The 144,179-nt window shown below is 45.3% G+C and overlaps 3 protein-coding genes across 6 annotated transcripts in view; 1 reads left to right on the top strand and 2 right to left on the bottom strand.

Annotated features, from left to right (window-relative positions):
* SOGA1 (suppressor of glucose, autophagy associated 1) overlaps nt 1-67,065 on the bottom strand; it is an 84,497-nt gene extending 17,432 nt beyond the window's left edge. The window contains exons 1-11 of one of the 2 annotated variants that reach the window (XM_049869120.1): nt 66,040-67,065; nt 42,403-42,627; nt 34,227-34,385; nt 20,290-20,373; nt 18,298-19,479; nt 15,809-15,949; nt 12,075-12,200; nt 10,157-10,387; nt 4,102-4,206; nt 2,942-3,109; nt 1,384-1,635 (exon numbers count right to left, since the gene is read on the bottom strand). In XM_049869120.1, coding sequence (XP_049725077.1) covers nt 1,384-1,635; nt 2,942-3,109; nt 4,102-4,206; nt 10,157-10,387; nt 12,075-12,200; nt 15,809-15,949; nt 18,298-19,479; nt 20,290-20,373; nt 34,227-34,385; nt 42,403-42,627; nt 66,040-66,714 — 3,348 coding nt within the window. In that variant the 5' untranslated portion in view covers nt 66,715-67,065. The remainder of the gene's footprint in view (nt 1-1,383; nt 1,636-2,941; nt 3,110-4,101; nt 4,207-10,156; nt 10,388-12,074; nt 12,201-15,808; nt 15,950-18,297; nt 19,480-20,289; nt 20,374-34,226; nt 34,386-42,402; nt 42,628-66,039) is intronic. The other variant, XM_049869121.1, reaches the window with a different exon arrangement.
* Nucleotides 67,066-76,357: 9,292 nt separating this feature from the next.
* On the top strand, nt 76,358-91,001 carry TLDC2 (TBC/LysM-associated domain containing 2). Of its 2 annotated transcripts, XM_049869686.1 has the most exons (6): nt 76,358-76,390; nt 77,710-77,877; nt 78,531-78,683; nt 80,951-81,046; nt 89,795-89,868; nt 90,866-91,001. In XM_049869686.1, exons 1-6 carry the CDS (start codon nt 76,358-76,360, stop codon nt 90,999-91,001), a joined length of 660 nt encoding a protein of 219 aa, XP_049725643.1. The 2 variants fall into 2 exon arrangements, with proteins under 2 accessions (XP_049725643.1, XP_049725644.1); XM_049869687.1 differs by lacking the exon at nt 80,951-81,046.
* Nucleotides 91,002-92,051: 1,050 nt separating this feature from the next.
* SAMHD1 (SAM and HD domain containing deoxynucleoside triphosphate triphosphohydrolase 1) lies at nt 92,052-141,074 on the bottom strand. 2 transcript variants are annotated; one of them, XM_049869070.1, is made up of 16 exons: nt 140,649-141,073; nt 134,144-134,210; nt 130,950-131,022; nt 125,622-125,782; nt 124,475-124,590; nt 122,622-122,692; nt 120,473-120,625; nt 119,198-119,298; nt 118,977-119,085; nt 113,676-113,767; nt 112,228-112,343; nt 107,823-107,962; nt 106,173-106,271; nt 98,677-98,781; nt 97,974-98,111; nt 92,052-94,421 (listed from the first exon to the last, which is right to left on the bottom strand). In XM_049869070.1, the coding sequence occupies exons 1-16, from the start codon at nt 140,857-140,859 to the stop codon at nt 94,296-94,298; spliced, it is 1,878 nt and encodes a 625-aa protein (XP_049725027.1). In that variant the 5' UTR covers nt 140,860-141,073; the 3' UTR covers nt 92,052-94,295. The 2 variants fall into 2 exon arrangements, with proteins under 2 accessions (XP_049725027.1, XP_049725028.1); XM_049869071.1 differs by lacking the exon at nt 106,173-106,271 and having other exon boundaries at nt 140,649-141,074.
* Nucleotides 141,075-144,179: the final 3,105 nt, after the last annotated feature.

The raw sequence follows: 144,179 nt of genomic DNA, 5'->3' as shown, positions 1-144,179 counted from the left end.
AACTTCTGATTAAAAAAATATTGCTGTGGATATTAATTTAAATATCAAGAAAGGGAGGGAGTGGGTTAGAGTAAATTTTTATTAATGTTTGGGTCTTATATGAAGTTTTGATTTATGTAATTAAAAAGTAAAGCACCACTCCCAGAGTCTCCTTTCAGCCAAACAATAGATTGGCTTATAAAATAAACCATATCATCTGTGAGGAAGGTGCTCCCTTAATCAACTATATGAGACCAAAAGGTCAACATTTACCCAAAGCAAAGATGAGAAGGCAAAGAGGGGCAGGGAAGCTAGATAAAAGGGAAGCAGAATGGAAATAATGAGAATGCTGACACATTTTAAAAATATAACCAATGTCACAGAACAATTTGTACAAAAATTGTTAAATGGGAACCTAATTTGCTGTATAAACTTTCACCTAAAACACAATAAAATATTTTTAAAAAAAAAGTAAAGCAAAGAAAACAAAAGTAGGTTAGTGGTTACCAGGGGCTGAGGGTGGTGGTGATGGCAGGTTATTGGTTAAAGGGGCACTGAGTTTCTGTTGGGGTGATAAGAAAAAATTTGGAAATGGATAGTGGTGATGGTTCTACAACATGGTGAAAGTGATTAATGTAACTGAATTATACACTTAAAAATGGCTAAAGTGGCAATTATTTTGTTACATACTTTTTGCCAAAATAACAAAGAAATAAATAAAGGAAAAAGTCAAAATAAATAGAGTGGTATATAGCAGCTTGGTAAGTGGAGCTGGGTGCATGATGTGAACTCTAGTGTGGGTGTAGTGGTCAATGATTACTTTTTCTCTCTCCTCTCTTTTGGTTAGAGGACTCCAGTTTTCCCACAGGGAACCACCTTTGGTTCCTCCCTCTTGGTTCCTGGGTTTTGGTGGACTCCAGGGGTGGGAACATGACTCAAACCTGGCCAATCAGAGTCTCATGGAAAAGAGAAACTCTTCCCATTGCAATTACTAAGTTGTAAGATATAAGCACAAAATGAGCAGTGGCCATCTTGGGAGTAGCTTGCTTACAAAGAAAGCTAGCACAGAGGATAACAAGCCCAAAAGACTGAGACAAAGAGAAAGCCTTAGTCCCTTCTGCAGTCTCTGGACACCTGGATCCAGCTATACCTGAAGGAAATGCTACCCCTGTACCTCATTGCTTAAGCACCTGGATCCAGCTATAGCTGAAGGGATCATTACTCTGAACCTCATTGTCTGAGCACCTGGACCCAGCTACAGCTGAAGGAGATCCTGTTCCTGGCTGGACCTCATTGTCTGAACACCTACACCCAGCTATACCTGAGGGAGACACTACCTCTGGACTTTTGTTACAGTGACTTCTCCTTGTGACTTCAGTCAGTATGGGCTAGGGCAGGCCTCACCTGGCTCAGGCGGTTCTGCAGCTCCTTCACCTGCTGCTCCACCTGCTGCTTCTCACCCTGTAGCCGCTCCACAAGTTGCAGCTTCTCCTGGCTCCAGTTGCGCTCACTGATCTGCAGCTGCCGCGTCAGCTCCATGACAGCGCTGTAAGACTCAGCCAGCAGGTGCTGCTGCTCCTCACGCTCTCTCTGTAGGGCTGCCTTCCATTCGGGCCCTGACCGCTCCCCAGCCCCCTTCCCGGCTTTCAGCTCCATCTGCAAAAGAAGTGCAGACTGGGTGGCTGGCACCAGGAGGACCCTTCTCTCTCCCTTCCTCTTTCCTCCATCCTGGGTTTTAGCCTCATAAATCAATGTACCCCACAATCCTGTGCTGTGGCCTGAGATGTTAAGCCTTGGGGCCAGTCAGGTTCCCAGGGGTAATGGCATCTGGAATGGCTGGGTTTGAGGGGGTCAGATGGAGCAATGGACACTAGGAAATGCCCAGATGGACAGGAGCCATAAGATCTGTAGGGAGGGTTATGAGGAAAGAACTGTGACACCTAGAAGCCAGAATCTGTGGGAACTGGGAAGAAGGTAAGGATCATGGCTGTGCGCAACAAGGGGGTGCAGAGGTTTCAGGAATGAGGGTCAGGCCGCTTACTTGCTGGGTGACCTTAGAAAAGAAGCTAAACTGCTCTGGGCCTGTTTTGTCCCCTTCCTAGCAGAGATAATCAGATACCTATCTCCAAGGCGCCCGTGAGGCCTGGGAAGGCAGCCTGCAGCAGGGGCAAGTTGGAGGAACCTGGGCCCTGACCTTGCAGAGTTATGGGTCAGAGCATTGTCTCTGAATAGGAGGAAGCCTACTTTCTCACTTTTTCAGACCAGAGAGGGGCAGCAACTTGCCCCCAAGCACATAGCAGACACCAAACTCCCAGGACTCCTGGTTAAGGCTTGTTTGGTCATACTCAGTTGTTGGAGGGAGTCCCACAGTTGAATGGAGGGAACAAAGCAGAGCCAGGTAGCAGGGGGTAAAGGGATATACGGATGAGAAAACAAAAAACCAAACCCACTGCCGTCAAGTCGATTCCAACTCTTAACGACCCTGAAGGACAGAGTGGAACTGCTCCATAGGGTTTCCAAGGAGCGCCTGGTAGATTCGAACTGCTGACCTTGTGGTTAGCAGCCGTAGCTCTTAGCCATTACACCACCAGGGTTTCCCAAGAGGAAGAAGTAAATAAGGCCAGCAGGCAGCAGGAGTCTGGGCATGCGTGTGAAGGACATCGCCTGGTGTGAATAGGGCACTTAAGCATTTGGCCCCCACTGTGAACCTCAGGTTGGACAGAGGTGTCCCCATACCTTTTTGTCAATCCCCCATCTTATCTCCCTGGTCCAGTGACTCCTTGTCCCCACTATTTCTGGCACCCTTGCTGTGTGACTCTAGGCAAGTCTCTTGCCCTCTCTGGGCCACAAAATGAAGTGAAGGGGTTCCTATGTTTCCAGAAGCATAGTCTGGGCATCCTGCTCCCAGATCTGACAGTTGGGGGTATGGCTGAGATAGGAGCAAGTGGGGTGGGGGACTCACCTGGGCAGTGTGGCCCTTGAGTTCTGCCCGCTCGGTCTCCCAGGTGGCCTTGGCCTTGGCAAACTGCTGCTGAAGCTCGATCAGACCACGGCGCTCATCCCGGAGCAGCGAGCACAGCTCTTTCAGTGTCACCTTCATGTCAGCCAGTGTCTTGATGTACTCATTGGGCTGTGGACAGGGGCAAGGCTTGGGTCAGGAGCTTTTGGAGGGGCAGGGAAGGGAGGCTGGGTCTCAGAGCATTTACCAAGGAGTCTAGCCTGGGACTCTACCAGGCCTTGGGCAAGTCCCACGACCTATCTATGTCATCTCATCCATAAAAATGGGCATGACAAGCCTCGCTCTGACCACCTCCTAGGCCAGCATGCGTCCCAGCCTCACATAAACAAAAATATCTGCAGTTACGGTAATAATCCCTTAGCCTAACTCTGAGCTAAGCCCTGGCTTCTTCCAGGCTCCATGGCATCTAGGCCTTGGGTTGTTCTCCCTGCCCAGGATCTGCCTCTCTGACCCACTGCAGGCCAGATGGGGAGTCTGAACCAGGAAACTCCCCAACTGTGCCTGACTGAGTCCCAAATCTCTCCTGGGTCCCTAACCTTACTTCCCACCCGCACCCCTGGGTCACTGTGTGCCCCCTCAGAACCTAACCCCACTGCTCCCTCTGCCCCATAGCTTGATTTGAGAGATCCCGAATGCCAGACCACAAGGCACTTCTGCATATTATCCAGCCTCATGTCCTTACCCCTTCCACGTACATCCCAAGCTCCAGCCAATCCCAGAATACCTTGCCACACCTCTTTGCACACACAGTTCTCTTGGCCCAGAATGGCCTTCCCTACTCTCTATCAAGCAAGCTCCTATTTATCCTTAAAAATCCACCTCCTATGATGCTTTCCTTCTCTGTGATACTGTCCCCTACACTCCAAACAACTGCTTTCTCTCCTGGGATCCCACAGTCCCTCATCTGGCCCTCTGTCACTGTCCTGAGATGACTTATGTACCCCACACTACTGGGCATCTGAGGCCTGGTGACCACACAATAACCCTTGGCAGTTCCAGCTCCCAGACTAGGGCTGGGGTCAGAGAAGGCAGTAGGAAGTGACCACTAAATGGACAAAGGAACAAGTGGACAGGACAGGATGGGGAAGGGGCGGAGAATGTACCGTGTTCTGGGTCCAGCTGTCCCCCGTGCAGGTTTTGTTATCACCATGCTGGGCGTTTAACTCCTCCTCCTCCATCAGCAGGTATAGTTCCTTCATGCTATTTACCTATTTTGTAAAAAACCATACTCAACAGGCGGTGGGAGGGTATCGTGCTTGGGGCCCCAGTCCTTAGGGTGAGGGGCTTCTGGCTAGTGGCCCAGATAGGAAGGAGGCTCCCAGCACAGTCAGGCAGGAAGGAGGAATGGGAAGGCTTATGGTACAAGATGGACCAAGGACACCCCAGCTCCGCACAGGTTTCACAAATCTTAACTTTGACTTCCCAGCACCATCTAGGCCAAGGAGTGTAGCCGGACAGTCAGGGCGCCTGGCCTCCCACACCATCTCCTCTGCCCAGGGACCAGGAGGCGTCCCTGAGAGTTATTCAGAAATAGCCACACTGACAGGCTGGGACAAGTGGGCACTGTGGTTGGAACAAAAGGGCCACAGGTGCGCCCATGATTACAGACAAGGGCAACAAAGGTTTGGGTGGGCAGAGGGACTCTTCTTGGGAGGGCAATTTGTTGCTGACGGGTTCTGGGCAGTGTCCAGGGCTAGCCAAGGAGACAAAGGTATTAACTTGGGGTGGGAACAAAGTGGAAGGAAGCCACCTTCCAAAAGGGGTGTTCATTCACCACGTATTTATTGAAAACCTACCATGTGTCAGGCCCTGGGTCAGGAGCTGGGGATACATCAGTGAGCAAGATAGACAAAAATCCAGGCCCTCTTCAGCCTTACCTTCCAGTAGCAGGGAGACAAACAAATAAATAAGGGAAATGTATGACACGTCACTTAAATATAATGAATGTCATGCAGTGGTAGGTTATGGAGAGAAACAGAGCAGGGAAAGGAGCTAGGATGTGCTGGGTGTGGGTAGTCCAGGAAGGCTTTACAGAGAAGGTGATATTTGGGCAAAGTTCTGAAGGAGGTACGAGAATAAGCCATGTGAATACCTGGAGGAAGAGAGTTCCAGGAAGAGGGCACAGCAAAGGCAAAGGCCCTGAGGTAGGAACATGGCTGTTTGAGGAACAGCAGGAAGGAAGCGAGAGAGGTATAGGGAACAATGTCTGGTTGACTAGGACTTTGGCTTTTGCTCTGGGTAAAGTAGGAGCCAGGGAAGGACTGCGAACCCATGACACAATCTGACTTTATTTTTATAAGATCACTCTAGCTGCCACATTGAGACACATTACAGGGTAGCAACAGAGCCCTATAATGCATAACTCCACGTGTGTATCATTCACATGGTTCCCCTGCAGCTGTGTAACAAGCACTGCAAGAGCAGAAGCAGAGAGGCCACTTAGGCTATGACAATAACGCAGGCAAGAGGTGACAGTGACTTGTACCATGGGGCAGTGGAGGAAGTGGAGCCTGGTTAAATTCTGTATAGATTTTGGAAGTAGAGCTGTCAGGACCTGCTGACAAATTGGAAAGGTGTGAGGAGAGAGAGAAGAGCTGAAGAGGCCTCTAAGGTTTTTGGCCTGAGGCAAGGAGGAATTGCCATTAACTACAGGAAGACCAGGTTTGGAGGTAAGATCGGGAGTTTGGTTTTGGACATATTAAGTTCGAGAAGCTTACTAGACACCCAAGAGATCCCATCCAGTGGAGGGCTGGTTATACAAATCTGAGGTTCATGAGAGACATCTAGGCTGGAGGCATAAATTTGGAACTCAGTGTCCAATAAGGCCATTTGAAGCCATGAGGCTGGATGAGCTCCATAAGTGAGTAAATATAGGTAAAGAAGAGATGAGGCTGAGGGCTAGGTACCCTGATGTTAAGAGGTCAGGTCAGAGAGAAAAGGAGAAACTGTTAAAGGAGACTGAGAGAGTAACCAGCACGGTGGAAGGAAGCCAAGAAAGTGTGATGTCCTAGAAAACCAAATGAAGAAGGGCTTCAAATTCAAAGAATACACTGAGGCTGGGAAGCATGTAGTGGGGTTCAGGGTCTGTATGAATACACACCCCAATTCCATCACTGGTCACAAGCATCTAAACATTGTTTTTAATTGTCAATATATAGGTGCACAGTTCCTCTTCTGAAATCCTTGGGGATCAGGTGTGTTTGGAATTCAAAATTTTTCAGGATTCAGAAAGATAATATAATGCTGTGACGTTTAATGCTATGTGTCAACTTGGCTAGGCCATGATTCTCAGTGGTTTGGCAGATATTATGTCATCATCCTCCATTTTGTGATATGATGTGAGCAACCAATCAGTTGGAAGGGAGTTTCTTTGGGGGTGTGGCCTGCATCCAATACATATGGATGTTCTGGTAAAGCTCATGTTCTCTCTCCATCCTGCACTCATCTCATGGTTTGACCTCCGGTTCTTGGAGAAGCCTTCATTCAGGTGCCTGCCCTGCAGATTTTGAATTCACCAGCTCCCACAACACTGTTAGACAGCAGCCTGCAGCCTGACCAGCAGATTTTGGATTCACCATCCCCTGCTACCACGTGAATCAGGAGAAGCATTCAGCCTGCCACCTGAGCCACAGGTTTGGGACCTGCAAACCCCTACGATTGCGTTAGCCATTTCCTTGAAGTAAATATCTCTATATATATTTATACATACACTTCACTGGTCACTATGAGTTGGAATCGACTCAACAGCAGTGGGTTTGGTTTGGTTTTTGGTCTTGATCCTCTAAAGAACACAACCTAGAACAGGTGCCTGTGCTGCAGATTGTGTAACGGCCCCAGCAGAGACTAGGGAAACACCCCATGTTCAAGCACATTAATATTCCCCCACAAACTTACGAATATGAATATGAAGTGGGATAAAGGTTTTGCTGCCAAATGAATGTTAGGTCAAGTTTTGCCAACTGAGATACACACACACAAACACTGTCAGCTTTCAGAACTTCTGGATTTAAGAATTGAGGATTAAACCCAAAAAACCAAACCCACTGCCATCAAGTCGATTCTGACTCATAAAGACTGTATAGGACAGAGTAGAACTGCCCCATAGAGTTTCCAAGGAGTACCTGGCAGATTCGAACTGCCAGCCTCTTGGTTAGCAGTCGTAGCACTTAACCACTACACCACCAGGGTTTCCGAATTGAGGATTAGGAACCAAAAATCTGTATCTATAAAAAACGAAACCCAGTGCCACTGAGTCGATTCCGACTCATAGAGACCCTATAGAACAGAGTAGAACTGGCCCATAGAGTTTCCAAGGAGCGCCTGGCGGATTCGAACTGCCGACCCTTTGTTTAGCAGTCACAGCACTTAAGCACTAGGCCACCAGGGTTTCCATATCTATAGTAGAATGGGGATAATAATCGTATTCCTCTTGCAGGATATTCATAAAAGTGAAATGCAAAAATCCACTTAAAGCACTTAGCACAGTGCCCAGGACAAGATAAATACTTGATATATGAGAGTTATCATTCTCAAATATATACCTATGTATATCTTTAATTCTGCATATGTGAATATGCATATTCTTTATATACATACATACACATTTCTATTTTTATAATATATATGGTTATGTTTGTATCTTATGTCTATTTTGCTAAATATTTGCATTTCTATTAGTTATGGACACGTATATATACTATTTCATTTTCTATGCGTAACCCCTTTTTTCCCTAAAGTATGTGTGTCCACATGTCATATGTATACACTCACCTATACATAGCTCTATAAAGTAAGTTTCTCTCTCTGTTATTCCAGCACATAGAAATTGCTAAGAAGATTTTCACCAAATGTAGAGGGTTTGCCTGAGACAAACTGACTTAAAATATAGGCTGTGTGGCCTGGAGGCAATGCTGTTGGGGATTTAGGAGAGCATCTTCCCAAGCAGCCAAAATTAGGCTTCATCCAGAGGCCTGTGGGACTTCCAAACAGGAGAGGAGGGTCCTAGGTTTTCAAATGCCATGGAAAAGAAAGCAGACCAAGAAAGTCACAAAGGCTGATGCTCAGAGGGGTGCCCTTGCTGGGCTCTTGAGCTGCTTCTGACAATGGTACCTCAGTGTCAGGTGCTCCAGGACAGCAGAGAATGGGTCCATTTAATGATGGTTTTTTTTTTTTTTTTTAGTGATTCTCCCAAGTGGCCACGGGGAGGAGGTTGGCCTGTGAGAGGGACTGTGAGCCCCACTGGCGGGAGGAAGATGCACACTCTTGCTACAGGCTTAGGTCTAACCAGCATCCTGATTCTCTGGGGCACTTAGGCTACTCTGGGGGACTGGTGACAAAGGTACTGGCAACTTGAAAAGTGCTGCTGGCCCCACCACACTGGATCGGGAAAGGGGTTTGTAGAGAGAAGCCGGAGTCAGAGGGTGGCCTGAGGAACCTGTACCCAAAAGGTCCAGACCGAGGTGAGCAGTGCCAACTCAACTATGACATCCTTATCCTTAGAGAGCTGCTGAAAGGAGGCAGGGAATTTGAACAACAAAATCTCCTGCACAGGCTGAGGGATAAGTGGGCCACACGAGACTTTCCCAAGCTTCACACATTCCCAAAGCACCACTCTTCACAGCTTCTGCCACTTATAAGTACTTAAAATCTAATGTTTTTAAGTCAATCTATATTATGGATTGAATCATGCCCCCCACAAAGATATGCTGAAGTCCTAACCCCTGGTACCTGTGAACATGGCCTTGTTTGGAAATAAGGTCTTTAAAGACGTATCATTAACATGAGGAGTTAACTGCAGTAGTGTGGGTCTAATCTAAGCTGAGTGAAAGAGAGGATGAGGCACAGAGAGACAAAGGAAAGACAGTCGTACATTCCAAGAAACACCTGGGGCTGCCAGAAGCTGAGAGAGAAAAGAAAGCATCTTCCTCTAGAGCCATTAGAGAGAACATGGCCCTGCCAACACCCTGATTTCAGATTCCTAGCCTCCAGAATTATAAGGCAATAAATGTTTGCTATTATAAGCCACCCAATGTGTGGTACTCTGTTACTGCAGCCCTAGGAAACCAATACAGCCCACTTTTTCTGGCTAAATAAATATATTTTAAAAGGGAACTTGAGCCAGTATCCATTGCCATAAATCAAAGGTAACATTAAAAATAAATAATTACTCTAGAGCAAAGATGAGAAGATAAGGGGACAGGGAAACTACAATACTGGAAATGGAACAACTAGGACCCAATTAAAAAGAATGTTGACACATTGTGAAAAGTGTAACTAATGTCTGAACAATTTGTGTAGGAATTGTCAAACGGGAACTTATTTTAATGTGTAAACTTTCACCGAAAATGCAATAAAATATTATTAAAAAATAAATAAGTAAAATAGGTATATTTATACAATGGCATAATCTACACCAATAAAAAAAGAACCAACTTCTGCTACCTGTAAAATAAGGATAAATCAAAAAAAAAAAAAAAAAAATGCTGAGCAGAAGCAGCCAGACACAAAAGACAATATGCTGTAGCAATTCACGTATATCAAGTTCTAGAATAGGCAAAGCTAACCTACGGTGTAAGAAGTCAGAATAGCGGTTCCTGCAAGGGTGGGTACTTTGACTAGAAAAGGGTACAAGAGAGCCTTCTGGGGCCCTGGGAACACACTCTATTGTGATCTGAGTGGGGGTTATACGGCGTATGCTATAGAAATTCATCAGGCCGTACACTTAACATGTGTGCACTTCACATAAATTACACCTTAAAGGAGTAAAATAAGTACATATTATGACATAATATAATAACAACGAAGCTAGAGTATTAAATTCACCCAGTTAATATTGTCTGCTGAAGGCTCTGAGATCCATTAAAAAGGGCAACTAGCAAGTGTTTGGAAGGTGGTAAGGACCCACCAGCTCCCAGAGAGACCTGCGCCTACTGAGGCAGAGACCAAGCCTGTCTTCTGCACCATGAGGTCCCTGGCACCTGCCACAATGCCCAGTAAAGATCTGGTTCTCCACAAACAGATGGTGAATGAGCAAATGAATGTGGGGACGGAAGCCTGCCAGCGGCTGGTACATGACCTCAGGTCTGTGGCAATTCTATCGGGGTGGCCCTCTCATCCTACCTGGCACCCCTGCAGCGCTGGCCCCAGGCCCAACCATACCTCCAGGAAGTCATCTCCCTCGTTGGGCAAGACCTTGCCCTGCCGCCAGCGCTTCAGGAACCACCGGAGCTTCATGAAAAGCAGCAGGAAGTTGTGCTTGAACTGCTGGGACTCCTGCACCAGCATGTTTTTTTCCTGGCTCCAGAATTTCTGCTCCAGCCTCCGCTGAAGGCTCAGACTCTGCAGTTCAAACTCCCGCCTCAGGAGCGCCCTCTGCTGGTCCTCTTTCAGCTGAGAAGGGGGCAAAAGCGTGAGCAACCTCCGCAGTCTTAGGGGCACATTTTGTTGTTGTGTGACGTGTAGTAGATTCTGGTGCTTCCCCCCCCCAACCAACTCCAGGCTTCAAATAAGGGCAGAGAGGAAAATCTGAATAGCGCCTGTGGGTGATCCCTGCTAGAGACACCACCATTAGCAGCACATTCTATTAAGACAAGCATTGTCCTCTGCTACTCAAAAAAAAAAAAAAAAAAAATCCAGCCCGTTGTCATGCAGTTGATTCCAACTCATAGCTACCCCATGTATTACAGAGTAGAACTGCTCCATTGGGTTTTCTTGGCTACAAGCTTTATGCAAGCATATTGCCAGGCCTTTCTTCCATAGTACCAGTGGGAGGATTTGAACCACCACCCTTTCAGTTATCAGTTGAGCATAAGGCAGCAACAACCATAGTTACAAACCAGGGAAGGAGCTGAGATTAGAACCCAGCTGTCACACTAAAGAGCCATGACATCATATATTGAGCACCTACTGGGAGCCAAATGCTTCACATGAACTCTCCTGTTAATGAGGACCCTGAGAGGGTGAGTGATGATGGCAGGGAGGGGGTAACCCAAGTGTGGAGAGCAAACGACATGCTAGGAGTAAGGAAGGCTGCTCATCGCTGGTGCAAACAAATAGGCAATACCCCAGGAAGCAATGTGGTGTCAAGGCTAAGAAAGAGCCAGAGACCTGCATTAGAATCCCAGCCCCACCTCGCCCTGAATGTGCAACCCAGGGCAAAGCACATTAGCAATCTCAGCCTCAGTCTCCCCATCTGTAAGTGGGGACATCCCATAGAGGAGGATGTAAAGATTGACGGATACAATGTGTGGGAAGTGGTTTGGGCAGGTCTGACACACAGTAAGGGCTTAATAAGGGCTGGCTAACTGAAAGGTCAGCGGTTAGAACCCACCAGCCATTCCACAGGAGAAAGATGCCGCAGTCTGCTCCTGTAAAGACTACAGCCTTGGAAACCCCATGGGGCGGTTCTAGCCTGTCCTATGGGGGGCTATGAGTTGAAATCGACTCGAAGGAAATAGGTTTGGTTTGGTTTTTGGTTTATTATCAGGACTAAGAAGCACTAGTGGCAAGTGGTTAAGCACTCTGCTGATAACTGAAAGGTCAGCGGTTCAAATCCACCAGCTGCTCCATGGGAGAAAGGCATGGCAGTCTGCTCCCATAAAGATTTACAGCCTTGGAAACCCCATGGAGCAGTTCTACTCTGTCCTACAGGGTCGCTGTGTGCCAGAATTGGCTAAACGGCAACGGGTTTCGTTTTGGAATTATCGGGATAATGGTCTTGATTGCCTGCCAGGCCTGTGGCCTTTCTGCTATAGGCTTTTGCCTCTAATGGAAAACCAGCAACAGTGCTAACTGAAGCGATTTTGAGTATACTCTCCCATTTCTGGGAAACTGAGGCTCAGAGAGGGGACAGGACTGGTCTACAGTCACACAGGCAGCCAATGACCAGCCCAGGACTTCAGCCCAACACAGCTAATGCAGCCTCACAAGTGCAGTTAACACCCCAGCAGGGCAGCAGGGCTGAAAGACTTGTGTTTCTCTTGCCATTCTTGCCTTCTGAAGACTTCGAGGCCTCTGCCTTCAGTTCAGAGAGGAGAGGTTGGGCAAGTGCAGGGAGGAGGCACTGGGCACCACACACCTGGACCATTTTCTGATTAAAGTTGTCAGCTTCCTCCTTCCGCAGCTGCCGTTCCTGGGAGAGCTGCTCTTGCAGGCCCCGGAGGCTGTCATGGGCCTCAGCCAGCACCAGCTGCAGCTCCTTGATCTGAGATGGAGACGGGAGACACAGGTAATGAGGAGAGAGACAGAGCAGAAGGAAGGCAGAAGCTGTGGGCAAAGCATGAGAGTGGTAAGGAAGCAATGGCAGTTAGCAGGACCTGAGAATGTCCCAGCCAGCCACTGCCCTTCAGGTACAAATCAGGCACAGTGGTTGTCCCTAACTCAGAGGCTTATCATGAGGATTAAATGAAACAGTGCTTATCAAAAGCTAGCTATTGTCATAATCTTAACTTCATAATTTCACTCTGAAATTCATTTGAAGAAAAAAGTATATCGTAGACTAAATAACCACCACAGAGGGGGCACAATTACAGAGGCTTCCTAGACATATTCAAACAACTCACAGGATTGGTTGACTGGGTTAGAAGTCTTGGAGGACAACTTAGTCAATTGGCACAACGTAGTTCACAAAGATACTGTTCTATACCCTAGACTGGTCAGTAGTGCCCGGGGTCTTAAAAGCTTTTGAGTGGCCATCTGAGATACATCTATTCATCTCTACTCATATGCACCAAAAGAGAATGAAGGAAATCAAAGGCTCAAAGAAGAAACTAGTCCTAATAAATGGGACTAATAGCCCACACGAACCACAGTGTCCTCTAACTTGAGACCAGAAGAACTAGATTGGTGCCCAGCTACCACTACTGACCGTTCTGACCAGGGACACAATAGAAGGTCCCAGGTAGAATAGGAGAAAAATGTAGAACAAAATGCAAATTTCTAAAAAATGCCAGACCTACTGAAACCATTGAGACTAGAGGAACCCCTGAGACTATGGCCCCAAGATAAACTTTGAACTTGCAGGTCACCTTTCAGCCAAATAACAGATTGACTTATAAAATAAACAGTATCCCCAGTGAGTAATGTGCTCCCTTAAACAATTAAGTATATGAGACCAAACAGTCAACATTTACCCCAAAGCAAAGATGAGAGGGCAAGGAGGGGAAGGGAACTTAGATGAATGGAAACAGAAAAAACAGAATGGAAACAATGAAAATGCTGACACATTGTAAAAATTGCAACCAACAGCACAGAACAATCCATATAAAAATTGTTAAATGGAAACCTAATTTGCTATGTAAACTTCCACCTAAAACACAATAAAATATTATTTTAAAAAAATTGTGAAAACTAAGTTTGATTGATAAAGATGTTCACTGCTCTATTGTTTTATAATTAAAAAAACTTAGGAACAACTTAGATAATAAATAAATGATAGAGATTATTATGAGTTTAATGCATCTATATACATGTAAAAAAATCCATTCAACTATACACTTAAGAATGGTATCCTTTATGGAACATATAATGTTATACTTTAATAAAAAGTAAAAGACAAAATGTTTTCTTATATATATTCTACCACAATAAAAAAAAAAAAAGTATGCCTCAATAGAATAACGTATAAAAGACACAGACACACACACCCACACACACCCGAAAGGTAAGCAGTGGTTAACTGTGTGATGATCTTGTCTTTCTCTTTTTACCTTCATGCAATGCTGTTCAGGGATTTTGCTGTTGTTATTTCCTGTTTATAACAGCTATGAAATAAGTTCTTAAGAGAAAGACAATCAAACATTTTCAGGGGACATGGTGTTTGAAAGTATTTGTAGCTAAAACAGGCAAAACTAATCTGTTATAAAGTCAAATAGTGACTGGAAGAGGACACAAGGGCGGCTCTGGAGGGCAGGTCATGCTCTGTCTATGGATCTGGGTGCTGATTATATAACAATAGAGTCTGTGAACGTTGTTTCCATAACTGAGCTGTGTGCTTACAATATGAGCGCTTCTCTGTATGCATGCTATACTTCAATAAAAAAATTTTTGAAGTATTTCTGGTAACACAGGAAAATATTTATGCTGTCACATTAAGCAGGAAATAATAAGGAAATATCAGCCCCAACTTCTTTACAAAATCTTCCTAGGCGTGGCAAGATGTCCCTCCATAAAAAAAAAAATATACTTGTTGTTAGGTGCCACCGAGTCAATTCTGACTCATAGCGACCCCACATGACAGAGTAGAAATGTCCCATAGGGTTTTCTAAGCTGTAATCTTTACGGGAGCAGATCGCGAGGTCTTTCTCCCACGGACCCACTGGATAGGTTTGAACTGCCAACGTTTCGGTTAGCAACGAAGTGCTTAACAATTGTGCCACCAGCGCTCCTAAATACTTATTATGTGGCTAATAATGTGATAGTCTGGCAATTTGAGGGCCCACTGACTTGACGTATATCTTGTATACTGGTTTCGTATTAAAAATCCTTGCAGGGCCTAGGTACCATCTGCTATCTCTTGTATTCCCCTTGTACTCATTGCCTAACACCATACCAAAACTGAACCCACTGCCCTCAAGTCGATTCCAACTCATAGCAACCCTATAGGACAGGGTAGAACTGCCCCATAGAGTTTCCGAGGAGCACCTGGCAGATTTGAACTGCCTACCTCTTGGTTAGCAGCCACAGCACTTAACCACTATGCCACCAGGGTTTCCTTGCCTAACACAGGGCCCAACAAATTGTAAGCATTCAGTAAAGAGTGGGTGAATAAAACAACAACTGAATGTATGTAGGAAATTATTTTCTCTGCAGATGAGCTGGCCTATTTTCTTTTCTCAGAAAACGAGAACTAAGTATCTTTTTTTTTTCCTTTTTGCCATGGCTGCTAGGAAGCTCAGACCACTTCACTTAGTTTGATCTACCAACTCCAAGGGAACGTCTACCCCTGAACAGTTGCAGGTTGGTTTTCCCAGAAGCACAGAGTTGCCCACCCGGAGACACCCAGACAAAAAGGATGCTCAGGCTGGGGCACACACAGGGCTCTCCATGGTTCAGGAGTGCCAGGGAGGCCCCACCGAGCTCACTGGAGCTTTTTCATTATGAAGAGTTGAGGAGGGGCTTAGCAGAATTGTGAGGGGCTCAGAACCACTCAGAGTTCCTCAAGGACCAGAGAATCCTAATGAGTCTACAGCTATCAACCATCTTAACCCTTCTACATTACAGATAGGGAAGCTGTAATGTCTGGAAAGCAGAAACAAGCTCAAGGTCACACAGCCTTACTGGTAAAACCAAAACTTGAACTCAGGTTCCCTGAGTCCTAGTGGCATGTCATCATCACCACCCTCATCCTGACCTAACATGAGCCAGCCCTTAAACTAGGTTTTTTGTGTATTTAATCCTTTCAACAACCCTAGGAGTGATCACTTTCATTTTACAAGTGAGAAAACCGAGGCTCAGAGAGGTAAAATGGCTTATCCAAGTTCTCAGAGCCAGTAAATGGTGGATCCACAGTTTGAATCCAGACAGCCTGACATATAGATTGCTACCTTCTGTTACATAAATCAGTGATTCCATTAAGTGACATAAATTATAAAATTCCCAGAGGCATTTAGTGTAGAAAAAAAAGACTCAATTTCTTCAAGTGAGTTTATGAATTTCCTTTTTGCCCCGGCTGCCAGGCAGCTTGGAACCAAATGGATATTCATGATCATCACCAGCTGATCTATTCTCCATTGACCACACTTGCTTTTGGAAGGCCCCAGCCTCTCTTCTCCTCCCCACCCATCACCCCTGCTTGCTCAGGTCTAGGCCCACCTCAGAGGCGTAGGAGTCATTGTCTTCAGCTCGGTAAGGCCTGAAGTTCCGGCTAGGGTCGGGCTTGGAGTCCAAGTCGCCAGTGCGGAAGGCCTCTCGGATTCTGGGCTCCCATTCTGGCAAATCCCTGAAGTCAGGTGGCTGCACCCAGAGGCACAAGCAGAAGAGACCAGAGGTAACCATGGAGAGAGGTCCAAAGGATGCCAGAAATGTGCCCCCGTCCCAGACCTCTGTGTTCCTCAAGAGGCTGTGACCATCATCTGAGGGCTGGGACCCAGGAAGATCACCTCTGCAGTGCAGACCTGGCTCTGGTTGGGGGCACTGTAACCACTCAATGAATGTTGAAAGGATGAATGACTGGGTAAGTGGTTGGTGAAAACACTGATTTCACAAATATCCGTCTTGTGCACAAACATTCCAGCCAGCTCTAACTACCCTAGCACGTGCGGCCCCAGCTCACTCCTCCCGAAAGAAGAACCAAAAGAGTGACATGGAGCAATCTGCTTGATTAAGAAAGGAAGATCAAGCCAGATCAATAGGGCAGGGCTTAAAGAAATTACAGCACAGCTATACAGTGTAGTTGTCAAAAAGAAAGAGCTAAATCTCTCTGTACAGATGTGGGAAGACCCACGCATTGCTCTCAGGATGAAGACCAAATCTCCCTGATTCTCTCTGCAGGCCAACCTTGCTCCTCTCAGTTCCTTGGACATGCCATGCTCCCTCTGACCATGTCTTTGCATGGGCTATTCCCTCTGCTTAGAACACCCTTCCCCTGATAATCCATTCGTCTGATCTTGGCTTAAATTGGAGGCCTTCCCTGACTCTGGGGCCTAGATTAAGTTCCTTGTTCAGAAAACCATGCTTCGGGTCCCTTACCTCAGTTTCCATCTTTATATTCATTGGTGAGATATTTTAATTAACATCTTCCCCACTCAAAAAATAGATGAGCAAATAGATGCTTTACATGAGAAAAGTAAGTTGTATAATAATAGCAGGGATAACATAAAACAATTTGGAGAAAAAAAAAAAAAAAACCCAAGAAATACATGAGTGTATATGCAAAGACTGAGAGGGGCAAGCCATGATAATGAAAATGCTCTGTATCTGTGCAGTTCAAAACAGAAGCCACTAGACACATGTGGCTACTGCTACTGAGCGCTTGAAATGTGGCTGCTGCAACAATGAACTGAATTTTCAATTGTATTTAATTTTGATTAATTTAAACGTTAAGTAGCCACATGTACCTAGCAGCTGCCATATTGAACAGCACGGCGCCTCTAGGGAACAGGAAGCAGTGGGAAGAAGGCTTTCATCTTTTTATCTCAGGTACTACCGAAACTCTTTGAATGTTTACATATTACTTTTGTAATAATGCTTTTTTGCTTGTTTGTTTTTTGACAAGTATATTTGCCATTTTAATTTTCCAAGTCATATTTTATGAGCATCAAGACTGGAAATTCATTACCTTTAGAAGCCTGAGTTTCTTGCCTTTACACAAGGTCTGACCAAAACTTTTTTTTTAAATTATACTTGTTTTAAAATACAAAATTATAAAAAAAGAAGAAAAGGCACCTGGCAAAAAAGAGAGGGCCTCAGAATCAATGCCAAGATCTATCAATAGCAGAATTCATAAGTGAATTGGGGTATGCTCCCTCAGTGGGATCGGACACAGCAATGAGAAAAAAACAAACTATTCCTATATGCAACAAGCAACACAATGCTAGTGAAAGAAGTTTGTACTGTATGATTCAATTTATATAAAGTTCAAAAATGGAAAAAAAACTAAATCAATGGGGGTTTTCCTTGGGAACACGGTTAATGACTAGAAAGGGATATAAGGGGGCTTTCTGGGGTCACGGGAAGATTCATTAAGCTGCACACTTGTGATCTGTCCATCTCTCTGTACATATGTTACTGTTATAGATTGAATTGTGTCCTCCAAAAATGTGTGTCAATTTGACTAGGCCATGATTCCCAGTATTGTGTGGTTGTCCTCCATTTTGTGATCTGATGTAATTACCTATCTGTTGTAAATCTTAACCTCTAAGATGTTAATGAGGCAGGAGTAGAAGCAGTTATGTTAATGAGGCAGGACTCACTCTACAGGATTAGGTTGTGTCTTGAGTCAATTTTGAGACATAAAAAGAGAATTGAGCAGAGAGGAAAAGGACCTCAGTACTACCAAGCAAGAGGAGCCAGGAGCAGAGTACATCCTTTGGACCCAGAGTCCCTTCATTGAGAAGGTTCTAGACCAGGGGAAGACCGATGACAAGGACCTTCCCCTAGAGCAGACAAAGTCTTCCCCTGGAGCTGGCGCCCTGAATTCAGACTTCTTGACTCCTAAACTGTGAGAGAATAAATTTCTGTTTTTTAAAACCAGTCACTTATGGTATTTCTGTTATAGCAATACTAGATAACTAAGACAGTTACATAACAATAACAAGTTTACATAACAAAGAGTAACAGGGCCTGTGACTAGGACATCCTACCTGGAAGTCTGAGCTGAGGTCTTTGGCCAGAAGAATCTCCTTGGAAGGCCCCTGGGAGCCCAAGGCAGGCAGCGATGAGAAGGGTTCCAGCTGCTCCTTTCCAGAGCTCCCGAGGACAGTGTCCGCCTTCCGTGTGAAGGCATTGAGCTCCTGCTGAAGCATGCTCAGCCGCACCAAGATGGCATGGATGAGCTTAGTATCCCTGGGGCTTTCACTGTTGTCAGGGGCCTCATGCAGCCGAAAGTCAGCACATTCGTTGTCCAGGCACAGCCGGAGGCCAGCTGAGAAGCCATTGGCATCAGCCACCAGGACGTCGATGGCCTTGCTGACCAGGGCGGCCTGCTCCCTCAGCCCAGGCAGTGCCTCGGCCTCCCTGGCTCTGCAGAGCCGAGCAGCATGGGGCTCGTGTGCCTCACCAAGGGGAGCAGGCACACACTGGGCAGAGTCTCCAGCCTCAGCATCTGTCTCCAGCATCGGCAGCGTGCTCTGGCAGGAGGCAAGATCACAGCGCTGGAGGTTGGATAGGAGCACGCGGTTCTCATACTGCAGCTTCTTGACCTTGCCACTGAGCTCACCGATCTGCAGCTTAGCAGCTGCCAGCTCCTCCTGAGAGGGCTCACTGAGCACGGAGCAGCTGTCTTCTGATAGCGTCACGTCCAGTTCGTGCTCCGTGCGGTACTTGGCCAGCTCATTTAGCAGCAGCTTGTTCTGGTCCTCAAGCTCAGCTGAGGAGCGCCGCAGCAGTTCTGCCTCCTCCTCCACAAACTGCAGGTGCCGCCGCAGCTCCGCCAAGCTCTCCCCGCACTCACTGCCACCTAGCGCGGAGAAGGCCAGGCGTGCCTCTGGCCCCCCACAGCTGCTGCCGTGATCCTTCATGTCATCCATCTCAGCCCGCAGCCCTCGGTTCTCCACCTCCAGCTCCACGATGCGGCGGCTCAGCAGGTTGGCCTCCTCCTCCACCAGCTTCAGATGTACCTTCAACTCCGTCTCACGTGAGTGGGGGGCATCGGCCAGCTCCTCGGCAGACAGGGCGCTGTCCAGGTCGCCATAGAGCGAGCGGTACTTGAGCAGCTCCTCCTTCATGCTGTCGTTCTCCTTGGCTAGCTTAGTGAGCTTCTTGCACATGAGGGCCGACTCCTCCTTTGCAAAGTGCAGCTGGCACTTCAGGTCTGCGCTGTCCTCCTGGGGCCGGACAGGGACAGACACAACCCAGTCAAGTTAGTGTTGGGAAGCTCACTACCAGCCACAACATTTGGGGAACATTAACTATGTGCTGGGGGCACAGGGATGAACCAGACACAGCCCTGGCCACCAAGGGGTTGTGGGTCCCCAGAGGAAGCAGAGAAGGGGAAGTTGATATGGCTGCAAGGATGAAGCCCCACACATAGTCTGATGGCATCTAGGAGGGCTTTCTGGAGCAGGTGGCATTCTGCCAGTTTGATGTTACTACTGTTACTACTCTAGTTTCCTCATCTGTAAAATGGGCAGAAATACTCCTTCACGGAGCTGTAGACAGGACTAAATGAGATAGTGTATGGAAAGCTCCTGGCATCCTGACAACACAGGTGTTCAGTTGTTCTTATCAGTACCACTAGAAGTTAACATCACTGCGTGCCTGGCCTGTGCTACACACAGCACTTTATCTATTTCTTACAACAAACCCACAATATAGGAATCATGACCCCTTTTGACAAGTGAGGAAACTGAGGCCAGAAAGGTGAAGTGGCTTGCCCCAATCACATGGCAACCAAATGGCAGAGCCAATATTCAAACCCAGCTCCCCATCTCCAGACCTCTTGACTTAACCGCTGTGCTGTCCGGTAAGTCGGCTAGCTGCTATGGGAGGAGAACCATGGGCTCAGGGTGTGGCTCTGGGGAGTAAAGACGGCAGCAAGGCAAGGGGAGGACAGGGTAGAAGCTGGGTGAGGGGCACCTCTGGAGACCCACTGGGCCACTTGGAGTGAGGTCTTAGGCCTTCAGACAAAAACTTGCCTGGGGGGTGCTGGGAAGTACCTGCACCGAAGGCTTCTTGTCTGTCTTCCCCAGGGAGCGAGTTCCTCTTTTCTTCAAGGAATGCTGGAGGGAGATTAAAAAAAAAAAAAAAAGTTAAGAACTAAAAGCTTGCAAGGGCAACACAGCATCCAAAGAGCAGTCACAGTGCCAAGGGTGACACTTGGGGCCTCACTCCCCAGTCATGTCCTGGCCTTCACCAGCACCAACTGCTGAGGTGGAGGGGCCCTCGAGACCACCCAGGGGCGGCAACTGGGGGACAAGCCAGAAGCACTTGAGGAGATGGTTCTAACATACCTGCCCAGGGTTCCTCCCCTCCCCCTCCACCCTCATATTGTGATCCAGAGGACCTGGGCCAAGAACCAGAAACCTGGGTTTCTGTTTGTTATCTGTCTTTATTCATTCATCAGATATTTCCTGAGCACCTATTATGTGCCAGGCATAGTTAGTTTGGAGAATACAGCAGTGAACAAGACAAATAAGCACCTGTGAAGGATTCTTTGGTGGCCTGCCCAGACCCTTTCCTTCAGGGCTGAGGCACTCATTCCCCCAGGTAAGATCTCGCAGCTAAGTCCCTCTTCACAGCGATGGCCTTGGCTGGGGAAAGCCACTTTGTCTAAGGTCACGTGCCCTCCTCGGATGTAGCCCTCATCCAATGACTAGTCAATGCCACCTTGCTTCAGCTCAGGACAACTCTAAAGGGCCATCCCAGCTCCAGAGCTCCCCATGGAAACCACTGAGGCTACCGGTGTGACTGTGCTTCTGCCTCTGCCTCACCTCCTGACGGTGGTATTCCTAAGGGGACTCCTCTATGAACCTCTCCATGCAAGTCATCTCAGAGTCTGTTTCCCAGGAAATCCTGTCCTCATAAAACTGACAATTTGGTAGGAAATTTCATTCACAATGAATACTAATAAAATGAATATGGGTGCAACATCATAATTACACCAGAGGCCTAGAAAGGATTGTGAAGGACTGATCACAAATAACTAAACAGTAAAAGTTTCCAGGCAGATTGAAGCAAAATAAGGCTATAACAATAATCATGACTAAAATACTCAAAGCAATATGGAGAAAAAAAATCCATATATTTGATTATGTAAGTAAATTCCAATTAAAAAAAAAACTCTAAGTAAAAAGATAAATGAAAAACTGGGGGAAATATTTGTAATGTATAACACTGACAAAGGGTTAACATCCTAAATATGTAAAGAGTGTCACAAAATAGAGAATAGAAAGGCCAATAAACCTATAGAAAAATGGGTTAGAGATATGAAAAATGGTTTAAAAGAAAATGCAAATGGTTCTTGACCATACGAAAATGTTCAACCCCACTCAGAATAGAGAAATGCAAATTGAAACTATACTGAGATACCATCTCTCACCTCTCCGACTGGCAAAACTCCCAACATCTGACAGCATATTGTACTGGTCACAGGGTCACAGGGTAACAGGGACGCTTACATATAGCTGGCAAAAACTGTACAAGCCCTTATGGATTTGTAATTTGGCAATACCTAGCAAAATTATAAATGCATGGACCTTTTGACTCAGTAATCTCACTTCTAGGAATCTATTCCAAAGATACACTGGCAAAAATACAAATAGATGTACGCACAAGGCCATTCAATGCAGCACTATTTGCAGTAACAAAGGACTAGAAACAACCCAAAAGTTCATCAGTAGGGCAGTGGTGGAAAACACTACAATGTGTTCACAGAGTGGAGTACACTGCAGCAATAAGGGTCACAGAAAAGTAAAAATAAATATCTCTAGTTATACTATGGGGTGCTCCCAGGACATATTCAGTGAAAAAAAAGGCAAGGTGGGGAAAAACATGCATCTACCATTTATCTAAGTGGGGAATGGAAAATACAAAATTTTTGGTGTTTTTCAAATAATAAAGGAGCCCTGGTGGTACAACGGCTAAGTGCTTGGCTGCCAGCCAAAAAGTTGGTGGTTCTAACCTACTCAGCAGCTCTGAGGGAGAAAGACCTGGCAATCTACTTCTGTAAAGATTACAGCAAGGAAACCCTATGGAGCAGTTCTACATTGTCACATGGGGTTGACTTGAGAGCACCCGACAACATGGGGGAAGGAGGAAATAGGGTACAGGGGACAGGAACATGAGCTAGACCGCTTCGACCATATCTTCCTTTATCTATTTGATTCAAGAGTCATGAAATTTTTACAAAATTATAGAACAAAATCAAAATTATCTAAAAATCCATTCCTATAAATTGAAAATAAAATGAAGCAAATGACTAACTGAATATTCAGTTCATGGCATAACCACATTGAGAGGAATTATTTTAAGTGACTTTATAACCAATAATTTAACTATACATGCCTAATGAGATATAACCTAAAGATAAGAGACTAGCAAATTATCTTAAACCATTCTAAGTATATATACATACATATATATATACATATTTTAAGATAAAATACAATGTGGACATCCACGAAGTACTGGTATTTTTATTCTGAGAATGCTGTGAAGTCTGGGATAAATCAAATGACTAAATCATGTTGACAAGTGGGATGTTTCAGCTTAAAAGAAAGTGTACACATGATAGGTAAGGTTAAGTTAAAAACCCTGTAGGCCTGAATTTGAATTGGAAGTATCAGTGTGAATTCACGTTGTATTTTACCTTCAAAAAAAAAAAAAAATCCTAGTTCTCAGAATGGGAAAGACCTAGACAAAACCCAGTAGTAATGAGAACCCGTAGTACCTAGATTGCGGTTTCTAAATACCATTTCCTACTAGGAGGAACCAGGGCTCCTTGGAGAAACAGCTGATTTTCAGTCAGGGCGAGAAATATTCAGGATGACTATGGAATATTTTGTTATACCAGAAAGCGCAGAAGTTATCAAAGATTTGGCCAAAAATGGAATAATTTGAGGATAAAAAAGGAAAAAACACATAAAATTTTTAAATCCTTGAGCTTATGATACTTAAACAAACAAAGTATATCTATTGGTGTCCTTTGAAGGATGGTAGGGAACGGATTTTTTATTTTTAAAGCCATAAATGAAGGAAAAGAATTATTTATCCTCTTTTCCTATATGAATGCACCTGAGGGTACACAGTTAATGAGGGGGTATTTCAATTAATAAATGAAGAAGACATGACAGGACTGGAAGTCATCATCATATGGTGATCATCCATGGACGAAAATACAAGAAGACAACCAGACATTATATACCTCTAGCAAGAAGTATGTAACACCACCCATGATGTAGCCTTGACAAAAATTTTTTTTAATCTGAATTTAGTCAAGCTTCCAGATCTAACTACCAATTCACAGAAAATATGTTAAGTAACATCATGGAGATGCAAGCAGCTAAGCCCAGATTCAAAGATACTCTATAGAACAAAAGATCCCATTTCTTCTTCGGAAAAAAAAAAAAAAGAGAGAGAGAGAAGGGGAACATACAGATCCTAAGAGAATTAGGAAACACATTGATCAACTGTAACTATGAATCTTATTTGGATTCTTATTCAAACAAACTATAACAAAAAAAGATGCAACCAGGTAAATTTGAATACTGACTGGATATTTGACATCATGGAGAAATATTGTTCATTGTTTTTAGATGTGATAATAGTACTGCCATTGCATTTTTAAAAGAAGAATCCTTATCCTCTAGATACAAAGGTGTTTACTGATGAAATGATATGCCTGGCATTCGCATCTAAATAATTTGGGGGCAAAGGTTAATGGGTGGGGGTATAGATGAAACAAGATTGACCCAGAGCAGGTAGGTGTTGAAACTGGGTCATGGGTACAGAAAATTTATGTTATCAAGTGGAGTGCTTTAGATCAAGAGAGACAATTGTGCACATCTCTTCCCAATTCCGGAAACCCTAGTGGTGTAGTGGTTAAGTGCTATGGCTGCCAACCAAAAGGTCGGCAGTTTGAATTTACCAGGCACTCCTTGGAAACTCTACGGGGCAGTTCTACTCTGTCCTATAGTGTCGCTATGCGTCAGGATAGACTCGATGGCAATGGGTTTGGTTCCCCCTCCCCACAATTCTGAGTCTAGTGACTTCACATTATTAGCTTGATATCAGCAATGGTGGGAGTATTCACACCATGGAAATCAACAAACACTACAAAGCAGGGCTATTTTACCCAAGGACTGGCTGTTAAAAATGTACTGGCATATTACTGCTATTCCCTTTATCTTTACATGTTTAAAATTTTGCGTGATAAAATAATTAAAAATGGAACTATGAGAATTGGGTATACATCATCACTGGAAAGAATCACCTTCACAGGGAAAGGGCTCAACACTCTAACACTAGGGTATTTATTCTCTAACGCCAGACAGCTTTGAAGGCACCAGGCACTCCTCATCCGTATCCATTCTGGAATCCAATAAATGTTTGAAAACTCAGTCGCAATTTCCATTTGCCTTCCAAAATATAACAAACCAGGCAAAGAAATTTTACAATAATCATTACTGAAGTTTCTCTCACTGTTTTAGAATGTTAGTCAATTAAACGCACTTCTTCCCATGAGAGGGGTGTGGTGTTATATGAAATCACACTTATGCTGCTTTTGAATTTTCAAGTGTAGTCTTGAATATGCTCCCCAGGTGATCTGGATATATGCCCTTCCACACCCTCCACCTCTCTCACCCCATCCCTGAAGGGTAGAACCACTAATCTAATCCACTTCCCACCCCCCAACCCCACCCTCATTTCACTGAAGCAGAGACAGAGGCAGGGACTTGTCTAAGGTCCCATGGCAAATTCATGGCTGACTTGGGACCATTTCTTAACATAGTTCTTACCTAGTTCCAAAAACTTGGTGGGAGAAAATGTGAGGGCCAGAGTGCAGCTAGCACAGTGGTTCTCAACCTGGGGGCACAACAGAATTACCTGGGGAACTTAAAAAAAAAAAAAAACTGATGTCCAAGGCCCCACTCCCAGAGATTCTGATATAACTGGTCTGGGGTCGGGCCCAGGCATCTTTATTTTTAAATAGTTTCCTAGGTGATTCTAATGTGCAGCCAAGGTTGAGAAACACTGAGCCAGGGAGAGGAATATCAGACGGGCTCTTAATTATATCTTAAAGTCCCATCTAATCCTAAAGAGAACTTTTTGAAACACAAATGAGAGACAGGAAGGCAGAGGATGATATTTCAGATATTTATTGTGTACCAAGGGCAGGGAGACAACACTTGAAAAGGGTTGACATGGGGTCTTTCCAAAGCAAAAAGGAAGGAGAAGGAAAGGGAGGTAGGAGACTGTCATGGACTGAACTGTATCCCCCAAAAATATCTGTCAACTTGGCTAGGCCATGATTCCCCTGTATAATTGTATGATTGTCTACCATTTTATTTTCTGATGTGATTTTCCAATGTGTTGTAAATCCTATCACTATGATGTAATAAGACGGATTAGTGGCAGTTACATTGATGAGGTCTACAAGATTAGATAGTGCCTTAAGCCAATCTCTTTTGAGATATAAAAGAGAGAAGCAAGCAGAGAGACATGGGGACCTCATACCACCAAGAAATTTCATTTTATCCTATAAAGTAGGCAATGGATTAGGTGACAACAGCCCCTTCAGGCACTGCAATCCATGGTGCTAGGACTTCTTAGAGGAGATAAGGTGGGTGACAGACAGCAAGGGGGGCCAGGGGTCTCCAAAGGTACTGAGGGGTCCCAAGCATCACATATAAACAAATGAGACAATGTAAAGTCATAAAAAAGGATTGAGGGATAATGAGATTTGCTGACAGGGCAGGGCGGGGGGGGAGTCTCTAAAGCACTTTGTCAAGGGAAAGAACCTAGAAAACAAAACCTACAACCCAAATGTCCACAACTGACGAATGGATAAACAAAATATAGTATATCCACCAACGAATTATTATTGGCCGTAGGCAAGAAAGAAGTACTGATACGTGCTACAACATGGACGAACCCCTCCAAAAAAAAGTGAAAGAAGCCAGACACAAAAGGCCACACGTTGTATGATTTCATTTATACGAAGTGTCCAGAATAGGCAGAAAGCAGACTAGCAGCTGCCAGGGGTTGGGGTCAGGGGGTAATGGGGAATGAATTAATGGGTACAGGTTTTATTCTGGGGTGCTGAAAACATTCTGGAATTAGTGATGATGGTTGCAAAACTGTACACTTTAAAAGGGTGAACTTTATGATATGTGGATTATATCTCAATAAAGCATGTTATCATTTTTGTAAAAATATGGGGGTGCATATTAATATATATAAAAATATGGGCTATATATTAATACAGGGTCGCTATGAGTCAGAATCAATTCAACGCCAATGGGTTTGGTTTTGGTTTTATATTAATATATGCATAGAGGAAAATGTCTATATGAGAATACAGGAAACTTCCACCCTCCCCCTTTTTTTTGAGTAGGATCATAGGCCTCCAGATATTTTTTATTTTCATATTTGTTTAATTTCACCCCTTCTTATACCCTTACCTATCCTTCTATCCTTCTTAAAGACGGCCACTGCTGACATCTGCTGGAGCTCCTTCTAGTTTGGCTCTGCATTTAAAATACTGAAATAGAAGATGTGGTTTTAGACTGTCTTTCCTTCCCGTGTTTATTTAATTCTGAGAGTTTTGATTTTTATAATAAGCACCTTAACCTGTTGCCACTGAGTCAATTCCGATTTATAGTGAGTGATCCTATAGGACAGAGTAGAACTTCCCCATAGGGCTTACTAGGATGTAATTTTTTTTTTCCTGTATAAGAATGTTTATAGTATCTTTATTTATAATGGTCAAAAATTGGAAATGACCTGTTCTACCGGGAAATTAATAAACTGTGGTACACCTATACAATGGAGCTCATCAGTAAAAAGGAAGGAACTCCTGATACATGTAACACACGGATGAACTTCAAAAGCAGTAAACCGAGTTAAAGAAGCCAGTCAAAAGGCTACATGCTGTGTGATTTCATTTATATGACATTTTGGAAAAGGCAAAACTATAGGAACAGAAAACAGATCAGTGGTTGCCAAGGGCAGGCAGGGAGACTACAAATGGGCACCTGCGAATTTTGGGTGATGGAACTGTTCTGTATCTTGATTGTGGTAGTGGTGACACAACTATGTGTATCTGTCAAAACTCACAGAACTGTACACTAAAAAGGGGATATTTTACTGTGTGTAAATTATGGCAAGGCTGTAATCTTTCTGGAAGCAGGCTGCCACATCTTTCTCCCATGGAACAGCTGGTGGGTTTGAACCACTGACCTTTCAGTTAGCAGCCGGATGCTTAACCACTATGCTTTCAGGGCTCCTTATAAGCACCTTAACAAACAAAAACCAAACCTGTGTTACAGAGAAAAATCTGAATGCTATTTCAAGTTAAAATAGAGAGGTTTATTAAGGGTTTAAGTGAGACACCCGTGGCCATGAGTCAATTCCGACCCACGGTGACCCAGCATGACAAAGCAGAACTGCCCCATAGGGTTTCCAAGGCTGTAATCTTTAGGGATGCCAACTGCCACATCTTTCTCCCATGCAGTGGCTGGTGGGTTAGCAGCTAAGCGCTTAACCACCATGCCACCAAGGCTCCTTTATAAGCACCTTAAAAAAAACCAAACTTGTTGGCATTGGGTCGATTCTGATGCTTAGCGACCCTAACGGACAGAGTAGAACTCCCCCATAGGATTTCCAAGGAGCAGCTTGCTGGATTCAAACTGCCAACCTTTCGGTTAGCAGCCATAGCTCTTAACCACTGCGCCATCGGGGCTCCTTAAGCAGAAGAAAAACCAAAAAGATCCAGCATTTTTTAAAACTTCTATATTCCTGCTATATTACTCTCTGTACATTACAGAAACAGTATATACAATATAATGCCATCTTTATTTTTAAAAATAAAAAGATACATAGAAATATGTATTATATCAGCATAGAGAAAGAACTTGAAAAATACAAACCAAATTGCTAATCATGGATTGGAGCAGACATGAGGGAAGAGGTAGCAGTGTAGCTTTCATCATTTCTATTTAGTTTATTTATCTATTTATCGTGTTTTAGGTGAAAGTTTACAGCTCGTTAATTTCTCATACAAAAATTTATACACACATCTTTATGTGACCCTAATTGCAATCCCTATAATGTGACGGCACACTCCCCCTTTCCACCCTGGGTTTCCCATGTCCATTCAACCAGCTCCTATCCCTTTCTGCCTTCTTCTCTCGCCTCTGGAGGGAAGCTAGCTGCACATTTAGTCTCGTGTATCTACTTGAACTTAGAAGCATACTCTCTACGATATTATTTTCTGTTTTATAGTCCAGTCTAATCTTTGCCTGGAGAGTTGGCTTTGGAATGGTTTTAGTTCTGGGTTAACAGAGTCTGGGCGCCATGTCTTCGGGGGCTCCTCTAGTCTCAATCAGACCATTAAGTCTGGTCTTTTTACATGACTTTGAGCTCTGTACCCCACTTTTCTCCTGCTCTGTCAGGGACTGTCTTGTGTTCCCTGTCAGGGCATCTATTTAGTTTTTGAATGTCTCAAAATTCAAAGTATAAAAACGAATATAGTGAAAAATCTTTATCACCCAGTTGTCCTGCCAGAGGTGACCAGTGTAACCTGGTATATCTCTCCTCAAAGGGATACTAGGCATGGATTTATGTGCTTTTGTAGTAATATTTTTGATTCACTGAGCTTACCTTACTTTTAAAAAAACACATATTTTAATACATATATATGTAAAACCACGGAGCCCTGGTGGGGCAGTGGTTAAGCGCTCGGCTGCTAATCAAAAGGTCAGCAGTTGGAATCTACCAGCCGCTCCTTGGAAACCCTATGGGGCAGTTCTACTCCGTCCTACAGGGTCACTATGGGTCAGAATTGACTCAACGGCAACAGGTTTGTTTTTGGTTTCTTATATGTATAACCAGAAAAAAATACTGGAAGTATCTGCACATATGCCCACTTCCCCCCGTCACAAGTAGTAATTCTCTCTGGATGTAGGATTACAGGCGATTCTCTTTTTCTTATGCCTTATTTGTGTTTTCTAATCTTTCTCTTTCTCACTTGGGGTCCCATGAGTTGGAATTGACTTGAGGGCAAACAACAACCGTCTTTCTCTACTAAGCAGTACTACCTGGGGGGGCCGTGGGGAGAAGTCACAATAAAATGTTCTGAAAACATACTTTCCCCAAGAACAGTCGCTGAACATTTCCAATAGGCAGGGTACACGGCAGGCAGGTCAGGGTGAGCTCTGAGTGGGTTGAAATTCATCAGAAAGAGAGGGTGCTTAGCAGAAGAAAGGGGCCTGGGAGGCAAATCTTCTTAGGGCAAGAGGGGTTCCAGCCTTTTCTGACTGGACCTGACCAGTCTCTCTCCCTTTTAAGCCATTCTGGCTCCCGCACTGCTCTGTGGTCTGGAGGGAAAACAAGGAAGGCTCATACAGCACAAGACCTTCTTCCCTCTGCGGATAGCAGCTGGCCCTGCGGCCTGGGGGCTACAGCGGCCCTCACAGGGATGCGCAGGCTGTCAGAGCCCCTTTGTGGAGCCCCCAGGAGGAGAGCCAGTCCCTGCCCAAGAGGCAGATGCTCTGGCACTGGGCCTGGGGAAGGCGGGATGTGGTTGGGGCGGCACCAGGGCACCACCAGGAATGCCAGCCACAAGCCCAGGGAGGTGTCCCAGCCTCAAGGGCACACTCTGGCCCAGCCTGCAGCAGGGCCTTCCTCCCACCAGCTACTCACAAGGCTGCCTTTGAGCAGGAGCCTCTTTAAGCATCCTGGCCTAACAGCTCCCAGTAGGAACATGAACTATGTCCTCCCTTGTCCTTCTTCTCCAGGACTCTGTTAAATCCATGCCACTGCCTCCTCCAGCCTGAGCACAGCTCTGAAGGGGCCCTGTGCCCGCTAATACCTTCCATGCTTCCACGCTGCCGGTACACAAAGGCCAGCCCTCCCAGGAATAAAACACGCCTTCCACCAAAACAGCTGGGCAGATGTTTATCAAATGTGGAAGGGGTGTTTGGAAAGACCTGACAGGAAATACACACCTTGCTGTGCGCGTACACAATTACTTTAGGGGGCCTAGGCGAGGAGGGTCCACCTCAAAGACAGAAGCAGTCTTCCTCCAGATTAGCTGAAAAGGCTAGACAGGGAGGCTGTATGGCTCCTGGTCCGGTGAGACCACTTGGTGGGAGAAAACAAAGAGTGGTTTAGACATGAGCCCCAATCAAAAGTCACAGGGAGTGCCTCTGCCAACTGCAGGCGTTGATTTGCAACGTAGCTGCTCCTTCCAAGGGTGCCTGGCGGCTCTCTGGGAATGTTCCATGGGAGAGGCAGCAGAAACGCCATCTATTTCATTAAGGTAAATGCTTCTCCAGCCCCACTGCCATCTTAGCGGTTGCGATGGTAACGATAATGGCTATTTGCCAAATCCTTATTCCATGCTAAGCATTTTACCTGTTTGTCTCATTTAAACCTCCCAAACACTTCAGGAAAGTAGGGATTATTATTCTCATTTTTTAAATGAAGAAGCTGAGGACTGGCATTAGGTGATTTGCAAAGCCAAGATTCAAACCCAGGCCTGCCTTGTTTTCCCTCCAGACCGCAGAGCAGTGCCGAAGTTGGGGCTCCAAGTCCACACTTATCCTAGACCACACAAACCAGGGTTAGAACTCAGGCAGTCAGCACCCTTCCTACACCACCACTGGGCTTGCCAGGAAATCAGGACGAGAAACCTGTGCCTAGACGTGACTCATTCACGTCAGCAGCCTCTTCAGAGGTTCTGAAATACAAAAGGGTCTTAGCAAAGCTCCTGGCTCGGGCGAGGAGGCAGGGGCATCACCATAAAGGTTAACGTGGGTTTGGGAGACATACAGTCCTGGTTTGAATCCCATCTTTGTCTTACCCCAACCACGTGACCCTTAAACGTCCCATCTATACCCAGCAATTCTGCTCCCAGGTACCTACGCAAGAGAATGGAAAACATATATTCGCACAAAAACTTACAAATGGCTGTTCATAGCAGCATTATTCACAATAGCCAAAAAGCAAAAACAAACTAAGTGTTCATCAACTGACAAATGGATAAACAAAATGTGGTCTGGCCTTACAATGGAATATTATTCAGCCATAAAAAGGAACTAAGTATTGATACATGCATAACATGGATGAACCTTGAAAACATTACGCCGAGTAAAGATCACATATTGTATGATTCCATTAATACGAAATGTCCATAAATTACTCTATAATGAAACTTATAGAGACAGAAAGTAGAGGAGTGGTTGCCAGGGGCTGGAGGAGCAGGGCATGGGGAGTGTCTGCTAAGGGATTTTTCTTTGGAGTGATGAAAATATTTTGGAATTAGACAGCAGTGATGGTTGCACAACATTGTGAATATACTAAAAACCGCTGAATTGTACACTCTCAGATCATGAATTTTATGGCATGTGAGTTATATCTCAATAAAATAATTATCCCCCAAAAAGAGTTCTCTCTATAAAATGGGGACAATACTAAGCACACTGGGAGACTGCTGCAGGGTTCAACAGCACGATGACGCATGCGAGATGCCTGATGCAGTCCCTGGTACAGAGTAAGCACTCGGACACAGCAGCTGTATTACAATAAATCACGTCAACACTGATAAAAGCTTTCTGCCCAAAGTACAGGAAGGGGGAACGATACTGGATGAGGGGAGGCTGGTGTTACGTTCTTGAGCTCCAGCCCAGCTGGGCAACAGTGCCACAGCTGAGCATGACCAGGGCTTGCCACCCTCCCTTCTCTCTAGCTAAGAGTTATCTCCACGGCAACCACAGAGGCTCAGGCCAGGGACTCCTTTTCCCAGCCGGGTGACAACATCGCCACAGCAACCTGTCAGGATGGCAAAGACAGATCTAGATGATGGGACGTGAGCAGCTCTGGCAGAAGAATTGCTAAGGGACCCTTGTCTCCATGGAAACCATGTCAGGAAGGAGAGGGAGGAGGGAGAGAACAATCACAAATAAACACAGGGCTCACGCCTTCTTACCCGGGATCCTGAGACACCAAGGGGTACATCGGTGAGGGTTAGACCAGGCTTGCTGGCATCAGCCTCAAAGGAGAAGTGAACCAGTATTTCTTGAAGAACTACTGTGTGCCAGGCACCACAGGGGCTCTTCACGTGCTCGACTTCATTGTTTAAAATTTCACAAGCAATACCCAATACACCCTTATTATAAAAAAACCTAATTACAGCATTAATTAATCCCACCATTTCTAACTCTTCAGTTTAGTGGGTCTTCCTCCCGACTTTTGCTACGCATTTAAACACACACACACACACGCTGCAAAAACAGTTTGTTCTATATCACTTTTCAAAAAAACTACTGGGATTGCTCTATATGTATAGCTCTGTAGCTTTCTTTTCCTGCTAAATAATGAACCTTCGAGATCTTTCCATGCCAGTACATATATATCTCCCTTATTCTTTTTAACCTCTTCACGGTATTCTAGTGTTCTATGGTTACTCAATCTTACTAATGATCATGAACAACCTTGTATGCTGGGTACTGTTATTATCTTGATGTCACAGATGAAGAAACCCAGACTCAGAGAGAGGAAGCGGCTTCAGGGTTTCAGCACCATCTCTGTCAAGGAAAAGCTGGGTGAACCCAGGCAAGCTGTTCCTCTGTGGGCCTCAGTTTCCCCGTGTATACAACAGGGATAAGCTGATCGCTAAGGCACTTTCTGAAATTGTCTCCCCTTTTCACTATCAGGGGTGGCAGCGATAAGATGTATGAAGATGGTGGCTTCTATTACAGGCCAGCGCGTGCCTACTGAGCCCTGGAGCAGGGCAGGCTCCCCAGCAGCCCTTAACGGCAAAGGCCTCCTCTCTCCACACTGGGAGGCTGTTGGCACATACACCAGCATGCTGGGCAGGAAGGGTAGCTGAAGGACTGTTCTAGCCTCAGGGCTGTGGCCTCTGTTCTGGAACAGTGCATGCTCGCCCTCTGGGGAAGTGGACATGCGGAGCCTACGGCAAGGAGTGTGTCCCAGAGGGATGCAGGATCCAAGGATACCTGGGGAGCAGTCAGGCAGCTGAAGCCTGCTGTGCCTCTGGAGTCAGAAGCCACCTTGGGGCTGTCTGGGACACAGACCCCTGAAATCAAATGGATTCCAGCCCTTAAGGGTCACTTAAGCTGACAGTTTCCAAATGGCACTCTGCAGAGCCTGTTACGCATATACAACCTTTAAGATATCTTTCCTTCTCTCAGGGGCAGTTTTCTTATCCACGAAATGGGTATGATCACTAGATCATTGGGCTCTTATCAAAATTGTTGAGATAAAGTGTCTTGTACAGTGCCTATCATGCTGTACTCCTAACACACAGCAGAAGTTAGGAGAAGGCATGCCAGGTAGGAGAACTGGCATGAGCAAAGACAGAGAGGCTGCTGCCCGGGGGGCCACATTCAGGGAATGTTTAGTGTTCTGAGATCTGTGTCATTAGACGTTGGCCTGGGACCCAGCTCCAGCATGGACTTCCCACCAAGTGGTAGCACCTGGGAGTCCATAAAGCATCACCACGTTAGCCCAGTTAACCCTCACAATGACTCAGGGCATTATTGCCCCATTTTACAGATGAGGATACTGAGACACAGAGGGCCAGGCCCCATGCTAGGCATTTTGTTGTATTTTCTGTTAATCCTCCTAGCAGTTGTGATTCTTTGATGGGCGATTGTCTCCATCATTAGCCTGTGAATCTGTTGAGGACATGAACTGTTCACCACTGTATCCTTAGTGTCTAGCACAGTGCACAACAGGTGCTCAGGAAATGTGTGCTGGTGGAACCAGGGAATAAACACCTGGCAGGGAGGCCTGCCCGTGCCCATTTCCCACAAACAGAGACAGAAGTTCAGAGCCCCAGGCTAGGTGGAGCTTGCACACACCCTGCCCAGGATGGATGGGCCCTCACCTCTCGAGGTCGTTCCAGCTCCGTCTGCAGCACCTGCTTAGCCAGCTCAGTCTCAATGAGCCGCTGCCGAAGCTCCTCATTCTCCTCCTCCAGGCGCATCCGTTTCTTCTCCACCACCTCCAGCTCCTTGTGCAGCCTCACGGAGATGTCCTTAGAGACCTGGGCAAGGAGTGGTGAGAAGGATGTGAGCAGGCTGAGTGAGGCCAGCTCAGACGGCAGTGTCCACACAAGCGAGTCCCAAAGACCCCCATCTCAGCAGCAGAGCAGCCCTGAAGCAGGCATTATCCCCACTTACGAGATGAGGAAACGGAGGCACAGAGAGGACAAGTAACTCACCAAGAACCAAAACCAGGACCCAAATCCAAACCCAGGCACTCTACACCACAGTGCCACCCCAAGGACACCGTAAAGGCCTGCTTGTCTCTTAGGAATGCCTTTTCATTTACCTGGGGCTTTTAACTTTTCCAAAGCCTCTCCCAGCCACCCTCTTGCCCAATTCTCACAAAAGCCTGTGGCAGGAACAGGAGGTCATTTTAAAGAGGAGAGCAGAGTAGAAACCCAGAGCAAGATGGGCAGCTCTGGAGCCATTTGAATCCCATTTCTGCCAGTGACCAGTGTGTGATCCTGGGCGAATCATTTCCCCACTCTGTGCCTCAGTCTCCTCAATTATAAAATGGGTTCACTAATGATCGGACCAACCTCATGGGCCTGACAGGAGGATGAAATCAGCTATTGCACAAACATGCATGGCACAGTGCCTAACACACAGTGAGTGCATGCTGAGTGGTGGTAGCTGTCATGAGAAGCTGAAGCCCAACAGGGGCATGACTTTCTGGGATCTGTTTCCAGTTGTTGGAATACTGAACATGCCCCAGTGACAAAGCCTGGGCAGGTATCCAAAGCGTCCCTACAGGAAGGAGCTAACAGAGCTCATGGTTCTGGGACTCTGCAGCAACAAAACCCCTGTTCCTCAAGGACACCCTCTATCCCATCCCTCCCTGCCTGGGGCTGGGAGAGGTCACAAGAGGGGGCCTCTGCATGAGAGAAACAACTGGTTGCCACGGAGTTGATTCCAACTCATGGCAGCCCCATGTGTGTCATGGTAGAACTGTGCTCCATAGGGTTTTTTTAAATTGTGCTTTCGATGAATGTTTGCAGCTCAATTTCTCATTCAAAAATTTATATACATATTGTCTTGTGATATCCATAAGGTTTTCCGTGGCTGATTTTTTGGAAGCAAATCACCAGGTCTTTCTTTCGAGGAACCTCTGGGTGGGCTCAAGCCTCCAGCCTTTTGGTCAGCAGCCAAGTACATCAACTGTTTGTACCCCCAGTGACTCCAAGGATAAGGAAGGTCCTGGTAAACCACAAGACTCCATCCCTTGGCAGGCTGGAGCAAAGGCATCTGGGACTAGAGAGAATGGAAGGAGGGACCAGGCTGAGGAAGTACTGGTTGTTGAAGACCTACCGTACGCCAGACTCACTTCTCTTCATTCCACTGTGTCCCATTTTACTGACTTGCGCAGGGTCACACGAAGCAATTGCAGGCGGAGCTGGGCTGGCCGCCCCGGGGGCTTGGCTGAGAGGCCATTGTGCAGGGGCCACAAGGTGTGAAGGGGCTCAGCCAGCAGGAGGTATGTGGGGGGCAGACAGCCCAATACCCCACGCCTGCCAGTCTCGGAAACGACTGTGGCGCCTCCTCCCTGCCGGAAGGGAAGGAGGCCCTCCCTGGCTCTGCCTTCTGCCTGGACCTAAGCCCAGCTTGGCACGGACCCCTTGGCAGCGTGCGAGGCAGGCCAGGAAAAACAATGGCCAGAAAGGAAAGGTGGCACTGTCTATAGCCCTCTCTCCTCCCTCCACTAGCCACTTTCTCTCTCTGCACGTGGAGATTTCCAAGGACAACAAGGAGCTAGACAATTAGGCTCCCGCTACAACCCCTGGACACCACCAAACTTTCCCCCACCCATAAAGCAGGGTCAGTAATCCCTACCTCAATATCAGAACAAGGACTCTGCAGATGGGAAAAGCTGGATTCAAGCCCAGCTTTAGCACTTACTGGCTAGGTGACCTAAAACAATTATTTAATCATTCAAAGCCACAGTTTGTTCATCAGTAAAATGGGGTTGTTAAAATCTACTCTTGAGGGCTGTTATGAGGAATAAACAACGTGGTGGACACGAAGTGCTTAGACCTGTGGCTGGCACACAGTAGATACTCGATAAATACTAGCACTTGTTAGTGTATCATGAAGATTACTGCTTCACTATTCTCAACAACAACAAGCAAAAAATAATTAAAAAAAACAAAAAAAAAGAGTACCGCTTCAAAACCTGGTGGCTTAGTGGTTAAGTGCTATGGCTACTAACAAAAAGGTCGGCAGTTCAAATCCACCAGGTGCTCCTTGGAAACTATGGGGCAGTTCTACTCTGTCCTATAGGGGCGCTGTGAGTCAGAATGGACTCGACAACAATGATTTGGTTTGTTTTTTTTAACGGTGTGCATTGATTTGTCCACCGTGGCCCAACTATCCACCCCCATCCTCACTCTTGAGTTTGGTATTAGAGTCTTTGCTGCATGTTTTCTGTCCCCAAACTTCTGGCCGAGGTCCCCCAGTTTTGGGCTCTTCACCCAGTGAACCCTTGTTCTGATCAACACTCCATTCACTCATTTATTCAGTGGGGACAGTAGTGGTGGGGTATAGAGCTCAAGGGCCTCAGACCATGCCTGGCCTCAGTCACATCTCTGTGTTCCCGTAGCAGTGTAGCATCTGGCACACAGTAAGTACCCAATAAATGCTTGTTGGAAGAACAAACCCAAGGCTCCAACAGGCAAAAAAGAAGGGACATGAAGGCATGAATGACTGAATTATATGGGGAGCTGACCCCTCCCTGGCAGGCTGGAGATGCTCCCCTCAACTGCCCGCCCCACTCACTGCCCAGAAGAGCTGTGTCCCTGACTGGGGACCTCCTCTCCTCACTATGCTCCCACCTGGGCCAGCTCCTGCCAGCTCCTCTCCACCTGGGCAGGTGTCCTCATCCCCACTGGGGTCCAAGAAGCTTTGATCAGCATAGATCCCTGGATCCTCTTGGGTTCATGACTAGCTCTATGGATTTCACCCCTTCCCAAGCCCTCTGTGAGTCCCTAGTACTCTCCTGCCCTATCCTCCTATTTGTTCCCCAACCCCAAAGGCAGCTATTAAGAGAGCCCAACCTCAGGCAGCTTGCAGAATTTCAATTTGGACAAAAGAGCCATTAAATCTCAGATCCCCACAGTGCCCTGTGTCCCTGGTGGAGGCCAAAGGGAGCAAAGAGCACTCGGCCAGGGAGGCAGGAGTCTTGTGGCCTGAGCATGTCCCTTCGACCCTTGAGCCTCAGCAGTCCTGGGGCCCCTCTGTTCTCACAGGTGATTTCTAGGATCAGCTAACACCTCCTGAGCACTCACCACGGCTGGCACCTTGGCCTTTCTTCCCTTCAGAAAGCGCTTTGATTATTATCCTCATTCTGAGGCTCAAAAAGGAAAGGTGACTTGCCCAAGGTCACACAGCTAGAAAGCTACAAAAGCAAGATTTGAAATGAGGGGGGTCAACTCTAGAGCCCTGATTTCAACCTGACCCTACTTGAAGACAAGGGTATGAGTATCAACACTAAAAGTGTTAATGATAAGCCCGACTGAAGGCTATAGGGACCATGGTCTCACTGAACATCTAGCTCAGCTGGCATAACATAGTTTATAAAGAAAACGTTCTACATTCTACTTTGGTGAGTAGCGTCTGGGATCTTAAAAGCTTGTGAGCGGCCACCTAGGATACTCCATTGGTCTCACCCGTTGGGAGCAAGGGAGAATGAAGAAAACTAAAGATAAAAGGGAATGATTAGTCCAAAGGACTAATGGACCACAACTACCATGGCTTCCACCAGATATGAGTCCAGTACAATGAGATGGTGTCCAGCTACCACCACCAACTGCTCTGACAGGGATCAAAATAGCAGGTCCCAGACAGAGCTGGAGAAAAATGTAGAACAAAATTCTAACTCACAAAAAAGGACCAGACTTATTGGCCTGACAGAGACTGGAGAAACCTGAAAATATGGCCCCCAGACGCCCTTTTAGCTCAGTAATGAAGTCACTCCTAAGGGTCACGCTTCAGCCGAAAATTAGACAGGCCCATAAAGCAAAACGAGACTAAAGGGGCACACCAGCCCAGGGCGAGGACTAGACGGCAGAAGGGGACAGGAAAGCCAATAACAGGAGCCAAGGTCAAGAAGGGAGACTGTTAACATGTCATGGGGTTAGTAACCAATGTCACAAAATAATACATGTACTAATTGTTTAATGAGAAGCTAGTTTGTTCTGTAAACCTTCATCTCAAGTACAATAATAAATAAAAATTTTTTTTTACAAAAACTTATTTAATCCATCAAATAATAATAATAAGCCTGACAGTATGGTTACTCTGTGTCAGGAGCCTGCAGCACCCCACATGCCCATCTCATTTGATCCCCTCAACAATCCCCAAGGTAGGGGGGCTGAGATACTAAGGGAGGCAAAGCAGCTGCAGCTTCCGGAAACCAGAGCAAATCCCCAAAGCACAAACAAATGCGCTCAGCCATGAGGTAACTGTTTACAGTGCTGAGGCCTGACTCCTGCCAAATCCAGCCTGCAGCCTCAGCCTGCAGCTCCCCTCTGCAGCTCCTCAGCTTGCTGGCCCCTCAGCTCAGGGGCTCAGGGGCTCAGGGGCCTCAGGGGCTCAGGGGCCTCAGGCATAAGGGCAACACTGTCACTCTGAATCCTCAGAGAGGGGGATGGGAACGCTCATGAAGGAGTGCTCCCTGGCCAGCATTCTGGGCTCTGTGTAGCTGAATCCTCCAAAGAATCCCAGGAGGGTTGGAATGCCACCCGCAATTTACAGAAGAAAAACTGAGACTCAAATAGGGGAGGCGACCTGTCTAGGTCACACAGCAATTATCCCAAAGCCGAAACTTTTTTTCCCAGCAACACCTGTTTCTTAGAAAGGAAACATTCTACTCAGGTGTCCTTGGGCCTCCTAGGGGGTCACTTCAGGTGGTAATTTACATCCCAGATTCCCAGAGCCTGACACCAGGGTACCAGTTGCTGAGGGTGAGGGTGAATGTGCGTAGTGAACAGGCCCTCCGGGTCATTCTTATCTACCCTAAGCGGCTGAGATGTCCCGCCTACCCTTCCCCACTCATGGCCCCAGCCACTCGTTCTACTAAACCAAACCAAACCCACTGCCATCGAGTCAATTCTGTCTCATAGAGACCTGACAGGAAAGAGTAGAACCGCCCCACAGGGATTCCAAGGACCGGCTGGTGGATTCAAACTGCTGACCTTTTGGTTAGCAGCAGAGCTCTTAACCATTGCGCCACTAGGGCTTCTGCTAAACCAAAACCAAACCCATTGCCATCAAGTCAATTCTGACTCATAGAGAGACTCCATAGCACAGAGTAGAACTGCCCCATAGAGTTTCCAAGGAGCACCTGGTGGATTTGAACTGCCGTTCTCTTGGTTAGCAGCCGTAGCACTTAATCACTACGCCACCAGAGTTTCTGGGCTCCTACGAGTACCTTATAAATTCTCCTGAACAACAAACAGTATCACAGCCAACATTTGCTCATTGCTGGGGGAACACTCTGTGCCAGCCTTGAATTATTTCATTTTAGCCTCACAAACATTACAGGTGGGGACTACTTTTAGCTCCATTTTCCACAGGGGGGAACTGAGGCTGAGACATACATGAAGGAGCTTACCCAAGGCCTCACAACAAGCAAGTGGCAGAGCCTGCCCTCTCCTGCCAGGCAATGTCCCTGCTAAGGTTCATGGATTCTGTCAGCTGTGAGAACCAGCAGAGGGTGAGGGAGGCTGGGAAGGGGGCCTGAGGCCCGAGGTTTGATTCATAGCTCCCTCACCAATAGCCCATCTGCCCAATAACAGCACTGGAGCTGCAACAGCCCTGCAGATTGGGCTGGTCTAAGCCCCACATTTGACAGAAGGGGGAAATAAGGTCCTGAGAGGTAGAGGGTGGTCAGGGTGTAGGCCAAGGAGCCGGCAGAGCAAGTCAACAATGTCCCCAAGCACAACTGCCTAGACAGGCCCGGGCCCTCCCCACCTGGGTCCAAGCAAGCCCTCCCAGGCGACACCAGGGAAGTTTGCAATCTGGGGGCCTCTAAGAATGTCCCAGAGCACCCCAGCACATTAGTGCAAAGGTGTTATCCAGAGGCTTCCAGCCCAGACTAGGGCTGTGCATGAGCTCAGAGCTCCAGCTGCAGGAGCAGGGAGAGGAGGGAGGGAGGGAAGGGGGCAAGGCTGATGCTGATTGGCCAGTTCAAATCCCAACAGAAGGGGCGCTCTCCCCGCTCCACCCAGACTCCGGAGAGCCACCCCGCCCCAGCAGCTGCTCTTGGGCCCTCCCAAGGAGGCACTGGCAACTCGGTCAGCCTGCAGCGTGCTCCCCAGCCCCAGCCTGTCCTGCGCCCCTTCCTCGTCTCTCTCAAATCCGACTTTTTTTGACCTTCACTGAAATCCCCAACTATCTAGACCCAAACTCCATCTGAGCTACGCAGGCTCCTCCTCATGCTCCCCCCTCAATTCTGGGATTGGAATTTGAGTATCTGTATAACCGTTAGGAGCCCTGGTGGCACAGCAGTTAAGCACTCAGCTGCTAACCGAAAGGTAGGCAGTTCAAACCCACTAGCAACTCCTTGGGAGAAAGATGTGGCAGTCTGCTTTCATAAAGATTACAGCCTTGGAAACCCGATGGGGCAGTTATACTCCACCATACAGGGTCACCATGAGTTAGAACTGACTTGGTGGCCACAGTTTTTGTGTAACCATTTATCCCGAGAGCTGCCCTTGCAGGTAGAGCGCACCTTGTGAGCTCAGTCTCCTCATCTGACAGTCTCCTCAAGACAACGGAAGGTCCAAAAGCTTGAGGGAGTGATGCTCACTGTTTACTTCCTCTGGCCCTGGGACCTATGAAACCCTACCTCCTGCCTCAAGCCTTAATTAAGATTTATTTTCTTTTACATCCACTGGAAAGGCTTGTCAGCAGCTTGAATTTGCCTGAGTCTTCTGGCAAAAGGTTCTGTCTTCTCCAGGCACGTGTGTGTTGGCCCTCACCAACCGCAGCCTCAGGCTGCACGGGTCAGCAGCTGGACTGCCTTCCAGCTCCCCGACACCCTATCCTGTCTCTCTCCCCTGGGCTCTTACTGAGGCCATCTTCTTTGCATAGTCTTCCCTCCCCTTCCTGGCTCACGCCCTCTTCTCCGTCAGGCCTCAACCCAGAAGTCACTCTAGGAAAACTCTCTAGGGCCCCCAGGCTGTGCCAGATACTCCCACCCCCAGTTCCTACAACCTCCTGATCACACTGGGCTGAGTTCTGGGAGTAAGGAGCCGGGCCCAGGTCCTCCCTGAGTTTTTGGCCCCCAGGCCAGGGCTTACACAGACAGGCAGGGCAAACTTTTCCAGAGGCCCCACCTGCCAACCTACATCCTGAGGCAGAGAGCAATGAGACAGCAGAAAGGCTGGGCAGTGAAGCTTGGGAAGCCCATGGACCTGACCTCTGTCTGCCACCTACACGCTTAGTGTGACTTCGGAAAGGTACTACTTTTCTGTGAATGCCAGTTTCATCATCTGGAAAATGGGAATAATAATGGCAGCCTGGGTGTGCTAAGCTGGCATTTTACATACATTATTTCATTTAATCCTCATAAAACACTGTGAGGCAGAGGTTGCAGTCACACCCATTTTACAGATGAGGAAACTGAAACATAGGTGACTTGCTCAAGGTCACAAAATCAGAGCTTATGGGAGCCAAGATCTGAACTTGCCTATCCACCTCCAGGGCTTTCACTACTCTCCGTTGGCACAATAAACAACCTCTGTGGAACTGCGCAGGGAAAATTCGAAGCCCAGCACAAGGTGTGTGGTCAATAGCCAACAAACAGTAGCTGTTATCAATAGGAATTATATTATGATATTGCTTTGGGGCACCCCTGGGATCCCCATTTTACAAATGAAGAAACTGAGACCCAGAGAGGTGTTATAACTCGCCCAAGGACACACAGGGAGTGAGTTGCAGGGCTGGCCTGGGTCCCACTCAGGCTTGTTACCCCACCCCCTAGGGCACCTCCGAGGCTTGGGGAGTGCCCAGGCTCACCTTGACGTCCTGCTCCAGGCCGCGAATTAGCTCACCATCCACCTGGCCGGTCTGGGCGGCACGGAGGCTGCGACGCTCGGCCTTGCGCAGCCGGTACTGCAAGATGCGGCAGGTCTTGCTGGCCTGGTCCAGCTGCTGCCGCAGCTCCTGCAGTTGGTACACGTCCTCCTCCATGTAGACATCTCGCATCTCCAGCATCTCTGCCCGCAGCTCCTCGATCTCGTCCTGCAGAGAGGGGAGGTGATCAGGTCACTGGGCCCTGTGGCAGCAACTAGGACACCTGAGTGCTGGCAGCACCCGATGGTATGCCAGCACCTCGGGATGCCTGGGTGTGATAGGCTGAGTAAGAGCCCCCTACAAAGGTTCCCACACCCTGATCCCCAGAATCTGTTAATGTATGTTATTTTATACGGAAAAAGGATTCTGCAGATGTGATTAAGAATTTTGAGATGGGAATAAGAACTACTTTAGACAAAGGGAAAGCAACACACAATACAGGGGAGGTCAGCACAACTGGACTAAACCAAAAGCAAAGAAGTTTCCTGAATAAACTGAATGCTTCGAAGGCCAGTGTAGCAGGGGCAGGGGTGTGGGGACCATGGTTTCAGGGGACATCTAAGTCAACTGGCATAATAAAATCTTTTAAGAAAACATTCTGCAACCCACTTTGAAGAGTGGCATCTGGGGTGTTAAACACTAACAAGCGGCCATCTAAGATGCATCAATTCGTCACAACAACCCACCTTGACCAAAGGAGAATGAAGGACACCAAGGACACAAGGTGATTAGGAGCCCAAGAGACAGAAAGGGCCACACGAACCAGAGACTACCTCAGCCTGAGACCGGAAGACCTAGATGATGCCCGGCTACAACCGAAGACTGTCCTGACAGGGAACACAACAGAGAACCCCTGAGGGAGCAGGAGAGCAGTGGGATGCAGACCCCATATTTTCATAAAAAGACCGGACTTAATGGTCTGACTGAGACTAGAAGAACCCCGGTGGTCATGGCCCCCAGACCTTCTGTTGGCCTAGGATAGGAACCATTCCCGAAGCCAACTCTTCAGACATGGATTGGACTGGACAATGGGTTGGAGAGGGATGCTGGTGAGGAGTGAGCTTCTTGGATCAGGTGGACACTTGAAACTATGTTGGCATCTCCTGCCTGGAGGGGAGAAGAGAGGGTAGAGGGGGTTAGAAGCTAGCAATATGGACACGAAAAGAGAAAGTAGAGGGAGAGAGTGGGCTGTCTCATTAGGGGGAGAGTAATTGGGAGTATGTAGCAAGGTGTATATAAGTTTTTGTGTGAGAGACTGACTTGATTTGTAAACTTTCACTTAAAGCACAATAAAAATTATAAAAAAAAAAAAAGAATTTTGAGATGGGGAGACTCTCCTGGATTATCAGCTGGGCCTAATGTAATCACCACTACCTTCAGGATGGAGTCTATTCCGAATCACGGCTACCCCATGTGTTTCAGAGTAGTACTACTCCATAGGGTTTTCAATGGCCGTGATCTTTTTAGAAGTAGGTTGCCAGGCCTTTCTTCCAAGATGGTTCTGGGTGGATTCAAACGGCCAACCTATTGGTTAGTAGCCAAGTGCTTAACCATTTGGGCCATGCTGGGACTCCTTAATGTAATCACAGGGGTCTTTATAAGTGAAAAAGGAAGAAGGGGAGTGAAAGTCAGAGAAGGAGATGTGACGATGAAAGCAGAGGCTGGGCTGCTGCCATTGCTGAAAGGGGGCCACAAGCCAAGGAAAGTGGGAAGCCTCTAGAAGCTGGAAAAGGCAAGGAACGGATTCTCCCCTAGAGCCTTCCCAAGGAATGTAGCCCTGCTTAGATTTTGGTTTTAAGATTTCTGACCTGCAAAAGAAGCCCTGGTAGTATAGTGATTAAGAGCTCAGCTGCTCCTTGAAAACCCTATGGGGCAGCTCTACCCTGTCCTATAGGGTCACTATGAGTTGGAATCGACTCAATGCCAACAGGTGTGGTTTTTTGGACCTCCAGAACTATAACAGTGTGTTGTTACATAAGTCACAAATTTGTGGTAATTTGCTTCAGCACCATAGGAAACTAAAACACTGCGGAAGCAGAAAAGGCTCGTTCAACAAGCACTTCTGAGTACCAACTATGTACCAGGCCCTGTGCTAAGCACTGGGAGGGGGTGGGGACACAGTGGAGACCAACACTGACCCTTCTGTATGGAGCCCCCAGTCTCAGTAAGGAGACACATAATAAACAAATTTAAAAAATGCAGATACCATTAAGTGCTATGAGGAAAACAACAACAACAGAGTAATCGACTGGGTGTTATAAGAGCGATGGGAGGTGGTGGTATCTTAGACGACAAGGAACAAGAGGAACAGCCATGCAGAGACAGCCAGAGAGAGATTATGCCAGGCAGTGGCGAAGCCCGAGTGCAGGCCTAGATGCAGGAAAGAGCTCAGTGTGTCAGGAAGCAGAGGAGGCCAGGGGAGCTAAGAGGGTACCTTGAAGCTGGGGAAACGGACAGGGGCCAGCCATTTGCGCCTGAAACGGCTGAGTAAGGAGCCTGGGTTTGGGTTTTAAGTAAGCATTGGTGGTGACCTCACTTCCTCAGGGCAGCTCCTGTCCACTTCTGTCACCAGCTCCCAGATGATCCTCACTTCCCCTTTTTAACCATTAGCTCTGTCTGTAAGTCTTTATCTAAAAGCCTGTCTGTCTCCTCGGAAGACTGAGCGCCTGGAGGGCCACCTCACGTCTGCCTCTTTTCCTTGCTGTATCTCCACACCCAGCTGGGGCCAGGCACACTGCAGGCTCCCAACAAATACTAACTGAACGAATGAATGCATGCCTAGTTAGATGAAAAACAACAAAAAAGATGTACCAATATGAAACAACCATCAGACACTGAAGTGTAAGGGGGTCAGCGGGAAGCCCCAAAGGCAGAATTGTATAATTATTACGTCTATTTTACCGATGTGAAAACTCAGTCACAAATGGGGAAAACAGTGCCTACTGTTAATGTGAATGAATGGGTTAAATCAGATCGTGCACTAAAAAAGGAAACTGAGTCAAGGCGCCCCTGAGGAGTAAGAGAAAGCCCCCAAGGACAGTGCTGATGAGAGGAGGGAGGTGGGCCCAAGGAGCAAAAAGGGCTCTTTGTGGGTCCCCATTGAAGAGGGGACCGCAATCTGGCCACCAACTCTTAAGCCTCCATTTCCCCAACAAAAATGGGAATAAAGGGTCTGGGAAGGGGGACCTCTTATTTCTCATCCACATGTTTCCATCAGGGGAGAGAACATCCACTCTGCTGCCCCCACCCCAGGGGAAGCTTCCAGGGGGAGGGGTACTTCCAGCTTCTCTTCAGATACCCCTCACCCACCATCCCCAGGGAGAATGTGGGAAAAGGTATAGAACTTATCTGATTCTTCAGTCTAGGGAAGGGACCAAACACGGCCAGTCAGGGGTTCTCTCTGTTCACATCTGTCTGCTCACAGGACATGGGCAGGCGCTGCTGATTCATATGGTCAGCTTAGTGGGTGACTCCCTGTGGGATAGGGGTGGGTGTCTGGGGTTATCCAGTGCCCCCTGAGACTGGGTAAAAAGACTGGGTGGGTTGGTTTAATTCAGGGGGCAGGATTAGGAAGCAGGACCCTCTGATCCAGTTCTTAGCAGTATGAAAGCTGACTGAGATTTTTATATCTGGTTGACTCCTGGGACTATTTCTCAAAAGTTCTGAACTCGAGAGGGGAAGACAGAGGTGGCAGATATTTGCTCTCTCAGCCCCAAGAGATACTGTCCCAATGTCAACTGAACGGTTTAATCCCCACTTGCCACCACAGCCTATATCCTGAGGGTGCATTTGGTGGCACAAGTGGACAAGTCTGCCTGTGCCAGCTGCAGAGAAAGTCACCTTGCCAGGCACCCCACCACCACCTCCACCCTAATATACACACAGACTCACCACTCTGCAACCAGGCCAAGTGGACAGAGCTAGAGTAGGAAAGGAGGAAGTGGGGCAGTCAATGATCATACCAGTTAGAAAAATGGGGAAGTGAGGGGTCCACATGCCATTACAGCTGGCAGATTAAGGAAGCATGACGGAAACACCACTCAGGAAGTGTGGGCCAGTCGGCTAAGTCTGAGATAAGTCAGTCTCCAGGTGGGCCTGTGTTCAAATCCTAGCCATGGCATTTACTAGCACCTTACTTATTCTCTTTTGTGGTCATACTGACAGGACCTGGTGATGCGGAGGATATGGGGGTCTGAGTGAACCCCAAGTCCAGGGGGAGTCAAGGGACAGTGTAGGGGCTGCACCAGCTCACAATGCTGGGCTACATTAACAGACGTATGACATTTAGATCATGGGAGGTGATGTTCCTCCACATTGGACCACATACAGAGCACTGGGGTCATTTTTGGAAACCATTTTTTTCTTAATTATGATGAGTGTGTATGTGCGTGTGTGTGTATACATATATATACACACATACATACATACACATGCACATACACGTATACAGTCATTTCAATATTTTTTACATGTACAATTCAGTGACATTAATTACATTCATCATGGTATGCAAACATCACCACTATCTGTTCCCAAATTGTTCCATCAACCTTAACAGAACCTCAGTGCCCCCCAGGCAATGATATTGTTCTTCACTCCCGCTCCCTCCACTAATACTCTTTGGTCTCTACACCTGTGCCTACTCTAGATATTTCATATACGTGGAATCATACAATACTTATCCTTTTGTGCCTGACTTATTTCACTCAGCATAATGTTTTCAAGGTTCATCCATGTTGTAGCATGTATCAGGACTTTTCTCTTTATGGCAGAATAATATCCCATTGTATGTATATACCATATTTTGTTTATCTATTCATCTGTTGATAGACATTTGGGTTGCTTCCACCTTTTGGCTATCACGAATACTGTTGCAATGAACACTACCCATACCTGTTGCCGTCGAGTCGATTCCAACTTACCACGACTCTATAGGACAGAGTAGAACTCTTCCATAGGGTTTCCACGGAGCAGCTGATGGATTCCAACTGCCAGCCATTCGGTTAGCAGCCATAGCTCTTAACCACTGCGCCACCAGGGCTCCACTCAGGAACTCAGAAATGCAAATTATTGGCCCCACCCCAGACCTAACTGAATTAGAAACCGTGGGGCGTGGCGTGGGGGGTGGCAAGAGATTCTGATGCAGGGTAAAGTCTAGGAACCTCTGCTTCAGAGTGTTTCCTTCCAGCCTTTTTCCTCTAAAAGGGAAAGCATCCTGTCTCTCAGCACAAGTGCCCCAGCCCAGGGCCTGACACAGGGCAGAATCTCAATAAGCATCTACTGAATAAATGAATGAATGAATGATCTTTCTTGCATAAGCAGCTGTCTCCCCAGGCCCTGCCCTTCACCACAGCCAGTTTCTGAAAATGCAAGACGTTGACAGTTCCATCTCTCCGTGGTGACCAAGGGGGGCTCCTGGCCTCCTGGGGGCTTGTCCCAGCTGCAGGCAGAACATGGGTCAGCCCCTCCTGGTACGGCCCCACGTGAGTGAGTGAGTGGACAAAGGCCTGCCTGTGGCTGGCAAGGGCCGGGTCTGCTGGGCCTTGGGCTGCAGAAGCTGGGGATGCCCAGACTTAGAAAGGGGCTTGGGTGGGGGCAGGGAAAGGGGCTGCTGGGACACAAGGAGGGGCCCAGGAGGGTGGGACCCTGCTTTATTTAGCTCAGAGGTTTTTACACTCACCGGGCTCAGGATCTGCTGGGATTCCTCAGCCCTGCAGCCTCACCCCCACCCCCAGGAAATGTATGTTTTAGCAAGCTCTCCAGTGGCAAGGAGGGGACAGAAGAGGGCACAGTGGTACCAGCTCCTTAAAAGACAGCTCAGCAGCCCTGCAGGGCACCTCTCAGCCCTCCCCCACCCCCACCTGTGTGGAAGTGGGGAGGGAGGCGCCAGACTCCCACTGGACACAGCAGGCCTCATGGATACAAAATGAGGTTGGCAGGGCCCCCTCTAAAACCTGTGGGGAAACCCTAAACCTCACCCTCCACTCATAGTCAGGGTGGGTAAAAATACAAATCACACATAATTCCTCCTCCTGGTCCTGAATACTTTAGTCCTACGGTTCTATGCTGCTCCGCAGTGCCCACCTCAGAGCCTAGGAGCCCCCCGAGCCCCCAACCCCAGAGACAGAAAGGCCAGGCCCAAAGAAGCTGGGAAAAGACCCCCAGGCCAGCAAGGCCTGCCATTCCCCTACACCCAGCCCCTCTGGTCGCCTGTTTCAAGTTGACCTCTCTTGCTTGAAGGCTGCCCTTGAAGTGTTACCTGATTATTCAACCTGGGCTGCGAATGACGGGAAGAGAGAACCGGGTGGTCACCCTTTGCCTTTACAGAAAATGTTTGCTTTGCTCTGATTGTACAGGTAATTCCTGTTTATTGGAGAAAATCTGTAAAGGGCAGATGGCTTTATATCTCTTCCACTGGTTGCTACTGACTTCTCCATCAGGACCAAGCCCTTATCCCAGAACCCAAGCCAACCCTTGTCCCTCCCTATTCTGATCTTGCCCTCGCCCTTTCATACTCTACCCTACAGTCTCCAGATATGCCATGATGTAAAAAATAGCTACCTACTGGAGGGGACAGTGGAGGTTCAGTGGTAGAATTCTCACCTTCAATGCATGTCATGTGCCGCCATCTATCAGTGGAGGCTTGTGCGTTGCTATGATGCTGAACAAGTTTTAATGAAGCTTCCCAGCAGCAAAGATGGACTAGGAGGAAAGGCTTGGCACTCTACTTCCAAAAATCTGCCAATGAAAACCCTATGGATCATAACGGTCCAATCTGCATCTGGTCCTGGGGATGGTGCAGTACCAGGCAGCAATTTATTCAGTTGTGCACTGGTAGCTGTGAGTCAGGGGTCAACTACTCAACAGCAGCTAACAACAACCACCCCCACCTACTGGAAGGCTCACTAATTACCAGGCCCTCAGCAGTTCGAATCCTCCAGGCATTCCTTGGAAACTCTGTGGGGCAGTTCTACTCTGTCCTATAGGGTCGCTATGAGTCGGAATTGACTCGACAGCACTGGGTTTGGTTTTTTTGGTTATACATGCATTATGGAGATCTGGTGATGCAGTGGTTAAGAGCTCAACTGCTAACCAAAACATCAGCAGTTTGAATCCACCAGCCACTCCTTGGAAACCCTATGGGGCAGTTCTACTCTATCCTATAGGGTCACTATGAGTCAGAGTCGACTTGGCAGCAATGGATTTGGTTTGTTTTGGGCATACATATGCATTAGGAGCACTGGTGGTGATGTGGTTAAGCACTCGCTGCTAGTCTCGGGACAAAGATGAGGCAGTCTGCTTCTGTAAAGATTTACAGCCTTGGAAACCCTATGGGTCAGTTCTACTTTGTCCAGTAGGGTCACTATGAGTCGGAATTGACTCAACGGCAATGGGTTTGGTTTTTAAGGGTTGGTTATATGTGCATTACTCACTATGAGTCGGAATGGATTCAACAGCATAGAACAACAACAATACATGCATCATTGATTGATGGTTTAATCCTCTTACTAACCCCATGGAGGTAGGTACTGAAAATGTTCCTACTTTGAGGTAAGGAAACTGAGGCTCAGAAGTTTCCCACAGTAGCTCATGCACGAGAGTAATGGAGCTGGAATCCAAAAAAGGCATCTCATCCTGGGCCTATGGATTGTAACTATGTGTTCCACTTCTACATTTGCTTGGGCTATTGCCTCTGCTACATGGCCTTCGCCAGGCTAACTCACCTCCCAGAACATTCCCTCCTCCCCTAATCTGATTCAGACTCATGCTCTGAACTCCATGATTCCTTGTGCTAACAACTTTGGGTTGTACTTGTCTATTTTCAAGTCTATCTTCCCCAAGAGTTGAGGGGAGAGCAGGAGCTGAGTCTGGTCCCCAGGATCATCCAGGAAGGATGTGGAATAGAGCAGGCACCAATCACTGTTTGTGGGTGGATGAATGAATAAATGAAAGAATGAGTATGGCTTCTGCTCCACCCAGCCTCTCTCCACAGCCCAGGGCAGACTAGCCATCCTGATCCCAGCCCCAAGTCTGCTGCAAGGAGTCAGGGAGAGATGGGTAGCTCCAGGCCTGGTTGCAGACTCCCATGCCATCCCAGGGACCCTCCCGCCCAGCCACCCATTCCCTGCCCACAAAGTACATCTCTGTCCACCTCTGGCAACCCATGAGGTCAGCCTGCAGGAAGCAGCCTCTCAGAGGCAGACTCACTCCCTGGGATGAATTGGTTCCCTAGGGCCCTAAGGGAATTGGCCAGGAAGAGGTTCTTGGGTCAGGCTGGCCTGGTGGGCCAAACATGAGCTCACACTGCTGCTAATAATAGCAAGACCTCGCAGGCCGGCACAGGGCTTCAAAGTTTACAAAGACATTCCATCTGAATCATCTCATAGATCCTCACAGAAGTCCCAAGGACAGGCAGGTCAGGAATTGCCATCCCTGTTCTACAGACAAGAACCACAGAGAAGCACAGGGAAGGTGGGATGTGCCCAAGATTCAGATCTCTGGCTTTGAGATCTTTTCTCTGCACCAGAATTCAGGGACTCCGTGAACTTGGGGAAAAAATTACATCTTTATTTTCACTAACTTCTAACTAAAATTTAGCATTTCCTTCTATTTTGGGACTATGCAACAAACCAAGGTTATATTAGCAGTACCTGTGACTTTGCCACCCTAAGAAACCACAGATATTTTCATATCATGTAACAGTTGTTACAGAAATGTCAAAATATTGTATACACTCAGCAGTAATTTGAAATTATAGCAATTAGTACATCCATCACCAGCTCTTATGAGTTAATAAACACATATATTACTATATTATAATTTTAAATATATTTTGATAACTGTATTTCAATGTATTTGTTTTCCTTTGTACTTCATCTTAAACCCCAAACCAAACCCATTACTGTCGAGTCAATTCTGACTCATAGCAACTCTACATGACAGAGTAGAACTGACGCATAGCATTTCCAACACTGTAATCTTTATGGAAGCGAATTGACACGTCTTTCTCCTGAGGAGCAGCTGGTGGGTTCAAATCGCCAACCTTTTGGTTAGCAGCCAAGTGCTTAAACCACTGCGCCACCAGGGCTCCTTGTATTTCATCTTAAACATTTAAAAACATTATTCTGAGAATTAGTCTCATTATTCTCAGCAGACAGCCTAAAGAGGTACATGGCACAAAATAAGATGGAACCTCTATTCTCTCTGGAGCCAACTGCCTCATCTGTGGAATCTGAGCCTCTCATTCTCCACCATCAGCGCATAAAGTTGCAAAAGCAGAGCTCTGCTTTCAAAGCCATTTTAAATGCTTTAAGAAAGAGTGCTTTCTGCAAGAAGCCTACACAACTGTAAGATCTTTGTATAATCTTTGTACAATGGGGACAGAGGGAGTAGTTTAGATTTGGGAGCCACTGGAACACCTGCATGTGACTCCAGACACATGGGTGAGACAGAATGTCTGTAGGAGGAGACAATGAGAAAGCCATCCCTGACCTGTGGGGCTAGGGATGAAAATGATATGGCAATGGCTGGCTTGAAACCAGCAACAGCCCCCAGGTGGCCCTGATGCTAGAGGAGCAGGGAGGGAACGAAGGGGATACAGGCATCCCAAAGGCAAGGGAAGGTTGCCTCTTAGCAGCCACCAAGAAGCACCCAGCCACCCTCTACTAAAGAATCAGCCCCCATAGGGCTGGGGTGGACACTGCAATTTGCCTGTTCACCCAACGTCCAGGGAAAACTCTGATATGGGCCCTGCAGACCACGTTCTAGAACCTCTGGGTATGCCAAGGCTGAGTCAGGAGCAGGGAACTGGCATCAGCCCATCCAGCTCCCACAGGGACAGCACTACCTGGGCCTCCTTCCACTGTGTCCCTATCTCTCACCCTGCTTGCCTCTGAACATCTAAATCCCATCTCCGCCAAGATGCTTCCCTAGTTGCTCCAGGGCATGGCCCTTTTGTTTGAACAATCAGTGAGAATCTAAGGTGGGCCTGAAACCCTGGTGGCATAGTGGTTAAGAGTTCAGCTGCTAACCAAAAGGTCAACAGTTCGAATCCACCAGGTGTTCCTTGGAAACCCTATGGGGCAGTTCTACTCTATCCAACAGGGTGGCTATGAGTTGGAATCAACTGGATGACAATGAGTTTGGGTTTTTTTTTTTTTGGTTGAAGGTGGGCCAGACTGTCACCAAATTAGTGGATTGAATCCTCACAGCACCCACTCTGCTCCCCACTAGTTGGCTCACCACTCAGCACAAGAATTTTTTTTAACCACAATACTACCCTATTTAAAACCCTTCAATGATCACCAAAACCGTAGAAACAACCCAAATGGCCTTCAACTGGTGCATGGATGTGGTACATTCATATAATGGAATACTACCGTCTCATAGAGACCCTATAGGCCAGAGTAGAACTGCCCCATAGAGTTTCCAAGGAGCGCCTGGAGGATTCCAACTGGAATACTAGTCAGCAATAAAAAGGAATGAATGACTAATATCTGCAACCACATGGATGAATCTGAGATGCATTATACTAAGTGAAGGAAGCCAAACTCAACAGGCTACATACCATCGATTCCACTTCTATGACATTCTGGGAAGACCAATCTATAGGGACAGAAACAGATCAGTGGTTGTCCAGGGCCAGGGTGGAAGGAGGAATTGACTACAAAGGAGCATACGAGAGAAAGTTTTGGAAATGGATAGTGTTCATGGCTGCACAACATTGTGACTAATTAATGTCACTGAAATGGCTAAGATGGCAAATTTTATACTATATATAGTTTACCACAATAAAAATATTTCAAAGGGGGAGTGTTATGAATTGAATTGTATCCCCTAAAAATATGTGTTGTATAAATTTTTGTGTGAGAGGCTGATTTGATTTGTAAACCTTTACTTAAAGCACAATAAAAATAAAAAAAAAAAAGTATACACACACACACATGTGTGTGTGTTGTAAATCCTAACCTTTACACCTGTGCTTATAATCCCATTTGGGAATGGGTTTTCTTTCTTAATAAGGCAGTATTAGTGAAGGGTGTGTCTTAAATCAATCTCTTCTGAGATATAAAAGCAAAGATTAAGCAAGCAGCAAGCACAAACGGAGGGGAAGACACAGGTCACATGATTGCCAATGAACAGACACTGAAAAAGGCAAGGATCTTCTGCCAGAGTGGACAGAGAGAGAGAGAGAGAGCCTTCCCCTGGAGCTGGCACCCTGAGCAGACAGAGAGAGAGAGAGCCTTCCCCTAGAGCTGGCACCCTGAGCAGACAGAGAGAGAAAGAGCGCGCCTTCCCCTACAGCTGGCACCCTGAGCGGACAGAGAGAGCGCCTTCCCCTGGAGCTGGCACCCTGAGTGGACAAAGAGAGAGAGAAACCTTTCCCCTAGAGCTGGCACCCTGAATTCGGACTCCTAGCCTCCTAACTGTGAGAAAATACATTTGTTAAAGCCAGCCTCTTCTGTTATAGCAGCACTAGATAACTAAGGAGGGTGCCGGGAAACTTTGGGGTGATGGAACTGTTCTGTATCTTAACTGTGGTGGTGGTTGCACAACTGTATGCATGTGTCAGAACTCGTTTTACTGCATATAAATTACACCTCAGTACATACGACCTACAGACAAGACAAAACATAACCTTCGCATACAAGACCCTACCTGGCCTGACCCCTGCCCATCTCTCATCTTCCTCTCTCTCCGCTCTTCCCCTCGTTCAGGACACTCCAGCCACTTGAGTCTTCCCTCAGCTCCCAGAAGACATCATGCCTGTCCTGTCCCTTTGCCTTTACATGTGTGTTCCCTCTGCCTGGATTTTCCTGCCCTCCATCTCAACACGGCTGCTCCTACTCCTGCTCAGAGTGTCCTCAGAGAAGACCTCCAGACCCCTCTACGACTATTACTGTCCATCTCAGCCCTTTCTTGCTTTCATGGTACGTATCCCAGGCTGTCTTAGTTTCCTAGGGCTGCCACACAAAGTACCATAAACTGGGTGGCTTACGAGAACAGAAATTCATTGCTTCACAGTTACAAAGTCTAGGAGTTCAAAGTCAAAGTATTGACCATGTTGATTCCTTCTGAGGGCTCTGAGGGAGAATCTCTTCCATGCCTCTCTCCTAGCTTCTAGTGACCCCCGGCAATCCTTGGCATTCCACGCTGTACCTCCATCTTCGCATGGCTGTCTTCCCTCTGTGACTAAGTCTCTCCTCCTCTTTTATAGGACACTATTACTCATTTGGAGCCCCGGTGGTACAGTGGTTAAGAGCTATAGCTGCAAACCAAAAGGTAGGCAGTTTGAATCCGCCAGCCGCTCCTTGGAAACCACATGGGCGGCTCTACTCTATCCTATAGGGTCGCTATGAGTCAGCATCGATTCAATGACAGTGGGTTCAGTTCATTCACTCATACTGGATTAAGACCTCCTCTACCCCATTAAGACCTCATATTATTTTAACTGACAACATCTTCAAAGACCTATTTCCAAAAAAGGTCTTGTTTACAAGTATCAAGGGTTAGAACTTCAATATCCTTTTGGGGGGACACAATTCAATCTATAACCCAGGCTTATTCAAGATACTAATTATTTTACTTGTTTATCTGATTACTTGTGTAATGTTGAGCTCTGCCTCTTGAATATAAGCTCGGGAGGGCAGCACCTAGCACAGCGCCTAGCACACAAAGGAACAGCCCAATAAACAGCTGCTGAATGAATAAGTGGGTGCTAACAGGGGAGGATCATGATCCCTACTCCCTCCCCTTACAGAAAATCACTTCGATCTGTACCGTTCATGTCTGGATCTCATTCTCTGATTCTGTGAAGCGGATGCTCACAGAGACTGTGGATCCCAGTAGTGGGCCTCAAATCCCAGCCCACCAAATCCCAGCTGATGGGCAGACAGACCCAAGAACAACAGAGCTGAGCCGAGGGACCCAGAACCTTCACTCTGCAGGACAGCAACCACTCCCCGGGGGAGCAGGAGCCTCTGCCTGGCCCATCTTCTCCCCCACTTCCCTGGTCACCACAGTCCCTCCCTTGGGCCAAGGCCCAGGCTGCCCTCCCATCTGCCACCCTGGCTCAGGACCATTTGTCCCTCGCCCTGGCTCTGGCCACTCATTCCAGCCCCAGAAGGGCTGACCTGCAGGTGGGCCAATAGTGACCACAGGGGTGACAGGCCAGCCCCACCCGAGCAGCCAGGGCAGCCATCTGCTGTCCCTTCTGTCCATCTCCCAGGGGGTCTGTCAAGGTTCCAGATGAGATCATGGCACCTGGGTCCCCAGGAAGGGCAGGAGGCTTTACAAAGTCCCACTTCCCTCCCAGCTCAAATGCAAAGACTCTGAGCACAGCAGCAGGGGGAAGAGAACCCAAAGACTCTGCCTCTTCCCAGAGAGGGACACTGAGGCCTAGAGAGGGCCTGGGGGCCAGCCCACAGTCTCCAGAGGGTCCAGAGTCAAACAGGGAGAGTCCCTGGGCTCTTGCCACTCAGTCCAGAACTCAATCCAATTTAGTCTCCTTGGCTGGAAGCTGAGCTCCGATTTTGGGAGAGCCAAGGTCAAAGCCCACAGAAAGAGAAAGCCAGGATGCTGAGCCAGGCATCACCATGCCACAGCAATGTCAGCTGGTACGGAGGCTGCCTGGTCCCAGTGACCAGAGTCTTGCTTCTCTGGTTGAGGATAACGAGGAAGACAAGGGCTCTGAACTTGCCTCGCCAGCACCAACAAAATATCAACAGCCAAGTTCCTCCCCGAGGCTCCCTGTGCCAGGCACATGCCCAGCAGTTTGCGTCATCTCATTGTATCCCTGAACAACCTCCAACTGATGATGAGGAATCTGAGGTCGGAGAGGTCAAGTATGTTGCCCAAGGTCACATGCTAAATGGCACAGCCAGGATTCGAGCCAGTTTGAGCTATTACAAGCTATACTAGATGGTCTCTATAACGGGACACTAACAACAATAATAACAGCTAACATTTATAAGGGCTTTCCATGTGCCAGGGAGTCCCTGGATGGTGCAATGATTAACACGCTCAGCTGCTAACTGAAAGGCTGGAGGTTTGAGTCCACCCAGAGGTGCCTTGGAAGAAAGGCCTGGTGATCTACTTCCAAAAAACCAGCCATTGAAAACCCTATGGAGCACAGTTCCACTCTGACACACATGGGGTTGCCATGAGCCAGAATCAACTCAACATCAATTGGTTTACCATGTGTCAGACACCAGGCTAAGAAACAAACCCATCGCTGTCGAGTGGATTCTCATTCACAGCAAACCTATAGGACAGAGCAGAACTGCCTGAAGGCTGTAATCCTTACAAAAGCAGACTGCCACATCTTTCTCCTGTGGATCGGCTGGTGGGTTTAAACCGCTGACTTTTCGGTTAGCGGCTGAGCATTGAACCACTGCTCCACCAGAGCTCCAGACATCAGACTGAGTACTGAATACCCAGTATCTGATGCTGAATGACAATCCTCTCACAGCAGGTGCTAGTCTTATTCCCATTTGACAGACTAGGAGAATGAAGCTCAGGAAGATGAAGGCCCCATAGCCAGTCAGAAGTGAGCCGCTGACACTCCCTCTGGCAGGGAACTAAGCGCGTGTGTGTGCGCGCGCGCGCGCACACGTGTGTCCATCTGTCTGTCCATGTTGGGGTGATGAGGAGATGCCTTGAGACCACTGGTTTGTCACTGACCTATTCAAGGTTCCAGGTCAAGGCCTCACTGACAGAGCAGAGACATCCGCAGCCCCTGCTGCCTCTTGGGGGGTGTTCACAGCAGGGGCGCCTGACAGTGTCTGTCCGGTCCTTTCTGTGTGAACAGGAAGGAAGGCAGCTTTGGGATGTGGATATGTTTAAAAACATCCCCCAAAGGGTCACTGGGCTGCAGCCAAAGCTCCAGACGGGGAGAGAACAGGGCTCTGAAATCTTTACAGAGGGGAAAAGTGAGGCTCAGAGAGATCCAGGGAGTGGCTCAGAGTCCCAGAACACCCCAGCATTTCACACCTCTGAGCCTTTCCTCGTCTCATCCACCCCTCCTGGCATCCTAGAAAGAACCACAGGATCCCAGTCTTTCTGCCTCTTGCCACATACAGGCTGTGTGACCTTGGGCAAGCCCCTTAACCTCTGAGCCTCAGTTTATGCCTGTGTAAAAAGAAGGGGCTAAGTCCTGCTCTGGTGAGGGCAGGGCTGACCTGAGATGGATGAAGGTGAGGGCTGTGAAGCGCTGTTCAGATTCACCAGTTCTCCAACAGTGTGCTGAGCACCTGCTCTGTGCCCAGCACTGTTCCAGGCACTGAGGACACAGCAGCAAAGGAGACGGTCAAGGCCCCTTGCCCTCTTGCAGAACATGAAGGGGACCGGACATGAAAGTTGTAATTACCCAATTAACAATCTAATTACCATCGAGGTAGGTAAATGCCCCACAGGAGCCTACAAGAAGCTCCTAGGTGTCTAAAACAGGAGTCTGACCTGGAGCAGCCAAGGACGAGCTGCTGGGGTTCAATGCACTGAAGGTGGAGGGTTACCAGAAGCAGGGGGAGGGAACAGCAAGTGTAAAAGTCCTGAGGTGGCAAGAGCATAGAGCATGTAAAAAAGCAAGGGACTGAGGAGGGGCGTGCCAAGAGTGCCTGGGAGCTTGGGTGGAGCAGGGGTGAGGCGAGGCCAAGAGAGGCAGGACCACACAAGCTGCTGTTCAGCCACTCACCTTGGGAAGAGCCAAGGAAACAGGAGGGGTGGGAATTGATCATGGCCCAGAAGGTCCAAAGGGGGCCTGGGGCAAACACAGGGTAAAGAGTTTTTTGTCTGGCCCAGCCTAGCTGTTGTTGTGTGCCGTCAAGTAGATTCCCACTCATATTGACCCTACAGGATAGAGCAGAACTGCCCCATGTGGTTTCCTAGGCCAAAATCTTTCCAGGAACAGATCGCCAGGTCTTTTCTCCCAAGGAGCCGGTGGGTGGGTTTGAACTGCTAACCAGAGCTCTTAACCACTGAGCCACCAGGGTTCCTTCCAGCCTAGGTAGGGAACCCCAAACTTTTTTTCCACTGGACACTGAGTTTCTCTTTGTGGCCTGGGCAATGGAAGATTATTTACTTTGGTTTTAGAAAAAAAGATCCCAAAGTTGGTTCTCCATCAGCAAAAGAATATCATCAGGTTACTGAGTCTCAGGACACTGGTCTTGGCCATTTCGGGAAGACTGACATGTGGGGGAGGGGTGGGTGGGTGGGTGTGCAGAAAAGTGTGTTTGGGATGTGTGGGTAGGCGAGGAAAGAACAGTGTTTGGGTTGTGTGGGTGGGTGGGTGCGAGGTAAGAGTGTTTAGGGATACCAAGAATTTAATTCAGATCTATGCGCACTTCCCAGACCCCCATCCTGTGCCAACACCCTCGGAGGCGCACCCAGAGCCAGGCACATCCCCTGCCGGCAAGGGACCAGGGCTCACAGGAAGACAGACCTGAGCCTGGTATAATGACTGAGGGGGGCTGACATCTGTTGAGTCTTTCCTATGGGCCAGGCCCCAGCTTCTCTGCTGACGTATTTCATCTCTTTTTTAATCCTCACAGCAACCCCATGGGGCAAGCACTACCAGGATCCTCATTTTACAGTTGAGGAAACAGAGGCTCATAAAGGAAAAGGTGGAGTCAGAATTCAAGCCCAGATCTGCTTGGCTCCAGACCTTGGTGCTCTGAACTGAAGAAGAGCTGGCCTGATGCTCCCACCTTCCCTGACTCCTGCCACACCTCAGGGAGGCCAGCGTTCCCCCGCTAAGAATGCAGATGCAATGCTGGCGCAGATGCAATGCTGGCCCGTGGCCTGCAGGGACACCCCAATCTCCTGCCTTCCTCCCATCCCAGCTCCAAGTTTCTTCCAGCATCAAAGAGCAGTAAATATGACCTCAGATGAGATCCTGCATGTGGGACATGGGCGGAGTGACCTTAGAAATAACCTTGGCTGCTGATCAGGCCCCAGCCTCCAACTGAGCTGAGCCCCCTCCCTGGGGGATGCCCCCGCCCCAGATTGAATGAACACTGTGCCCAGAAAAGTGCTGGGAGTATCACAAACCTAAAATCTAATCTTCCCAAGTGCCCTGCAAAAAAAGGGATTAACACTCCCATTTACAGGCGGAAAACTGAGGCTTGATGAGGGTACTTGCCCACGGTCATGTACAGGGAGAAGGTGACAAAGGGAGCTTTGGACCCAGAGCTGACCCCAAAGGTAGAGTTTGTTCATGAGACCATATAATCTTCCCTCCCTGGGCCCCCGCGGCAGGCCAGGCTTTGTGTCCAGTGCTGCAGACTCCTGCAAAGGGAGGAGCTCCTAGCCTTGCTCTAAATCAGTATGACCTCCTCCCAGCAGGATGTTCACGGTGCCTTGGCTTGGCATTCAATGCCCTTCCCATGTAGGCCCGACCCCTCTTCCCCGCCTTCCTCCCCTCACTACCCCCAGCCACCACACCTTCCAGCTCTTCTGTTTCAAGCCTACAGTTTGCCTCCAGGTTCTGATCACTGCCTTTCATTTGATCACACAAAGAATATTTATTGAGCCCCTACTGCGTGCCAGGCACAGTTCTAGGAGCTAGGCACAGAGGCAGACGATCGGGCTAACTCTCCAGCTGTAACGCCCCTGCTCCTGGTGCCCACACCTCCTCCAGCCTCCTCTCCTTGCCTCCTTCATCATTTCCCAGCCAGAACCAGGCACCCTTTAGGGATGGGAGTGGCATGGCCTCCCTCAGCCTCCAGCAAAGGGGGAGGAGGAGGAAAGCAGAGAAGAGGGCAAGCAGGAAATTCCTTGGAGATTAGAAAGGAGTTGCCCAGGCCAGTGTTTCTCCTGTGGGCAGGCCTGACAATTGCTCCATTTCACTCAGCCCTGGGCCCAGGCCAAAGTGCTGGACATCAGGACCCTGGGGCCCTGCTCTGCAGCTTCTCCAGACTTGGTAACTTGCCAGCCCCCCATCCATCCATCCCCCAGCCCAGCCCCTAGGGCCCCTAGATTCAAGAGGCTACAAAATCAAGCCTTAGCTACACTCATCACTGTTTCCAGCAGCCTTCTGGAAGGAAGGCAGGGAGAGAAGATGAGAACACGGGGAGTTTGTACACATTAGCTCCAAGGAGACACGAACCAGGATTTCCTGTGTTTCTTGTGTGGGTGAAATGTCACAGTGTGTGCGTCTGTGTGTATGTCTGTGTACCCTGCTTTGTGGGTCTCTGACTCCTGTTGGCAGATGCTACATGCTGACATTTGCGTGGTCTGTATTTGTGTCTTGCTTATGCGTATGTGACTGAATCTAACATCCGTGTGTGTGTTTTTGTGGGTGTCTGCAAGCCTTGGGTAGGTGTCCAAGAGTCTCTGCTCTCTCTTTGGGGAACAGGCAGTGGGGTATCTGGGTGATGAGCTGTGTCTGTGCCCACCTGGCAAGGGTGCATCTATGGATGTTCGTGGGATGCCAGCTCGCGTGTATAATAACTCTGCATGGGTCTGTGTGTGTACGTGCATATGTATGCATATATCCGATACATCTGGGGGCGTCTCTAGGCTGTGTGTCTGTCTTTGGGTGTGTCTGGGGATGTAGCATGTGTGTGTGAGTGTCTCTGAGCGTGGGGGTCTCCTAGGTAGCATGAGTCCCTGTTCTGTCTGTCGGTAACAGGAGGCTGTGTCACTGCATGGGTTCGTGTACTTCTCGGGGCACGTATTCTCTCTAACACGTCCAGAGGTGTGCCTCTGGCAAGTACACAACGTAAGCATGTCAGTAGATATATTGTGAGACCTGTGTGAGAGTAGGTCTAAGAGCTGTGAATATGTGTATATGTGTTTATGTGTGTGCAAGAGAGAATGTGCCCAGGGATACACACCCAGCCCTCTGGGAGGAATGCTGGAACCCTGGGAGCTCTGTGGTTCCCCACTGGCAGCAGCTGCCCCCTCAATCCCCTACACCCCACCCACCCCCCCGCCCCGCCCCCAGGATAGGGGGACTGCTGAAGATTCCTAAAGGGCCAGGTCTTATAGCAGCCCCTAGCCACCTCTCAGCTACCACAGGGAAGGCTGGGACTCAGGGCAGGGGCCAGTCAGGAGCTTTACTGACCACAATGATTGGCCATCTGCCTCCCAACCCTAGTGACATCAGGCAGACCTGGGAGCCCTCCTCTCACAGCTCCTGGGAGCTGAGAGCTCTAACTTGGTGGTCACTGTGTCCAGACATCTAGTACACAGCCTGGTACCCAGGAGATGCCCAGAAAATATGTGTTGAATGAATGAATGAATGAGTGAGTGAGTAGACAAATGCCTATGAGGAACGGGGAAGAGCAGGGCAATGACTGGACAGGTACTAACATTTACTGTGCACATGATCTAAGTCATCACACTGAAAAGGGTCCCCACAGCCCTGGGCAGGCATGCTTACTTTACACGAGAAGAAATGGAGGATCAGAAAGGCTGAGTAACTCACCTGGTGGCAGCCAGCTGGTAACTGGCACAGCCAGGTGAGAGGCGGCCCGAGGCTGCCTCCTGCATAGGAGAGGGTAGAAGAGTGGCTGGGGAAAGGGAGCTCCTTAACATTGTCTGAGTATATAAGCTGTGCTGCCTCAGTCACATTATTAGCCTCAGTTCCTCATCTGTCAAATGGGTCTGATATGAGAACCCTCTACACAGGATTGCTGTGAGGAGACAAGGGCTTACTTAACCTGGAGCCTGGCACATTGGAAGCACAATCATTGATAGTATTCACATGCAAGAACCAGAGAAGTCCAGGGATCAGTAGTCTGGGGGTCCGCCACCGAGCTCTAACATCCTAGCACCCTGAGCTTCAGCCTAACCATTATCTAACTTTCAAGGTTTGACCCAAGTCCCCATCACTTCCTCCAGGACCTCAGATTCCCAGTCACACTCTGCCTACTGTACTGGTGCAATACTTCCACACACACATCCCCCAAGCTCCCTCTCACAGGCTCCAGGCCCCCAGCATGCTGTATTTACACCACTTGCTCCCAAGAAGGCCCAGCCCATAGCTTGGCACACAACAGGGTTCCTCTCACCAACCTGGGTCCCAATCTAGAAACCCCATCAGCAACCAAAACCTCATGGCTGAGTTCACACTGTAGAAAGAACACAGGCCCTGGAGTTAGACCTACCGGGGCTGGAATCCCCTCTGTGTGACCCGGACCCTCCCTTCACCCAACCTGGATTTGGTGGTTCCCCTGGGCCTTTCTGGAGCTGACACCCAGGGTGGCTGCACTTGAAACACTCACGTCTAGAGCCTCCAAAGAGGTAGGGAGGCCTGGCTTCACCAGCCCTCATAGCAGAGAACATGATCATGCCTTCCTATCCTCCCTGGAGCACGCTGATTAACATTCTAAGGCTGGGGGGTCCACCCTCCTGGCTTCTCACAGCTCCTCCAAAAATGAAGACAAAGCCATTGTTACTATTCATTGGCTAAGAATAATTCCCTATGAGATGCAGGATTTTACTGCTTACAAAGCGTTTTCTTGTCCATCTGTACCTCCCTGATTCCTGAAAACAATCCTAAGAGGTTATCTGGGCAGGTTCCATCATCCACATTGTACAGATGAGAAAATACAGCTCAGAGAGCCCAAGTGACTTGCCAAGGCCACACAACAAGTGGCAGAGTCAGGCCTCAAAGGCAGGTCTTTGAGCTCCAACTCTCAGATTCTTCCATCCTCACCTGGTGAGCTCACATGGTTTGTGGGTGACTGTTAATGGTGACGAGGAGCTGGACAATGAGGGCTTTGAAGGTCAACCACAGTCGATGTGTCTCCTCTGCAGTTAAAGTTGCATCTTAGAATCTGGGAACCTCAGAAGTTAATAATAACCTTCAGACTTCCTTGGCTGGAAGGGACTCTGGGGTCAGGCAGTCCAACTCTAGCCACCACATAAATCTCCCCCAAAACCTTTCTCGAGTCATCACACCCACCACCATTTTGCACAGTTTACAAGCTGCTTTCCACAAACCCTATATCTGTATCCAAACATGTGAGGTCATCCAGTCTCTTTTTGAATAACTCAAGTGACAGGGAGCTCACTACCTTCTCTGTAGCAGCTCCTCCTACCTTCTCATTGGGAAAGTTGCAACGCTCTTTGCACTTGCCCCATGTGGGCCCCAGAGCTGGCCTCTGCAACAGGAGATCCACCAACATCACCCACTGAGGGTACCCCCTGGCAGTTTTAAGTGCCCCCACCAGCTGGGAGGTGAGTCTGAGCAGGGCCACCCACGGGACTGCCCAGCAACACGGGGCCTTCAGCGGACACGCTGGGGATTTGGAGTCCTTCTCCTGGTGATTCAGTTTCAGCATCTTGGAAGCCAAGTAGCCCAGAGGGACAGGAAACATGTCATGAGTTCAACATACTCTTACTCCAAACCCTGGCTGCCTGGAGACCCAATCTGGGGACCTGGGGCAAGCCCCTTCCCTGCTCTGGCCACAGTTTACACATGTGTGGAATGGAAAAAAACACCTCCTGTAACAGCCCCTACGTATTTTCATCCCGCCTCTGTGAGGCTGGCAGCCAAGGCAGATGACCTCCAGAGAAGTTAAGGAACCAACCCAAGTGTACACAGTGAGAATTCGCACCACCTGGCCCTGCACACCTATCTCTCAGCCCATCTCCTTCCCCCTCCAGACTCAGCACTGTTCCTCAAACTCAACAAGCTCTTTCCAGCCTCCCTTGGCCTGGAATGTTCTTACTGCAGCTCCTGGCTCAGCAAGCTCCATCTCAGCCTTCCGCTCTCGGCCTCCCTGAGCACCCCAGCCCCCACCTTCACGCGCTCAGCATTCAGCATCCTTCTCTGCCCTTATCAGGACCTGTAATGTGTGACTAGTGTCTAACCCCAGTCTCTGCCATGAGAACCAAAGCTCCATGAAAACAGACACTTCACCCTTGTCACGCTTGGATCCCCAGGTCTGGGCTAGTGCCTGGTACACAGTAGGTGCTAAACAAATACTTGTGAATAAATGAATGAAGGGCCAGAAGAGCGAGCCCAGCCTGCTTCAAGTGGGAAGAGGGATCTACTCTGCCTCACAGTATCCACAAGAGAACATGCTAGGTGCACACGGAAATGTGTCCCCTCGTTTGAGGGGAGCTGTAACCACAACCACCTTCATTACAGTGGTCCCACCTTCAGTGGGACCTTTGGGAAGACTCACTCTTCCACTTAACAGATAGGGAAACTGAGGCCTGCCCTGGGGAAAAAGACTAGAGGCTGAAGAAGTGGATAATCCTGATTCAGACCCTGCCTTTCTATTCTATGAGCATTTACTGAATACATGCTGGAAAGCAGATCCTAGAAAGGAAAGGGGAGGGAGACACAGTTGAGCAACACTCTAATAAGGGAAAATCCCATTTGGCTAGAAGAATCACAACGCAAAGCAAAGTGAGTGCCAACGGACAGGCATAAACAAGCAGAGTGCCGTTAATTCGGTAGTTCTTGACCAGGGATACTCTGGGTGTGTGTCAGGCCAACAACTGACAAGAGGGGGCAACGATTCTTCCGCTTCCACAACTATGCCCAGCCAGTGGTGCCAGACCCCATGAAGCTTCCAGTCTCCCAGGCCAAGGTGGAGACCCATGAAGGCTGGGCTGTACCTAAAGTTGCCATGATGCCAGGCAGTGGGCAGACGAAGCCTGGCCTGCACCCACTAAATGCTCATGTCCACTGAAAGGGTGAAGGCAAAGCTTGCCTTCCCAGGGAATCTCTCAGATTCCCCCGTGCTGAGGGAATGCCCCCTTTCAGTCAGCAGCTTCCCTTCTCCCTGGGCACATGGGAAGGATACACACCAGCCATCAACGGCCGCTGTGTACGTGGCCTGTCTCAGAGAGGGCAGAAGACAATAAGTGTGACTCCCCTTCCTGCACCCCTCACTCCACAGGGTCACCCTAGGATTTAGGAAGCTGCCTTGGAACCGGTTCTCCCACGACATCATCCTCTCAGGCTGTGGAACCGTTAGACTGGGCGGAAGTCGGACTGGAGCCAAGGGGATGTTCCCAGATGTCACGCTTTCAAACTGGACCCGCCCTAAAAGGCAGGCGGGGACAGGCCTGCACCCAGGGAAAGCCCTGGGTAACGACTCAGGATGGTGTTCTGGTTTCTCTTTGGCAGGGAATGGCTGGCGGCTGCTCCCACAGGGCGGCCACTGGAGCCCAGCCCTGGGCTACAGCTTTCCCTGGCAGTGGTGCATATCAAGCCTGTCCCCAAAAGGAGAGTCACCAAAGACCTGGCTTCTAGGCCTGGGGGTTCTGAGCAGTTGAGTGCAGGTCCAGCCCCCCACTGACTTACCCCCCCCAGCAATGTATCTAAGCATCCTCTAAAGCAGCTTTCTCAAGCCCCCTCCCCCCTAAAGTAAATGCCAGAAACATTCAGGGCCCTGTGGCCAATTTCCTCATCCAGGTTCCTCCTCAGGAGAGGGCTCCCCAAATAAAGTGGGGGCACAGAGCCCCAGATCGACCTCAGGGTGGTCCCCAGAGGGTCTGGGTGGGTCCTTCTTTCCAGGCCGCTGGGTGGGAAAGTGGGCCAGCTGGTGCCTCAGGCCTGCGGGGCTGTGACAGCCGACGCCTCCCGCAGCCCCCCACGCCCCCCATCAGCGCCTCTACCTTGAGATAGTCGTTCTCGGAGCGCAGCTCCTCCAGCTCGCGCACGAAGCCGCTCGGCCCGCAGTCCAGCATCTCCTCGGTGAGGTCGGAGAAAGCGAGAGAGGCACTGAGTGGCAGGCGGCTGCTGCCCACCGACGACGCTGCCACCGACGGCTCGTCCGGGGAGGCCGGCGGCCGCGGAGGCTGCTGCGCGGGCGGAGCGGGTTGGGGTGGCTGCCCCGCGCGGGCCCCCGCCGGGCCCCCGGCCGCCGACTCGGCGTCGCTGCTCAGCGCCAGCTCCAGGCCCAGCAGGCGTGCCTCCTCTGAAGCGCAGTCCGACACCTCCGAGCTGCTGTCTGTGAGGCTAGGCGGCGGCGGCGGCGGCCGGGGCCCGGGCCCAGGCCGCGGACGGCCCTTGGCGCGGACCCCTGCACGGACCCCGGCCACTCGTGGTCCCGCGCCCCGCGCCCCAGGCGCCGCCGCGCGCCCCTTCTTGTCGGGCCGCGATGAGGACGCGGCGCTGCAGGCGGCGGCGGCGCCCGGGCCTGGGCCGCGGCGGCCCTTGGCCAGCGACCAGCCGGCCACGTCCTTGGGCCGGGCTGGTGACGGCGCGCGGTGGCTCTTCTTCCTCTCCGGAGTGGGCGCGGGTGGGGGCCCGCAGCTCCGAGCCGGGGGCTCGGCCCCCGGCGTCTCCATCACGGCCTCCCTCCGCCTCAGCGAGCGGCACGCATGGCCCGGGCCCGCCTGGACTCCGCGCCCCTGAGGAGGGTCCCGGCGCTGCTCCGGCCGCTCGGTCAGCGGCTCCGCTTGGCCCGCCTCAGCTCGGGGGCTGCGCTCCGGCCCGGACCCACGCCGCACGGTCTCTCGGCTGCTCTGCGCTCGAAGAGAGCGGCCCGACCGCCTCCAGGCGCCCCGGCTTCGGCTACGGCTCCGCCCGGTGCCCGCCCCCTCGACCTCGCCGCGCCCCCGGAGCGCGCCCGGGCCCCGACTGCCTCCGCGTTGATCGCTCCCTTGGGCTCGGAGTCCGGCTGCGGCCCGGGCCCCGGCTCCGCCCGGCGCGGCCCGCCCCCCGCGCAGCCCCGCCAGCTCCCCGCCTCGCCGCCTCGGCTCGGGGGCGCGCGGCTCCGCGAACAAAAGGCGGACGCGGCGGGAGCGGCAGGGAGGGACGCAGGCTGGGAGCCAGGGAGGGATACGCGAGGCAACAGCGACCCCCTCGGGGGTCAGGCAGGCCCGGGCAGCCGCTGCCCCGGCTCCCTCCTCCTCCGCTCGGCCGCCGCCCCCTTCACTGATGGCCTTAGGAACGCCCCGGGCTGAGGCGCCCCTGCGACCCGGGTCCGGACAACGGTCGCGTGAGCGGCGCGAGAGAGGATTCCCCAACAGAGGCCAGGCGGACCTCAGAACGCTGGAGCCTCGCTCCATTCAGACACCAGGCACCTCGCCCCTACGCCGAGCGTGCGCGGGTGTACGAACTCCGCCCCCTTTAACCTTGCCAAGCAAAGCCAATTATCCCATTGTACAGATGCGTACACTGAAGCCCAGGGAGAACAAACCATTAGCCCAAGGTTGATAGCAGAGCTGAGATGGAACCCACGCCTCACACCTCCAGGTGTGTTCGGGCTCTTCTACCTCGGCTTCCCTCCCACAGGCCTAGGGGACCGTGGAGCCCTGAGTGCATCCCCGGCTGTGCACACCTTGACCAGCTGTGAACCCAGGTATGCTTCTCCCTGTTTCGCCTCCCCGGATTTCAGGCTCTGCACAGCTAAAATGGAGGCGACCCGTCACAGGGTGTCAGACCAGCAGTGGAGTCCCCGGTGGGGGCTGGCACGGGCTGGGAACGGTTGCCCGGACCCCCACTCGCTTCCTCAAGCGCAGCACCAGCAGAGTGCTCTGGTGGGCAATGTTTCTTTCTCTTCAAGGCTCCTGGACGTGTTGTTTCCTTTCCCCATATGTCTGTCACCGTCTCCGCTCCCCACCTCACCCCCACCAGCCACCAGAGGGCAGATACAGATTAAGTCCAGCTGGGCACAACTCTCCTCTGGCTGCCTGTGAGTGGGCGCTCATTCTCAGGATGGCACCCCCTTGTCACCCACCCCTCTCAGGATGGCACCTCATTATCACCCCTTGGGGGAGGGCTGCATTTACACCTGTGAAGTTTCTTCTTCCTCCTCCTATTTCTTCCAGCCCCTCTTTGTCCTACTCCTCTTTTTTCCTACTTCCCTTCCTTTTTCTTTTCCTCTGTCTCCACCTTTTCCTCCTCTTCTCCTGTTTCTTCCTTCTGCCTGTTTTCTTCTTCCTCCTCCTCCTTTTCCTCTTCCTCCAGATCTTCACCTGCCCTTGGCACACTGCTAGCCCTAGATCCCCTTCTTTGTTTCTGTTCCACCTGCCCCATATGCAGTGAATACACTCCTGGAACTTCCCTCTCCCAGGAGTAATGACTTTGATCCCAATCTAGGTGTATGAGTGCCCCTTCCATCCCCAGTCTGCATGTAGCCAAGATCTTCCCAGACTGCCCCCCACCAAGCCATGTAGGAATCAGGGCAGCTTAGCAGGTTCTTGACAAACACTTCTCCAGGGGCATTCCCACTTCCTCACGGCAAGGCACCAGCTTCCCGTCCCCACTGACTGCCCGCCACTGTGCCCCACTGGCCCACTGACAAGACACCAGGTAGGACACTGATGGACACAACACAGAGGTGGGCTGGTCACTTCCTAACCTCATGAAGCACGTAGTATGGGGGAGACGGCACACAAAAGATTCATCGCTAACAAGGTGACATATGGCACAGGGCAAGGGCACTGGATGACCCACGGCAGATCCCCCCTCTGGGTCTCAACGTCCTCACCTGATCAGGTCTGGTCTGATGTAACAGAAGACAGGTACCTTCCAGCTCTGATGCCCCTGGCTCTTGCAGGCTGGTTCTGGTCTGGCACAGAGAGATTGGAAATCATTTCCCCTCTCTGTGCTTTTTTCTCTCCCTGTGCGGAATGTGGGCTTGCACGTGTTAGATGGCATGAATGCATGCAGAGAGCATACCAGACTGGGATGGCTCAGCCACTCCTGACACACCCATGGTCACATCAGTGATCCTGAGATTAAAGTGGGCCTGGATGTCCCCACCTAGACTTGGCCCTGAGTCCTGGCTCTGCCACTTGCCCTCTCTGGGCCCCAACACTCACGGGTGAGCAGAGGGCTGAGGATCCATCCTGCTCCAAGGTTCTTTGGATTTGAGGAGCCATGAATCCACACTGCAACCCCAGGAGAGCAAGGCCCTGGTAGGGTGGGACTTGGGTTGGGTGGGGCTGAGGCAGGAGTCTTGCCCTTAGAGGAAGTTCAGACCAGGGATACGGCAAAGACTTCTGGGATGCCAGAATTGGCTACATGCAGGTAGGCCGGCCATCCTAGGCTGCCAGCAAGCCCTGCAGCTGCATGACTCGTGACTGCTCACTATATGCCAGGCTCTGTGCTCACCCCTTCAGGAAAAGATCATCAGGAAGGTGAAGGAACTTGCGGCAGATTGTATTTTTCAAAGAGACCCACGCTAATGTATAACTCATCCCAATTGCTCTTCTTACAATGTGGCATTGACACTCTTCCCATTGGGCAGTGGAGTGGTGGGGTCTATGTTCCATCCCCTTGAGCCTGGGCAGATCTTTGAGACTGCCTCAACCAACAGAGTATGGCAAAAATGACACTCTGTGACTTCCAAGGCTAGGTCATAAAAGGCAATACAGCTTTTACTCAACTCTCTTTCCATTTCTCTCTCTCACTTTCTCACCACCTACCCTTGGAACTCAGCCACCATGTTCAGAGGGAGCTCAGGCCTCATGGAGAGACCACGTGGACTTTCAGCCAACAATTTCAGTGTGTTCCAGCCGACAACTTCAGCTCTGGTCCCAGCCAACAGCCAGAATTAACCACCAGACATGTGAGAGAGTGAGCCCGCAGGTGATTCAGCCCCAGGCTTGGAGCCGCCCCAGCTGACCTCCAGTGGAGCAGAAATGAGCTGTCCCATGGACCCTGCCCAAATTGCTGTTTTAGTTTCCCAAGCAAAATAAATGTTGTTTTACGCCATTCAGTTTTGGGGTAGTTTGTGACGCAGCACTGAATAACTGGAATCCTTGTTCAAGGTTAAACACTTGTAAGTGGCAGGGCTGGAGTTGAGTTGAACCTGGAGCCCACTGTGCTGCCCTGTTGGACTGTAAACTGTTCAGCTCAGACACCCAGTGTATGCTGTATAAAGCTCTTCACAACAGGATGAAGCATTAAATGAATGTAAGAATTAGGTATCAGATGTTAAGAATTAAAGACGCTGATTACCCAAAGGAAAAGCGGTTTTATTTTTCCCAGTCAAACTACTAAACTGATCAAAATGATGGAAACAGAATGGAGACTAAATCCTGGAAGGCTTTAAAGAGAAGTGATTTTAAATGTAAAACTAAAGCAAAACTTCTCTTTTGTTATACAAATCATGCAAGAAACAAACCACTGGCTGAGGGAGCATTAAGGAAACCTACTTTAAATAGGGTAGTCCAGGTGTCCTCTCTGAACAGGTGACATTTAAGATGAGTTCATCAAAGAACCAAGGAAAGAGAATTCTAGGCAGAGGGAAACAGCAAGGACAAATGCCCTGAAGCAAGAACAAGCTTGATGTATGCTCAAGGAAGAGCAAGAAGGTCAGTGTGGCTAGAACCTGATGAGTGATGGAGGGAGAAGGACAATATAAAGGAGGCATGGTCAATGGGTCCAGGTCATGCACTGGTTAGAGGCTTTACTCTTGGTGTGGTGAGAAGCCACTGGACATTGTAAGCAGAAGAGTGATACAATCTAATTTATGTTTTAAATACAGTAGCTGTAGGAGAGAATGGCCTAGAGTGGAGCAAAAAGATGATGAAAGATAGGTCAAGGGGCTGTTGTACCGGTCCCTGGGAGACAATGGTGGCTTGGATGAGGGTGGAGGGAGTGAAGAGGGAAAGAAGAGGGTAGTCCTGAGATCTTTTCTGGAGGAAGAATCAAAGACCCCTGGTTGGAAGTGAGGGAGCAAAGAAACTAAGTCAAGTTCAACTCCCAGATTTCTGGCTTTAGTTACAGGATGAATGATAAAACCCAAAACCAAACCCACTGCCGTCGAGTCAATTCTGACTCATAGCAACCTTACAGGACAGAGTAGAACTGCCCCATAGAGTTTCCAAAGAGCACCTGGTGGATTCGAACTGCTGACCTCTTGGTTAGCAGCCATAGCACTTAACCAGGGTTTCCAGATGAATGATAAAAAAATCGTTCAAATGAATGATAGTGCCATTTAAAAAGACAGGGAAGACAGGTTTGGAGGAGGGAGTGAAGCATTGTTTGTGCACACATTCAGTTTGAGATACCTATGAGACATCCAGGGGCCCTGGTGGCTCAGTGGTTAATTGTTCAGGCTGCGAACCTAAAGGTCGGCAGTTTGGATCCACTGTCTGCTCCTTGGAAACCCCATGGGGCAGTTCTCTGTCTTGTAGGGTTGCTATGAGATGGAACCGACTCAACGGTAACGGTTTTTTTTGGGGGGGGAGGGGTGTTCATGAGACACCCATGTGGAGATGTCAGGTAAGAGGTTGACATATGTGTGGAGCTCAGGATAACAGTTGGGTCTGGAGCCATGAAGAACTGTCAGCATTTAGACAATATTAAAATCCATGGGACCAAGGTGACATTTAGGGAAAAGGGCTGTAGAGAGAAAAAAAGTTGGCCTAGAACTCCTGTTTCTAGAAAGTGGGTAAAGGGGGAGAAACAAAACAAACAAAAAACCCCAAATCTGTTGTCACTGAGTCGATTTCAACTCATGGTGACCCCATGTGTTACAGAGTAGGACCAAGGTCCATAGGGGTTTTTCTTGGCTGTAATCTTTACAGAAGCAGGTCGTCAGGTGCTGCTGGGTAGATTTGAACCACCAACCTTTCAATTAGCAGCCAAGAGCAAACCATTTGTGCCACCCAGGGACCTAAAGTAGGAGAAGCGAGCCACAGAATACAGAGAGGAAGTAGCTAGTGAGGTAGGAGGGAAGCCAAGACAACGTGTTGTCAGGAAGCCAAGGCAGCAGAGTATAACCACAAGGAGGGAGGTGTCTGCATTGCCAAGCTCCGGAGAAGCTGGAGGAAGAAGATGAGAGTAGAGAAGCATTCCCTGAATTGGGCAATGTAGAGGCTGCTAGGGACCTTGACAAGAGCAGCTTCAGTGGAGTGATGGGAAGAGAAGCCAAAGGGAGTGGACTGAAGGGTGTGCAGGAGGTAGAGGCAGAGTATAGGAAACTCTCTGGTGAAGTGTGGCTGCAAAGGGAGAAGAGAAGTGGAGGAGCCGTGGAGGGGGCTGGAAGGTTGAGAGGGAGGAGGAGCAAGCGAGAGATTGAGGAGGCAGGAGAGAGTAGTAAAGGCAGAAGAGAGGGTCAGGGACCTCTCCTCCATTGTCCTTGAGGGAAAGCTGAGGAGATGGGTAAGATGCAGGTGGGTCTTTCTGTTGATTTGAAAGTTGGATGGTGAGGAAGTGACTGACGATGGCTTCTGTTTTCTCAATGAAGAATGAAGTCGCCAGCTCAGAGTGAGGGTTGTGGGGAGGGTGAAGACCATGTATAATGGTGATGTCAGAGAGTGGAACTCCAACTTCCCAGGATGTGTGTGGGAGGATGTCAGGCCGTGTTATGTACCGATTTGAAGTTCAAAGTGAAGCTAGTCAGGCTGGGAACTCTGGTGTTTTCCCATCCTTCTAGGCATTTTCTCTGTGATGTTTTCAAGTTTGTTTTCCATAGCTGAAATAATACTGCATATACAATTTTATACCCTACTTTTTTCACTTAACAGGGTAGCAGAAACATTTTCCAATGGATGCATTTATAAGCTCTTTGCAAACATCACTTTCAATACTCAGAATTAATCTGCTGAATGGATGTTCCATGGGTCACCTAACGTGCCCTCCTTTTATTGGACATTTGGATTGTTTCCTGACGATAATTACTGCAATAATTAAAGAGGCAGCACGTAGTCTGGTGAGGGGGAATGGGAAGCCAGGCACTCCAAAGACTAGAATTCTATCATCGAAGACCCTAAGAGGGGCCTATTATTGCTAAGTGCCGCTGAGTGGATTCCAACGCTGGCAACCCAATGTGTGTCAGAGTAGAACTGCACTCCATAGGGTTTTTAAGGCTGCAGTCTTTTGGAAGCAGATTGTCAGGCCTGTCTTCCAAAGTGCCTCTGGGTGGGTTCAAACTCCTAACCTTTTGGCTAGTACCATTTGTGCCACCCAGGGACTCCTCAAGAGGAGCCTATTATTTGCCAATTGGTATTCCTGCCAGGTTGCATACTGAGGCTTTCTGGACACGAAGTCAAAGAATGGGACATCAAGGGAAATGTCACTTGCTTCTCAGGTAATGAGCACAGGGAAATGGGGTAGGGGAGAGATTGGGGGAGCAGGTAGGGCCAGGTGTGTCATCCTCGAGCCATTTACAGCCTAAACACATATTGCAACAGCCATGTTTGAGGTAGCAACAGGACTCTTCACCTACCTGTTTTCCCCATAATACAGGTTCTGAAGGGGCATTCCCAGAAGACGTGGCTATAAGCAGAGTGTCGGGGGACCCAAGTCCTCCCTGAAGGACAGGGTCCCTTTCAGCTGTGTGAATATGAGTGGGCTGCCCATGAGGAAGTGGGTGCCTTGTCCCTGGGATTAACTAGGCAGAGGATGGGTGGTCACTTGGAGGGCAAATTGTCCAAGGAAGTCCTTAGCTGAGTGCTCTAGGAGTGGCTGAAATCCCTTCCAGCTCTGAGGTTCTGTGATCCAACAACACGGCATTCATCGGGGTTCTTGTTATGAGCCAGGGACAGAGAAGTAAATCTCATGGATGGAGCACCTACTGCGTGCCAAACACTGGACTTTCTGTGCAGGATCTCACCTAACGTCATAAGAGCCCACCGAGGAAGGGGTCATCCTTCCATCTGAGAGGAAAAACCAAGGCCCAGGGCAGGAGGCGTGGTTTCCTTTCTGCCACCCGGGCAGCAGGGGCAGAGCTCCCAGCCCTGTGCTTCTCCTCAGCAGAACTCTACAAGTATCATGCTTTTCTGTAGTATTTGCATCCCACAGGTTTGAACTTTAAATGAAGGCTCTTTAACGGTGGGCTTTAGGCACCAGGTGGATCTAGGTAAGAGCCAAGGACACGGGATTCTCCACCACTCTGGGCTGGTTGGGGCAGAGCTGGGGGCCATAGGGGTGATGAGGTCTTGTTTGTGTGTGTTTGTGGGATTTGAGTTCCTGATGCGTGATAATCATTGACAGGCATTCCCAGCTGGAACCAGAGCTGGCTGGGGGCCAGGGCTTGCCGCCCTCAGGCAGATATAAGAGCCAGGGAGGAGGGCCTGGCAAGGTAGAGGTTCAGAGCCAAACTGCTGCATACAGACCCCCAGGTGGGCAGGGTCGGTTTTGGTGTGGTCTCCTCTCTGGGGGGGTTCAGTAAGGAAACCATTGTGCTGGACAGGCTGGAGGAGGCTGCCAGAGGCCCAGGGCTCAGCGGGGTAAGTATATCCTTCCACAGTTCTGCCTTTTCCTCACCTATCAGAGCTCTTCACCCCTGTGAGTGACCAAGAGACTGCCTGTCCCAGAGGCATCCAGGTAAGGACTGGGTGGCCACTCTCTCTCAAAGAGGCATAGAGGATAGTAATAAGCGTGATCACTTATCCAGTGCTCAACAGTTACCTCACAGAAGAGGACAACGGCCTGACTTAGTATCCTCGCTTCTCAGACATTATCTTCATTTACTCTTGTAACAGGCCTATGAATATTTTACAAATGAGACTGAAGCACAGAGATGTTAAATAACTTGCCCATAGTCACACAGCAAGTGGCAAAACTAGGACCTGTACTCCCTGGCTTCAGAACCTATGCACTTAACCATGATGTCATACTATTCTGTGACCTGCTAAGTCCCTTCCACTTCCTGAGCCACAGCATCTTTGTCTGTAGTTTGAGGTTGTAAAACTTGATCAGAAAGATATTTCCTTAAGAGACGCTAAAGGTCTCTTTGACCCATGTCCAGGTACCTTTAGCACCAGGGAAACCGTGTTGGAAATACGTATCAAGAACTATGTATATGCCCTTTAACCCAGCATTCAACTTTTGAAATATATCATAAAGGTTATAATCAGATCCATGAACAAGGAAGTTTATTATGTTATTGTTAGGTGCTACTGAGTCAATTTTTGACTCACAGCAATCCCGTGTGACAGAGTGGAGCTGCCCCATAGGGTTTTCTAGGCTGTAATCGTTACTGGAGCAGATCACCAGGTCTTTCTCCCATGGACCTACTGGGTGGGTTTGAAGTTTATTACAGTATTGCTTATAAACACAAAGAATTAGAAGTAAACAAAATGTCCAACGGTAGGGGAATAAATTATGTACGTCCTCTCTCTGATGAAATAATATGCCAAAAAAACCAAACCCACTGCCGTCCAGTCGATTCCGACTCATAGCGACTCTATAATATGCAGCCATTAAAAATCATGTTTTCAAAAAATACTTAACATCACTCGAAAATTTTCATTTACCGTTAAATGGGAAAAGCAGATTGTAAAGTTCCATATGGTATTACCAATTTATAAACGTGTTTATAAGAGACTGGAAAGAAATTCCTTTAAAGGTTGAGATGAAATTATGAATATTTTTGTTATCTTCTTTATTCTTTTCTGGACTTCCTTAAATTTTCTACAATTAACATGTATTACTTTTTAATTAGAAAAATAGTTTTTTTTTTTTTTTTTAAATAACAAATAATCTTTGGTCTAGGCATGGGCCCCTTCAAGTTTCTGTTATAATGCACTCGTCAGCTTTCAGTGGGAACTGAATTGCTGCCTTTTAGTATTGTGAGGGTCTCTGAAATGAGCTGGCCCAACCCTCTCGTGTTACTTGTGGGGACACTGAGGCCCAGGGCTGCAAAGGGGCTTATCCAAGGTCACACAGCAAACCAGAGGTCCCAGACCCCCAGCCTAGGGCTCAGGCATCTGCCCACAGGGCCACAGTCTCAAAGCCAGGCTGCAAGGGGACAAAAACGTGAAACGGAATCCCAACTAGAATTTCCTGTGTATAGCTCACATGTGTTAGATGCTAACCCCAAGTGTAGCCAACCTCTGAAACCTATCCAATGACAACTCATCCTGGGAGTGACAGGTGTGAGGGAGCAAAGGGCAGCTGGGTGGACACGGGGCTAGTGGAGTGTGCCCCAGGCCTCTCCCTCTCATCTCTAGGCCCCACCCGGTGGTGCTTCCACCCCTGGCAAGGCTGCGGACTCGACCTCTGCCTGCACTGGGCTGGGACAGGAGAATGAAAAGTCTCCGCTGGCGTTACACTCGGCTGGTAAGGGGTCAGTTTGCGTGGGCTGGGGGCTAGGGCCGGAAGAGGGGGAGATCTCTGGCCTGGGTGGGGCCTGGGCTAGGGTTGGATGCAGATAGGTGAGTTGTCCCCTTTTTGATCTCTCCCCAGCTGGCCTGAGGTTCAGAATGGGGACTGACTCAGGAATTCCGGGCCTTAGCCCCCAGGCCTATTGCCATGTAACCCTCAAGAGGGACAAACCACAGTCTCAGTCCCTTCTTTCCCAGAGTGGGTGTCAGATGGAGTTCTATACAGAGACCCAAACTGGAGAGACCCTCATTTTTAGGCCTGAACCTGGGGGATAGTGGAGGGCAGGAAAGCGGATCATACCCATCTCACACTCCAGGATGTCTCTCCTGCCTGTTAAAGTCCCCAGTCACTGTGTGTGTGCATTCATACTTACACACATACATACTCAAACACACATTCTGGTACAGGGTGGGAGCTCGGTTGAATGAATGAATGAACGAATGACTGAATATACCCACATACGTGCCCACTGACACACATACTTACATTTATATAATCCTAACTCCCAAACACGTTGACATATAAACATACACATTTGCACTCAACACCTTCAGACACTGATCTAACTACACAACTCTATTTTAAGTCAACACACTGCTTCATACTGACAAACGCATGTTTTACATCAACCTACTCATCCTGTCACTCACATGGCTGCATATACCATTCCACTGGCAGACAGTGAAGCCTCTGGGCCTCATCTTCTACCTTCATAAAATGAGGATAATAAGAAATAGTATATATCCCTCTTAGAATTGTTGGGAAAATTCAAAGACATCAAACACTCACCATAGGTAGGCTAAGTAGGTGCTGTGGCAATGTCAGCTATTATTGTTGTTATTTCATGTACACACAGTCACAGCTCACAGGGCTGGGCTGTCACCTGCCTGTCTTTCCAGCTCCCAAGCTTAGAACTTGATCCCTGGGGCCCTCTAGGGATCCAGAGCAAACAGGCAGAAAAACCTCTGGGCCCAGGTCCCATCTGATGAACCCTGTGTATGTCTCTGTGTGTGTTTGTGTGTGTGTGTGTGTGTGTGTTTGGAGAGGGGTACCTCTGAACCTAGGCTGCCAGAGACAAGGGAGGGAGCAGGCTGGAGGCAGCAGCACAGTCTTGTCTGACTACGGAAACCTTCCAGCCTACCCTGGGCTGGGCTGAGGGTTGCAGGGGCCTGGGCCAGGAGTGGTGGGGTGGCATGAAGCTCTTGGGGCCAGGAGATGTGGAAGCTGGTGCCTCCTTGTCCCTCCACTTACCAGGCTTCTTTGTGTCTTCACAGCTCAGCCATGCGGAGGATGCCCTGTCTGGGGAGGAGGGTGAAGAAAAGGAGGAGGCAGAGGAGGAGGGGGTAGCCCCAGCCCCGGCCATAGCCCGAGCTCCTGAAGATCCCACTGAAACCCAGCTTGCAGAAGCCAGCCAGGTGCTGGGTGCCTCGGAGATTAGGCAGGTTCGGGCACTGACCATGACCCAAGGACTTCAGCCCTGAGCTTAAAGGATCCGCCCTCTGGCTCTACCCTAGCCAGGCCTAAGGACACCTGGAGTCACTCCTGACTCACTGGGTTACTTTGGGAAAATCATTTCTTCTCTCTGGGATTTCCCTTCCCTTTCTTGTAGAATGGTCCAGTAATACTGGCCCCACTCTCTTCACTAGGCCAGAAGGTTAAGATGATAATGAAAGAAGCAAATTTTTAAATAGAACCAGTAAAAAAATGGGAACTAAAGGTAAAGCTGGGGCAGAGAATGGGGAGAAGGTGAGGAGTGGAAGGTGGGGCTCAGCATCTCATCTATTCTCTGCCTTGTAGGGGCCAGGGTGACCAAGGGGAGAGAGCCCTGAGACAGAATCCTGCCTCTGCCATTTTACTCCCAATGTGGGCCTTGGGCAAGTTGTTACACCTCTCTGAGCAATATTTCCTCATCTGTAAAATGAGGGCTATTGCTAATAGTCATGAAAGTGCCCTGGAAACAGGAAACCACTCTACAATCGGTAAAGCACCCTTCCTGTGTGAGTGGTAGCTATTGAGCCCATTTTTCTGGGCCCCCAAGGTTCTAGCAGGAGGACAGGAGGAAGATTCCCCTGCTCACCTCCAGTACTGTCCCCAGCTCAGCCTCCACCTCCCCCCGAGAGTCACTGGATACTCCTGGAGTCTGGCCTTCTGCACGGCGAGGGACGGTTTCAGCCTGCGGAGCCTGTACCGGCAAATGGAAGGCCATAGTGGGCCGGTGCTGCTGGTGCTAAGGGACCAGGATGGGCAGGTGAGCTGGGCCACGGCCCGCAACCTGAGGCTCAGGGGCTCCCAATCAGACAAATATCAATGGGTCCTGCCCAGGGCAGCCTCAGGGATGAGAGGGCAGAGGTGATAAACTAAGTCACCTATCTTAGACACTGATGATAACATGGAGGCCTACCCTGCTCAGTGCCACTTCTTCATTCATTTATTCACTCACTCACGCATTCATTTAACACCTGCATGTTAAGCGCCTTCTATGTTGTGGCACAAATGGTTTGTGATCGGTTGCTAACCTAAAGGTTGGTGGTTCTAACCCACCCAGCAGCTCCATGGGAGAAAGGCCTGGCAATCTGCTTCCATGCAAATTACAGCCAAGAAAACCTTGTGGAGCTCAGTTCTACTCTGTGACACATGGGGTCACAGAATCAACTTGACGGGAATGGGTTCGGGTTTGTTTTTTTTTTTTTTTTTTGCTGTGTTCCAGGCTAGACTTGGAATAGAGCAAGATCAAGACAGAAATGGTTCCAGCCCTCTTGGAGTTAACGGTCTATTGGGATAAAGAGGCCAGACATTAAGCAAATACCAGTAAAACCTGTGCAAGCTGGAACCTGTGTGAGGTGGAAACTTGTCAGAAAACTCAAATATTTTCTAGTAATAGAGAGTGATAGAAAAGTGGTAAGACTGCATCCATTCAAAGGCAGAAAACTTGCAAGGCTCAGAAAAACAAGGCAGCCCCATCACGTTCTAACTTTCACAGGTTTCATCCTAATCATTTGACCATAAATGTAAAACTTTGTATCTTTATCCTCAGAAGCGCAGAGCACTGTGGAGGGATTTTAAGAGGGATCAATGGCCTAACTTTCAGTCGGTGAGAGAAGAATCTTTGGAAAGGGCAAGAGGGGAAGCAGAAGACCAGGGAGAAGGCAGTCAAAACCACTCCTACATTTTACACGAGGAGCCTCAAGGCGGCAATGCTCTAAGTCTGTTTGGTCTCTCCAGTGGTGGGATTTCAGGCAGGCTCTCCAGGCAGTGGGGAAGGTTGGAAGCTGGTTTCAAATGCTCTTCTGTGTAAGAAACACATTAGAGCTAGGAGGGATCTCAGGGCCCCAAAGGCCCCCACTTCGGAAGGAGGTCACTTCTCAAGACGCTGATGGAAGGACTTCCCCCTCAAGGGCAGGAAGCTCGCTCCAGCCGGACGGAGCTCCTTCCACGGCAAAACATCTGACTATGAAGAAGTTTCTGCTTATATTAAGCCAAAACCTAACTCCTCACAAATAACCCCCCATGATCATACCTCTACCACTTGGCATTGTTTATAATAGGGAAAAACTGCAGGCCACCTAACTATCCCACCACAAGGGTGACTGGCTAAATAAATTACAGCCCCTCTATGTAGTGAAATATTGAGCAGGCAAGAAAAATAATGATGTAGAGCCAGAGGTATTGAAAGTGTTAAGTTTTTGTTTTTAAAGTGGGGTGTAAAAGACACTCTTTGGATAACTGGAGAAAATGGAATATGAATTGGATACTAGATAATATTATAGAATTACTGTTAATTTTCTTAGATGTGACTATGGTATTTTGGTTACATAGGATTAAGTCCCTACTCTTAGGAGCTGAACTATTTAAGGGTGACGGGTCATAGTGTTGGCGACTTACTTTCAAGTGAGTCAGAAAAAATACATAAAGAGATAAAACAAATACAGCAAAAACATTTACAATTGTTGAACCTAGGTGGAAGGTATCTGTCCTATGCTTTTAACTTTTCTGTGTGTTTGAAATTTTCATAATAAAAAGTTAGGGCAAAGTAGCTTACAAAACAGATACAATATACAGTCTCATTTTTTAATAAACTATATAATATATACACTGGCATTAAACAGATGCTAGAAGGAAGGAAATGCACCAAAATGTTAAGAGTAGTTATCCTGGGATGGAAGAGAGGAATTTAGGATGACTTGATTTTTTTTTTCTTTCTGCTTGTCTATAACTTCTAATTTTTATACATGGATTACTTGAAGAAAATAAATACATTTAAGAAAAAAGTAGGGAGAACTTGAAGGCCTGGAAGAGGATGCCAGCAAGAGCTCTTCCTCGGGGAGGCTTAAGGGGAAGGACGTGTGCTGATGGGTCGACAGAGCCTTCCCAGTCCCCCAGCTCTGCCTGGGTTCTCTAGGCAGGGCCCCAGCAGGATAGGCCTACATACCAAGTCTGAACAGTGGTGGTTGCCAGAGCAACCCCTCCTCGCCGATCCCCTTTCAGCTGCAAACTGCAAGCTCTTCTGTTTTCCAGATGTTTGGGGCCTTCTCCTCTTCCGCAATCCGACAGAGCAAAGGCTTCTATGGCACTGGCGAGACATTCCTCTTCTCCTTTTCCCCACAGCTAAAGGTAATTGGGGGAGAATGGGATCTGTGGTAGGACGAAGCTCCCAGGGTCCCAGTGGCCCTCCGCTTCCTCTACCATGTGGACTGCCTGGTATCCCTCCATCTTTCCACAGGGGGTATGTAGCAGGGCACTGGTGAGCAGAGCATCTCCCTTGGCTTGCCTATCTTCACTCAAAAAAAAAAAAAAAAAAAAACAAGTGCTCAGTAGGCCCCTGGCAACCAATGACTAGCTCTGAGAGGGGGAGGGATGTTGCTTACCTGACACAGGCTGAAAAGACAAGGGGGCCCAAGTGCAGGTAGACCTGAGGGTTTGGTGGTAGGAAGCTGAAGCAGCACAGGGTCTGATGGCTTTGATTCTTTAATGAAGCACAGGGTGAGATCATCAGCTAAGAGTGAGGATGGAGGAGGGGCATGAAGGCTTGAGGGGAGACAAAGTACCAAATGATCATCTCTGGTGTGGGAAGGGAAGCCTTCTAGAGAAACAGAAGGACAATGAGGCAGTGTAGATCGAAGGTCAGTGATTGTGAGCTGGGAGGTAAACCTGTTGCTTTGTTGTGTGCTTTTCTCCAGCAACACTCGGCTCCTCAGGTGTGAGCATAGAGAGAGCGAATGAGAAGGTTCATCCAGGACTGGGGTTTTGCCAAGCTGGTTTAATGGAGGGAAAGCCAGAAAAGGGAGTTGAGGGTTCTTGGAAGAGAGTGAAAATAATACAACATGGACCACAGAACCTACACTTTCCAAGGAGGGCAGGTTAGCCAGAGGGAACTGGAGGATAATGAGACAAAGGCAGACTCAATGGATGGGAAGTCTCCTTGAGGTCAAGGCTGCAATAGTGGCACCAGTTGACTAACATGTTGGAAGACAAGATATGGTAGAGAGAGAGGGTATCTGAAGTAGATGGTGGAGGGAGTTGCCATTATAGGTGAGGACAGGTTCCAGGATGTGACCATGGGAAACAGCACCAGAAAACCCACAGCCGATGAAGAGGACAAGGAGCTGAGGGTGGCACAATCTCTCCCACCAAAGTGTTTACAGTTGGTAACAACTTAATCTGAATTTATGTAACTTTGAGAATGGAATTCCTCATGGTTGGATGAGGCTAGAGAGTAATGGGACAGGCAGGTAAGCTTCAAGCTCCCCAGCAAGCCCTGCAATCCACAAGTCAGGGAGGAAAGCAAGCATCTGCCCAGAAGTCCTGCCTTTGTGTGTGTGCACACACGTGGGGGTGGGGATGGAGTGGCTTAGGAAGAAAAGATTAGTCTCACCCCTGGTGTGACCTTCAAATTCATGGAGAATAAGTCTTCCCCTGAGGGTTAAGATGAAAGCATTGCTTGCTTAGTACCAGGCGAGTTCTTTGCTCCCCCAACCACCTGAAAAGCCCCCATTATGAGGCATTGAGAAGTGTTGGATGGATCCATGTGGACTGTGAAGTTCACCAAGGACGATGATGTTGTTTTGTGCCATCAAGTCAATTCCAACTCACAGAGACCCTATATGACAGAGAACAGCTGCCCCACAGGGTTTCCTAAGCTGTAATCTTTATGGGAGCAGATCGCCAGGTCTTTTATCCCTGTGGAACTGCTGGTGGGTTCGAGCTGAGCGCTGAACCACTGCGCCACCAGGGCTCTTTAGAACAATGATAGAAGCTTGGAAAGGAGGGGTGGTCAGTCAACCAGAGCTCGATTCTTTGATTAATTACAAAGAGTGATTAAGAGATCTGGAGATGACTAGGAGATCGGGGGGTGACTAGGAGATGGGGGGGTGACAGGGACAAAGTGACTGGTGTAGTCAGATGGCATGAGGTGCCAAGGAGCTGGGGTTTTTGAAGGAGGAAGGAGAATAAGTAGTCCTCACATCTCTCTTGCCGAAGTTTTTCCATCTCTAGGTTATTTAATGAATAAACCTGCTAAGCATTATGAGCTTGGCCTGGAGCATACTACTTCTGCTAATAAAATAACAGTATCATTGCTTAGCGGACACTGATTTTCTGTTAAGGGTAATGGAAAAATCTGGAAACAAATAGTGGTGATGGTTTTACAACATGATGAACATAATGTCACTGAATTGTACAAATTGAAATGGCAAATGTTTTCATATATATAAATATACATATACACATATACACACACACGTATATATATATACCATACTTGAGAAAAAAAAAAAAGTAGCTAACGGAGGAAGCTAGCCAGCTGCCTGCCAGGAGCTGTTTTAAACTTTTACAAATGAGTGCATTTAATCATCACAACAATCCTAGGTGGTACATACTATTTTCATCCCCATCTTACAGGTGGGGAAACTGAGGCACAGAGAGGCTGAATAACTTGCATAAGCTCACAAAGCTAGTCAGTGATGAGGATGAGATGTGGAAATAGGCAGTCTGGCCTGGAGCCTGAGCTCTTAGCCACAGCACTTCACCACCTCTCTAAACCACATAGGGTCCCTGCCTTGACATGCTCCCAGTCTAGGGGAGGAGAGAAATGATCATAATATAGAATGAGTTATAAGTGATGTGAAAGAAATTAAACATGGGATCTAGACACACAGAGGAGGAGCATCTATATCAGATAGGGGTTAGGAGAACAAGGGAGACTTCCTGGAGGAACAGCTTCTTATGCTGCCCTGAGGGACACCAGGTAACTAAGACAGTGTGCACAGGAACAGAAACTGGAAAGAACAGGCGCCATTTGGAAGGCTAAGTAGATCAGTGGAGGGGATGGGGGTCAGAGTGTGTTAGGTTGGGCATCAGAGTGTGTAAGGTAGGCCATATTCCTTTACATTGGCATAACATGCCCTCAAGAAAGATTCGTTTGTTCAATGGATGAAGAACCAGTTCCAGGTGCCTTGGTTTGCTATTAGAGAGAAACCTCCTCTCCAATGGACACCAATCCATAGACCAAGAAACCTACTGATTAACCCAAGTGTACAATCATCTGTTCTGATGACAAGGAGGTCACAAGGAGCTATGGACGGCTTTGCTAAAGACAAAACACACCGTATCTATTACATTCTCTCCCTCAGCCAGCCTGGTAATCTTATCAGAGAATAGGAAAGGGGTCAGCTATTCATGGTGAACCAATGCTGGGTACTAGTTATCACCATGGGCTCCCTATGTTCACCTACTAAAATTCTAAAATTCCTACTGCAGTGACAACTCCTTGTCAGAATTTTTTGCTGTTTCCTCCTCATCTCCTCAACCTTTTCATGTCAGAGGGTCCCAAGGCTCAATTTTTGGCACTTGCCTCTTCTCTAACCACCCTCACTTGTTTAGTGGCCTCATCCATTCTCCAGGCCATCCATGTGCTGATGTTTCTTCCCTAGACTCCAAACTCATATATATCCGACTGCTACTCCAGGTCTCCACCTGGATCTCAAACACAGCATGTCCAAAACTAAGCTCCTGACTTGCCCCCACAAAACCTGCTCCTCCTGTCTGCTGCTTCCATGTTAAAGTTAACGACTCCTCCATCATTCTACTGCTGAAACCAAAAATATTGATGTCCTCCTTAATTCTTCTCTTTCTCTCACCCGACATCTGAGCTGTCAGTGAATCCTGACGACTCTGCCTTTTCTTTCTCTCTCTCTATCTATATCCAGAATCCACCACCTCTCACCATGTCCTTTGCTGCCACCCTGGTTCAAGCCACCATCATTACTTGCCTATGTTCCTGCTATAGCCTCCTAATGGATCTTCCTGCTTCCACCTTCGGTCATCCACTGCCACTGGAGTGATCTTTTTAAAAGGTAAGCCAGATCATGTCACTCCTCTGCTCCAAGCTGCCAATGACTTCCTTTCTCAATTAGTGAAAAACCATCAAGTCCTTACAATGACTTAAAAGTCCTTACACCTTCTGGCCCCTCTTTGATGTCACCTCTTGCAACTTTTCCCTTTCCGTCACTCTGCTCCCGCTACCCTGGCCTCCTAGCTGGTCCTCAAACATGCCGATCTGCTCCTACCTCAGGGACTTTGCACTTACTCTTCTACTTAGCATGCCCTTCCTTTGGATCTCCATACATATCGTTTCTCACCTCCTTCAAATGCCGCCATCTCAGTGAGGCTTTCCCTGACTACCGGATTTAAAATTACAATACCCCATCCCCTGGAAATCCTTTTGCCTTCTCTGCTTTATTTCTCTTTAGCATTTATCACCATCTAAAATGAAAAAACAAACCTGTTGCCATGGAGCTGATTCTGACTCATGGTGACCCCATGTGTTACAGAGTAGAAGTACACCAGAGTTTTCTTGGCTGTAATCTTTATGGAAGCAGATTGCCAGCCCTTTCTTCTTCAGCACCACTGGGTGGATCTGAACCATCGACCTTTAGGTTAGTAGTTGAGTGCAGGCCGTTTGCACCACGTAGGGACCTCATCACCATCTAACATTCTATTTATTTTGCTTAGTTATTATCTGCCGTCTACTAGTCTCTTGACACAAGAACTTCTGTCTGTTGTGTTCAACATTCTACCCAGTGCTAAAACAGCGCCTAGCACGTAAGTGCCAAAAAATATTTGTTGAATAAGATGAATGAATTTCTCAGGGGACTGCTGTCAGCCTACAGTTGTGGAAACCATCATTTCAGGAATCAGTGCCCATCCTTGGTGTTTGATACCTCTTGTGTTCTTCATTAATTCACAGCAGTTCCTTGATCACCGTACCAGGCAGCACCATGAACTTCGTGTTTTTTGTTGTTGAGAATACACAGCAAAACATACACCAATTCTGCTGTTTCTACATGTACAATCCAGTGACACTGATTACATTGTTCAAGTTGTGTAACCATTCTCACCCTCCTTTTCTGAGTCGTTCCTTCCCCATTAGTATAAACTCACTGCCCCCTAAGGTTCCTATCTAATCTTTTGATTTGCGGTTGTCACTTTGATCCCATATAGATAGGTCTTAAAAGAGCATTATGCTCACGGTAGACATTTTTCACTAGTTGAGCTAAACTATTGTTTGGTTTTAAGAAGACTTAAGGGGTTATTTTTGGTTTAAATTTTAAAGATTATCTCAGGGCAATAGTTTCAGGGGTTCATCCAGCCTCCATGGCTCCAGAAAATGTGGAGTCTGTGAGAATTTGAATATCTGTTCTAAATTTTCCCCCTTTTGATCAGGATTCATCTATAGACTCTTGATCAAAATGTTCAGTATTGGTAGCTGGGCACCAGCCAGTTCTCCCAGCCTCATAGCAAAGGAGGCAGTTAGCCATGGAGGCAATTAGCCACACATTTCATTTTCTCCTTCTATTCCTGCGGGTCAGTAAAAAAGAGAAAGACTCTCAATGAGATTGATTGACACAGTGGATACAACAATGGGCTCAAACAGCAACTATTGTGTGAATAGCAGGACCAGGCAATGTTCTGTTTCATCATACATAAGGTCACTACTAGTTGGAACTACCTAACTACCCAAGGGCACCTAACAAGAAAAACAACATTCCTGACTCTTTTATACTCTTTTTCTTCCTGTGTTGCTCTCGGAGAAGAGAGACCAATTGTTGTGTCTTGGATGGCCACTTACAAACTTTTAAGACTCCAGGTATTACACAATGAAGTAGGGGGTAAAACAGAAGCACTAAACACATTATTAGGCCAATTAGCTGGGATGACCCATGAAACCCTGACCCTAAACCTCCAAACCAAGAAACCAAATCCCAGAAGGTATTTGACTGTGCGTAAACAGCCTCAGCAGCTACTCTTTTTTTTTTTTTTTTTGTCATTGTTGTAAATATATCACACAACTTTTGGCAGTTCAACTTTTTACAGGTGTATAACTTATTGACAGCAATTACATTAATCAGCTGTGCAACCCTGGTCTAAATCAATGCCATTTTCCATCACCATAAAACAAAAGTCAGTACTCAATAAGCAATAACTTCCTCGTTTCCGCTCCCTTCAGTCTCTAGTACCCACCAATACACTGTGGTCTCTATACATTTGCTTTTTCTTGTCTTTTTACACAAGTGAAGTCATACAATATTTGTCCCTTTGTAATTGACTTATTTCACTCAGCATGTCTTCAAGCTCCATCCATACTGTAGCATGAATCAAGACTTCTCGTACTGGCTGAGTAGAATTCCATTGTATATATGTACCACATTTTGTTTATCGTTTCATCTGTTGATGGGCATTTAGGTTGTTTCAACGTTTTGGCTATCACGAATAAGTGCTGAATTCAATACAGGTGTACAAGTCTCTGCTTTCAAGTCTTTTGGGTATATATTCAGGAGTGGAAATACTGGGTCACATGGTAGTTCCGGGGCTCTGGTGGTGCAGTGGTTAAGTGTTTGGCTGTTAACCAAAAGGTCACAGTTCGAATCCACTAGCCGTTCCTTGGAAACCCTATTGGGCAGTTCTACTGTGTCCTACAGGGTCGCTATGAGTGAGAATCAACTTGATGGCAATGTTTTTTTCCTGTTTCTGATTATTCTATTTTTAGTTTGAGGCACCACCACACAGTTTGCCACAATGGTTGTACCGTTTTGCATACCCACCAGCAGTGGATAAGGGTTCCAATTTCCCCAAATCCTTGCCAGCGTTATTACTCTCTGTTTTTTTTAATCTTGGCCATCCCAGTGAGAGTGAAATGGTATCTCATTGTGGTTTTGATTTGCATCTCTTCATGTGTTTGGTGGTCATTTAAATGTCCTCGTTGATGAAATGTCTATTCATTTGTCTATTTTATGATTGGGTTATTTGATTTTTTGTTAAGTTGTCAAAGTTTTAGGTATATTTTGGCTATTAAATTATCGGATACATGGTTTCCAAAGATATTCTCCCAGTTGGTAGCTTATCTTTCCACTTTTTTTTGCTAAAGTCTTTTGATGGACAAAAGTTTTCATTTTTATGAGGTCTCACTTATTTTGTCTTTTGCTGTTTGTACTTTTGTTATTAGATAATCCATTGTTAACAGCTAGGCCCGATAACGCCGCCCCTGCATTTTCTTCTAAGAATTTTATAGTTTTAGTTTGCACATATAAGTTCTTATTCCATTTTGTATTTGTTTTTCTGTACAGTGTGTGGCATGGATCCTGTTTCATTTTTCTGCATGTGGAAATCCAATTTTCCCAACATCTTTATTGAAGAGACTCTTCTTTCCCCCCTGAATGCACTTAGTACCCTTGTCAACCATCAGTTGACCATAGATGTGTGGGTTAATTTCTGGACTCTTGATTCTATTCCATTGGTCAATGTGTCTATTGTTATGCTAGTCCCAGACTGTTTTGATTAGTGTAGGTGTATAATGTATTTTAAAATCAGGAAGTATGAGTCTTACTTTGTTCTTCTCTTTCAACATGCTTTAGTTATTTGGGGCCTCTTGTCATTCCATATAAAGTCAAAGACTGGTTTTTCCATTTCTGTAAAGAAGGTTGTTGGAATTTTCATTGGAATTGAGTTGAAGCTATAGATTGCTTTGGGTAGTATTGACATCTTAACATTATTAAGTCTTCCAATTCATGAACATGGAAAATCTTTCCATTTATTCAAGTCTTAATCTCTTTCAGGAGTGTTTTATAATTTTCCCAGGACTTATCTTTTATTAGTCATTATCTTGCTGAAAACTCTTTGGCTGCTCATATTTTGCAACTAAATATCAGGCAATAATACACTATACTTTTATCACTCTTTAAAAATCCCTTTATTGATATTTTGCTCTTAAATATTTTAATTCAACAACTGTTTATATACTGTGGTTCCTTATGCTAGGAATATAGCCAGAAATCAAAACAGCATTACTGAGCTTACATTTTAGTAGAACAAACAATGGCACACCAACACATAAATGGGATTATCTCAAAGAATGGTAACTGCTGAAGAAGATAAAACATTGTCCGGGTGGAACAGATACTTCAGATAGAGTGGTCAAGGAAATCTCTCTTAAGGGGACAATTGGGCTGAAAGATGAGCAGTCGGCTCTTTGAGAATTTGGGGGAAGAGTATTCTGGGCAGAGGGATCAGCAAGCATAAAGATCATAAGGCAGAAATGAGTTTGGGGTGATCCAGGGACAGAAAGGCCAGTGGAGCTGAAGTGTAGTCAATGAGGGGCAGAAAAATTAGAAAAGCAGGGATCAGGGCAGGTGGGTTTTTTTTTTATAGTAAGAAGTTGGGTTTTATTCCATTTGCTGTGGAAATCCATTGGTGGGCTTTAGGCAGAGGAGTGACATGATCTGATTTTGACTTAGATTTAGATTGCAGTGTGACGATGGGCTGGGGGTAGGACACGATGGAAGCCAGGAGACCAGTTAGGAGGCTGTCATCCAGGCAAGGAATGATTAGGGATTGGGTTGGGTGGTCTAAGTGGGATGAAATGGACAGGACAGAAATGGTGATAGCCAGGATATATCTTTGGTGGTAGAATCCACAGGACTTGCTGGTGAACTGGCTGGCTAACTTTATTACCTTCAGTGAGAGATGAGGAGACTCTTAGTTAATGGCCAAATCAGGTCCTGATAGACCTTTTCCTCTTCTCTCCTCGCCTCTCTCCAGCTATGGAAGAAGGAAGCCTCTGAGGTTTTTGGTCTATCCCTAGAACTAAGGGGCTTTTAGGCTGTGGGAATTCAGACTGGAGGGCCTGAGGTGAACTCAAAGTGGAATGAAGACAAATGTGAGGCACTCAGAGCCCAGAATACCTGCTGCGGCTTAGTTGGGGCCTGGATGCTCTGTTCCTGCCACGACACTGCCACCCAGTGGTTTGGAGTCAAACTGCAAGGGCTGGACTCACCCAGTAACCTGAGCCTTTTCCTATCATGCTAGGTGTTTAAGTGGACAGGAAGCAACTCTTTCTTTGTGAAAGGAGACTTGGATTCACTGATGATGGGCAGTGGCAGGTGCGTGTCTCAGGTCTCTCCAAGTCTTGGGGTGGTCTGTGTTCTAGTCCCTTTCCTCTTCTGACATGCTGGGCTAGGCTGCCTCAGGCAAAACAGGGAAGCTGATGGTTAACTTTCAGGCCCCTCCCTACAACACCCCTACCGCTGCCCACTCCCCCATCCAACCTCCTCAGCCTGGCTCTAAGTCAACATTGAGGGGAAGGATGGCATGAACTTTCCACCAAAGTGTTTGCAGTTGGTGACAACTTAATCTGAATTTATGTAATTTTGGGAATGGAATTCCTCAAGGATGGATGAGGCTAGAGAGTAAGGGATAGGCAAGCTTCAAGTTTCGCAGCCAGCCCTGCCATCCACAACTCAGGAATCCTACCTTTGTGTGTGTGTGTGTGTTGGGCGGGGGGGGGGGGGGGGGGGGCGGGGCGGGGAGTGGGGAGAGGGTTAGGAAGAAAAGATCAGTCTCACCCCTGGTGTGACCTTCAAATTCATGGAGAATAAGTCTTCCCCTGAGGGTGAAGATGAAAGCTTCACTTGATTAGTACCAGGCAAGTTCTTTACTCTCCCAACTGCCTGAGAAACCCCCAGTGAGAGGCAGCTAGATTGTTGATTTGCAGTAAATTCACTTCCTGGCTCCAGCCTAGCTTTTCGTCAAATGAGGGGTTGAGAAGGCAGGCTCTCTGAAGTGTTTTTGGGCTCTCAGAGTCCACACCTGTGAGACTCATTCCTTCGGTTAAGCACTGCCATCTTAAAAATGTTCCAAAACTGGATTGTGGTGATGTTTGCACTACTTTATATATTTTTTAAAATCATTTAATTGTTAAAAAAAAGTTCTAAACCCTAAGCCCTGCAGGGAATACCATGCTGAGCCTCCAGCAAAAAATTCAGGATGAATCAGCTTAAGGGAAGCTGAAACAGGTAAAAGTAGGCTGCAGTCATGGTAGATCTGAAAGGTCTTAACAGACAGGAGTGAGCCATGCCAAGATTTTCCTCTTCTCCTCAGTGGCCAGTTTGGGCTGTGGTTGGACGGAGACTTGTACCATGGAGGAAGCCACCCCTGTGCGACCTTCAACAATGAGGTGCTGGCCCGGCAGGAGCAGTTCTGCATCAAGGAGCTGGAGGCCTGGATACTGAGCTGATGTCCTGGGGGTGGGCAGCTTCCTCTAGGCCTCCCTCACACAGTCAGCCGGGGGTAGCATATTCTGTCGGAAACACAGATGGTAAACCCTCCTAGTACTGCCTGCAGCTGTTTGCCAGCTTTGCTGTGGTCTGGGGACCTAAGGCTGGAATGGAAGCAGACATTGCTATCGGGAGAGGTGACCTGGAAGGAGTAAAAGGTACTCACACCTCACCCAAGAGGAACAAAGCCCCTCATGAAATCATCTTTTTAGAAATTATACAATTAATGCATGCTTATTGCAGAAAACTCAGAAGACATAAAAAATAAAATAAAAAAATAAAATCACCTAAAATTTAATCACTCGCCCCCAAAACAGTAAAAAATTCAAGTATATCCTTCCAGACAATGTCTTATGGATATATATATTCTGTTACAAAAAATGAGAGTGTACTCTATGCATGTTTGGGAAGTTACTTTAGCTTAAAGAGTACTGTCCAACCACAGAAACCTCAACCAAACTAATAAACTAATAAAGGCCCTATTAAACCAAACTAATAAAGACTCTATTAGCATCATTCCCTCTCTTGCCCTGTTGTGTCTTCTAGGACACTGAGGGTGTTCTGTCCACCACTGGTGCACCAGGTGCTTGTGAATCCACTGTGTCCTTTAGTTTCAAGAGGAAGATGTGAAAGCAGCAAACGAGCGATGTGCATACCTGGATAAAGAATTTGAAACCTCTGTAGATGGGAACCTCAGGGAGGTTAAAAGGAAGGAAGGAATATGTTTCCTGGTACAACTGGAGCACAGAAAACTAAGAAAAATCCCTATCCCTCCCATGCAAGTGTCTGCCTCCCGCCAGAAGAAAAGGATTCATTATCATGCCACCAGCTGGAAGCTACTGAACGAGGAACACTGAACACCATGAACCCAGTTAAACACCATTCCCTCTCACAGACATAACATAGTGTTGAGGTGCTATGAAACATTCATTTCCTTTGCACAAAAGGGTCAAAACTGGGCACAAAACCAGTGTGAGGGGTCATTAAGGAGAACACCTTTGGTTTCAAGATGTAGATACATTCACAAAGCTTTATTGCAGCTGTTGCCCTCACCCAATTGAAGTAACCAGTCATTTGAACTTGCAGTTCTATTTCCATTCTCAAGGTGACAACATTCAGCAACTCCAGAGGCTAAGCTGTTAAAGTTTCCCTTTTTATACACTCAGTGAAGATGTTTCTTAAGAAAAATTTAACCTTGTAAATGGTACACAGTTATCATAATTACAACAGTTGCAAAGAGAGCATAAAGTGCGGCGGCCTTATATGTAACAAAAGAGGCAAACAAAATAGATTCAAGTTGTTTCTCAGATAGCACAATGATACAATATTGGGACTACAAAATTTCAGAGTAAACCACAATGATTTAAAGGTAGGATATGCAAAAATAAAGCAATTTTAGCACAAAAAAATATTAAATTCTTGACCTTGGGTCTGGGCACACCAAGTCTGACACTTGTTCTCCCCCAGATGTTTTAGAGGCCCTTGGCTAGGACAGACATGACATCAGTACCCAGTACCTTGGCCACCCTCATATGTGCTTCCATGAGCTTACATGTGAACAATATGCCATCTATATAGCAACACCGTGGGGATGGGGAGGAAGGGTTTCAACTATTTTCCTATGGATTATGGTTAAACCTTAATTGTCTAATGAGGGATTGGGGGTGAGGGGTAATACAGGATGGCAGACATTCCAAATACTTTCATCCTAGTGTTAACAGAACAGAACCTGGTCATAGGCGAGAGTACTCCCAACACTCCATGGTTATCCTGGCCTGTGGTCTGAGTTCCTCCCGCTTATGCTGGCTGCCTCCTCACTCCCAGCCTATCAAGGAGGCTTTTGTCAAGGGTATGTCAAAGGATAAGATGTTAAGGCCTATGGCTTTCATCCCCCACTGCCCTGTATCTTCAGGACCCTCTGAACATCACCAGCTTGGACTCTAACCCCAGACTTTTTTCTTGGTGAATTTCTACAGAATTGGGGATGTGAGGAGGCTGTTCTGACAGCGTGCATTACTGTTCAACCATGGTAGTGCCCACTCTACTGCTGGGGGCAAAGAGAAAGTGCTAGGGAAATAAAGTTACATAGGGGAACCTGGAATTCACTGGGTAAGCACCGATCTCAGTATAGGCACTGCAGTCTTTGCTCTGACATCCACAAAATGCACTGACACAGCAAAAATGAAGTTCCAGCTCTGAGGAGGCCCTGAGGAAGGTTCCTGTGACGACCTCTTATCCACTCACAAGGGAGTTATGGAGAAGAGGTCAGAGGTAAAGCCCTAAGAACTTGGGCAGTGAGTAGACAGGAGAGAAAGAAACTGCCTGGGTCTGGAACCGCAACCGAACCAGACAGCAGCCAGGTTTAGGGGATCCCTCTGCCACTGAGGCTACTTAAGAGGAGGCCAGAGCCTGCAGATATTCTGAATAACTTAATCAGGCCTCTCATGGAACAGCTGGAGCCCACTCCTAGCCCTCAGCTCCTATTGTTTACCCCAACCCAGCAGTGCAATAAAGGGCTAAAAGGGCGAGGGAAGGTGTCTTTCACTTACCTTTAGATGATATAAGGAGGGCTATCCTCACATTTTTTTTTTTTTTTTCACATTTATGGAGCCCTGGTAGCACAGTGGTTAAGCACTCTGGCTGCTGACTGAAAGGTCAGCGGTTCGAACCCACCAGTCTCTCCATGGGCGAAAGATGTGGCAGGCTGGTTCCGTAAAGATTTATAGCCTTGGAAACCCTATGGGGCAGTTCTACTCTGTCCTATAGGGTTGCTATGTGTCGGAATTGAGTTGATGACAATGGGTTTTGGTTATCCTTACATTTGGGAAGTTGGATTTAGGTTTAACCAAGGCTGTTCATGACAATTCCAATTTCAAATTCCCATGTGTACCCTTGTCTCATTTCCAAATCTTAACAACAACAACAAAAAAAACAATCATTTGTCATAAGAGTTCAGAGTATATAAAAGAGTTGTTATTCTAAGAAAACAGACTACTAACGGAGAAGGGTTTTCATTAACATTAAAAAATAAGCCAGGCTATAATTTTTTTTTTATACTTTTCATAGCACATGTAACAAGATTTGCCTAATACTTAATGTTTCTTTCAATAAAAAATTACTTAGCTACAGTGTGTGTATACATTCAAAATATAAGATAAAAAGCCCTAGTTGTCACTAAATTTGTGGAACTCTGATCAAATTTCCCAAGTTAATTGTGTTGGGGAGGGAGGGCTTTTTGTCACATTCATACAGGGTCAGTCCTTAAAAAGATGGACTCTGGATTTGGATGCTTCGTTGTGGTGAGTTGAACTCTCGGATGAATCTGGGCAATTCCACTCCTGTTTTCGAGGTGTTATAAGTGGGGCGATAACATCACTATCCTAAAAGGAAGAGAGAGAAAAGCCAGTTACATCATTGTATTTCTGAGTGAAGGTCTCAGGTACACATGTTTTTTTCTTGCAGATAGTTTGCTTCTAGACATACTTAAAAAAAAAAAAAAAAAACCATTGCCATCAAGTCGATTAAAACTCATAGCGACCCTATAGGACAGAGTAGAACTGCCCCATACAGTTTCCAAAGAGCGCCTGGTGGATTCAAACTGCCGACCTTTTTGGTTACTCTTGGGTCAAATTAGAAACACCACAGTCCTAAATAGGTAAGAACCTTCATGGCAAAAGCCTCTTCTTTTCAAAGATGGCTAGAAGTATCGGCCAAGGGATGTAACTGTACCTTAGATGATACCTCAGACTGCCCAGTTTTACAACCTTCAGCCTTCACACCCTTTCACGGGACACAACTCTGCTCCGTTCTTCGAGAAGCAAGAAGGCCTGTATTGGACCCCTGCTCCTCTCTTGCTTGGTCCTCTCTGAGAAATGGCCCAGGTTTACAATATGGCAAAAAAAGGGGACTGACAGTATATACTTGTAGAACTTGAATTTTTCTTTGCAATCAAAGCTACAACCTTGGCCCCATCAGCAGTAAGCTCCAGCCAAAACAGCCCCTCCACCCAAAGTGAGGGATGGCTTCAAAGTGAAATGACACCATGACGTGAAAGCAGAGGCCTTCTAACACCTGACTCTATCTTACTGTTCTTGAACTTGTGGATAGATTTTCTTTGGTTATATGAGGGTATAGGATCTCTGAGAGCCTCTGTTATACTAGGAATATAATGTTTGTGGTAGGATATGGTGCTCCTCATTTGCTTCTTTGTGCTCAGATCCATTTCCCATTCTCCCTCTGGTCTACTCTGTATCTCAGAAACTGTCCTGCAAACATTTCCTCACGCCCAACCTTACTGGCTTCTGGTAGGTTTGGCCAATGGGAAGCACTGGTGGAAGATTAGAGGTGAGAGGGGGGGCAGAAAAGCCAGGTATTTCTCTCTACCCATTTCTGGGTTAGGCATCAGTGGCCTTGACTCTTTTGTGATTCTAGCTTCTGCAGGTGGCCCTAGCTCCAGGACTCACATCTTCTCCCCTGATCTCTCCTACCCTAAAGGCGGCAGCAGCTTCACGCTGTTGTCGCCTTGTCCTCTGTTTGCTCATTCATCTCTGCCAAAACTTTGTATCTCATCTCCCATATTAAATTTCTTCTGTTGAACAACCAGGCACAGGTTCTGTTTTCCTGACTGATTTGACTGATAAAAAAAAATACAGCCATTCAATTGCCATGATAGCCATACCTGAAAGACTTGACTATCTCAAAGTCAACAGTATTGGTCTTCAAACTCATCTCTATTTCTACCCAATCTGATCTCAACTCTAGTGAGTTTTATAAATGCAAACTTGAATATGTCACTTCCCTGTTTAAAACAATGGCTCCCCATTGCTCTTGGCTTACTATGAATAATGCCCCAGTCTCCTTTCCACTACATGCTTCTCCCCTAAATGTACCACTTCCTCATTTTCTGGCATACCCCTACTGTGCCTCTGTCTCAACACCCCAGCGCCCCCGTGCCCTTTACCCACTAACTCCTTCTCACCCATCTTTCAGGTTTCAGGTTCTATGTTCTTTAGGGAAGCACTGCCCGACCAATCAAGTCTTGGCTTAAATCCTCTTCTTTTTTGCTCCTCTAAGACTCTGTACTCCCCCTCCCTCAAAGCGCTTACCATGCCAATGTAGTTGTTATTTACTTGTGTGTTTGTTATCCCCACCTAGAGAGAAATCCATAGGAAAAAGGAACTATGTTGTCTTAGGTACTGTTACATCCCTTGTACCTAACAGAGGCCCTGCCAAACATACTTGTTAATTATGAATGCACCTAAATTTCAGGCAGTTATCACTACATCACTGATAACCTTAATAGCCTCTTGTCTCTCTGCTTCCAGCCTCTCCAAGTTCCACTCCATCTGCCACTAGAGTTTTCTTTCTTAATCAGTGGTTTAGTTTCCTTAGGTGTTAAATTACATAAGAGAGACATAGTCTCTTATTCCGATGGATCTCACCCTATTTGGAGATAAAACACACGCACGCACAGACACGCACACACACGCAAATCCCAAAAACCAAGCCCATGGCAATCGAGTCGATTCTGACTCATGGTGACCTCATGTGTTACAGAGTAGAACTGTTCCATAGGGTTTTCTTGGCTATAATCTTTACAGAACCAGATTTGCCAGGTCTTTCTTCTGTCATGCCACTCAGTGGGATAGAACCGCCAACCTTTAGGTTAGTATTTGAATGCAAACCATTTGTGCCACTAAGGGACATTAACAAATATACAAGTAAGTGGTAATTATAGTAGCATGGTAAGTCTTGAATACTCTGAATGATTCCCTCCCCACTGCCCACAGGAAAAAAAATCCCTTCTTAGCTGATTATCCAAGGTTCTCCATAATCTAGCCTATTTTTCCCATTTAGTCTCTTACCAGTCAACAATAAGAATTTTCTACTCTGGTCAGACTGGTCTCCTCATGGTGCCCTAAACACACTCCACTTGTTTCAGTTTCATGCCTTTGTGCTGCTCTCATTGCCAGAAATGTTTACCTTCTCTCTGCTATGTACCCAGACACAATCCAGCTTTCTGGATCTAGTAGAATCCTCCCTCAGTCACAAGGCTTTTCTGACAGCTCACCCAACTCTCTGAATCCTAACAGAACTTACCTGTAATGTTCCTTCTGGCATTGATAAAGTACCAGCTTGCTGGCATACTCTTTCATGTCTGACCTTTCCTTTTTGTTCCCTTCAGCGCCCGACACATGGATAAAAAGGCAAGTACGGGATTATAACGGAGTACTAAACTAGGAACAGAATACTGCTTCCCACCTGCCTGCCTACTATACTCATTCATTCAGTCAACAAACATCAAGAAATCACTTTCTTTGTGCCAGGCACCTACTATGTATAAGTCAATAAGGTACAATTTTAACAACATTCTCTACAAGGCTGGCAATCACAGCTTGGCTCCTCTTCTTCCCAATCCTCTTCTTAGTAGAGAATTTAAATTGTCTACTAATATACCCAAACAACCCGGTTTGGGAACACAACATTTGAAATAACAAATTAGAAAGTTTATTACCAGTTGTACATGGCCTTAAACAACTTAACTACTCAGCTTCAGTAACCTTCTCTAAAAGATGGGGTGACTTTCCTAGGAAGATACTTCCCATCTCCCAGGGCTACTGGGGGGACTGGATGAGACACTGGTGACAATATTATAAAGCACTATTCACATGTTCACCATTTTTATCTTTTATTTTTAGGACAATAATGATAAACAAAGCACCCACTCTCAACTGGTGTAGAAAGAAGCCACAGGCTGACAAAAATTCAGACATTTTAAAAGGAAAGTATAAAGTGAAAGACTTCAATTTTCAAAGCCATAACTAAATTACTATAATTTAAGTGAGGACTTTTCAGAGGGTATGAAGGATCTCTTTTGGTTTTTACTTACAAATACAACAATTGTGCGAAGTACGTGAGCGATAACTACTCACCTGTGGCTTGGTGAAACCTCTGATTGAGCACCACTGAACAAAATGCTGCTGTGCGGCATACAAACTCCTGTTATCCGTCTTCTTACAGTACACTCGAATCAGCTGCTCTGCGAATCTCTCAGGGAGGAGCTGTGAAACCTTTTTAAGGAAGGAAAGATTTCATTGTCACCTTGAATTCTCACATTGTAGATAGATCAGGTTTTCCTTAAACTCCTAAGCAGCATTCTCGTTACGATACTAAAAGCACCATGTTGTTTTGCTATTTTATCCCAATCACAACCCCCCAAAAAGAATTTGTGACCGTTGTCACATTGCAAAATACCCTGCAATTTTATGTCGATTAATAAGACTAAAGTCTTGTATTACATGATTATATAGAATCAGACTTTCTTAAGAAGATATGCAAATAAGCATATGTAACTTACATGAAGTCAACCATACAGCCCCCTCCTCCCAAGAGATTTATAACCTAGTCTCTATGCCAAAAATGGTGTTTTCATCTATGTTTAGCAAACAGGGAAAACCACCTCTTATGATGGCCAAGTCTACAGAAAATCAGGTATACTTTAATCTTGAAGATATGCCTTTTTTTTTTCTTACACACTGAGTTTAGAACCTAACCTGCATGTAAAATGCAAATTTACTGTAATGATTTTGCCAAATGTCACTAATATACTGTTATTATAGCTACGTAGACAGTTACCTGATCTTTAGTAATCCTGATTGCTTTGTTGGGATCGTTCTTACAATAGAAGAAAACGTGATCAATAGGATTCTTGTCTTCCATTCCATAATCCATGTTGATAACCTTCATAAAAGCAAGACATAAGTGATCATTTACATAATAGCCACGAGAACTGAGTTCAGGGTGTAGAGGCATCACCAGAAAAGGGGCAGAGCTGAGGTTCAAAAGTAAGTGTGCTGTTAAGGCGGCTCATACTGGAATAAAAATAACTGCTGTACCACCCATAGGGATTTTGTTCTGAAATCTGGGGGAAAAGGAAGCATTTGTATATTCAATACCTGCTATGTGCTAGTCACTGTGCTGGGCACTACAGACACAGAGAGAAATTTTTTATACAGTTCCAGGTTCCACAGACCATGAAGGCTAGAGTGAGATTGAATAAATACATTAAAACCTGACAAAGCCAGAACATATAAGGCAGAAACCTTTCAGAGAAGGGAAACTCATTGGGTGTTTATGAGGTAGGATTTTTTTTTTTTTTTTTAATTTTTATAGCGCTTTAAGTGAAAGTTTACAAATCAAGTCAGTCTCTTGTACAAAAATTTATAAACAACTTGCTATATACTCCTAGTTGCTCTCCCCCTAACGGGACAGCACACTCCTTCTCTCCACACTCTATTTTTGTGTCCATTCGGCCAGCTTCTGTCCCCCTCTGCCCTCTTATCTCCCCTCCAGACAGGAGCTGCCCATATAGTCTCATGTGTCTACTTGATCCAAGAAACTCACTCTTCACCAGTATCCTTTTCTATCCCATAGTCCAGTCCAATCCCTGTCTGAAGAGTTGGCTTTGGGAAAGGTTCCTGCCTCGGGTTAACAGAAGGTCTGGGGACCATGACCTTTGGGGTCCTTCCAGTCTTAGTCAGACCTTTAAGTCTGGTCTTTTTATTAGAATTTGAGGCCTGCATCTCACTGCTCTCCTGGTCCTTCAGGGATTCTCTGTTGTGTTCCCTCTCAGGGCAGTCATCAGTTGTAGCTGGGCACCATCTAGTTCTTCTGGTCTCAGGCTAATGCAGTCTCTGCTTTATGTGGCCCTTTCTGTCACTTGGGCTCATAATTACCTTGTGCCTTGGGCGTTCTTCATTCTTCTTTGCTTCAGGTGGGTTGAGACCAGTTGATACATCTTAGATGGCCGCTTGCTAACGTTTAAGACCCCAGGCGCCATTCTCCAAAGTGGGATGAAGAATGTTTTCTTAATAGATTTTATTACGCCAATTGACTTAGATGTCCCCTGAAACCATGCTTCCCAAACCCCCGCCCCTGCTACGCTGGCCTTTGAAACGTTCAGTTTATTCAGGAAACTTCTTTGCTTTTGGTTTAGTCCAGTTGTGCTGATAAGGTAGGAGTTTTAATAGAGAGCGATAGAAAAGTGGTAAGCACCCTGTCAAAGGTGGAAAACTTGCGAGACCTGAAAAAACATGGCAGTCCCATTGAGTTCCGGCCCTCACAGATTTCACTGTAATTATAAAAGAGTTACCAAAGAAAAGCAAAGGGTGCTGTGAAACTATGTAACACAGGACCTAACAGAGACTGAAGGAGCCCTGGTGGTGCAATGGTTAAGCATTCAGCTGCTAACTGAAAGGTTGGTACTTTGAATCCACCAGCCACTCTACGGGAGAAAAGACCTGGCAATCTGCTCCCGTGAAGATTACAACCCTATGAGGCAGCTCCACTTGTCCTGTAGGGTCACTATGAGTTGGAATCAACTCACAGCACACAACAGCAACAAGAGTCTGGGATGATAGGGAATAACAGGAAGTGTTTTCCCGGGAAAGTGACTTTCCTGAGTAGGAATTAATCAGGCGGAGGTAGGAAAGGTGGTCCCTGGGTGGCACAAACGGTTAAGCAGCACTAGTTGAAAAGGCTGGCAGTTCAAACTCAACCAGAGGCTCCTTGGCAGACAGGCCTGGAGATCTGCTTCCAGAAGGTCACAGCCTCGAAAATCCTTTGGAGCAGTTCCACTCTGCACACATGGGGTCACCATGAGTCAGAATCAGCTTGACAACTAACAACAACAATAAGGTAGGAAAGAGAAGAAATCCAGGCAGAACAAACACCTCTGAGGCAAAGGGGACTGAAAGTTGGATTTAGCAACACGTAAGTCATTGTTGATCTTGGCAAGAGTAGTTTCAGTAGTGATGGTGACAGAGAAATGGTTCAGGAGTAAATGAGAAGTAAAAAAAAGAAGATTAATTCTCAGAAGAGGCAAGAGAGAAGCACCTGGAGAGCGATGCGGTACCCAGGAAAACTAAGTGGAGACAACTTTTCAACAAGCTTCACCCTGAAGAAGAGAGGAGTGAAGAGGAGTGGCGGTGTTATTTTCTTAAGCTGAAAACCTGTTTAACTGCTGATGGGAACATTAAAAAGAGGGAGGAGAGAACTGATCGTAAGATTCGACAGAAGTTATGAGGCAGTGGGCTCCACAGCTGCACTGCCCAATGCAGTGGCCAGTAGCCAAATACTTTTTCTTTTTTTATTTAAAGTAACTGACATTAAATACAACTTAAAAAATTACTTCTTCAGTTGCAGTAGTTGCATTTCAAGTGGTAAATAGCCACATGTGGCTAGTGGCTACCAAAAAGGACAAGAGAGATATAGAACCTTTCTACCACCACAGAAAGTTCTATCCGGCAGTGCTGTGATGCTCTAGGCAGCCAGTAGAAGGATTACCCTTAGCCTTTGATAACGGGAGACATTTCCCAACTATAACAGCGGGAAGGCTTAATAGAGAGGCAGATAGAGGCAGGCTTGCTGCACTTAGCCTGCCAGGAGTACTGAGGACCCAGCTAAGATTGGTGACATGAATTTCTAGAGATGCCAGTACAGAGGTTCTCTCCAGCAGCATTTATCTGTCCAGGTGTAGACAGGGAGAAGTTTAGATTCACAGGGTCATTCAGCTTTTTGCTAGGCAGTTACAAAGTGTGGGGGGGGGGCGTTAAGGGTAACTGCAGAAAGTGACTGAATAAATGGGTTAGATTGGGAGAGAAATAAAGGTGGAAGGCCACTAACAAACAGGAAGAAGGTGAGGACACAATAAACTGGAGGTCCTGATGAGGTAGGAACAAGCAAAGTAGGAGGAAAGGGATTTGTGAATAGAAAACAAACAAAAAAAACCTGTTGCCATCAAGTCAATTCCAACTCATAGCAACCCTACAGGACAGGGTAGAAGTGCCCCATAGGGTTTCCAAGGAGCCGCTCGTGGATTCAAACTGCCGACCTTTTGGTTAGCAGCCAATCTCTTAACCACTGTGCTACCAGGGCTCTGAACAGAGAACCAAAAACCCAAAAAACCAAACCCAGTGCCATCGAGTTGATTCCGACTCATAGTGACCCTATAGGACAGGGTAGAACTGCCCCATAGGGTTTCCAAGGAGCACCTGGAGGATTCGAACTGCCGACTCTTTGGTTAGCAGCCGTAGCACTTAACCACTACGCCACCAGGGTTTCCAAACAGAGAACAGGTTTTCTAAATTAGTGGTTTTACAGGGAGAGCAATTTTGAGTGTTGATAATGATTAGCAAGTGTTGGCTGAGGTGGCGTGGACAAGGTCGCTGAGGATGAAGAGATCAAAGAGTTGGTGGGCCATGTGGATTCTGAAGTCACTCAGGATAATGGCAGGAGTTAAGAATGGAAAGGAAGACTCTAATCCACAGCAAAATCTTCAACTAAGAGGACAATAGATAGTAAGAGGGTGGGTATGGTTTGAGGGTGAAAGTCTTAGAGTACAGGGGTCTTGAAGTGATTCTAGGGAGCAAGAGGACTGATGAACAGGAAGGTCTCGCTCTGAGGAATGGGCTTTTCATGAAAGAGCTGTAGGGGAAGCAATTCTCAGGTGACAGCCAGGTTGCAGTAAAGGCAAAGAGTCTGAGGATAAGAACTTGTTAGTTATGGAGTAGAAATTCCAAAGGTTCCACGGACAGATTTCATAAAAGAATGAGTGGAATTGAATCGGGGCAAAACAGAGTAATATAGGGGTGATGGTGTAGAAAGGTACAGATGATAAGAGAAGCGTACACTGTGAGAAGTGGCTGAAGAAAACAGGTACGGGACGTTTGGTGGTTATACTGCCTTTAGCCTGTGAGAGAAGGGTGGGCACGTGGGCTTTTGCCATGGATTAGGGTTGAGACCAGGGAGGCTGAAGTACATGGCCAGCTCTCTTGTTCTCTTGGTCCACTGCATCCCTTCAACTAGGAGAGAGCAACTGCTCAAACCATCCCCATGACCCCAGAGCTAGCATTATCACAGCCCTCTCTCCTGGGTGTTGCTTCACGTGGGGAGGTACCTGCTGCAGCCACGAGCCCTAATCAAATTCTCATCAGTTTCTAAGGAGTGCTCTTTGGTACTTATCTCCTTGACTTTAAAATAGGGATAAAAGGCAACCTCTATTTTCTCCACAGTGTGTTACAGGAAACTCCTTCTTAAATCACGTTTGCTAAAACATATTTTTTCAGAAGAGTAATTTGTAATAGCTGAGAATCCCATTCCTAACCAAGTACTCAAAAGAAAAAACGGGACAGGCCAACAACTATGAATCTTTGTAATAATTCTACAGAGTAAAGATATGTTTTATATCCATTAAATAGTCATAAAATTTACTATACACAGTCCTAAAGGGAGCTATACACAGTCCAACGTACCACATAAATATATGCACACTACCAAAAAACTAAAACTGAGATGCTAATATATGATAATAAGACATTTAATTAGCAATTTTACTTGCCTTTCTAGGATATAGGAAGGAGCCCTGATGGCACAGTGCTTAAGAGCTCGGCTGCTAACCAAGAAGTCGGCAGTTCGAATCCACCAGCTGCTCCTTGGAAACTCTATGGGTTAGTTCTATCCTGTCTTATAGGGTCGCTATGAGTCAGAATCCACTTGACTGCAACAGGTTTGTTTTTGGGTTTTCCTCATACTAAAATGCAAAGTGTTATTTTTCCTGATTATGAAACTCTTGTACTATGCTCACTGTAAAAAATCACCTGCAATTCCACTACCCAGGTAGAAACAACGTTAACATTTCACCATTAATAATCAAGAATGTTGTGCCCGGGTGCAACCGATGACTGCCCTGACAGGGAACACAACAGAGAACCCCTGAAGGAGCAGGAGAGCAGTGGGATGCAGACCTCAAATTCTCATAAAAAGACCAGACTTAAGGGTCTGACTGAGACTAGAAGGACCCCAGAGGTCATGGTCCCCAGCCCTTTGGTTAGCCCAGGACAGGAACCATTCCCAAAGCCAACTCTTCAGACAGGGATTGGACTGGACTATGGGATAGAAAATGATACTGGTGAGGAGTGGGTCAAGTAGACACATGAGGCTATGTGGGGAGCTCCTGTCTGGAGGGGAGATGAGAGAGCAGAGGGGGACAGAAGCTGGCTGAATGGACACGAAAATGCAGGGTGGAGAGAAGGAGTATGCTGTCTCATTAGGGGGAGAGCAACTGGGAGTATATAGCCAAAAACCAAACCAAACCCAGTGCCGTCGAGTCGATTCCGACTCATAGCGACCCTATAGGACAGAGTAGAACTGTCCCATAGAGTTTCCAAGGAGCGCCTGGGGGATTCGAACTGCCAACCCTTTGGTTAGCAGCTGTAGTGCTTAACCACTACACCACCAGGGTTTCCGGGAGTATATAGCAAGGTGTATATAAATTTTTGTATGAGAGACTGACTTGATTTGTAAACTTTCACTTAAATCACAAAAATGATAAATAAAAAAATACAGAATGTTTTCAACATGCTCATTGCATACACATCATATATAAGAACACATACAGTTAAAGAAACATAAGCAAGAGCATATTATATGTACTGCTTTTTAAAATTATATTAGACATCTTTCCATGTTAGAAATAACTTTTAATATTTGCATTATTCCACTGTATTCCCTATTGATAGACGTATAATTTTCCCCCCCTAATGCTATAGGGTTTTTTTCTAATACTATGATAATGACACAATAAATATATTTGTATTTTTTTTTTTTTTTTGGCAAAATTTGATAATGCTATAGGGTTTTTTTTTAATACTATGATAATGACACAATAAATATATTTGTATTTTTTTTTTTTTGGCAAAATTTGATTAGGACAAATCCCTAGAACGAAATTGGTGGATCAATTAAAATTTTAGAACATACTTCTAATTTGGTCTCTTGCCCAAATTTACACTCCCATTTTCACATACCCTTATTAATGGAGGATTTTATAGTATTTTTTGTTCTTTTAAGTCTGATGGTAAAAAATAAAATAAAAATAAAATGTCACTGTTGCATTACTTTGCCTTTATTTGATTCCTGGTAAAGTTAAACTTCTTTTCATTCTAACAGCCATGTGTCTATCTTCTATGCATGGCCTCTTCTAGCTCTGACCCTATATGCACTAGGAAAAAAAGCAGACCGGGGAGGTGATTAGGAGTAGCACAATGCATTGAGAGCAATATAGTCCCCCAAATAAAGTACCGAGGGCAAGGGTAGAGAGTGCAGGAAAAACGTTCGGGGGGGGTGAAATTCTCCGTGAAATAGAAAACTGCAGCTTGCCCTACAGATGTGAGGCACTTCAACCAGTAGCCAAGTGAATAAAGAGTGGGTTCGAGGGCAATTCATTTGTTGTGTCCCTTGGCAAAGAATGGATCTGGAGAGATTGCCCCTCATTCAAAGATGAGTCAAAAAGAAAGAAAGTAACAAATGAGATGCTGTCTTGTTTCATCTTTAGCCTTCCCCACTCACTGCATTAATTGGAAGCAAATCTAAGACATTGACTGGAATGTTTCAAAAAACGTGTTTTTTTTTAACTTCAGTTTTCTATTAAAAATTTTCACATTGTTATAACCATATTGTACCTATAAAGGGGAACATTGTCCTGAGGTTTCAGAACAGTAGGACTTCAAAAAGAATTTCTTATAGGAAACAGAAGAAAACGGTTTGGCATTTTCATTAGGACAAAAGGCAACCCTGCAAGCCTCTGTGAAAACAGAAGTCAAAGTCCTTTCCTTTGTGTGTGTGTATGTGTGGCGGGGGGGCAATTCCTTTTTTTTGGTGCCTCAGGTCAAAGTTCACAGAGCAAAGCAGATTCTCATTCAATAGTTTGTACCTAAAGTGTTTCAAGGCCTTGGTTCCAGTCCCTACAATGTCACAGCACTCTCCCCATTTTCGCCCGGGGCTCCCTGTTTCTTTTTGTCTTGATTTTCTACCTCTTTCTGGCATCTCATCTTTGCTTTAGGGCACAGGGTCACTATGAGTTGGAATTGACTCAACAGCAATAAGTTTGGCTTTTTTGGGTTTAGCCATATAATCACAATTATACAAATATTGATAAAACATGTCAGAAAATTTCAAAACTACATGTCCCCAATTTTCTATAATGAACATGTAGTACTTTTATGACAAGGGCTTTCTCTTTAAAAGAAAAGAAAAAAGTCTTTACTTATTATGTTATGGGGCTGACGACTTACGTCCACTATGAAATCTTCAGCCTTCAGCTCAGCTTGTAGCACTATATCAGGGTCAGGTTTAGCATTAGCAACGTCTTGTGGAAGGGATTCATAATGTTCCTAGAAAAGACAAGGCTCCGCATGTCAGAACTCAAGGTTTTCATCACTAAATGTTTGTGCCATGAAGGTGTTCATGCTCTGAAACGACACTTTGATAAAAAAAAAAAAACGGGTAGACAATCCTAACAAAAGAATCGCCCCTGCCTCTGCCATCCTTTAACTGAATCACATAATCTGCATAACATGTTTTTCACATTTTGAAAAAATGAGGTATTAACCTACTAATAAACAAAAGGAGGTAAAACGTAACCCAAGGAGGTATAATGAAGTAAAGTGTGGTTATCAGTATGACTCATGTCACTGGCTGTCATGGATTGAATAGTGTCCCCCAAAAACACATGTCCACTTGGCTAGGCCACAAGTCCCAGTATGATGTGGTTGTCCTCCATTTTGTGATTTGATGTAATTTTCCTTTGTGTTATAAATCCTAATCTCTGCCTATGGTTAATGAGACAAGATTAGGTTATGTTGAAGAGGATTAGGGTAGGATGCAACATCATTACTCAGGTCACAGCTCTGATCTGATGTAAGGGGAGTTTTCCTGGGGTGTGGTCTGCATCAGCTTTTATAAGACGTAAAAGGACAGAGAAGCAGCAGAGAGAACTCATGCTACTAAGAAAGAAGCACCAGGAGCGAAGCGCGTCCTTCAGACCCGTGGTTCCTGCACTGAGAAGCAGTTCCTAGACAGGGGCAGATTGATGACAAGGACCTTCCCCCCTGAACTGACAGGGAGAGAAAGCCTTCACCAGGAGCTAGTGCCCTGAATTCCAACTTGTAGCTTCCTGGACTGTGAAAGAATAAATTTCTGTTTGTTAAAGCCATCCACTTATGGTGTTTCTGTTATAGCAGTACTAGATAACTAGGTAACACTGGCTTTCTGGCAGAGAAAGACCTTCAACAGCAAGAGGGGAAAATGGATATCAGAACTATGTAAGACAAATTATACCCAATTGGAAGAACCTGATATACTGTGAAAGAAGTTAACTAATTAAAAGTCCTCTGAGTCTTGACGAATGTCATACAGGTAGCTTATTTTGAGGTCCCTTATCCTGGAGCCCTGGTGGCACAGTGGCTAAGTGTTTGGATGCTAACCAAAAGGTTAGCAGTTCGAAGCCATCAACCACTCTTTGGAAACCCTATGAGGCAGTTCTACTCTGTCCTACAGGGTTGCTATGACTCGGAATCGACTCGATGGCATTAGGTTTGGTTTGGTTATCCTTAGATCCATTTCCCTGCCTTTGGATTTAGACAAAATTTGAGGCCCCCTTTTCATTTCTGGGACAAGAGCAAAGCTCTGGAGTCAGTTTGACCTGACTTTAAATCCTGGCTCACTAACTGTGCTTCCATGAGCTATTTAATCTCTCCCAAGTTTCAGTTTACCCGTCTGTAATACAGGTCGAAGAACACTGCATCGTGTAAAGATTAAATAAGAATGAATGTAAAGGGCTTAGTACAGTGTCATAGTGTCCCAAGTAGTTAATGATTTTCTCTTGGTGGGCAGAGATCGAGACACCTTTCAGTAATGGAAAGATGCCTGACAACTCAACTTACCTTTTTAATCTTTACTTGTCCCTTTGGCTGAGTCTGACCCACATACTTGTACAGTTTGCGGCATTCGATTTTTTTTAAAATCTCTCGTGCTACGTCCAATCTGGGATCAGTAGAGTATAAAATCTCCAGAAAAATGTTATCTGCCAATTTGATAAAATTTCAGATATGTTAAAATGAAAAACCAAGATTTAAAAAGACATATGCTGCTGCACTCCTGAAATGATTTCAGGTAGTTCTTCCTAAATGTAGACACATTATGATTATAATAATCTGAAAAAAAAAAAAAATTTGGAAGACTAAACTGAAAAAGCCTTTTTAAAAAACATTCCAGTCAATGTCTTAGATTTGCTTCAAAATAATCGAGCAGAAGGGTAGAGATGTGACAAGACTGCATTCATTCGAGTTGATGACTGTTGAGGTTGGGTGATGGGTACACAACGCATAAAAACCAAACCCATTGCCATCAAATTGATTCCAACACATAGTGACTCTATAGGACAGAGTACAACTGCCCTATGGGGTTTCCAAGGCTGTAATCTTTATGGAAGCAGACTGCAACATTTTCCTCCCATGGAGCAGCTGGCAGGTTCAAATGGCCGACCTTTCAGTTAGCAAACAAACATTTAACCACTGTGCCACCAGGGCTCCTTAAACCCATTGTTGTCAAGTCGATTCTGACACATAGCGACCCTATAGGGTTTCCAAGGCTGTAATCTTTATGGAAGAAGATCACATCTTTCTCTAGCAGAGTGGCTGGTGGGTGCTAACCAATGATCTTTGAGTTAGCAGCTAAAAGCTTAACCACTGTGAAAACCAGGGCTTCTTAATGGGTACATAAAACCAAAAACCAAACCCATTGCCATTGAGTCAATTCCGATTCATAGCAACCCTATGGAACAGAGAACTGCCCCATGGGGTTTCTAAGGAGCGGCTGGTAGATCTGAAATGCCAACCTTTTGGTTAGCAGTCAGGCTCTTAACCACTGTACCACCAGGGCTCCAATGAGTACGTAGGGGTATATTAATTTATTGTTGTTACTTTTTTTTTTTTAAAGGGAATGATATTTAAGTATTTACAAACAAAATTATGTCTGGGATCTGCTTGAAAACAGTCCAGTGTTTGAAGGGAGTGGGTGGATGGAGTGTATAAAGCAAAATTGCTATGTGTTGAAAACTGTTGGTGTCGTCATAGGTACATAGAATTTGGTAAATTTCCTTAATACAGTGGTTTAATAGGTTCCATTCCATGAAGATACTAGAAAGTAATTTTTAAAAATTCTTTTTTTTCTTTCTCCTCCAACCTTTTCTATTAAGAAATTTCAAAATAAAGTACCCTTTATCTTATACCATTTGCCTAAATTCATCAACTGTTAACATTTCCCACATAAGCACTCTCTCTCTATATACAGGCAAATTTTTATGAAACATCTGAAAACTGTAGATATCACAACCCTTCAACCCCGAAATACCACAGAATTCTGAGGGGGCAATAATGTTCTATATTTTGCATTTGTCAAAACTCTAGAAAATGTGCATTTTTTCAAATTGCATGTAAGTTTTACATCAAAAGAAAAAAATTTATAATAATTATTGGCCTTTAGTTGATGTGCATGCTGAAGGATTTAGGGCAAAATCTACTGATGTCTGCAATTTACTTTGAAATGCATTAAAAGTAAGATGGACTAATAGGTGGATAAGGGGATGGTAAACAGATAGACATGTTATAAAGCAAATACAGTAGATGCTAGAATTTAGGTGGTGGGTATACAGGTGTTTACTGTAAATTTTATTCAACACTGCTGTGTGTTTGTAACACTTCCTTATAAAACATGGAAAAACATTCTAAAACACAAAACAGCCAAACAACAAACAAAAGAAAGTGGAAATGTTTACACAAAGATAAGGTGAGCTGACTTTTGGGAAGCAACAAAAATAATGATGATTTTGATCCTTCAAAGTCACATAGTTAAGCACAACTAGATTATATGAACGGAGTCCTGGTGGCACAGTGGTTAAGAACTCAGACAGCTAACCAAAAGGTCAGCAGTTTGAATTCACCGGCTGCTCCTTGAAAACCCTGCAGGGCAGCTCTACTTTGTCTTATAAGGACCAATACGCATGGCAATGGGTTTAGATTATATGAGGAGCCTGGGTGGTGCAAGCCGTTTGCAGTTGGCTGCTAACCTAAAGGCTGGTGGTTGGAACCCACCCTGCTTGAATTCACCTTGGGGCTCCAACTTGTGGGCAGCTTAACAACAACACCGCTCAGAATAACAGGTAACAAAGGCAAGATTATCCCTGCCTCAAATAATGAGAGGTGGAAAGGCTGTATGCTTCCTCTCCTGTACTCCAGCCAATAAAGCACAAAAATGTGACCTAATCTCTTCTCTGGGATTTTGTACCTGGAACAAGTGATGCAAAGAAGCAAGGATAGTTTAGATCAGTGCTACTCAAAGTGGGATCTGTGGGCCAGTGCTGGTACACAAGCTTGTCAACTAGTCTGTAGGGTTAAATATAAAAATTGTTGGTAAGCACTTAGAAAATTTTATAGCAATTTGACATCGCTACAATATCCAAGTAACATGATCACCATCTCCTGAGCAAGCTAACTTTCAGTTTGGGTGTTACGGAACCTGAACAGTGAGGAAGACCTCTATACAAGTCATGAGCTGTAGGGCCACATTTAAATGTATGATATTTTAAGGTCAGCTGAGCCAAAGGTATATGGAATCCAAAATTCATTTCCTTCACCAAAATAGTTTAAATGTAAAATAAAACTTTACAGGATAAATTGTTAATACTGGCTTCGGATGAAGGCTTAAAAATTAATTTTTTTAATATAGTATCACTTGTTCATTATGCATAAAAGTTAAAAATTAATATTCTCAGCTTGCTTAAAGTGTTTTAAAATTTCTTCCAGTCCTATGAGCATAGCAAGGGGAGACTAGCTTATATACTATAATGTTAGTAAAACAAAGTGAAGGAAGAATTTAGATACATTTTATCTCCTTCAAGTAACTTTTGTAGCAGGTCCAACCTAAGTTAGATAAAAACAGTGTTCCCAAAGTACGCAAAAACATTTAACACAGGGGAAGCACAATTTCACTTCTCATTTTTTATTTCGCTATGGTTGCAAAATAACTAAAATACTATAAGTGTAATAATGATTCTCTATCAATTGCTTATACATACATTTTAAAAGAACAATATGTACAGTTTTTGGAATTCTTTTTTTTCTCTACTGTGTTTCTATTATCTTTATTGAATGTAATGTGAGGGCTGTCAAAGTCAATAATAAATATCTGGGCTTGAATTTTATGTGTTCTCTACCCACCTCATTTCATTTTTCCAGTAATCCATTTTATCTTATTTTGCAAAAGTATCAATCTGTGAGGGCTTGGAAATAAAGAAAATTTGCTCTTCAAAGATAGTTTGAGAACTGGCTTAGGTTTCATTCTGACAGTGTCCTGCAAACAAAATCTAGCAGTGATGGAATACCAGTGGTACCCTAGGTAGGATGCTGTGTGTCTTAGGCCCCTGGGATTCTGGTGTTTTTGCCCATTTGCAGAGCCTCCAGGCTGCCCACTGATTCTGTAAGCTATGTGACTGCTTTTCAACTTTTAGTTAAACAGAGTCAGTTGTGTGATTTGCACTGAACTCTGCAGGTATATATATATTTGTTCTCCTTTCTTGTTTTGTTTTTATTTCTCAATCTACACTTTTCCACATTAAATAACTGGTGCCACACCTTCACCTCTCTTCCTTCCTTCTTACTCTAAGCTGCAGTGTTGTTTCTGCCGTAGCAGGGAGAGGCGTTCCTACATTTTACGTTCTGTGTTTTATAATATTAAAAGGGTGAGCCAGTTTTTGGTATTAGTATGATATTAGACCAGCTGTATTATGAAATAAATAACAGTGAATATTATGTACTGATGTTTCAAGTAGGAGCCCTGCAGGTGCAGTGGTTAAGCACTCAGCTGCTAATTGAAAGGCTGGCAGTTCGAACCCACCAGCAGCTCCGCAGGTGAAAAGATCTGGCAATCTGCTCCCATAAAGATTACAGCCTAGGAAACTCTACAGGCAGTTCTACTCCATCACTTTGGGTCAGAATCGACTCAACGGCACACAACAACATTCCTTGTTCAAGCATCACTGCAAAAATATGTGTTAGGTATCATTTCCCCCATTTTAGAACATGAGAAAACTAAGGTTCAGAGTGGTTAAATTCTTTCTCAAGGTCACTCTTATTAATACAAGGTAGAGCTAATAAAACTCATGTCCAAAAGTATATGATCACTTGGGAACCTGAAATACATTTGAACATTAGGAAAATAACCCATCTGTAAGCCAGGGACAGCTTACGCTGTGTCTGAGACGGAGCACTTATGTTACGTTCTACTTCTCACCTGTTAGCTTAGTGAAGGCCTCCACGTCATCAATGGCTGTAGACAGACGGTACTTTCTGCCTTGGGCACCTGTAATCTCTATGTAGGGGTCTGCTTCGAGGAAAGCATCTGTAATCCTAAAGAGGATCATTTTATAAAAATGTATATTTGCGACAAATTTTGAATATTTGCTTCAAGCATTGCGTAAAGTGAAGGGACCCTTTCTACATGAGGGGAATAAAATCTTGAGGTACCACATTCTGTAGACAACTGCTTCTCAACCATACTAAAGCAGCGCACGTTCTTAGCAGCTGCCATGCTTCTTATGTTCCACGCACGATGGCAGGGCTTGAAATACATTATTGAATCCTTCCAACAACAAGATACGTATACCCAGTTTTACAGGTGCAGAAAAGAAATTAAATAATCTTCATTTAGCCAAGGTAGGAAGAAGCAGTGTTAGGCTTTGAACGCAGATTTATCCAAAAAAATCGTACCAAAGTATCAATCATAAAAATAGGATAATGTATTCTAACTAGTTTGCTCACGGCAAAAAAAGAAAAATTTCCTCAACATGAATGTAAAAATGAATATCTGTCCAAAAGTTCATAGTAAATCAACTTAAAGCTCTTTTAGAGACATGGAATTAGCACACTCAACTTGTGATAACTTCACACAGGTCTATGAGTCACATAGGGACTTGGCTGTACCTTTCTGCTATGGTTCTGAGCCAATCAGAGAAAAGAAGTACGATTTCTGTCAGTTTCACTATATGCTACTAATTTTGATATATTTTTGATAGGACAAGGACACTAAACTTAATCCTTAAAATTCATTTCATTAATCTCAAAATGTCAGTTATGCATGTCCCATTACCTTGATGACTAAAAAAAAAAAAAAAAAAAACCCACTGCCATAGAGCCAATTCCAACTCATAGTGACCCTATAGGACAGAGTAGAACTGCCCCATAGGGTTTCCAAGGAGTGGCTGGTGGATTTGAACTGAGGACCTTTTGGTTAGCAGCTACAGCTCTTAACCACCATGCTACCAGGGCTCCAAAAACCCAAACCTGTTGCTGTTGAGACCATTCCCACTCATAGCGACCTTACGGGACAGAGTAGAACTGCCGCACAGGGTTTCCAGGAGTAGCTGGTGGGTTTGAACTGCCAACCTTTTGGTTAGCAGCTGAGCTCTTAATCATACCTGGTATATAATCAACTACCTGTGCGGAAGTCTTGAGCCTTTCCAGCACTGCTTCTTCATGTCTAACCTAAGCCAGCTCTTCTCCCCTTTACCACTTCTCTCACAACTAAATTTACTGTGTGCTAGTTTTTGTTTTCTTGTTCAAGGAAACTATTTTAGGTTTATTCACTTGGATTTATCCAGAAATCTCAACTTGGCCCAACTATGATACTCTAGCAAAGCATCACAGAAAATTTTATAGGAAAATAACAATCACATTTCTTACATTGTCTCAATGATGTTGCCAACTTTGTGTTGGTAAGCTCTGCGGTGTAAAGAGTTGCGTGTGTGGAACATATCATACAGATTCCCAACTTCCTGCAGGAAAACATGTAATAAATATTAATATAGTATAAGATTATGTTAGCCTTGTGAGAAGACAAGGCTGTAAGACAAGGAAAAGGAATGGTGGCAGACAAGAATGCTATGCACAGGGGCTACTTCATTAAAGTCCCTGAGCCCACTAAAACTGGGGAGGCAGATTAGTGAAGCTATTTATTGGTTTGCAACTTTCATTCTCACTGATTAATAGTAAACTAAAATCTACTGAGTGCTTTAACTCTGTGACAGGTTTTGTTCTAGGAATCCTATATCTAATATTTCTCTTAATACTCCAATAACTCTAGGAAATAGGTATTATTACTCCTATGTTCTTCACAGGAATCAAATTAACTCCATTTGTGGAAAGAGACGACAGAAAAACTCAATATCATCAGTCAGAACAAAGCTAAGGGCTGACTACAGCACAGACCCTCAACTGCTCATATCCAAGTTCAAGGTGAAGCTAAAGAAAATTAAAACAAGTCCACTGGAGCCAAAATACAACCTTCAGAATATCCCACCTGAATTTGGAGACCATCTCAAGAACAGATTTGAAGCACTGAACACTAATGACCAAAGACCAGATGAGTTGTGGAAGGATATCAAGGACATCATACATGAAAAAAACAAAAGATAGTTAAAAAAACAGGAAAGACCAAAATGGATATCAGAACAGACTCTGAAACTTGCTCTTGAATGCACAGTAGTTAAAGATAAATGATGAAGTATCAAAGGAGAATGAAGAACACCAAGGGCATGAGGTAGTTACGAGCCCAAGAGACAGAAAGGGCCACGTAAATGAGACTACATCGGCCCGAGACCAGAAGAGCTAGATGGTGCCCAGCTATAACCAATGACTGCCCTGACAGGGAACACAACAGAGAACCCCTGAAGGAACAGAAGACCAGTGGGATGCAGACCCCAAATTCTCATAAAAAGACTAGACTTAATGGTCTGACTGAGACTAGAAGGACCCCAGTGGCAATGGCCCCCAGACCTTCGGTTGGCCCAGAACAGGAACCATTCCCAAAGCCAACTTTTCAGACAGGGATTGGACTGAACTATGGGATAGAAAATGACACTGGTGAGGAGTGAGCTTCTTGGATCAGGTGGACGCTTGAGACTATGCTGGCGTCTCCTGCCTGGAGGGTAGATATGAGGGTAGAGGGGGTTAGAAGCTGGTGAAATGGACACAAAAAGGGAGCATGGAGGGAAGGAGCTGGCTGTCTCATTAGTGGGAGAGCAATTGGGAGTATGTAGCAAGGTGTATGTAAGATTTTGTGGGAAAGACTGACTTGATTTGTAAACTTTCACTTAAAGCACAATAAAAATTAAAAAAAAAAAAGAAATGATGACGTAAAAGAACTGAACAGAAGATTTCAAAAGGCGGTTCAAGAAGGGAAAGTAACATATTATAATGAAAGATGCAAAGACATAGAGTTAGAAAACCAAAAGGGAAGAACACATTCAGCATTTCTCAAGCTGAAAAAACTGAAGAAAAAATCCAAGCCTCAAGTTACAATATTGAAGGATTCTAAGGGCAAAATATTGAATGTCTCAGGAAACATCAAAACAAGATGGCAGGAATACACAGAGTTGCTGTACCAAAAAGAATTGGTCGACATTTAACCATTTCAGGTAGTAGCATATGATTAAGAACCGATGGTACTAAAGAAAGAATTCCAAGCTGCACTGAAGGTATTGACGAAAAACAAGGCTCCAGGAATTGACAGAATACCAACTGAGATGTTTCAACAAATAGATGCAACACTGGAGGTGCTCACTCATATATGTCAAGAAATTTGAAGATAGCCACCTGGCCAAATGACTAGAATTAATCTATATTTATGCCCATTCCAAAGAAAGGTGATCCAACAGACTGTGGAAATTATCAAATAATATCATTAATATCACATGCAAGCAAAATTTTATAAGAGATCATTAAAAACTGGTTACAGTAGTACATTGACAGGGAACTGCCAGAAAGTCAAGCCAGATTCAGAAGAGGATGTGGAGCTAGGGACATTATTGCTGATGTTAGCTGGATGTTGGCTGAAAGCAGAGAATACCAGAAAGATGTTTACTTGTGTTTTATTGACTATGCAAAGGCATTCGACTGTGTGAATCATAACAAATTATGGATAACACTGCAAAGAATGGGAATTCCAGAACACTTAATTGTGCTCATGAGGAACCTTTCCATAGATCAAGAGGCAGTCGTTCAAACAGAACAAGGGGATACTGCATAGTTTAAAGTGAGGAAAAGTGTGCATCAGGATTGTATCCTTTCAATATATTTATTCAGTTTGTATGCTGAGCAAATAATCCGAGAAGCTGGACTATATGAAAAAGACCATGGCATCAGGATTAGTGGAAGGCTCATTAACTATTTACGATATACAGATGCCACAACCTTGCCTGCTGAAAGTAAAGAGGACTTGAAGCACTTACTGATGAAGATCAAAGACTACAGCCTTCAGTATGGTTACACCTCAACATAAAGAAAACAAAAATCCTCACAACTGGACTAATAAGCAACACCATGATAAACGGAAAAAATACCGAAGTTGTCAAGGATTCCATTTTACTTGGATTCACAAATGACACCCATGGAAGCAGCCGTCAAGAACTCAAACAATGTACTGCATTGGGCAAATCTGCTGCAAAAGACCTCTGTAAGGTGTTGAAGAGCAAACGTGTCACTTTGAGGACCCAGGTGCGCCTCACCCAAGCCATGGTTATTCTCAATCCTCATACGCATGCGAAAGCTGGGCAATGAATAAGGAAGATGGAAGAAGAGTTGACGCTTTGAATTATGGTACTGGCAAAGAATACTGAATACACCATGGACTGCCAGAAGGACGAACGAATCTGTTTTTAAAGAAGTACAGCCAGAATGCTCCTTCGAAGAGAGGACGGTGAGACTTCGTCTCATGTACTTTGGACATTTTATCAGGAGCAACCAGTGCCTGGAGAAGGACATCATGCTTGGTGAGGTAAAATGTTAGCAAAAAAGAGGAAGACCCTAAATGAGATGGGTTGACACAGTGGCTGCAACAATGGGCTCAAATGTAACGAGTGTGGAGATAGTGCAGGACCAGGCAGTGTTCCGTTCTGTTGTGCATGGGATTGCTGTGACTCAGAACTGACTCAATGGCACCTAAAAATAACATTCTTTATTCTCAACAGGCTTTTTATAGTACAATAGTACATTACTCTTCAGTCACACTTCCGTCATCTAGCGGGGACCTAAAGATTTCAGGATTTTAACTGTTCTGACACACGAAAGTAGTGATTAAGGATGAGGCTCTGAATCCAAACTATCTGGGCTGTAATTCTAGTTCTGCTACTTACTAATTGTATGCCTTCTCTATGCCTCAATTTACTCATCTGTTAAATGGGACAGTAATAGTATTTACCTTAGAGGGTTATGAGAATTGAGTTAATCCATGTAAAATACTTAGAAGAGTGCCTAGCATAACACTCAATAAATGTTGATTACAATTTTATTTTTATTATTTAACAATGCAAGAGAAATGAAAAGAGCCATAAGATACTTACAAATGCTAAGCATGAAGTAAAGAGATAGAGATTCACTCCAACAAGGCTGGCATTAATCCAAAAAACACAAAATAATAAATGTTGGAGAGGCTGTGGAGAGACTGGAACACTTCTACACTGCTGGTGGGAATGTCAAATGGTACAACCACCTTGGAAATCGATTTGGTGCTTCCTTAAAAAGTTAGAAATAGAACTACCATAGGATCCAGCAATCCCACTCCTTGGAATATATCCTAGAGAAATAAGAGCCTTTACACAAACAGATATACGCACACCCATGTTTACTGCAGCACTGTTTACGACACCAAAAAGATGGAAGCAACCAAGGTGCCCATCAATGGATGAAAGAATCAATAAATTATGGTATATTCACACAATGGAATACTACACATCGATAAAGAACAGTGAGGAATCTGTGAAACATTTCATAACGTGGAGGAACCTGGAAGGCATTATGCTGAGTGAAATTAGTCAGTTGCAAAAGGACAAATATTGTATAAGACCACTATTATAAGAAATTGAGAAATAGTTTAAACTGAGAAGAAAACATTCTTTTGTGGTTATGAGAGGGGGGAGGGAGGCAAGGTGGGAGAGAGGTACTCACTAATTAGATAGTAGATAAGAAGTATTTTAGGTGAAGGGAAAGACAGCACACAATACAGGGGAGGTCAGCACAATTGGACTAAACCAAAAGCAAAGAAGTTTCCTGAATAAACCAAATGCTTCGAAGGCCAGCATAGCAGGGGTGGGGGTCTGGGGACCATGGTTCCAGGGGACATCTAAGTCAACTAGCATAATAAAATCTATTAGGAAAACATCCTGCATCCCACTTTGACGAGTGGCGTCTCGGGTCTTAAATGCTAGCAAGCAGCCATCTAAGATGCATCAATTGGTCTCAACCCACCTGGATCAAAGGAGAATGAAGAACACCAAGGATACAAGGTGATTAGGAGCCCAAGAGATAGAAAGGGCCACATAAACCAGCAACTACATCATCCCGAGACCAGAAGAACTAGATGGTGCCCAGCTACAACTGATGACTGCCCTGACAGAGAAAACAACAGAGAACCCCTGAAGGAGCAGGAGACCAGTGGGATGCAGACCCCAAATTCTCATAAGACCAGACTTAATGGTCTGACTGAGACTGGAAGGACCCTGGTGGTCATGGCCCCCAGACCTCCTGTTGGCCCAGGACAGGAACCATTTCCAAAGCCAACTCTTTAGACATGGATTGGACTGGACAATGGGTTGGAGAGGGATGCTGGTGAGGAGTGAGCTTCTCGGATCAGGTGGATACTGGAGACTATGTTGGCATCTCCTGCCTGGAGGGGAGATGAGAGGGTAGAGGGGGTTAGAAGCTGGCGAAATGGACACGAAAAGAAAGAGTGGAGGGAGGGAGCAGGCTGTCTCATTAGGGGGAGAGAAGTTGGGAGAGTGTAGCAAGGTGCATATGGGTTTTTGTGTGAGAGGCTGACTTGATTTGTAAACTTTCACTTGAAGCAAAATAAAAATTATTAAAAAAAAAAAAAAGAGATACAGAGATTGACTATTTATCAGGTAGATTTTTCCAAAATGTTGAGTGTTTTTTTCTAGATTTTAGACCAGGAACTACACCTTCCTTGTTGTTTCCTCTGACATAGCTTACCTTATCTCTAGTACAAATATGCTTCTTGTTATCTACTTCACAGACACGGGCAAACTTAATAAAGCGCCTGTAATCAAAATTATTTTGGATTCCGAGATGATGGCAGTCCCTAAAAATATTCCAAAGATAGAGACATTAATTTTTGACAAGGAAACTGTACCTTAAATACTAAAATTAAATTTACACAAAGATTTCAGCACACTTTTCAACACAGTGCATACCTGGCAAAATAATCCCATTTGTCCACATCAATGCCATTTCTTTTATTAGCCACTATCTCATAGAGGAAGCTTTTCTCTTTAGGACGCCCTTTATATGTCCACTGGAAGACAAGGAAACCCACTAAAATTTTTAGGGTAGGAACCAAATTTATTCATAAGCAACGCAAAGCAATTACATAGTGGGAAAAATATAAACAGATACTTGACTGGGAACATGAGATAAGTTAGAAGGTTCTACTCTTTCTTTTATCCACTTGATTCCTAAATTAGTAGAAACCTGAAAAAACCCGTTGCCATCGAATTGCTTCTGATTTATAGCGACCCTACAGGACAGAGTAGAGCTGCCCCACAGGGCTTCCAAGGAGCGGTTGGTGGATTCGAACTGCCAACCTTTTGGTTGGCAGTCACAGCTCTTAACCACTGCAACCACCAGGGCTCCAAATTAGTAGAAACGAGAAAGAAAGATCAAGGTATATGATATCCTACTAATACTAAACCTCCTTGTGCCACTGAAAGGATTCTAACTCTATTACGCTTCCCACAATCGCTAAACTTCTATGTTTTCTTGGTTTAACAGTTTTTTTTTTTTAATAAAGATCTAACTACGAAGTATTAAGGAGGTTCTTTAAATTATAATGCTTGAATTCACGCATCGAAAATAGTACTATCTTGAAGTAGCTATACGCCTAGAATAAATGATATGCATTGTTCCAAGTATCTCTGGAGGCCCATTTTTTTGAAATACGATTATTTGCTGCAAATTCCATCTCTTATCTTACACGACAAAAGTAGAGTTGTATATATTTGAGGGAAAAAAACCCCTAAGAATCTCAGGGGGAAATTATTTTCTAATTTCTGTTTTTAACTAAAAAAAATGAAAGACAAAAGATCGAAGAAGAAACAAAACAGATTTTCTTCTGAAGTAGTTCAACTTTTTTTCTAGGTCTTCATGGACCTAAATATTTTGAATATGCTAATTTTAATAGATAAATAAGATATATGCTTTTACATTTCTAAACAAAGTTATTTTAGGTTTCTATATAAAACACAGAATCCATGTTCATTAAATAATCTGGGATGGTAATTTTTAAAGAACTCAGGTAAGAAGACAAAAAAAGTCTGTCTTTCATTTTTTACATTAAATAATAGAAACGTGAAACTTATATTTTATCATTTATTCCCTGTAAAATAGGCAAATGTGCAACACTGAAGGAGTCAGGGAAAGATTGGGTAAAAAGCATTAGTCAGTTCAAATTAAGTTGTACACAAACTTACCAAAGACTTTGTTGGGGATTCAAGTGGTCCTGTAATTTGTTCCTTGATAAAACAAATATCTTCTTCAGGGATGAGATTATACTGTTTCATGACTTCTCTGAGTCCGTTAGAATCAACTAGATGCTCAAACATCTTGACTGAGCCCTGTTCGTGCTGGTAAAAGTCAGCATAATATGTCCGTTATAGACTCTGGCCCATTAAAAAAAAGCCATTAGGGATCCATATTATCAGAATTACTTCAGCCCAGCTAATTCAGAGATAAGGTTCTACTGCACGTTAATGATCTGGTTTCCAACTACAGTCTTTCAGGTATTTTTTAAAAACCTGTCAAATTCGTCAATATTTTACTAGTCTACAAATCTTTTACAAATCATGTTCATTACTTCATAAATATATTTAATGCATTTGATGAGATACAATCATTTATAGTGCCTGGAAGAGTATTACCAGGTCATACAGGTAGAACTCCATTTTAATGAATAAAAACACCCCAAAAACCAAACCCGCTGCCGTCGAGTCCGACTCATAGTGGCCCCATAGGACAGAGTAGAACTGCCCCATAGGGTTTCCAAGGAGTGGCTGGTGGATTCAAACTGCTGACCTTTTGGTTAGCAGCCAAGCTCAGAGCCACTGCTCCACGAAATTCAGTTCTGCGGTATTAGAATATACGGATTTATAAGCTCTGTTAGCATTTCCATCCAGTGGTGAAAAGGGGTAATTGCAAACTTGCCAGTAAAAACAAATGTAAAAGTGTATCAAAGGCTCTGAAGTCAAGATCTGCGTTGGAATTTCAAATCAGCCTCAGTTTGCCTACCTGTCTCTCCTTACTAGTTCACAATCATTGTAAAGATCAAATGACCCCCTGGAGACATCTGTCCTATCCCAGGTCTTAAACCAAAAGTGACTCCAGATGAAAATCAAAACCTTAGTGGTTCTGTAACTATTTTTTAAATACTAAGTCAAAGACACAAATTGATTACAAAGAGGAATAACAGTAATTTTATAGGGGATGAATTTGGCAGACACTGACTTAACCAAATGACCACCAGTAACATTAATTCAAACAGATTTTATATGCTTCCTGACATTATGGACTAAGGACACAATATTGCTTCTGTGGCACTCCTGCAAAAAAATGCATAGCCTGACTCCATGAAAAAACATCAAACTCAAACTGAGGGACAGTCTACAAAATAACTTGCCTATACTCTTCCAAAAACGGCAATGACATGACAGATGAAAACATGCTATATGATTCTATTTATATCAAGCCTAAGAACAGATGAAACAAATCAGTGCTTATAAAAATCAGAAAGGGACGGTGGGGTTGGGGGGGAGAATAAAATTAACTGGGAAGGGGCACAAGTAAATCTTTCAGGAAAATAAAAATGTTCTCTATTCTGACTTGGGGAGTGCTTACACAGATGCATACATTTGGTAAAATTCACTCAACTATATACACTTAAGACGTAATTTATCGTACATGAATGATACCTTAAACAAATAAAGGGAGATGGAGAAAATAGTGGTTGACATGCAATAAACTTGAGATATACATTAATACCCTTTTCTACTCCAGGTTCCACAAATACAGTATGATAAAAACTAGGGGTGGGGGAGCCAACCTAATTTTATTTCAAAATTGATTTTTTTAAAAATCCAAAAATATGGGTCACCCACGTGCAAATGCCTAATTGTAAAATGGTTAATTTTATATGACGAAACTTGGTTGGTATTAGCCACTGTGTGATCATACCAAATGAGTTCAAACTAGAGTTGACCTTTCACGATTTTATTTTAGAGTAGTGTAGAAAGAGCATTAAATTGGCAGCCAAGAAACCTGTTTTTTTTAGTGCTGGATCTACCATTTAACAGTTTTGTCATTTTGGGTGCATCAATACACATCCAGGAGCTTCAAGTTTCCTTACTTATAGTAAGGGAGATAATGAGTCCTTCCTTACAGATTACTGTGAGGATCAAATGGGAAAAACAAAATAAAACAATATATTTATATCTATATGCACAACACTCACACCCTGAAAACTATAATAAGAAATATACTATAACACAACAGTGGAACCACACAGATAATTTAATAATGTGCCCAAATATCCTTTTTGTTGCATATTGAATATCTGAATATACATACCTTCCATTTTATCTCAGGGCGGGCAAGTGGAATAAATCTTCCATCAAACATGTGAGAAAATGGTCCATGACCTTAAAAACAAAAGCAGCCTTAGAGGAAAGAAAAATGTTTTGTAAATTGGTAAAAGCAGGATTCATTTTTCTCTCTTGAATATCCACAGAAATTAATAACCTATAGATACACCACAAAGGGGAACAATGTTTTCTTCCTGTTTTCTGAAACAAGAGAACAGGAAGCAGAGCCATATAGAAAAGAAAGCTCCCCATCGAGGGGCCTCAGAGCTTACATACATGTGATGAAAAGACAGTTTTGTGTAAATAAAATGAGCGTCAATGTTAAAGGAATGTTAACTTTTGGAATCTTCGAATTGAGTTATCTATGGATTGGAGCAGAAGTTTTAGAGCAACCCACCACTGGGGTGCAGAAAGAAAATATTAGAACTTCATTTTATCACTCTTAGCCTTTAAAAACATCTATTTTTATGCAAGTTTATTTGGAGCCCTGGTGGCACAGTGATTAAGAGCTCAGCTGCTAACCAACAGGTTAGCAGCTGGAATCTACCAAGTGCTCCTTGGAAACCCTATGGGGCAGTTCTCCTCTGTCCTGTAGGGTCACTATGAGTCAGAATTGACTCAATGGCAATGGGCTATGGGTTATACAAATTTACAATACACCTAATATGTTTTATAATAAATATACACGTATTGAGGGTGTAACTCAATTTTTTTATTGACGATATGGGCAACAGAAAGTGCTTGTAGAGATCACTGGTTTATCTTATTTATTCACAAATGATTTTAAAATTGTACAACACTTAATAATTTGAAACTTTGTTGGGGCACAACTTGGAACTCTCAGAACTTCCATGGAATTGAATTACTGGGCAGAGACAGACAGGGCCCTCTTTGTAGTTTCAGTCTGTGCATAAAGGCTCATTGCTGTAGTGCTTAGAGCCCTGGGTGCTAGTGAAGGTTTCTAGATAATTCCCTCTCAACATGCCAAGAATCTGTTACATTTATTATCTAGAGGGTGGTGCTGGTTCTACTGAGGTCTCCTGGGGAAATGAGCTGTCCAGTGTGATTTACAAACTGAATACCATACCTAACCCCTTTAAGAATCTGGTTATTGAGACAGAGACACTGACCCCAACACTGACTCTTAGGCTCCGCTAATAGGTGGAAATGAACTACCAGGATAAGGATAAAAACTCCTGTGATTAAAGCTGTCAGGGACGATTCCTTTTCTCTTTGTCAAAGGAAAGGGATGATATTCTTGTATTTGGATTCAAGTGGCCCAAATCTGTTAATCTTCTAAATCAGATTAGGTATTCCAGGTATAAAAAGAATGAATTTGATTCGACAAAGTAATTAAAGGAAAAATTTTATCCTTTAACAAGAAGGATAAAAGAAAAATCAAATTCACATCATCCTAAACATAGTGGTCAGAAAACTTCACTATTACAAAGTCTTTTCATATAACCTGTAGCAAAGATGATTAACATGGGAAGTTTACTGATGGACTTCAAGAAAATAAAATAGAAATGCTTTGGGTTTATGACACAAGAGAAAGATGTGGCAGTCTGTTTCTATAAAGATCTGCAGCCTTGGAAACCCTACGGGGAAGTTCTGCTCTGTCCTATAGGATCATTATGAGTCGGAATTGACTCAACAGCAATGGGTTTGGTTTTTGGGTTTATGAATCAATCAAGGAAGAAACAATGGCGCATTTATATTGATGTTAAAGAACTAAAACAGAACTTCCACGTTTCTCTTGGTTAGCTTGTTTTTTCTATTTCAAAGAGAGGTAATTTATGTTAGTTTTACGTAACAACTTTGGCTCTTTGTACAACTCACCAAGATCATGACAAAGCCCAGCAATCTCAACACAGAGCACATCTCGGTCACTTATCTGCAGCTCTGGCTGTTTGTCACGCAGTGCGCGAACTAGACATCCTGCTAGGTACCCTACCCTGCACAGCAAAAAGAAAAAACACAACAAAATCACTCTGCGCTTGAAAAATGAGTGACACTTCTGGCCTTCAAAAGCTTTAATATGTTTTCTCAAACATTCTAATGTATCTCTAGGGCAACTTTACAGAATACACAGTCTATTTCAGAACCGGGCAGGGACACACACAAAATTCCAATATCATTCTGGGGCTCCACAAAAGTAGCAACAATTTCTATCTTGTCTGTGATTTAATAGGCCTGGTTAGTGTTCAACAAATATTTATTGATGAATAAATGAACATTTAAGTATAGATACCTGTGTTCTGGGTAATTAAAAATGTTTCAAAACAGAAAGACAACACACAATATAGGAGAGGTCAGCACAATTGAACTAAACCAAAAGCAAAGAAGTTTCCTGAATGAACCGAACGCTTTGAAAAAAATGTTTCAGAACAAACAACAAAGAACTAAGTAATGCACTGTAAGTACTTCATGAAAATCTGAAAAGCTCTCTAGTTCTTTCTTGCCCATGTTCTCCTGGTTTACATTTTATAAAGGAAAAGCAGACCAAAGTCTCAAATTAGTTGTATGTAAAAGAGCTGCTACGTTCTCTAACCTTGTGAATGCTTTTCTGACATATATTTCCTGATAGGGAAGGAAATGTTCTGGATTCAAAGGGGGAATTCTGTACAAGACAAAAGAGGGACTATAGGAAAAATTTTACAAATCAAATTTATAGGATTGGTTGTATCAATAACCAACACTATCAGCTTTTAAACAATTTTTTGTTTTGAACTCATACACAAATCTTTCATACTACTGATCTTCAACAGGCACTTTTATTATCTTTCCAGGAAGGATCTGAGATGGCTTGTAAGAATACATAAAATAGATAAAATATAGCAAGGTATGTCAAAAGCCTCAATTTTCTCATCAATAAGAATATGACAGCCATTTTGTAAAGTTATTCTTTAAATGATAAAATGAGATGACTATTTCACGAGACAGAGGAGGTACTGTTATTATGTCCCCACCCCCATGCCCGTCTTACCCCACACTATGCTCAAATCGGTTGTGGGAAGCTCCTGGAAAAACATAGTAACTCCCTCCCAACTGTTTAATGTATCGAAGCCGCTGAAATTGAGGTGTGTCAATGATTCGGATGAGAAGAGGATGGAGCTCAATGTGGCCATGGATAGGATCATTAATAACCTAGAAAATTATGTTTAAATTAATATAAATAACAATACACAAGTCCACCTAAGATTTTTGTACAGCCATTCCTAACTATACTAAAAAGTCAAAGCTTCTTAGTTGATCAATTAACAGTAATACAGAAGCCCTCGTGGCACAGTGGTTAAAGTACTTGGTTGCTAACTGAAAGGTCGGCAGTTCAAACCCACCAGCTGCTCCATGGGAGAATGACATGGCAGTCTGCTTCTGTAAAGATTTACAGCCTTGGAAACCCTAAGGGCACCATTAGGAAAGTGAAAAGACGACCACAGATGGGAAAAAATATTTGCATATCATACACACCTACTCCTCACTTATCGACTATCTTGTGCAATAGTAGTGAAAAATCTAGTATCTGACTATTTTGCACATTAATGTCATACATTTGGCAGTAACGAATGTCGAGGTATGAAGTGACAGTAACACTGGCTGTGTTGTTTAAGGTTATGTGTCAACTTGGCTGGGTGATGATTCTCAGGGGTTTGACAGTTATACAGTGATGTAATCTGGCAGCTATGTAATGATGTAGTCATCCTCCATTTTGTGACCTGATGTGGTCATCCTCCATTTTTGTACAACACGATTTTGCATATCAGCCTGGTCTTTGGGACCTAACAATGTCCATAAGTGAGGAGTGGGTGTATCTGATAAGGGACTTATATACAGAATACATGAATAACTCAATAACAATTGATTTAAAAACGGGCAAAGATTTGAACAGCCATTTCTTCAAAGAAGACATATATACGAATAGCCAAGAAGCACATGAAAGGATGTTCAACATCATCAGTAATCAGGGAGCTATAAATCAACCACGATGAGATACTATTTCACATCCTCTAGGATGGCTATAATCAAAAAGATGAACAATAACAAGTGTTTGTGAGGACACGGAGAAACTGGAATTCTTATATAATGCTGATGGGATTGTTGCTGCTCCTTTGGAAAAGTCTGGCAGTTCCTCAAAAAGTTAAACGTTGAGTTGCCACACGATCCAGCAATTACACTCCTAGTTATACACATAAGACAGCTGAAAACATTTATGTCCACACAAAAACTCAGACACAAATGTTCACAGCAGCATGATTTTTAATAACCAAAAAGTGGAAACAACCCAAATGTCTGTCAACAGATGAGTGAATAAACAAAGTATGATATATCCACATAACGGAATATTATTCAGCCATAAAAAGAAATGAAAGACTGATACATGCTACAGCATATATGAACCTTAAAAACATTATGCTAACTGAAAAGAGTCAGTCACAAAAGACCTTCTACTGTGATTCCATTTGTAGGAAATGTCCAGAATAGGCAAATCTATAGTGAAAGACCGTATTGTTACTTAGGACTGGAGGGGGAAGGGGTAAAGGAATGAGGAGTGACCACTAATGGATAAGTGGTTCTTTTTGGAATGACGAAAATGTTCTAAAATTAGATTGTGGTGATGGCTGCACAGTCTTGTGAATTTTCTAAGAACGTTAACATGTGTATTTTAAATGAGTGAATTGTATAGGATATAAATTACATCTCAGTAAAACTGTGTAAAAAGAATAAAAAGTGGATACCAAATTAGGGTGGGAATCATTAAGAGCTATATTTAAGTAGAGAACTAGGTCAATTCTATGTTTAAGTGTACTGCTGATAAAGCTACATCATATAAAGTATTGATTTCACTACTAAACAGTGACTCACTGATTACAGTAGATGATACCTGTCATGGATTGAATTATGTCCTCCCAAAAATGTGTGTATCAACTTGGTTAGGCCATGATTCCCAGGATTGTATGGCTGTCATCTATTTTGTGATTGTAATTTTATATTGAGAGGATTAGGGTGAGATTGTAATGCCACCCTCACTCAGGTCACCTCCCCGATCCAAGGTAAAGGGAGTTTCCCTGGGGTCTGGCCTGCACCACCTTTTATCTCTCAAGAGAGAAAAGGAAAGGGAAGCAAGCAGAGAGTTAGGGACCTCATACCACCAAGAATGCAGTACCAGGAGCAGAGCGCGTCCTTTGGAACTGGGGTCCCTGCGCCTGAAAAGTTCCTCGACCAGGGGAAGATTGAAGACAAGGACCTTCCTCCAGAACCGACAGAAAGAGAAAGTGTTCCCCTGGAGCCGACTTCCTGAATTTGGACTTGTAACCTACTAGATTGTGAGAAAATAATTTCTCTTTGTTAAAGCCATCCACTTGTGGTATTTCTGTTATGCCAGTACTAGGTAACTAAGACAATACCTTTAAAATACATTTTCAAATATATTTTTTGAAAATATATTTTCAACAACTGTAATTTATAATTTATAAATGAGGTTAATGATTTTGTTTTTAATAAAAAAAAAGGGGGGGCGACAAATGAAACTACTGACTGCCCCTTGAATATTACTTCAAAAATAGCTTTGTTGCAAACTGGTAATTATGAAAATGTGACCTCAGGGATTACCCGAGATGGTCTCATCTAATGGAGAAAACCCACCTTTCCTAACCCCTACCTGAGATACCCTATGCAGCTGCTATTGAGGAAGGACAAAATAGAACACAGAAGTTTTTTTCCAACTACTGATAAAATGTTTACCTATCAATTTTAATACATGACCATTCTATTTATATTTTCATAAAAAAGAATGAAGTATTTTATATATTAGAAAACTTTTCCAGAAAGGCCTGGAATTTGATTATTCTTCAAATAAAATACTTGCTATAGGAATCACTAACTTGTCTATAAAAGAAAATTATTACAGATTTGCACCAAACACATCCACTGAATTTCTCAAACATGACTTACAATGGAAAATAAACATACTAACTTGCAAAAGGAAACTGAAAGATGTGTTCTAGTTGGGATGTGAAAGAACTCAAATATTGTACATTAAATTAAAAAACAAACAAAAAAACCAACCCTGATGACGCTCTGTTCATTCAAAAGGGTGGAAAAGGAGAATGGGGTATCCTACACCTTCTTCCAGCTGGAGCCCTGGTGGCACAGAAGTGAAGAGATTGGCTGCTAACCAAAAGGTCAGCAGTTTAAATCCACCAGCCACTCCTTGGGAACCCTATAGAGCAGTTTTATTCTGTCCTATAGGGTCGCGATGAGTCGGAATAGACTTGACAGCAACGGGTCTGAAACTAAGTTTTCTTAACCTAGAGACGTCAGAAGAGTGATCAGTAAGGTGTATTTCCTATTGCCAAACCAGTTGCCATCGAGTCAATTTCAACTCATACTGACCTCATGAGTGTCAGAGTAGAACTGTGCTCCAGTGGGTTTTCAGTGGCTAATTTTTCAGAAGTAGATCAGTAAGCTTTTCTTCTGAGGTACCTCTGGGTGGACTCGAACCTTCAACCATTTGGTTAGCAACTGAGCATGTTAACCATTTGTACGACCCAGGGATACAACATTTCCTGTTACCAACCAACAAGGAAACAGTCTTTTGAGTGTAGTATTAGACTTATCCTGAAGAGCTTCTGAAAAAGTCACATTCCTGGAGTGACACTCTAAATTTCCAGAATCAGAATTTTTGGGGCAGGGGCTCTGAAGTTTGATGGTTTTTGATGTCTGAAAGGAAGGGGAGGGATAAACAATTATTGAGAGATTACATTTTAGGGATATACTCACTACATGAACTAGTATTTGACAAAAAAATTTACCAAAACTGACAAGAAAATTTAGTACAACTTTCAAAGTTATTCTATAACTGAGGGGCAACTAGGGCTATGCGTGTCAATGTGGATGATTCTCAAAAGCAATGTTAAATGAAGAAAGTGTTAGAAGATTACTTATAGTATAATACCATTTATACAAAGTTTAAAAAAAGATGTAAAATGTAATTATACATTGTTTATGGATACACATATATACATAGTAATGTACATATATATGTAATATGCTGAGCAAATAATCCAAGAAGCTGCACTATATGAAAAAGAACACAGAATCAGGACTGCAGGAAGACTCATTAACAACCTGTGATATACAGATGACACAACGTTGCTTCCTGAAAGCACAGGACTCGAGGCACTTACTGATGAAAAGCAAAGACTACACCCTTCAGTATACATTAAACTCCAACAAAAAGAAAACAAAAATCCTCACAACAGGACCAATAAATATCATGATACATGCAGAAAATAACTGAAGTTGTCTAGGATTTCATTTTACTCGGATCCATAATCAGTGCCCACAGAAGCAGCAGTCAAGAAATCAAACGATGTATTGCACTGGGCAAACCCGCTACAAAAGACCTCTTTAAAGTATCAGAAAACAAATATGTAAATTTGAGGACTAAGGTGCACCTGACCCAAGCCATGGTATTTTCAATCATCACATATGCATGCAAAAGCTAGAGAATGAATAGGGAAGACTGAAGAAGAATAGATGCATTTGAATTATTGTGCTGGTGAAGAATATAGTATATACCATGGACTGCCAGGAGAATGAAGAAATCTGTTTTGGAACAAGTACAGCCAGAATGCTCCTTAGAAGCAAGGATGGTAAGACTCCATCTGGTGTACTTTGGATATGTTATCAGGAGGGACTAGTCTCTGGAAAAGGACGTCATGCTTGATAAGGAAGAGGGTCAACGAAAAAGACGACCCTCAACAAGATGGAGAGACAACAAGATTGGCTGCAACAATGGGCTCAAGCATAACAATGATTGTAAGGATGGCGTAGGACTTGGCCGTGTTTCGTTCTGTTGTACATAGACTTGCTATGAGTCAGAGCTGACTCGACGCCCCCAATAACAACAACAAAAGTATAAAAATATTCACTGAAATGATAAACACCAAATTCAGGATGATGCTTACTTCTGGGGAGGGAAAAATGAAAATAGGAAACAGTATAGGGGTATAAACGAGGCCCTCAATTGTTTTTAATAGTTTGTTCTAAAAATAATAGTCTGAAGCAGATAAAGCAAAATACTAAGATTTTAACAAGCTGAGTGGTGGTCTATTTGTACTTTTCTGTATGCTTAAAATATTTTAGTTTTTTTCTGATTTATATACTCTGTGCTCATTTTAGGAAATGTTTAGAAAAGTAGAAAGATCCCCAATTACCCACAATCCTATAACCCAGAAGTAGATTTCATTCTTTTTAAAATGAATTTTACATGATTGGGTTATATTACTTTATGTAAAAAAAACATATATACCTTCACTGTATCAACTTGAGTTTGACTCAGTCTTTGAATATGATGAAGCAGCTTCTCTCTCTCTTTTGAGGAACTACAATTAAAACAGGATAAGCAAATCTGTCATTATTTACTTAATAATCCCTGGAGTATATAATCGCATATAATCAACCCTAGATTATCTGTACTAATAGAAGGGAAGTCAGGTGGAAGGAACAATTAGTAATTTGAACATATTCATCCTGGAAGATTTTCCTCTTCAGCAACTATGACGTGAGATGCCTCTGTTGAATCAATGTAGGCCTCCCCCAGGGTTCTGTCCTTGACCTTCTTCTCACTTGGTAAACTCAGGACTTCGACATCTCCTACCTGTAGGTGAAGCCCAGGTCTATGTTCTCTAACCCACTCTTTCCCAGCCCCAGTTTCACACTTCCATCTCTGCTGAATGTTCAATTTACACATCAAACTTTTTTTAACCAAACTGAAGTCAACATCTACCTTCCTGACCTGAATTTGCATGGCACATGAAAGTGAAAGCTCAACACTGCACTCTGAATTAGGGCATGGTAATAATAAAAGAGGACTTTGGAATCAGAAGCAGCTCAGATCTGCACATGGAATTGGTGTGCCCTGGTTCATTGATGTTCTCATCTATAACAGAGGGATAGGATTATCTACCTTACAGGGCTGGACACAGATTAAACGAGAATGTACGAATCATATGCACTTATTTAGCACAGAACTCTTAGCGATTCCTCAATTAACCATAACCATCTTTTAATTTAGCCTAATAGTAAGACCACCTCACAATATTTGACATGACTATAAAGCTTTATGAAGAAGAGTAAAAGTCATTTAACAACTATTTAATAAATGCTTTCTATTTTCCAGATAGTGTGTTCAGCACTGGAGTTACAATAAAGACTAAGTTTCTACCTTTAAGACCCACCAAACACCTGGTTTTTTTTTTTTTTGCAAAGGCTATGGCTTTAAATAAAGACTTAAAATAGGCATAGGCTGGAATATTAGGAAAAGTAGTATTTTGCTACAGTAATAAGATTTCCTATATTTCAACATTTCTAAGATCTAATGCTTCTCCTTTCCCAGAAAAGCCTTTATAAATCAACAAATCAAACCAAAGCAAACCCACTGCTGTCGAGTCAATTCTGAACCATAGAGACCCTGTAGGACTGAGTAGAACTGCCCCATGGAGTTTCCAAGGAGCGCCTGGCAGATTTGAACTGCCAACCTCTTGGTTAGCAGCTGTAGCACTTAACCACTATGCCACCAGGGTTTCCTATAAATCAACAGTTGATCATAAAATTGAGTAAATATAAGAAGTGCTTGTCTAAGCTGGTTTCCTCTAGAAAGCAGAGCCCACAAGAGCTTTCATACAGATAATACATTTTGGGAAATGAACGCTGGGAATGGAGTGGGAGAATAGGAGGGGTGAAACAGGGAAGGTGGGGAAAAGAGCACCAGGATACGTTAGCAAGTTGGCTGCACTGGTACCACTATGAGTAAGGGGGGCTGACCCTACTCTGTTTCCCCAAGACTATCTAATAGAATGTTCTGCTGTGATGGAAATGTTCTATATCTGTGCAACACTGTTGCCACAAGTAGCTATTGAACACTTGAAAGAAAGCTAGACTGTAACTGAGGAACTGAATTTTCAATTTAATTTTAATTAATTTAAATACCCACATGTAGCTAGTGGCTACCATATAGGATGGCACAGCTCTAACAAGCTGTGTCAAATCCACCTAAGAGGTAGAAGGTGGGCAGAAGAGGTGTGCCATATAGGGTTTCTTGTGGAATTTTGTCTATTTTATTCACGTATGTGTCCCAAATTCCTGGAAGAATTCCTAGCACATGGTGGGCCCTCCATAAATATTTGTTGAATTAATTCAATAGTATTTGGTCCACAAAGAAGAATATGGTTATCTTTAAAAGAAAGACTCTAGTAAGATAAATCCCATTTAGTTCAAACAGTAAGCAACTACTTACGCACAAGAAATAAGTATTAAAGGTGAGGTCTGAGGGGAGTTGAGGGGGCTGGAAAGCTATAGTACTAGGGAGAGGGGGAACGTGGTTGTGAAAGAGCCAAGATCAGGTCCCTGAAGATTCAGATCCAAAGGATGTTTATTAAAAGTCAGTTAAATGTCCTAGGGTGATCTTTTTTAACAATGTACTTCCACTATCAATTCCTAAGCAACAGTGCATGAAATAATTCCATGCATGTAATCCTTTGTTTTGATTCCTTGGTTACTGTGAACACATTTAGCCAAGTGAAATTACCAAAAGAAAAGGCCCATATTTCATCACTGTTGCTAATTCCCTAATGAAAACAATAACTCCATTTTAAGGAATAATTTAACCAATGGATCCTCAACTGAGATCTTTAAAGTGGCTCCCACTCTAATCTACAATTCCCAGCCTTCCATAGGGAAATCTTCCTATGTGTATAATTTATTAAGGGTTTACCATGCTCTAAGCACTTTACATACACTGCCTCATTATTATTCTCCATTTCAGAGGTACAGAAATGGGAAGGTTAAATAACTTGTCCCAGATCATCAACAACAATGTGGCAAAGTTGTTTGTAGAGTGTCTTTAAAACACTTCCAGTCTTTAGCCAGGCTGAAGAAAATCTAAAGATGTTCAATATAGGGTCATAGCCTTGATATTTCTTGCCAACATTTCTTTTTCCCTATCCGTTCTTGTTGGAAACCCTGGTGGCGTAGTGGTTAAGAGGTCAGCTGCTAACCAAAAGGTCATCAGTTCAAATCCACCAGGCACTCCTTGGAAATCCTAGAGGGCAATTCTGTCTTATACGGTCTGTATGAGTCTTGAATTGACCCGAAGGCAATGAGTTTTTTTTTTGGTTATCCGTTCTTGTAAATTTTCCAATGTGTATATAATTCAATTATTTTGAAATTGAGAGTAAAAAGTTGGTCATTAGAAATTTCATGAAGCCTTGTTGGCAAAATTCTTTAAAATACAAATCAAAGGTAATTTTAAACATAGGATTTCCAGGCAGCAAAAACAGTAACAAAATACTGTGTTAACCAGAAGGCAGGGGGATTCTATTTTAAAACACTTCATAGATTTAAAATGAGGACAATTAATATCAGGGATCTTGGGCTTCGTCCCTCAAAGGTGAATAAAATGATCCTAAGTGTGTTCGGCTATAATGTGAATTTTATCATTCTTACCTAACTCCAAGATTTTCAAGAAGAGACTCATCAAGAAACGGCAGTAGTGAACCCGTGATTTTATTTTCTGTGAAAGACAGAAAAAAAGATGAATGAATTCAATATTTACAACATGTGCTTTTCAAGTTCTTCCACTTTGATCCACCAGAATTTACCTGATCAGACCAACATTTTTTTTACAGGCAATGGGCTGTTCCAAGTACTCCTTTTTTGCAATGGTATTTATGAAGCATAATTTTAACTAGATAACTATACCAAAAGAGACAAAAATTTTTTTATTGTGCTTTAAGTGAAAGTTTACAAATCAAGTCAGTCTCTCATACAAAAATTTATAAACACTTTGCTATATACTCCTAGTTGCTCTCCCCTAATGAGACAGCACACTCCTTCTCTATTTCCTCCTCTATTTCCATGTCCATTCAGCCAGCTCCTGACCCCTCTGCCCTCTCATCTCCCCTCCAGACAGGTACCACATAGTCTCATGTGTCTACTTGATCCAAGAAGCTCACTCTTCACCAGTATCATTTTCTATCCCATAGTCCAGTCCAATCCCAGTCTGAAGAGTTGACTTTGGGAATGGTTCCTGTCTTGGGCTAACAGAAGGTCTGGGGACCATGACCTCCGGGCTCCTTCTAGTCTCAGTCAGACCTTTAAGTCTGGTCAAAAGAGACAATTTTTGATAAATTAGGTAAAAATTTAAAAAATTATTTGTGTAAGTTATTTGCAAAAAGTCCCGCTACAAAAAAACAAAAACAAACAGTGAGGGGGCACTAGGTTTCTGTTAACAGTGATGGAATAATTTGGAAATGGACAGTGCTAATGGCTGTACAACATGATGAACATGGTCAATGTCACTAAATTGTACATTTAAAAAATGTCGAATTCACAAATGCTTTGTTGTATACATTTTTACCACAATTAAAAAAAAAACAAAACAGCTAAAGGGGAAAAAAAAAAGGTAGAGTGAAACCCTATTACCTGTGGAGTTTTGTCATGTCAGCAGCTTCCTTTTAAAACAGTATGGGTGTGGGGGTAGGGAAGGAAATTTAGGTCTATTGTTCTCAGAATTCTCAGGTCAAAGCCACAGCCTGAAGATTGCCTGAAGTGTTGATTTCTTTCTAAAAAGCTCGGTGAAAAGCACGCAGTACTCTGTTGTTCTGAAAATCTTAAAAATATATTTTTTCTCCTTTTTCCTTCCATGTAGTTAACTCTAGTCCTCCCTGACCTCAGAATTCAAAACTCTGGACTGTTTATAAACCAAAATCTTCCTAGAGATAACTAGTTCTCTGAAAAGGAAAAAATGTTTAAATGAAAATGGCTTGTTTTGTATTTTTTATCATAAAAAATAATTATTCGATATAAAGTATAAAATATTAAGTTACTTAAATTCTTCCTATAACCACTGTTAACATTTTTGATTAAAACATTGAAAACATTTATTTATGCAATTATGTAATTCTACATAAATGAGATTAAGTTGTCTTCTAACCTCTTCAACTTATCTAGTATTGCTATAACAGAAATACCATTAATGGGTGGCTTTAACAAACCAAAATTTATTTTCTCTCAGTTTAGGAGGCTAGAAGTCCAAATTCAGGGTGCCAGCTCTAAGGGAAGGCTTTCTCACTCTCTTGGCTCTGGAGGATGGTCCCTGTCTCTTTGAGCTTTTGCTCCTGGGCTATCTTCATGTGGCTTGGTATCTCTCTTCCCCCATTTCTGTTTAATCTCTTATATATCCCGAAAAAGGTTGACTCAAGACACACCCTACACTAACCCTGCCTCATTAATATGACAAAGACAACACATTCCCAAATGGGATTATAACCACAGACATAGAGGTTAGGATTTACAACACATATTTTTAGGGGACAAAATTCAAACCATAACATTCTACCCTTGGGCCCTGTCTTAGTTATCTAGTGTGCTGCTATAACAAAAATACCACAAGTGGATGACTTTAACAAACAGAAATTTATTCTCTCACAGTCTAGGAGACTAGAAGTCCAAATTCAAGGCAACAGCTCCAGGGGAAGGCTTTCTCTATCAGCTCTGGACGAAGGTCCTTGTCATCAATCTTCCCCTGGTCTAGGAGCTTCTCAGTGCAGGGACCCTGGGTCCAAAGATGCCCTCTGCTCCAGCTCTTCTTTCTTGGTGGTAGGAGGTCCCTCTCCTCTCTGCTCAATTCTCTATTTTATAGCTCAAAAGAGATTGACTCAAGATACAACCTAATCCTGTAGATTGAGTCCTGCCTCATTAGCATAACTACCTCTAATCCTGCCTCATTAACATCATAGAGGTTAGAATTTACAACACATAGGATAATCGCATCAGATCACAAAATGGTGGAGAATCACACAATACTGGGAATCATGGCCTAGCCAAGTTGATACACACTTTTGGGGAACACAATCTAATCCATAACATTTTACCCTTTTGCCCCCCCAAATTCATGCCTTTGCCAAATGTAAAACACTTTCAGCCCATTGTATCATCCCAAAACTTAAATCAACTCCAAGTCCAAATTCCATCCTGGGGCAAAATTCCTCTTAATCTGTGAAATCTACAGTACAAATTACCTGCTTCCAAAGTACAATGGCAGAACAGGCAAAAGGTAGACATTTCCAAATGGGAGAAATTAGAGGGAAAAAAAAGAATAACAGGCACCAAACAAGTCAAAAACCCAGGAGAACACACTACATTAGCTCTCAAGCCTTGAAAATAATTGTCTGTTCTCTGAGACCATTTAGGCAGTAGCCCTGCCCTCCAGACTCTGGGTGTTCCACACTCTTTGGATTCTGGGTAGAGGCCCCTCAGCCCTGGGCTTCAGCTCAGCCTTCTAGGCCCACTGGGATGGCAACTTGACTCTTTTGGATTTGGGCGGCCCAATTCTCCTAGTCCATCTGAGTGGTGACCCCACCTCCTCAGCCCTGACAGGTCCCGTTCTTCTGCCCCTTGGATGTGGCAGCCCTGTCCCCTCAGCTGTGGGCAGCAGATCTGGCCCCATCACCCTGACACACATGAATGACAGCCCCACACTCCAGAGCTGAGTTGAAGATCTGACTCTTTGAAACCTCAGAGGTCGTGGCCCCAGCCTTTGAGACTGAGGCAGCTCTGCTTCCCATGCTCTTTGTCTCTTCAGTTTCTGCTTCCTGTTTCCTTGGCCTCTCCGCCTGAAGGTGCTCAGCTCTCTTGTTCCGTGGTTCAGCAAACCTAGCTCTGGCGATAAGTGCCTAGAGGTACCCTACTCTGCAAACAAACCTCCTGCCCAAAAGCACTCAGCTCTCTCACTCCATGGATCCGCTCCTGTACCATCTGATGCCAGTTTTGCTGTCACCATTTATCTGCTCCTGCTTCCCACCATCTGCACTGTCTCCAGCGTTGCAGATCTCTTCACTTCCTTCGGAGCCAGTATTGCCTTTGATGTCCATAATTCCACCAACAGTCTCTTCAAGGCAATCTAGGCTTTTACTATTTGGCACTTACTGGGAATTCCCATACAATACTGGGAATCATGGCCTAGCCAAGTTTATACACATTTTGGGGGGACACAATTCAATATATAACAGCCCCCCAAAATTCATGTCTTAGCCACATGCAAAACACATTCACCCCTTCACATCAATGCAAAAGTCTTAAATAAATTTCAAATCCAAAATCTCATCTTCTGAATTAATCCTTCTTTGTCCGTGAACCTGTGAAATCTAGATTACAAGTTATGTTTCCAAAGTACAATGGGGGTTCAGGCACAAGGTAGACATTTCTATTACAAATGGGAGAAATTAGGAGGAAAGATGGGATAATAGGCACCAGACAAGTCCCAAACCCAGCAAAAGAATTTACATTAGCTCTCAAGCCTTGAAAATAATCCTATCTTCTGTGAGACCATCTAGGCAACGGCCCTGGCCTGAGGCTCTGTGTATTAACCATGCTCTCTGGGTTCTGGGTAGAGGCCCCTCGGCCCTGGTCTTCAGCTCTGCCTTCTAGGCCCACTGGGATTGCAACTCTGCTCCCTCACAACTGGACCAATAAGCAACATCATGATAAATGCAGAAAAAATTGACGTTGTCAAGGATTTCATTTGGAAACAGCAGTCAGGAAATCAAAGGATGCATTGTACTGGGCAAATCTGCTGCAATAGACCTCTGAAGTGTTAAAAAGCAAAGACTAAGGTGCATCTAACCCAAGCTATCCTATTTTCAATACCTCATATGCATGCGAAAGCTGGACAATGAATAAGGAAGACCAGAGAAGAATTGAAGCCTTTGAATTGCAATGTTGGGGAAGAACGCTGAATATACCATGGACTACCAAAAGAACAAAAAAATCTGTCTTGGAAGAAGTACAACTAAGAATGCTCCTTAGAAGCAAGGATAGCAAGACTACGTCTCATATACTTTGGATGTTATCTATCAGGAAGGATCAGTCCCTGGAGAAGGACATCATGCTTAACTGTTAGCCTACCAGGGCTCCTTCAATAAATGTTAGCCTTCACTATTATATATTATTAGTAGTATATTTAGGTTATTTCTAATTTTCTGTTTTTTTTTTTTATATAACCTATGGTTACAAGAATCACTTGAATACATTCTTTGAATACCAGTTCAATTACATCTGTAAATTCCTATAAATGAAATTCTTTTAAAGTCAAAAGGTATTACCAAAAAAAAAAAAAAAAGGTATGGCCAAACTGTCCATTAATATGGTTGAGCTGATTGCGATTTCCATAAACTTTATTGAACATTTCCCCTATTATCAACATTTTAAATCTTTTCCTGTCTAAAGCAAAAATTGGTATTTCTTTGCTTGCTGTTGAAAGTAAACATCTTTTCCTGTGTTTACTGGCTGGTTGTCAACAGTCTGTTATTTTGCCCATTTTTCTATTTTATTTTTCCCCCTTTGCTCTTATATGATTTTCTAATTTGGTTATGTTCTCCAGTGGTTTCTGATGAGAGCATATGTTCAGGTATAACTGGCATGAGTCCTGAAGTCCAAAGACCAAAGCTTAAAATCCAGCTGCTTTTTCCTAGCTGTGTGACTTTTGGCAAGTTACTTAATATCTTTAGACCTCAAATACTTCATCTATAAAAATCGTGGGTTATGGCATTTACATTTCAGGAATATTGTAAGATTGTAGTCCACAATGAAACATGGAACCAGCACCTTGTACTTGAATTTTACCCACTGAAGGCATGTAGTGTCTTCTGCTGCACTAGACTACATGTTTGAGAGAACATAGATCGATCTGGAGGCTGCTGAATTAATCTACAGAGCACAAATGAAACAGAGATTCAACAACATAGCCAGTCATATTCTAGAGACAAAATTGAAAGCTACTCCTGTCCCGTGCTTGCTACTCAAAGAAAAATTCCATCCCTGCCTTGGAGGAAAACGAAACGAAAGGGGGAAGCTAAAAAAGAGAATTGCAATTTCCCCGCACCCATTCAAGCTATCTTTAGGTCCTGAAACACTGAAGTTCCTCCCACCTCTGTCCTCAAAAAAAAAAAAAAACAACCTCAGCAAAATGGGCACCACCCTACCATTGCAAAAGTTAACTTGATTTGCAAATCACAACCACTAAAGAACCACCTTCCTATTGAGCGCCTCAGAGAATAAATTGGGAGCTAAGTTTCACATTCCAACACAGAAAGTTGAGTAGATTTCAAGTGGATGGATACTGAACACGATGAGACAGTAAAGGCACTTACATAGGCTACTTCAGAAATCTGGTGTGAGCAAGGGCTCACTGAGTCCATACTGCCCCCATGCGATTGTGACCAAGGTGTGGGCTGCTGGGGTTCAGTGGTCAGCTGTACAACCCCAGTGTTCAGAATGAGCAAGGGAAACTGCATTCGAAGAGCAAAATATTACCAAACTCTGCTGACCCAGTCAACAAACACTTGCTTAGAGCCCTACTGGAATGCTATGTTAATTCAGAGATGAACAAGCTCCCTCCCCTTCGGGACAACTAGGAGTTAAATGACGGGAAATAGAAACTTAAAAGCCTCAGAACATACTCTAATGTGGCAAGCATGCAAGGATCTGCGGTAACACAGAGCCTGAATGACAGCAACCCTCCAATCAAGTTCTCTCACTTCAAAAAGGACTCGAGTATCATCCACCTGGCACTAGGGTAGCAAGTTCCTGAAGAAACCCATCAAAGTAAGACCAAAATCTGCCACTGCCCCTCCAACCTCAAGTGGCCCCCTTTTCTCCTGGGCGCCCTCCGGCCAAGGTCCACCCCTTCTGAGTGCCTTCCGGGGGGAGTCTTCCTTCCCCGGCTCAGGTGGCCTCCTCCCGAAGGCTCTCTGCCTCCTGTCTCTATTCCCCACCTCAGGTCTCCCCCTCTGGGCGCCTCCCGCGTCCAGCTTCCCTTCTCCGCTTTAGGTCGTCCTCCTTGGGGCCCCTTGCCCCCTACCTCAGGGCGCACTCTCCTCAGCCCCAGCTGGTTCCCGCCTCGGATCGGCGTCCCTGGGCCCCCCCACCCCGGCCCCTCTAGCCCCGTTACCTCGGAAACGTGTCTGCAGCAGAGGGTCACTACCGATGCCACTGCGCCTTAGAAAGGCGCACACCTGCTCAGGGCCCCAGGTCTTGGGGTCGGGGTGGAGTTCGCGCTCCGGGGATTCCGGCGCCGCTGCAGTCTGGGTGTTCTGCGGGCTTCTCGGGCTCCCATCGCGTCGGGGCCGCTTGCAGGGCTGCTCCGGCTCAGCGCTCTGCATGGCTGCACCCAGCGCCCGGCGCAGCCGAGTCAAGGATCTGCGGCGCCGGCCCGCGCGCAGACGCACTGGCTACCCCGCTCTGGAGGCGAGTCCGCTCAGCCTTGCCGGCCAACAGGCCTCCCGCGCAGGCGCACTGACAGCCCAGCCCTGGGCCAAAGCAGTCCAGCAACTGCAAACAAATGGCCACCTGCTCAGGCGCAGCGTCAATCCCGTCGTCCTCGCTTAGGCTGAGGAGTTTACGTTAAGGGGCGGGGCTGGAAGTGTATCTAAGGCCCGGGCTCTGGTCGGTGCTAATGGCAGGGGCGGGGAAAGGGCGTGCCCTGGTGGACATCTGGCCACACTCTGGAATGGCTGCTCTTCTGGCGATCTGAAGGTAGCTCTCCTCCAAATGACTATCCCAGGCGTCCCCTTGGCTGGATTTCAGATGCCCCCATAGGTCAGAACTGACTCGACGCCAACTGTTTTGTTGTTGTTTTTTAAACTTAAATATAAAAGGCCATCACACTGTCAGCACCTTTCCAATGAAGAGGGAAAAATGGGCAAGGGGCTGAAGTCGAAGACCCTAATCTTGCACTTCAATATTGGGGATGCCTGTCTATCCATGAACACTTCCTTCAGGGTTCCCTAAAGAGGTGGGCTTTAAACTTCTACCCTCCAAATGGAGACACATCTTTGGAAAGACCCCTTCAACTCCTCTTTCCACCCCAACGCCCTGCTCAGAGGAAGGGAAGGGGTCAATCTGATTTCTCAAAATTTACCTTCAAAGACTTTTACTATCCAAAAGTATCAATGTGTGAAAATGGCAGGCATCTCCTTCTCACGTCAGCCCCTTTGGGGCAGGGCCCAAGCTTTCCTATAAATCCTGGTCCATGCAACTGACTGAATTAAAGGACTACTACTAATAAGTGCTACAGCTGCTAACCAAAAGGTCGGCAGTTCGAATCCACCAGGCGCTCCTTGGAAACTCTACTGGGCAGTTCTATTCTGTCCTGTAGGGTCGCTATGAGTAGGAATCAACTCGACGGCAGTGGGTGGTGGATGGTACCAATACCACTACTACCAATAATAATAAAGACGGTACACCTTTCTACCATTCCCATCCAGGGGATGAAGGATGAATGAGGCGCATTAGTTCATCATCAAGCAGTATGAACTAATAATTGAGTGGGAACTAAAATACTCTTAACAAACACTTAGAGCTTTACTGTGTGCCAGGCACTGTTCTAAGGACTTCACAAATAATTCATTTACTTACCACAATAACCTTATGTTGTAGGAACTGAGGCACAGTGAGATAAGTGATTTGCCCAAGATCACACAGCTAGCAAGTGATGAAGCCTGGGTTCAAACCCAGGCATTCTAGCCTGGCTCCCAAGTCCATGGTCTTAGTAACTTGTCCACCATTGTTTGTTAATAGGTTTTTGATACAAAATTATTTTATACTGCTGTTGTTGTTAGGAGTCCTGGTGGCCCAGTGGTTAAGAGCTTGGCTGCTCACCAGAAGGTGGGTAGTTCCAACCCACCAGCTGATCCTTGGAAACCCTATGCTACAGTTCTACTCTGTCCTATAGGGTCATTATGAATCAGAATTGACTCAACAGCAAGGGGTTTGGTGTTTTTGGTTGTTGTCAGCTGTCCTCAAGTCGGTCCCTGACTCATGGTGACCCGTGCACAACGGAACGAAACGCTGCCTGGTCCTGCACTACCTCCATGATCTGATGTGGATTGGATTGTTGTCATCCATAGGGTTTTCACTGGCTGATTTTTGGAAGTAGATCGCCAGGCCTTTCTTCCTAGTTTGTCTTAGTCTGGCTGTTCCGCTGAAACCTGGGCGGCATACTAGCAAGAATTCACTGACAGAAGTGTGGTGGCTGAGCACAAGATGCATTAGCCAGCTATCGAGCCCTTGTGGGGGAGTATACCAAATTCCCAAACCACGGGCGCCGAGTTGATTCTGACTCATAGTGACCCTATAGGACAGACTAGAACTCCCCGGTAGAATTTCCAAGGAGCGGCTGGTGGATTCGAACTGCCAACCTTTTGATTAGCAGCGGAGCTCTTAACCACTGGCCACCAGGGCTCAGGTAAGGGAGTATTAAGAAAAACTCACTGTTGAGTCTATTCCAACTCATAGCGGCCTTATAGGACAGAGTAGAACTGTGCCATAGGGTTTCCAAAGAGCGGCTGGTGGATTCAAACTGCCAACATTTTTGGTGAGCAGCCGAGCTCTTAACCACTGTACCACCAGATTTGCTCTCCATTGGTACATAAGGCTAAGGCAGAAAAGCAAGTGTCCTTAAGCACTAAACAATTTGTAAAAAAAAATCTGACAGTTGCCAAAACTTGTGTAATCGAAACAAGGGGGTAAAAGACACAATAAATAGCGCATGTGTGAAAGACTTATATTTGAAGTTGGAAATGGCTGGTTTGAAAGTTTGTGCTTATGAGACTTGGGGAAAATCTACCCTGACAACAAGGGTTCCTGGGCAATAGAAAGGGATATAAGCAGGGTTTTAAGTTTAACCAGTTGGGTTTGTTCAAAGCAGCTGCTTTTGAGAACTTTTATTTTCTATTTGTTTTTGTTTGTTAAAAAGCATTATCTTAGTTATCCAGTGATGATATAACAGAAATACCACAAGTGGATGGCGTTAACAAAGAGAAATGTATTCTATCACAGTCTAGGAGGCTAGAAGTCCAAATTCAGGGTGCTAGACCCAAGGGAAGGCTTTCTCTCTCTGTCGGCTCTGGAGGAAGGTCCTTGTCATCAATCTTACCCTGGTCTAGAATTTTCTCAGTGCAGGGACTCCGGGTCCAAAGGACATGCTCCCCTTCTGGCTCTTCATTCTTGGTGATAGGAGGTCCCTCTATCTCCTCTGCTCACTTCTCTCTTTTATATCTCAAAAGAGACCCACTCAAAATACAACCTAATCTTGTAGATTGAGTCCTGCCTTATTAACATAACTGCCTCTAATCCTGCCTCATTAACATCATAGAGGTAGGATTTACAACATATAGGAAAATCAGATGATAAAATGGTGGACAATCACAAAATACTGGGAATTATGGCCTAGCCAAGTTGACACACATTTTTGGGGGACACAATTCAATCCATAACAAGTATAATTTAATGTTGTATTCCTTATTTTTCCCCCAGCCCCCTATTTTATAGGGGCACTTGATCTTGCACAGGGTGATTACTTGCTCAAGGTCACATTGCTGGTAAGTAGAAGAGTCAGGATTCAAAGCCAGTGGCTGTCAGACTCTAAAGCTTGTGCTCTTCAGTTTGCCACTTAAATCCACTCGCAGTCCTGTCCCATTCA

Source organism: Elephas maximus, chromosome 25 (genome assembly GCF_024166365.1).
Source record: "Elephas maximus indicus isolate mEleMax1 chromosome 25, mEleMax1 primary haplotype, whole genome shotgun sequence".
Lineage (NCBI taxonomy): Eukaryota > Metazoa > Chordata > Mammalia > Proboscidea > Elephantidae > Elephas > Elephas maximus.
The sequence above is the reverse complement of the archived record's forward strand: the minus strand, read 5'-3'. Positions and strand labels throughout refer to the sequence as shown.

Coding starts and splice junctions, on each gene's coding strand:
- TLDC2 (XM_049869686.1), top strand. CDS start 76,358: ATGAAAAGTCTCCGCTGGCGTTACACTCGGCTG. Junction 77,878..78,530: donor GTGCCTCGGAGATTAGGCAG/GTTCGGGCACTG, acceptor TACTGTCCCCAG/CTCAGCCTCCACCTCCCCCC. Junction 81,047..89,794: donor CCTTTTCCCCACAGCTAAAG/GTAATTGGGGGA, acceptor CTATCATGCTAG/GTGTTTAAGTGGACAGGAAG.
- SAMHD1 (XM_049869070.1), bottom strand. CDS start 140,859: ATGCAGAGCGCTGAGCCGGAGCAGCCCTGCAAGCGGCCCCGACGCGAT. Junction 120,626..122,621: donor GCCCTGAGATAAAATGGAAG/GTATGTATATTC, acceptor GACTTTTACCAG/CACGAACAGGGCTCAGTCAA. Junction 106,272..107,822: donor GACAAGTAAAGATTAAAAAG/GTAAGTTGAGTT, acceptor TGTCTTTTCTAG/GAACATTATGAATCCCTTCC.